This window comes from Erpetoichthys calabaricus, chromosome 1 (genome assembly GCF_900747795.2).
Source record: "Erpetoichthys calabaricus chromosome 1, fErpCal1.3, whole genome shotgun sequence".
Classification (NCBI taxonomy): Eukaryota; Metazoa; Chordata; class Cladistia; order Polypteriformes; family Polypteridae; genus Erpetoichthys; species Erpetoichthys calabaricus.
Genome location: NC_041394.2, coordinates 302,365,850 through 302,510,028, shown reverse-complemented (window position 1 = coordinate 302,510,028; position 144,179 = coordinate 302,365,850). Strand labels below are relative to the sequence as shown.

Here is a 144,179-nt window from a genome sequence, read left to right as displayed (position 1 = left end):
ATGAAGGAACTAAAGAAGTGGGCAATTAACTTTTCACAGCATTGTTGTTACTAAGAGCTTTCACTGACAGCTGTGATATATTTATATTGAAACAGAAACGCTAGTTATACACAGTAGAGGTTTTGAATTACAAATGTTGAGGTACATCTGTTTTCGGCTTAAAATGTATATTAGAGTAAGGACATTTTCTTCTGATCCACAGACTTTAATAAACAGAAAAGGAGCAACTTTTTTCTTTTGCTTTCTGTCTCCTTATGTTATTTTTATTACAGTTGTGGTTTGCCCATTTCACCTTCTACCTCTGTGGCATCATGTAAGTTAGTGACAGAGTGCCCCACAGCCCCTGTTGAATAAATTGACTCAGCAGTGCACGCAAAACAGAACAAATGATGCAAGGAAGGGTGTGGACTACAAATCACATCCACACTATGTGCATTCCTTGTATGCTGCAACCTTTTTCTGTTATTCACCTATTATTTACTTACTAACTTTCAATCTAGTAATAAAACATAACGTGAAAAAAATACATATTTTTAGGAAAAAGAAATGATTTAACATACCCCTAAATTATAAATATATACACATTTTTTCACCAAATTTTCTGATTTTTTTTAAGTCTAAATTGGTCCTGTGTTAGTGTGCGTGTGTGAATTGGATCTGTGATGGACTGGCACCCCATTCAAGGTTGGATCACAAGACAAGTGCCCACTCTACCACAATGCTTGCCGTCTAAAGACTACATATACAAACTGGATTGTTTAGCATAGTTTAGCTCTCTAGCCCAGCAGACACTGTTAAAATGTATCTGCATTACTAAGTATATATTGAAGTTATTTTCTGCTTTGCCTGTTATTTATAAAAAAAAATCATAAAATACATAACCAAAAGCTAAAAAAAAAACTAGGATGTCTTCTCTCTGAGACAAATAAAATCAGAATGCATTTAAGTGTTATTCTCACAAAACCTTATTTTATGGCTAATATTCTGCATCTTACTTGGTTGATAACACTCTACCCAAATGTCAAATGAAGAAGTGCAAGGATTTTATTTTATTCTAGTTCTGTTTTTTTTTTGACATTTGTAAGTCAGCATCTTACATAACACTTTTTTAAATGCTCGCTTGAGTAGAAGCTTTACACGCAAGTTGTATTTTGAATATTTGGTCACAATATATGAGGATAAAATATGGAAAGTAGTCTAATGCATAGTATATTAGAAATGGCATTTTGTCTACCTACAAGTCAGTTCCTTTGAAGGCTTAATACTGTTTACATAGTTGCAAGTACTTAACCATTAACACATTTAGAGAGAGGTCAGCACAAGACCATGCAGCCACAATACAGGTCTAGTATAAAAAAAATTAACAAACTGCTTTTAGATTTTCTCTTTTGTGGCAAAAATACACAGATGTCGCTGATGACCCCCACCTCAAACTCAATCCCTCATGTGCTATATAAAAATTCCAAGTAAGTACAGGCCAGCAAGCTTAGCATGCATCATGGATAAACTAACGGAAGAAATTATTAAGGAAATGACTGCACAGAAATGGCGAGGACATGTGTTTTACTAGTCAGCATGGGTTCAAATGAGGCAGGTTCTGTTTTACTAATATGATGCAAGTCTCTTGAGGAGGTAACACAAGGACACAATAAGAGAGGTGCATATTACTTACCATGATTTTCAGAATGCATTTAATAAGGCCCCACATGAGAGGCTACCAATAAAATCAGAATTCACAAGCAAATAGTTTTTTTTCCATAGGAGAGAAAAGGCTAAACTGAGCTTTCATAATTTTATGTTTAACGTTGTTTACTATTGTCATTCATCTATATATATATATATATATATATATATATATATATATATATATATATATATATATCTATCTGACCCGGATTTGACCTACAAGCTTTTCAATTCCTATTGGTCCAGGCTGATTATTACTTTCCTTATTTTCTGAATTTGCACATAGATTATTATTGTTCTCTTGTACATCCTTTATTGCCTTCACTTAGTTGTTCACATGCCATCTAGAACGTATAGCATTTTTAAGAGCTGGGAGCACATGAAGTGTGTCTGCCGAAAGCATTCCAACAACTGCAAGGTTAGATGTCCGTGAACTTGTTTTAAATTGTTTGTAAGTTGGGCATGACATGCAAAAGTCACCGTCTCATGGGTCTTGCTTCCTAAGGTTGTTATGTCTAGTCTCGCATGACGTCAAAGTGTCTCTCCGAGATGATCACGTCTTGACCCAAGATTTTTTATATAATAGATATATATAACTATATATACTGTGTGTATATATATATATATATATATATATATATATATATATATATACTGTGTATGTATATATATATACTGTGTATATATATATATATATATATATATATATATACTGTGTATATATATATATATATATATATATATACTGTGTATATATATATATATATATATATATACTGTGTATATATATATATATATATATATATATACTGTGTATATATATATATATATATATATATATATATATATATATATATATATATATATATATATATATATATATATATATATACTGTATATATATATATATATATATATATATATATATACACAGTGATCCCTCGCTATATCGCGCTTCGCCTTTCGCGGCTTCACTCCATCGCGGATTTTATATGTAAGCATATTTAAATATATATCGCGGATTTTTCGCTGCTTCGCTGGTTTCTGCGGACAATGGGTCTTTTCATTTCTGGTACATGCTTCCTCAGTTGGTTTGCCCAGTTGATTTCATACAAGGGACGCTATTGGCAGATGGCTGAGAAGCTACCCAACTTACTTTCTCTCTCTCTCTCTCTTGCGCTGACGTAGGGGGGTGTGAGCAGGGGGCTGTTCGCACACCTAGACGATAGGATCATTGCTAGCTTCTGTGTGCAGCTGCTTCCTGAAGGACATGCTGCACGGTGCTTCGCATACTTAAAAGCTCAAAGGGCACGTATTGATTTTTGACTTTGTTTTTCTCTGGCTCTCTCTTTCTCTCTCTCTCTCTCTCACCCTCTCTCTATCTAAATATCTCTCTCTCTCTCTCCCTGCTCCTGACGGAGGGGGTGTGAGCTGCCGCCTTCAACAGCTTTGTACCGGCGGTGCTTCGCATACTTAAAAACCAAAAAGCCCTATTGATTTTTTTTTTGACTGCTTGCTTTGTTCTCTGTCTCTCTCCTGACGTGCACTCCTTTGAAAAGGAAGATATGTTTGCATTCTTTTAATTGTGAGACAGAACTGTCATCTCTGTCTTGTCATGGAGCACAGTTTAAACTTTTGAAAAAGAGACAAATGTTTGTTTGCAGTGTTTGAATAACGTTCCTGTCTCTCTACAACCTCCTGTGTTTCTGCGCAAATTTGTGACCCAAGCATGACAATATAAAAATAACCACATAAACATATGGTTTCTACTTCGCGGATTTTCTTACTGTATATATATATATATATATATATATATAGATAGATAGATAGATAGATAGATAGATAGATAGATAGATAGATAGATAGATAGATAGATAGATAGATAGATAGATAGATAGATAGATAGATAGATAGATAGATAGATAGATTATAGATATCTCTCTATTATAAAAAAAAATCCTGGGAGAGAAAGACTAGGGAGAAGAGACATGATCTTCACGTGAAGATCACGGAAGACACTTAAAAGACCCGTGAGACGAAAGGGATTGGCCACGGAGTGTATAGCGGGGACCTTAAACATGAGACTTTGTGCCAAGAGATTGAGCCAGGACTGCCTCGCGGGGACGTAGAACATGAGATTCTTGCAAGACACGCCCTACTTACAACCAATATCAAATAAGACAGCAGGCAGCAAAACATTCAGTTGTGTCAAGGCTTTGAGCACAAACAGATCCAGAGCTCTCAGCACATATAAAGCGTAAGGACAATACGTTATAGACAAAACGTCGACGACTAAGTGAAGAAGAAAGTGCAGCGCAGAGAAAAGAGACTCAAAAGCGTTGGAGAGAAAAAAATGCAACAAAGAAAAAGAATAATCGAGGTGCAAATTCAGAAAATAAAGAAAGTCATAATCAGCCCGGAACAAGTGGAATTGAAAAAAAAAGTAAGTCCAATCGGGCTCAGAATTAAAAGAAGGAGTAAAAGACAAAGTAGGACTTCATAAAGACATTCAAAAACGTTGGCGCTATACACATGCAGAGCTGGTTAGTGATTATAAAAGCAGTGGAATTCGAAAGGGTCAAAAAAAAAAAACGATGGTGCGATACACATGCAGAGAAAGGCATTAGCACAAACAAAAGGAAATTATTACTCGAACAAAGGGAAAATAATCATCATGGACCAGGTGTAATTGAAAAAATAGTATGACAAAGCGAGGTCAGAAATAAAAGACAAAGAGTATAAAACAAAGTAAAACGACATAAAGAGGTTAAAAAACAAGGGGGCCAAACACATGCAGGGCAGGTTAGAAATAATGAAAGCAGTGGAATTCAAAAGACTCAAAAAAAAAGCGTAGGTGCAAAACACATGCAAAGCAAGATATAGAATATGAGAGCAGAAAAAAACGAAAGTGTCAAAAAAAAAGAAAGTAAACATTGCATTAGCGCAAACAAAGAGAAATTATTACCCGGAGAAATAACGAAAAGGCGAATAGAGATCGAATATATGGACATAGGTGATATGTCTGAAATATGTAAATATTGCAAGGCTTTGAAGTTTAAGTTAAAGAATTTCAAAAACAGGGTTTACCTCACATGCATTTATTGGTTATTTTGCAAAAAAAATTATTAACTGCTGATGATGCAGATTGTTTTGTCTGAGCTGAAATTCCAAACAGAGAAACCTATCCTGAATTATGGTACAAACTCATTAAACACATGTCTCACGGACCTCATTTAAAAGATTCAGCATGTTGGGACTCTAAAGATTCCAAATATTGTTTTTAAAGAAGTTCTGAAATAAAAGTGAAACTAATGAAATAGCAACAATTTAAAGAAAAAAAATTTTTAATAGTTTGCACAGATAGTCCCCAGGTTACGGACATCCGACCTACGACATACGAACAGGGCCGCAGCTGCGACGCATGCGCCTCAGTAACTGCCGCTCCATCATCTTCGGCCCGGGGACGCTTCAAGCGGTGGCTGGATGGAGGCTGGAGGGGGTCGATTTCGCTGCTCGTGCAGTGTAGTGTCCATCAGGCGGCTCCCGGCGGCAAGCGGTTTCACTGCCCGCCCACCACACACGGCTGCCCCATTCGTTCTAGGTGGGCGGCTGGTAATGCTGCAAGTGGTGACCCTGTTATGGCTGAACAGAGGCCATTGAGGGTGAACGGGGAGGCGGGGGGGTAGCATTGTAGTGTGCCTCGGATGACTGCGTGTTGAATGGAGGCGGTGGTGCGATGAGACACTGCAGGCAGCATACTGTAGTGGAGGTGACTGTGATGTTGGCTGGTGATGAACCGCCCCTTGCTGCCCCAATTCATTCTCAATAGCAAGCCTGCTTGTATTGTTACGCACATAGCAGGAAGTTGTCTCTTGTCAGTACAGGGTGGTCCAGATCTAATTCTGCAGATCCAGATCGTCTGGATGACTTTGATTTATGTGGGGACGATTCAAGTTCGGCACGGACACTGGGGTTGGTGAGCAAAGCAAGCAGGGGGCGAAGTATATATATATATACAGTGCATCCGGAAAGTATTCACAGCACATCACTTTTTCCACATTTTATGTTACAGCTATATTCCAAAATGGATTAAATTCATTTTTTTCCTCAGAATTCTACACACAACACCCCATAATGACAACGTGAAAAAAGTTTACTTGAGGTTTTTGCAAATTTATTAAAAATAAAAAAATTGAGAAAGCACATGTACATAAGTATTCACAGCCTTTGCTGTGAAGCTCGAAATTGAGCTCTGGTGCATCCTGTTTCCCCTGATCATCCTTGAGATGTTTCTGCAGCTTAATTGGAGTCCACCTGTGGTAAATTCAGTTGATTGGACATGATTTGGAAAGGCACACAACTGTCTATATAAGGTCCCACAGTTGACAGTTCATGTCAGAGCACAAACCAAGTATGAAGTCAAAGGAATTGTCTGTAGACCTCTGAGACAGGATTGTCTCGAGGCACAAATCTGGGGAAGGTTACAGAAATATTTCTGCTGCTTTGAAGGTCCCAATGAGCACAGTGGCCTCCATCATCTGTAAGTGGAAGAAGTTCGAAACCACCAGGACTCTTCCTAGAGCTGGCCGGCCATCTAAACTGAGCGATTGGGGAAGAAGGGCCTTAGTCAGGGAGGTGACCAAGAACCCGATGGTCACTCTGTCAGAGCTCCAGAGGTCCTCTGTGAAGAGAGGAGAACCTTCCAGAAGGACAACCATCTCTGCAGCAACCCACCAATCAGGCCTGTATGGTAGAGTGGCCAGACGGAAGCCACTCCTTAGTAAAAGGCACATGGCAGCCCGTCTGGAGTTTGCCAAAAGGCACCTGAAGGACTCTCAGACCATGAGAAAGAAAATTCTCTGGTCTGATGAGACAAAGATTGAACTGTTTGGTGTGAATGCCAGGCGTCACGTTTGGAGGAAACCTGGCACCATCCCTACAGTGAAGCATGGTGGTGTGTGGATGTTTTTCAGCGGCAGGAACTGGGAGACTAGTCAGGAATAAGGGAAAGATGACCGCAGCGATGTACAGAGACATCCTGGACGAAAACCTGCTCCAGCGCGCTCTTGACCTCAGACTGGGGCGACGGTTCATCTTTCAGCTGGACAACGACCCTAAGCACACAGCCAAGATATCAAAGGAGTGGCTTCAGGAAAACTCTGTGAATGTCTTTGAGTGGCCCAGCCAGAGCCCAGACTTGAATCCGATTGAACATCTCTGGAGAGATCTTAAAATGGCTGTGCACCGACGCTTCCCATCCAACCTGATGGAGCTTGAGAGATGCTGCAAAGAGGAATGAGCAAAACTGGCCAAGGATAGGTGTGCCAAGCTTGTGACATCATATTCAACAAGACTTGAGGCTGTAATTGCTGCCAAAGGTGCATCGACAAAGTATTGAGCAAAGGCTGTGAATACTTATGTACATGTGATTTCTCAGTTTTTTTATTTTTAATAAATTTGCAAAAACCTCAAGTAAACTTTTTTCATGTTGTCATTATGGGGTGTTGTGTGCAGAATTCTGAGGAAAAAAATGAATTTAATGCATTTTGGAATAAGGCTGTAACATAACAAAAGGTGGAAAAAGTGATGCGCTGTGAATACTTTCTGGATGCAGTGTATGTATATATACACACATTTGTATACTTGCATATATCCACATCTTCTGTTATCCTTAAGTTATAAATAAATTTAATTTTTTGTTAATTTCAACATATTTGGGTTATTTATGAAAGGAAGTCTTTGGTCACATCCAATCCACCACAGAAAAAGTAAAAGTGTTAATGTAGACTTTTGGTATTTTATGAATTTCTTTCATATTTTGTATGGATCTCTTCACCTTTCTGGCATCCTGGCCTGAAAGTGAAACAGAGATCCCTTACTAAACCTACATTTAAGATGGCATCATTTGGGGAACCTCTTGTTGATTGCTTTAATGATTTACCAGCATTGCTGAAGGTACAACTGATAATTAATAGAGTGATCATACACCCATTTCCTACATTATTTTGCCTTTCCCAGGAGATGGAGAACTTAAAATTCATTCTCTTCCTACAATACTGACACAAATGTTGAAACTACAGCTAAGAGAGGGTGGAGCATATGATATTATTTATCTGGACTTTTAGAAAGCATTTGATAAGGTGCCACATGAGAGGTTGGGCATCAAATTAAAAGAAGTGGGAGTTCAGGGTGATGTTTTTAGATGGGTGCAGAATTGGCTCAGACACAGGAAGCAGAGGGTGACGGTGCGAGGAACCTCATCAGAACTGGCCAATGTTAAGAGTGGTGTTCCACAGGGGTCAGTGCTAGAGCCGCTGCTATTGTTAATATATATATAAATGATTTAGATAGGAATATAAGTAACAAGCTGGTTAAGTTTGCAGATGATACCAAGATAGGAGGATTAGCAGATAATTTGGAATCTGTTATATCATTACAGAAGGACTTGGATAGCATACAGGCTTGGGCAGATTTGTGGCAGATGAAATTTAATGTCAGTAAATGTAAAGTATTACACATAGGAAGTAAAAATGTTAGGTTTGAATACACAATGGGCAGTTGGAAAATCGACAGTACACTTTATGAGAAGGATTTAGGAGTCATAGTGGACTCTAAGCTATCGACTTAGAAGCCTCTAAGAAGGCTAACAGAATGTTAGGCTATATAGCATGATGTGTGGAGTACAAGTTCAAAGAGGTTATGCTCAAGCTTTATAATGCACTGGTGAGGCCTCATCTTGAGTACTGTGTGCAGTTTGGTCTCCAGGCTACAAAAAGGACATAGCAGCACTAGAAAAGGTCCAGAGAAGAGCGACTAGGCTGATTCCAGGGCTACAGGGGTTGAATTGTGAGGAAAGATCAAAAGAGCTGAACCTATACAGTTTAAACAAAAGAAGATTATGAGGTGACATGACTGAAGTGTTTAAAATTATGAAGGGAATTAGTACAGTGGATTGAGACTGTTATTTTAAAATGAGTTCAGCAAGAACACGGGGACACAGTTGGAAACTTGTTAAGGGTAAATTTCGCACAAATATTAAGAAGTTTTTCTTTACACAAAGAACGATAGACACTTGGAATAAGCTACCAAGTAGTGTGGTAGACAGTAAGACGTTGGGGACTTTCAAAACTCGACTTGATGTTTTTTTTGGAAGAAATAAGTGGATAGGACTGGCAAGCTTTATTGGGCTGAATGGTCTGTTCTCGTCTAGAGTGTTCTAATGTTTTAATGTTCTAACGTACGGCCAAAAATACACATTACAACGGTTTCGGTAGATACCAGCATAACGTATCCATATATACATTTCAGATTGAAACTTTTTTTTAAACAAATAACAAAGGTACTACTGATTAATTGTGCACACAGGCGCACCCTCTTATTTTTCAAAATGCTTGCTAACACTGTCTTACTCAAATATATTTGATAGCAGGTATTCACTTTTCTTAAACTGATAAAAGTACAACATCTTTCTTATTCACTTGCTTGTTCATTCACAATGCCACCACCACAGCACAAAAGACAAGCTTTTTTCTTTTGCCTCTGGTTTGGTAAACAGTATCGTGCCATTAACACTCACACCAGTAGATTCAAAAACAGTATTTATCCGCAGGTCCTAAGGTTACTCAATAGCTAATCATAATTATAAAAAAGCAACATTGCAGCTTGCATTTTATATTATCATGGCACTATCCTGCAAATAATATTTTATTTATGTTGCATGTATGATATTGTATTCATTCTATTGTCATTGTATTACCACAGTTTTTTGTAAGAGACATACAAGTCATGGTTTCACTTGAACTAAAGTGCCTTATAATTGTGTTTGCTGGGAAATGTGTAAAAAGCTACTCTTCAATTAAGATATCTTGCCCTGCCATGAAAACCACAAGCCAAGAATGAATCAGTGCTATTTTTATAATGCCTTGTTGTTAAAAGTGACACAATGAAGCTACAGAATTATTCCAACAATGAATTCAACAAATACAAGATGCTATAAATAAATGTGGATCTTTATGTAAAAGAAGGCATTGCAAAATGGCACAGAAAGAATTCTGTCACTAACGTCCAGTTAAAGTCACTAAGGATGGATGGATGGATGGATAGATAGATAAGACAGATACTTGTACCAGTTGGAAATTTACCTTTTTTACATTTTTACAGAGGCACAAGAAATACTATAAACAATAACAACATCAGGCCCTCTCAAACACACATAAAGTTAACAAAAAAGAGTAAAAAATACTTCTGACTTGGCTAAAGATATGAGAGCAGTCACACTGAGGAACTATAAAGGTGTTTTGCCGGTGGGTAAGAAGGAGCCCAGCACCGTTTCTTGACAAACCTCTACTGAAAAATCTATTGACTACAAGTACTGTGTGGCATTGAGATGCTATGCAGCATTGTTCACACTGTCTATTTGGTCTTCAATCCCTTCTCCACTACCATCTCCAGGCGGCAGAACTTCTGAAGATGTCACAACCCACATCAAGTGGGTAATTCTCGCCTTAAAAAAGACTACCCTGACCTTTCTTATATAGTGCCTTTATGTTACTCAACTAGTCCAGTCTGTCAGTAATGTGGACCTGTAATTCCCTTTAAACCGAGGGAAATTTTAACATTCGATTCATTACATTTGCATTCATTTTCTCCCTTGATTAACTTTCTCAACCAGTCTAATAACCATACAGTTTATGGCACATTAATATAAACAGAATTTAGCTGTCGTCTAATCTTTAAGAAGTCTAATGTTAACCCACCTTCTCGGACGACGCCGCTGCAAGTGTCACTCTGTTCAGTGAGTAGTGACAGAACACTTTCTGGCGAGACTGCCACAAACTCGTCCCAAATCCCATTGGTGTAAAAATCGACAGTATGGGCATTTGCTATTTTTAGAGAAACCGAAAGAAACTTAGCCACTTGGTCTAACGTATTTCTCAGCGCTTCGAGTGTAACGCCGGTGTCTAAGGAAGATGACATTTTCCGCTTCGATCCTCTAGTTCACGTGTAGGCTGTAAATAGGAGACAGTCATAGTTACACACAGACTAATCGATCCTTTTTCTTCTATTTATTTAGATACCTAAATTCCACTAGGGTTCTCAGTCTTTATTACAGTAAATCAATTATTACTCCACTGAACTGAAAACAAATATTCACAAGTGTGTTGATATAACAAACAGAAAATATGGATGTGAAATGATCCGCCCTTATACCAATATAATGAGTGTATTAATTTTCTTCACGTTTCCTTGTTAATATTTTCAAGTCACTTGCGACAGTAATATCACGCATACAACCCAACAATTTCAATAAAATCTGCGTTACGTTTATAAATCAATGTGACCGTTCAATCTATGTAGGTTGATTAGTCAGGTCTGGAGACACTTTTTTTTTTTTTTTTTTTGATGACGACGAAAATCTGCGACTACGGCTATGTGTGTGGACTTGCGTTGATCAGCAGCATGCCTCCCAACGAAAAAGAAACGGGGAATAGCAAAAGGCTTTCCCAAAAGAGTTTTAAGAGTAACCGGCAAGAGTTTGTCCCGAAATTCTCCAAAAAGAAAAGAAAATGGGTTCCACTTGAAAACAAATTTGTAGGCAGCGTTAAAGAAGGTATGTCGTCACTGTCTTCTTACTGAAGTGTAAGTGTGCCTCTTTCTAAAACCGAAAACAGGCTAGTTTAAAGTCTTAGGGTTTGAAATAATTTCCTGACATTGTGTTTGGGGTAACACTTAATCGCAGGGCATGTTCACGCTTGAAAGGACGATTCAAAAATGATTGGGAGGAATGCAATCTGAACATGAGTAGGACGTGCAGACTTCACATAGTCGTCTGAAGTGAATGATAAGGCGCCATATGAGAGGCTGATCAATGTAAAAGAAGTGAGAGCCCAGGGTTTAGTTTGTAAAGGGGTGCAAAATTAGTCCAGACAGATGAAGCAGAGTATTCTTATACGCGGGACAAACATCAAAAACACTTGCCACGTATACAGAAACTTCGAAATGCCGTAAGAAAAAGGACCCACGGTCTCTGATATACAGACATACAAGTTCGACCGGACACACATTTAAATGGGACTCCGTGCAATTAAAATTCAAGGTTAATACTAAAAGTGCTAGAGAACTGGCTGAAACGTGGCTATCCAACGAAAACGCCTTTAACAGAAATTTGGAAATTAACATGCAAATAATAAATAAGACTTTATGACCAACAATCCCCCCTCCATATGTACTATATATTTCCTTTGGGTTCCTATAAGTCTAATCATTTTCCTCGAAAGCTTAGGAATAAAAAAACTTTTATGATACGTGACTCATTTGCCCCCTTTGTGGATTTCCAGCTACATATATATATGGATAGAAATATAAGTAACAAGCCGGTTAAATCTGCAGATGAACATTAGAACAATCTAGACGAAAACCGGCCATTCAGCCCAGCAAATCTCGCCAGCCCTATCCACTTAATTTTTCCAAAATAACATCAGAGTTTAATTTGGCAAGTCCCTAACGTTATACTGACTATCGCCTATTTGATAACTTTTTCCATGTGTCTGTGGTTCCCAGTGTAAAGAAAAACAATCTCTACACAAGGCACAGGTCCTGATTATACTGGATAAAGTCTCTGTAAATGGTGTAACTTAACCATTTGCCACCTGTTCAGGGGGTAACTCTTCCTGTCTTCTACTACAGTACTTTCCAGTTGTCTCTCTCTCTCTCTCTCTCTCTCTCATACTACAGCCTACTGGGCTCCATTTACCCAAACTGAATCTTAGACAAGCTCTCTAGTTCTATATTTGGGCTACTTAATGTAAAGTGTTGATAATGTTACACCTATTCCATGTTGTGTCTCTGACGTGTTTACTACTTCAGCCCCTTATAGCTTCTTGTAAGTCTCACAGCCTGTGACTGTGTATGTATGTATTATTTTTATTCTGAAATATATATACTCTATTTAAATGAGTTTATTGTTCTTTGTGACAGCAGTAAAATTTAACGTTTACATGGGTGACTTTCAAGGCAAACACTTTAATGAATCCTTTAATTTTTGTAGGTTTATCTGTTCCACCTGCCTTGCAAACTGATACAACTTGACTATAAAGTTTTTCAAAAGCACTTGGAAATTTACAATTTGCTTGTAATATAAAGGTGAAAATGATTTCCATAGCATAGCTCCAGCTGTGCATTAGGTTTTGTTTCCAGTTTGAAATGAAGAGGGCACAGATGATAGTAAATTGGTGTTAAATAAACTTAATAGCTTTTCACAATTTCAACTTTTTAAAATTTATGTTCATAAATTTTCCTTTTGCAAATGCCAGACTATAAGAAACTGATCCATATAGCACAAATCCAGCTGAGGTAGTATATATAGCATTTGTAATGTATGCTTAAAACATATTTTTTAAAAGGTGTTTTTCTTGTATATGAATTTACATTTTGTAAACCTTACTCAATACAGGGTTAGGACGGTAATGCTCTGTCTTTCACTGTTGTTGCTGGCCTTGTGCTCCATTCTGCCATAATAAGCTCTAATCTTTCCACAGCCATCTAAATGATAATTTCTAAAGTAAAGATGGCTCATTTTATATTGCTTAAACTTTTTTTTAGTTAAATTGACCATTAATAATTAATTTATTATATATATATATATATATATATATATATATATATATACAGTATATACATTATAAGAAGCTAGCCCAGCCACAGACAGACACGACAACGCATTGTCCACAACACACACGTTTATTTACAGTGCACAGTCCTTGTATCTTCTGGCCGCCTCCACTCCTGTCTTGCAAGCTCCATCCTTCTTCCACCCGACTCCAGCTCTCCGAATGGAGTGCGGCAGCCCCTTTTATTTAGCATCAGATGTGCTCCAGGTGCCCGATCATGGACTTCCGGCAGCACTCCCCAGTGTGGCGGAAGTAATTCAAGCATAAACCATCCCTGGTCTGTCAGCAGTCCCTGGTGTCCCAGCAGTGCTGTCCCCCAGGGATCAAGGACCGGCCAGGTACTCAGGGAAAAGAAGTACCGCTCTCCCGGTTCCTCCTTCCTCCAGGCATCCCGGCGGGACAGGGTTCCTGGCCGTCTGTCACTATATATATATATATATATATATATATATATATATATATATATATATATATATATACATACACACACACACACACTATATGTATGTGTGCGTGTACACTACCGGTCAAAAGTTATGGAAAACCTCAGTTTTTCTGGAAATGCATGCAGTTTAATATCTGAATGTTTCATGAAATTAAGGCATAGAGCAAATAAACAATGGCAAATAAAATAGAGTCAAGAAATCATTAAGTGTACAAAATTTGATTCAATTTTTTGATTAATCACAGTAGCCACTTTCTGCTGATATAGCAGCTAAACTGTGTTAACACTTTTGATTTAGAATGTCAGTCACACTGTGCATGTCACCAACTCTACCTCTAGCAAAAACCCCTAGAACTTCACACTTCCCCCTCCATGTTTGACAGTTGGTGTCACACAATGAGGAACCATTCTTTCACCAACTCAACGTCATACAAACGCCATGCGTGATGATCCGAAGATTTAAAACTTTGATTCATCAGTCAATAAAACTTTCTTCCAATTTGCAGTACTTCACAGCTGGCATTTCAAGGCCCAATTTTGCCCTTTAAGAAAGCAGCATAAAGTCTTCTCTTCACAGTAGAAACTGAGACTTGCTTTTTTCGACCACTGTTAAGCTGTTGCGCTGTGAGGTGCCTATCATACAAGCTAGTGACCCTAAGAAACTTGTCTTCTGATTGGGTAGTGACTTTGGGTCTGCCCAATTTCTCTTCCAAGCATTGCCCAAGTTTCCAGTTGCCTTTGGATTGTGTAGGACATTGTATTCACTGACACTTTGATTTTTTTTTTTTTGCAGTTTCTCTAAATGAAAGACCTATACTTTCAAGGGTAATAATGCTCTGTCTTATTTCATTTGTTAATTGCTATTTTCGCCGTTATCACTGGAATTTCAACTTTCTGCAGTGCAATATTGTCCAAACAGTGTTTCAGAGGGTGTAATAACATAGTCTGTTCCAACTCTGCTTTAAGAGGTTTTTAAGTAATCAACAGACATTGAGACACCTGTGCAAATTGTTTCAACTTGCATTATTTCAACTGCTGTAGAACATATTGTCACAAACTCGAGACAGAGTCATACAAAGGTTTGGGGCAGCCACCTGTATAATTTGGTATCCTGGCTGCAAAGTTGCTTTCTTAAAATATACAGCACGGATGTGCATACAACCGAGTCCAAAACAAGACTGAGGGAATAGGGAAAAGGTGCAGGCTCTTAAAGGGGGAGACAGGAAATGAGATCGTAAGGATCGGGCTCATGTTCTTCAGCCTTTGGTTCGAGCCCAGACGTGACATCACAGGGGCCGTAGCTGGCAAGGTCTCCTTCCATTGGCTCGGTCCCGGAAGTGACGTCAAGAGAGCCAGGTGGAATCTCCCGTGAATGGTCTACGTGGAAGGGAGAAAAAGAGTCAGTGCACTCTGCCACATCCCGGCATGCCTCAGAAACTGCCTTTACTCAAGTCCTTTAGCTGACTCCCATGTGAACGTGTGTGACAATATGTAGGTTGTAACCTATTAGTTGTGCCCTGAAGAAGGCCTGTTTGTAATATTCTGAAATTTCCCTTTTTTTTTTTTTTGCTAACATAAACTTTAAATGTAAACCTCTGGCACTTTACTGCTTATGTTTTCACCATTTTCGGTCATTCATTAAATTTGAAGAAAAACTGAATTGTTTTAAAACTTTTGACTGGCAGTATATGTATATATACTGATATATATATAACGTGTGTGTGTTTTGATATAGTTTTTATATAAAATTACAAAAAGCATCACTTAATTAGCATTGGACCTGCCAGTGATGAGACAGGCATCCTTCCCTTGAGCATCGGAACCTGGGGCTACCAAACATCAATATGCAATGTAAAAAAAATTATTGTTTTTTGAGTTTACGGTTATTCCTCCCACAACCATAATTTTTGCATTCCTCTATGTGTTATTGCTACCCTGATGTTTTACGTATGTTAAGCACCCTACTGGCAGTTGAAAAGAGTTAGTTGATACTGATATCCTCTTTATTATCCACATATGTGGAACATGTCAAAGGTTAGCTTCTGTCATAAGTGTAAACACATTCAGCACAAGCACACACTTCAGAGCAATAGAAAAAGGATGTTAAATCTTGACAGTTTTGTTTAAACTTCAGCTAGATGTGTGTTCTGTGTTTTGTATACTGAATTAGATAGTGTTTTTATTGGGAGCTAAAATTGAGACATATTTTTATTGCCAAATAACTGCAATCTCTGTTTAGCCCTTATACGTTAAGATTTAAACACTAGGTCTTGTCAGATCACATGTTACTTGAGCTATATGGTAATTGTATGAATATGCAAAAATGTGTTCTTTGTAAGGCAGTTTTAAAATATTTGTAATAAAATGCTCTGTACACATAAAAGCTGATTGTTTTTTAAATACTTTTTCCTGTGCAAGTACAATTTGGCAACTTTTAACATTTTAAATTCCATTCCAGGCAAGGGATTTGCTTTTAAAAGAAAAGAGAAAATTCAATATGAATACAAAAAACTGCTCCAAAAGGAGAAGAGGAACAAATCCCAAAAAGAACCACAGTACATGGATATTTATCCAGAGCATCTGAAGCATTTGTATTTGGCAGAAGAGGAAAAAATGAAAGATGAACAGCAAAAAAGAAACCAGAAGAGAAGTAAACCTGTGGAGATCACATCAAATGACCAGACAACACCAAATGTCTCAGAGACACATTCCACATTTACGGATCTTATTAAAAGGTTGGTATGGTTCTTTCTCTTCCAATGAGTTCTTTAGCTTTTTTTAATGTCATTGTATTAAAAGAAACATGACAATTTACTGTATATACAGTAATTATACTTTATGTGTGTGTGTGTGTGTGTGTACACAAGTGAAATTCCTTTAGAACAAACTTTGTTTTAACAAATTCCTTATTTTAAATCATTTTTTTTTTGATTTTGGCTAATTACCTATAGAACTAAGGCTAGTAAAGCTCATTAAGGCTAATTCCAATTTGTCTGCAAAATTTATTACAACAAAGCCATTTTTCATAAAAAGGCAGAGAAAAACATGGCCCAAAAACTGTAATTCAGGAGTTCCGCTGAATAGCCAATTAGATCTCACTTTTATGTCACTTGGTTAAATGATAGTCATATTCTAGTAACAAAGTGGAGCTAGTGAAGGGTTAGTGCAGACAGAAGGCATTATGGGTGTGTCTAGGGCAGGATAAATGTCAGTCAAATTTAACATCAGCTGTACTTCTGGAGCTCTGGAATTTAACTGCAACTAGACTCTACTGCTTATTTCCTGGTTTCTTGAGGTATGGTTTGATTTTGCTTAGCAGATTGATCAAATTAAGGATTACATTTTGGCACCCCTTCAGCAAAAGTGCTGACTGCTGAGCTTTCCTCATATTTTTATGCTACTCAACCAGTTTTCAGTCTGTTTCATAAAGTCACCAAGATTGTACCCAGTGAGCACATGCACACCTTAATCTTTTTTGATTTGCACCCTCCCCCACCAATACAATACAATACAATTTATTTTTGTATAGCTCAAAATCACACAGGAAATGTCACAATGGGCTTTAACAGGCCCTGCCTCTTGACAGCCCCCCACCCTTGACTCTCTAAGAAGACAAGGAAAATCCCAAAAAAAACCTAGTAGGGAAAAATGGAAGAAACCTTGGGAAAGGCAGTTTAAAGAGAGACCCCTTTCCAGGTAGGTTTGGCGTGTAGTGGGTGTCAAAAGAAGGGGGTCAATACAATACAATACACAAAACAGAACAAATCCTCAATAAAAAATTAAAATTTTTTTAGAAGTACGGAGCAGAATTTAGCAGTAGATGATATCACATAATAAGATTTGGCTAATTTTAGACTCCTGGAGACCTCATCCATCAAGCTGCCTCACCCATTTGGCCATTCACCTGCATTGTTATCATTCTTTAATTTAATATTATTTATTGTACCAGTATGCTGCTGCTGAAGAATGTGAATTTCCCATTGGGATTATTAAAGTATCTATCTATCTATCTATCTATCTACCTATCTACCTATCTATCTATCTATCTATCTATCTATCTATCTATCTATCTATCTATCTATCTATCTATCTATCTATCTATCTATCTCACTCACTCACTGCTGAAACAGTGTTGGGCCAGCCAATCTGATGAAAGGACCCCTCTTTCTCACGATTCCTGCGATCCTCCATCAGGGATGACTTTACCTTAGGCAGGCAAAACAACTTGGCAGGTGGGCCGTGGCACCAAGTGCCACATTTGAGTACCGAGAAGAGAAACAGAATAGGTGAGGGTTAGTATCCAATTCTAACTATTATGTTACTTATGTTTTAGTGCTAATGACTAACAACAGAGATGCAGTATGTACAGTTAATCAGCAGCTCTAGTCAGGATATGCTAAACTGAAGTAGTGAGTCTTCAGCCGGGATTTAAAAGCTGAGACCGAAGGGGCATCTCTTATAGTAGCAGGTAGACCATTCCACAGTTTAGGGGCCCTGAAACTAAAAGCTCAACCTCCCATTGTTATTTTATTAGTCCTTGGAACCATAAGCAGACCAGCATCTTGAGATCTTAATGTGCGCTCTGGTTTGTGAGTCATGATAAGTTCAGACAAGTAAGCCGGACCTTGGCCATTTAATGCATTATATGTTATAAGAAGGATTTTGAAATCTGCCCTAAACTTAACCGGGAGCCAGTGTAAGGATTTAAGAACTGGAGTTATGTGTTCGTATTTTCTTGTTCTTGTAATTCTTGCAGCCGCATTTTGTATTAACTGGAGGCTGTATAAAGAACAGTTTGAACATCCAGTGAACACTGCATTGCAGTAGTCAATCCTACTAGAGATAAATGCACAAATTAATTTCTCAGAATCCTGTTTATTTAGAAAGCGTCTTAATTTCCTAACATTTTTAAGATGGAAGAAACATGTTTTGGACAACTTTGTAATATGTGCTTTAAATGACATGCTAGAGTCAAAGATAACTCCTAGATTGCGGGCTGATTCAGGAAAATTAATTGGGATTCCAACTGAGTTAAATGATGACAAACTATTGTTATGCTCAGCGTCATTCCCTCCAACAATTAACATCTCTGTTTTATCTGTATTTAAAGACAAGTAGTTCTCATTCATCCACTCCTTTAATTCGCTAACACAACTAATTAAAGACAACATCAGAGAAACTTCATCTGATTTAAATGAAAGGTATAACTGGGTGTCATCTTCATACGAGTGAAAATTAACATTATGTTTCCTAATGATAGATCCCAGTGGGAAGCATGTAAAGTGAAAACAGTAAATGTCCCAGTACTGAGTCCTGCGGGACACCATATTGAACTTCTGTGTATAATGATGGAGTACTGTCAGCACATTTCTGTACATATTGGAAACAATTTGATAAATAAGAACACCATACCCCCACCATAACTTATTGTCTACGGGGGATGAGTGAAAGCTTTAGATTCGTCAAAAATTTCGATCTCCAGTTTTCGATGAATGTCGACGTTTTAGGGTCCTCTGATACTGAAAGCATTGATTGTTTCTTGAGGACAGTCTAGAGCTAAAATGGCTTGACAGAGAAATACCAAACTCAAAACCTAAGCCTGTTATGAGATAATGATGTGCTGATTAGTTTTTGAGCCAAATTGTGCAAGAGAAAGAGGCACTCTAGAGCAATGTGCCATGGGTGTTTGACAGCTGGGCCGCGAGAGAACTGCTGGCAATGGAGACCCACTCAATGAAGGGCTACAGCAAAATGGCTGCCCCCTTCACTGAGGACAGTTTTCAGAACGCTAGGCAGGTGGGGCTTTGCAGCAGCACAGAGAGAGGAGAGATATGAGCACATGTTACAGGTAAAATTCTGTTACAACAAAATTTTTATTACAACAAAGTATTTTTATGGTCCCGACAGTTTCCCCGTATGACACGAGTCTATAGAAATCTCATTACTACAAAGTACATTCAGCAGATACTTTCATTACAAAGAAGTGACCTTGAAATGCCTGAATGAATTATCCACAGAGCAGTTAGTTCTGTGGTCGCAGCTCAGTTGTGCACAACAATACCCAAACAGAATCATTGTAAAAAAATTTCTTTCTTCAAACTTTCCACATATTGTTTTTTTTTTTTTTTTGCTGTTTTTGTTTTCTGTGGTTTTCAGTGATATCTGTTGCTTATTGCTTGTCAACATTTGAAAAATATTCATTGGAATTTAACTCATTGTCACCCTCCTATAGAAATGGCGGACATGAAAAAACGATAACAGTTCATATTAGAAAAAAAATCTTTACATTTTTGCAGCTCTCGATTGTGGCAAAAAGAAAAAAGTCATTGTTAGTGAATTCGGAATTTTGCCATCGACACTGTCAATTTTCTTGAAAGTCCGAGCAAAAAAGGAAGAAAAATCTTGGGTTGCAAATGTATGGGAACTGCTGCATTTGAAGACGCTGAAAAGCCGTTTTTATGTGGTTCAGTGATGCTTGTTCCAGAAACATTCCTATTAATGTGGCACTCATTCATGAAAATGTCAGGTTTATAAACTCTCTTGGGACCTCCCCCAAATTGACAACACGCCGAAGAACATCCCGAAGTGCAATCACCACATCTGTGAAAGACTGTTTATCCATTGCCGGGGCAACAGCAGGCTCACAGCTCTGCTGTAGCTCTTCACCAAAGCAAACAGAAAAGATCTCTGACGTGAGGAACATTGTAAATTCAGGGAACAGGATTACTTGGTTACTAACCTGGCCACAACCCTGCTTACAAACCCACCGCAAATCCCCCACCCCCCCACCGGTCCCTGGATAAATTTGCTTTTATAAAAGCGGTCTTTGGTGTCAAAAAGGTTGCTCTGGAGGAACTATCAAATACTGTAATTCTGCAATTAATACTGCAACTAACTAGAGTGCAAAGCCAGCTGATGCTCACATCCAAATTTTTTGTTTATTTTAAAGATTTTTGCACTTGAATGACTATTTAATTTTGTGCTTGCAAATTTATACATTCAACAATTCTTATTTATGAAGGTCGCCTACATTTCCTTAAACTTTTTATCATGATCTTCTTATGTAAAACTTTTCCATTGGGCAGCGTCATGTGAGGGACGTCATTTATGAAAGTTAAGGGACATACCATGCATTTTATACACAGAGGTTTGACATTTATGTAACTCAAGTGCCCAGGACCTCAAAGTCTAATAATACTGACTCTGAACTAGGAACAGTATTTGTATTAAAAAAAAGTTTGGCACTTCTCACTGCTGTTGATGCTAGCAAGAAGACTTCAACTGTATGCGCCAAATGACTGTGCTGTATTCGAGTTCCATTTAATAATGAAATTTCTTAGTACTAGTACTTTGTGTACGCGTGTGTATATATGTATAAAAATACACTGATCAGCCACAACATTAAAACCACTGACCAATGAAGTAAATAACATTATCTCGTTACAGTGATACAAGGGTGGGATATATTAGGTAGTGATTGAACATGCACTTCTTCAAGGTGATGTGTTGGAAGCAGAAAAAATGGACAAGCATAAGGATCTGAGCATCATTGACAAAGGCTAAATTGTGATGGCTAGACGACTGGGTCAGAGCATCTCTTATACAGCAAGTCTTGTAGTTTGTTCCTAGTATTTTAGTACATAGAAAATGTAGTCTAAGGAAGGACAACCAGTGAATTGGCATCAGGGTCAGGGGCACCCAAGAATAATTTATGCAAATGGGAGCAAAGGCTACCCTGCCTGGTCCTATCCCACAGAAGGACTACTGTAATACAAATTGCTGAAGAAAGTAGTGTTGGAACACAAAGTGCATTGCAGCTTGCTGCATATGAGGCTGCCTAGCCACAGTCTGGTCAGAGTGCCCATGCTGATTATCCACCTCTAAAGTCACCTACAGTTGGCACATTAGCATTACAATAGGAAGAAGGCAAATCAGCAGAGGAAGTTTGATGCTCTGTCAAGTTAAGTCGAGTCAGTTTTATTTCTATAGCACGTTTAAAAATGGTAAATTCCGAACAAAGTGCTTCACAATAATATCAGCTACTGTAAATAAATGCTAAATAACAAAATAAGATGTAGAAAACAATTAAAACTATAATAAGAACCAACAAAACGGTAAATCTGTCACTGATCAGTTTTCACCCGTCTCTTAAAACACTGTTAATTAGAAGAAGACCTAATGTACAGTGGTCACCCTTCATTTTACACTTCATCCTTGAAACAACTAAAAGCAATTTTTTAAGGGATCTCAGTGACCTTGAGGGGACATAACCCATAAGGAGGTCTGCGATAATTAGTTCCTTAAAAGCAAATAATGAAGTCTTAAAATCAATTCTTTATTTAACAGGTAGCCAATGAAGAGGAGGTAAGCCCATCGTAGTGTGTTTATACTTTTTGGTCAGTGTCGTGTAGTGGTTAATGCTTTGGACTTCAAACCCTGAGATTGTGGGTTCAAGTCCCACCACTGACACTGTGTGACCATGAGCAAGTCACTTGACCTGCCAGTACTCCAATTGGAATACCAAAAGAAATGTAACCAGTTGTATCATAAATCTTGTAAATCGCCTTGGATAAAGGTATCAGCTAAATAAATGAATGTAAATGGTCACAGAAAAAAGACAAGCTGCAGCATTTTTGACCATGTGGAGTCTAGATAGCAATGTCTAACTCATCCCGGTATAAAGTGCATTGCATCCATCCATCCATTGTCTCCCGCTTATCCGAGGTCGGGTCGCGGGGGCAGCAGCTTGAGCAGAGATGCCCAGACTTCCCTCTCCCCGGCCACTTCTTCTAGCTCTTCCGGGAGAATCCCAAGGCGTTCCCAGGCCAGTCGAGAGACACAGTCCCTCCAACGTGTCCTGGGTCTTCCCCGGGGCCTCCTCCCGGTTGGACGTGCCTGGAACACCTCACCAGGGAGGCGTCCAGGAGGCATCCTGATCAGATGCCCGAGCCACCTCATCTGACTCCTCTCGATGCGGAGGAGCAGCGGCTCTACTCTGAGCCCCTCCCGGATGACTGAGCTTCTCACCCTATCTTTAAGGGAAAGCCCAGACACCCTGCGGAGGAAACTCATTTCAGCCGCTTGTATTCGCGATCTCGTTCTTTCGGTCACTACCCATAGCTCATGACCATAGGTGAGGGTAGGAACATAGATTGACTGGTAAATTGAGAGCTTCGCCTTGCGGCTCAGCTCCTTTTTCACCACGACAGACCGATGCAACGCCCGCATTACTGCGGATGCCGCACCGATCCGCCTGTCGATCTCACGCTCCATTCTTCCCTCACTCGTGAACAAGACCCCGAGATACTTGAACTCCTCCACTTGGGGCAGGATCTCATTGCAGTCTGGTCAAAATAAAGCATGAACCACTTTTTCTATGTCCAAAGGAGAAATCAGATTCTACAGTTTTGAGATCATTCTTAACTGATAGAAAGAAGCACTAATAACATAATTAATTTGTCAGATTTTAAAGATGAGTCAAACACAACTCCAAGATTCTTCACAAAAGGTTTACAGGAAGAAGCAAGAGAACTGAAACAACTGCGTTCTACCATGGAATTCACAGCTTCAAAAGCAGTACCTTTGGTCTCGTCTTCATTTAACATGAGAAAATTGGATTCTAACCAGGCTTTGATATCTCTCAGGCAATCATATACTGGCTGAAGACTGTTATTGTTAACAGATTTCAAATGCCTATAAAACTGAATGTCATCCGCATAACAATATGAGAGACCATACTTCTTTATTATGGAGCTTAGAGGTAGCATATCAGGACAAAAAAGGAGAGAGCCCAAAATTGACCCCTGCGGTTCTCCATAACAGAGAGGTGCTATTCTTGATGTACCTTCACTCACCAGCACATTAAAAGTACTATTTGACATTTAAGAGTCAAACCACTGCACTTCTGTGCCCCTTACGCTGGCACAATATTTCAGACAGTCAGAGAGCACATTATGATCCACAGTATCAAAAGAAGCACTCTGATCTAAAAGAAGTAAAAATAAAAAGCTTTTGAAATTGGATAATAAAAACAAAATCTTGGTTACTGTGAAAAGAGCTTATTCTCTGGTGTGCAGTCGGTGAATCCCTGGCTGATAAACAATAAGAATATCATTGTCTTATATATAAATGTCTACGCATGGAAGTGTGTGCGTCTGCCAGTCTGGCCTGGAAGTGCAAGGCTACAGCATGAAGCTCATAGAGCTGGCAAGGCAGCTCCAAGTTAACAAGTCGGAAAAAGAAAGAAGTACAAGGCTACAGCACGGAGCTGAAAGAAAGCAAAGTGAAGCCACCGAGGAAAGACAAACGAGAGAGAAACTTCCTTAACCGCTGATAGACAACGGGGGTGAGCACGTCCGCAAAATGAAACTGCTGACTCTACATTTCAATTTTCTTTCTGACGATTTCAGTAGTTTCAAGGAGCACAGGCTTACACAGCTAGTCATTTATAAAGTCTTTCATTTCACTAAAACATCCTTCTCAAGTATTTTGGACAAAAATGAAAGCTTTGAAGTAAGTCTAAAATTACAGGAAGATTCTAGGTCAAGGCTAGGCTTCTTTAGTAATGTTCTATTACTGAATGTTTAAAACAGGATTGTACAGCACCAGATAGCAGAGACTAATTAACAGAATCTAATATACTGCCACTTATAACTGGAAAAACTTCATTAAGAAATCCAAATGGAATATAATCCAGTGAACAAGTAGCTGGTTTGAGGTGAGAGACTATTTGTATAAGATTAGAACATCAGAACAGATAGTACATCAGCAAAATGATCCAGTGTAGCATGTGCTGATAATGACATTTGGAAATGTTCCAGCCAAAAAAAAATTAAAATGTAGTTACTGGACAGTGAAGAAGCTTTACAATTATTAACAGGATTCAAATATTTGTTAATCATATTAAACAAAACTCTTGCCCTTGCTCCTAGCAATGATTTCTGCAAAATATTTATTTCTTACGTCCTTAATGACATTCTTCAAGAGATGCTCTTACAATGTCATAGGACACCTGCAATTTGTCCTATTTCCATTTACTTTCTGCTTTCTTACAAAATCTTTCACAGGACATGGGTATCATCATTAACACTAGAATTACCAGAGCCTACGAAAAAACTCGTAGATCCGTCCCACCTTAAATTGCTTCTTAAATCCTTTCGCACCTCTCCGCCATCGTCTTTTGTCATCTAAATGTACAAGCTGCAAGTAGCCGGCTATTCCATCCCCCCACTGACTTAGAAAGTGCACAAATTTCTCCCAGCTCATGCCTTGATTGATTATCTGGGAGTGAAGTGGAGTTTTAGAGTGGAAATAATAAATCGTTATTTGGAACACACGCATTTCATTTGTGTTCCGTTTCTACAGTAATCTGTGTAAACACATTTTTAAAACAGAAACTTTTTTCATATTCTAGTAGTAAATGACAAAATGTATGCATAAACTATATAATGTATGAAGCCTGAAGTCCAAATATCAAAGAAAACACTTTCACGAAAGGTACAAATATAAACGGGACAAGTGCTCTTTTGTTCAAAAATACAACTGCAGAAAAAAAAGCCGCCTTAGTGTGCGACATTGACACTTACTTGCAACGACTGCTGCTGTGGCGCAACAGTATCAGTTGCTGACTAACAATCAACAGGTCACGAGTTCGATCCTGCACGGCTCCCTTTTGAGAAATGAACTGCTCTTAATTTTACTATTTTAGAATAAAAAGATACATTTGATTTCAGTCTGTAACAGCCGGTGTAATTTATGATATTTGTAAAGGTTAGCTTTGTTTTTGTTTTTTTTATTCACTTTTCATTCTTCCTACCCCATTTGACATTGCTGTTATCACATAATGACGCGATATAGCTCTGCAGTGAATCACGATACATACGACCGTGTGTTTTTTTTCCCCCAATCTTGCCAGTCCCCACATGTTGCTGTATGCTGTTTCTTTTGTACTTCAGGACATGCAGAGGAAAGCATAGTAAAGAGTATTAACTTCAGCACTATATGCAATCATCAGACACTCCCCATCTGACACTGCTGTTTTCACATAAAGAAGCGCTATATCTCACCCAAGGAGCACCCTTCCTACATTTACGACGTGTACTTGTTGCAGTGTACACACCTCTCTGTGCTATGGTTTCTATTACACTGAGCAAGCACCTGTAATTCGCAGCTCTATTCATTATCTCAAAACACCACACAGGTTCACAGTAATTCCCAGTTATGTCCACCACTCACACCCACGCCCACAACCATACAGAACTGTTTCCACATCAGAGAATTTCCAGTTCCAGCATAAATTCACAAATGATCTGCCGCTGTTCGTTTTCAAATAATATTGCATTAGTGCGATGATGTTTTCACATATATTGTCTTTCTTTCAGGTGTGTAATAGAAACCACAGCATAGAGAGAAGTGAATACATTGTAACAGGTACACACGTTGTAAATGTAAGAAAGACGATCCTTGCGTGTGTGTGAACTGTTAACATTTGAATCTGATGATTGCATATAGCGCTGTCTTATTCAGTGCGCGCAAGAGCATGCAGTTCCAGTTGCTGTGTGCTACAACATGCTGGTGGTGATCAACGCCCATTTTAAAAAAAGAAAGAGACAAATATATGTGACGTTTTGAAGAAATCATTTTATGACGACGCGAATAGTACCAATCAGAAAACATAATCGCACTAGTACAATATTATTTGAAAACGAACAGCATCAGATTGGGTGTGAATTTATACTGTGGTGCTGTTAGAGTCAGATCAGAAGCTGAATAAGCTCCTGTTCTGACTCTAAGTAAAAGTGTATGAATTAATCAACAGAAATAACCGCAATCGACATTTTAAACTTAACGATTTACAGTGCATACCAATTTATAAATATTATGTCCGTTTGAGGTTACAAAGAAAAAAAAAACACTTCCTCCCCAGCAGGGAATCGAACTCGGGTCTGTAATGCACGGCAAGGCTGCTGTAGCGCTAAGTCAGCAAATCTTATTGCTACACCACGGAAGGTGTTGTAGCATTGTTGAATCTTTTGTGAAAGTGTTTATTTGATGTTTGGACATCAGGCTTCACAAATGCTATAGTTTATGCCACATTTTGTAACATTTATTACTAAAATATGAAAAAGTTTCTGTTTTAACAATGTGTTTACACAGATTACTGTAGAAACTGAACACGCATGAAATGCGTGTGTTCCAAATAACGATCTATTATTTCCACTCTAAAACTCTAGCAGTTCAGTCACTCCCAGATAATCAAACAAGGCATGAGCTGGGAAAACTTAGTGAACGTTCTGCGACGGTGGGGGATGGAATAGCCGGCTGCTTGCTGGCTCGTCTTAATCGGCTCATTTAGAAGACAAAAGAGAGGTGAGAACGGTTTTAAGGTGGGCCGGATCTACGAGTTTTTTCGTAGACTCTGGTAATTCTAGTGTTAAACCAAAGTGAGGAATGTGAAACGGAACATTTTACTTCTAAGGGAGCAAATGTATTTAAACTGTGGTACACGGAGAATTAAAATGTGTAACAACATCATTATATGGTTTTACAGTAGATATGCAAAAAGCACAGAAGTGAATGGCATTGGCACTGTTTATCTTACGTCTCAGAACTGTTGCCACATTAGGTACAGTTGTTTGACTTAGTATGATTGAGTTTAAGCAATATTTAAATGATCAGAAATTAACACATTAAGAATTTTAAATTCACTCAAAAAACCATAAGATAAAACCAGATCAAGAGTATACCGACCATTATGGGTTTAACCTGTGACTGACTGACAGTTAATTTAACAGAATCGGTACGATTAAGAAATTCCCTTCATAAAGACTTATTGAGACAAACATGAATTTTTAAATCTTTAAGAATAAAATTTTTATCCCATGTTGTTAGAACAGTTCCTTAAAGATCAGAGAACTCCTCTATAAAGTCTATACACCAGAGCACAGAGAAATGGTTTAGAATTTAAAAGTTCCATTGTCATTAACTTCAGTTTGCAGGTACTACTGTGTACTTGGTTGTAGTGCTGGGCGGTATGACCAAAATTCTATATCACGGCATTTTTCAAAATTATACCGGTTTCGCGATATTCAACGGTATTTTTTTCCATGCATGAGTGGATGTTAACCACATTTTCCACTGCAATTACTGCATTAGACTGGCTAAGAATAACCTATTCCACCGTCATAATAATTGTACATTGTACAAAAAAAAAAAAAAACATTTTAATGTGCACACAAGTATTAATACAGGTTTGCAAGGCGTCCTAAAGTAATAGTTTTCAAGGGGGTGGCACTAATGAAGAGAAGGAATCACATTGCATGACAGATGCAGTCAAAATATACAGCCTTTTTATTGAACAAATTTTGCAAACAACTTAAACTAAAATTTTTAAAACATATTTTCAACCATCCAAAGAGGCATTTAGACTTAGTAAAATATCCAGAGGTGCTTGTCAAAAGTTTATTGCACTGAACATGTCTTAGAAAAGGAATAAATAGTAAATATTTTTTGTAAACCAACTATACTTTCTGTTAATGTTAACAATCTCTGTCCACTGACACGTTAAAGTGACTTTTTAAACAACTTTACCATCATTAAACTGCATAATATTTAAACTAATAAATAATAACAATAAAATAAATAATAGTGCAACTTCCAGTAATAATACTATTACCCTAGGTTCTTGTCTATAAGCCGGACTCATGTATAAGCCGGAGACCAAAAATCATACGAATTTTTAAAATAAAATCGTATCATAGATAAGCCGAACGTACTATAACCTATAACTAATAGAAGGGAGGGAGGTCAGTGGTCTCACTCGCACCCATTTAATTTCTTTAAGGGGGGAGAAAGTGTGAGATATTGGCGTCTCTCTCACTCCCCGCATGGCGCGGTTGGAGCGGCCGGAGCACGTTCTTTCTGCTCTGGGCGTCGCCGGGTCAACACGCGCGCGTTGCGGTCATTTAAATTGTGATTTTATATGTAAGCATATTTAAATATATATCGCAGATTTTTTGCTGGTTCGCGGATTTCTGCGGACAATGGGTCTTTTAATTTCTGGTACATGCTTCCTCAGTTGGTTTGCCCAGTTGATTTCATACAAGGGACGCTATTGGCAGATGGCTGTGAAGCTAGATTGCTTACTTTTCTCTCTCTCTTGCACTGACTATCTGTGATCCTGACGTATGGGGATTGAGCAGGGGGGCTGTTCGCACACCTAGACGATACGGACGCTCGCCTTAAAATGCTGAAAGATTATCTTCACGTTGCTATCTTTTGTAAAGCTGATTCCTGAAACGACATGCTGCACAGTGCTTCGCATACTTAAAAGCACGAAGGGCACGTATTGATTTTTTTTCTCTCTCTCTCTCTCTCTCCCCCCCCCCCCTGCTCCTGACGGAGGGGGTGTGAGCTGCCGCCTTCAACAGCTTTGTGCCGCGGTGCTTCGCATACTTAAAAGCCAAACAGCACCATTGATTTGTTTGCTAGAGATTGTTTTCTCTATCTATGTGACATTCTGTGCTCCTGACACACACTCCTTTGAAGAGGAAGATATGTTTGCATTCTTTTAATTGTGAGACAGAACTGTCATCTCTGTCTTGTCATGGAGCACAGTTTAAACTTTTGAAAAAGAAACAAATGTTTGTTTGCAGTGTTTGAATAACGTTCCTGTCTCTCTAAAACCTCCTGTGTTTCTGCGCAAATCTGTGACCCAAGCATGACAATATAAAAATAACCATATAAACATATGGTTTCTACTTCGCGGATTTTCTTATTTCGCAGGTGGCTCTGGAACGCAACCCCCGCGATGGAGGAGGGATTACTGTATAAGCCGGACTTATGTATAAGCTGATATTCTATTTTTTCATTTTCACAACTTTTTTCCTTAGATAAGCCGCGGCTTATAGACAAGAACTTAGGGTACTTCAAAACTTCAAGCCCAGGTGCATTACACAGTATTCACCAAATAAAATAAAACAAGTGCATCTTGGTGATGACATCTTTACCAACTGAACCATCATTTAGGCAAATTGCATTAATATGGACCTTGCTTCAAGCTAAGCTATATACATAAATAATAAAACTGCAACTTGCACTTATAATGATATTTGTGGTATAGCCCAACGGAATCGCATTAGGGCCACGGTGAAGGAGAAAAAATATGGACACAGGGAAGAAAAAAAAAACTATCGAGAATAAAGTCGACATGTTGACTTTATTCTCGACATTTCCACTTTATTCTCAGACTTTATTCTCAACATTTCCACTTTATTCTCATAGTTTATTTTATAATTAAAGTAGAATATCGTAAACTAAACTTCATCCTAAAATCAATGTTTAATTTACTAGATTTTCTCAAACCCCGTCATAAGTTAATGTAGCACATTAAATGCTTTGTGTTGTGTTCCCCGACCCAGTTGTTAATCACTACGTGCTTCTTAAACTGACTTCCTCCGCACTAAGTGGAGGCGCCGGCAGCGATCACCACACAGAATCCATTCAAGTCATGATATTCCTGCTCTCTGAAAATTTAGAATGCTAAGATATATACTTGATATCATTTTCAGGATGAAAATGTTCAACTTTATTGTCAGCTTCAGTTTCGGAATGTTCTCTGTCCATTTTCACCGCGCAATACCTACACTACCGCATGTACTCCGTTGCATGCCTATTTAGTGGTGTAGCAGTGAAAAAGAGCCCCCGTGCAACACCTCCACTAACACATGTACTCTGTTGTATGTGTTTAGTGGTGTAGCAGTGAAAAAGGTCCCCCCTTGAACAGTTTCCTGCTGTGCCACATTCCGAACGTCGTTTAGGCAATTTAAACCAGTGTTGTGGTATAAGAAAAATCTATATCATAAAAATAAAAAATGGTTTTCGGTATGAACTGGTATACCGCCCAGCACTACTTGGTTGCATTTGCTCAAAGCCATTACTACCCTGGAGTGGTCTTCTGAACAGCCTGTTCTGCCCTCCTCAGTGGCTACAGATTACTGTGATATACACCTAAATGGCGAAAGTGTATTACAGGCAGCACGGATTGATTTTTTTTTTCCTTTGGAAACCAACAACTTCACCACGGTGAAACATTGGTGGAACTGGCAAAGCAACAGATGGCAGGATAAACCTTTTCTTGCATTCAGTGTGAGAATTTAATATTTTAGATCTAATTTCCAGCAAAATTAGTCCAATAGTTTGTATTTTGCAAAATAAGCACAGTACACAAACCCCAACAACAAAGACAGGTGGCAAGCCACACACACCTGTGCCATCCGGGCAGTGTTCTGCGGGGAAACTTTGGCTCCTGGCATTTGCGTGGATGTTAACTTTGACATGTTCCATCTACCTAAAGATTGTTGCAGACCCATATACACGCCTTCTTGGTAATGTCACTGCCATCAAGGAACTTCAGGCAGGATAATACACCCTGTCACACTGCATTGGTTTGAGGTACATGACAAAGAGTTCAAGGTGTTGACTCAATCTGATCGAACGTCCTTAAGGAGTGCTGGAAAAATAAGTCAGATTAATAGTGACCCCCAACTCAAAACTTACAGGATGTTAAGGATCTGCTGCTAAAGTCTGTGTACCAGATACCACAGGACACCTTCAGAGGTCTTGTGGAGTCCATGCCTCAATGGGTCAGAGCTGTTTTGGTGGCAAGGGGACTTACATACTATGCAGGTGGTTTTAATGTTGTGGCTGATTGGTGTATATCTATAGTATATATAAAGTGCGTGTACGGGAGAAAAACAAAAGCTTTCACCAAACTTACCCTTAACACAATGTTCTTGGAATTTTTACCTCCTTGACTTTAGAAACCTATAGAAGACTATACAACCTTTAAAAACCTTTCAACTTCGAAGTCTGAGTCAATTGCAAATTGATTATTTTGTGGTTTCTTGACATCTTTGTGAGTTCTTGATGGTGCCCATGGTTTTTAGTTTAAAATGAGAATGACTTGGTTGTTTTACTTTTCATTATGTAAACTTTGAAGAGTATTTTTGCATGTATATTTTTAAGAATATAAGAAGATTTTAACTGTTTTCGGTAAGCAAACCTGTCTTATTTCATTCAACCTTAGTTTTTCACTTTTTTTTTTGGAACAAGTTGGAAAGTTAGTGAGAAATAGTATGTTTTTAGTTTTTACAGAATGTTAGGGACCTAGGTTTGATTTCTCCTTTTAGCTATTTGTGTGAATGTTGCCCGTTTTTCCACTACCTAGTGCCTCACCCAGGAATTCCCAAGAATTAGATGAATTGGAAGCTTTAGCTTAATAAGTTGAGTAACATGCACAGGTGTGCTTTAACTATGAACTGCTCTTACAATGACTTGCTTTCTGTCTTCCTTACTCTGCTTCAATGATACAGTAGATCTCATTAAGCCAGAATTTTAGGTGAAATCGTAAAATGGGTAATTGGGTGAATGTTTTGTGGTTTAGTTTTTAAATAAATACAGATTCCTTTTATTTTACACAGTTTTCTCTAAAAAAGTGAGACTGTTTACTTATCTAATGCTGTAATTGTAATCAAACCAATTAAATACTTTCAGTTTTCAACAAAAGCTCTTTACATACAAGTAATGCAATATTCTAAGATATAAATACACAAAAAAGTTAAGTACACCCCATGTCTGGTGGTGGAACTGGCAAAGCAACAGATGGCAGGATAAACCTTTTCTTGCATTCAGTGTGAGAATTTAATATTTTAGATCTAATTTCCAGCAAAATTAGTCCAATAGTTTGTATTTTGCAAAATAAGCACAGTACACAAACCCCAACAATAAAGACGGGTGGCAAGCCACACACACCTGTGCCAAAAGACATGTTTGTCTTTTTTTGATTTCAACAAGGCTGCTAGATGAAGGCGATCAAACTTGGAAAATGGCATGAAAGTATCACATTTTGCACTTGGTTGAACTATGTTAATCAATAGAAATACAATTCCTTTGTATGTGCATATATAAAATTAAAAAAAGTTCTGGTCTGGAGCTTTGCTGTTAAATTGTATCAGAAATATTTTGTTATTATGTAATGATTGTGTGTGTGTATGTATGTATGTGTGTGTGTGTGTGTATATATATATATATATATATATATATATATATATATATATATATGGTTGAAATAGTTTACTGTCAAATAATGCAAAGAGTACGCAACACGTGTTTCGCCCTAATTCTGGGCTCATCAGGCGTACACACTCACTGCACCCCCCTCTCGGGGAATTGAACCTCGGACATCAGCGCCAGAGGGCCGGACAAAATTATTGGCACCTTTTCAAAATTGTGGGTAAATCGTTTTATTTCAAGTATATGATGCTCATTTGATCTCACCTGTGGTAAGAAACAGGTGCTGGCAATATAGCAATCACACCTGAAGCCAGTTAAAATGGAGAAAGGTTGACTCAACCTTTCTGTTGTGTGTCTGAGTGTGCCACACTAATCATGGAGAGGAGAAAGAAGACAAAAATTGTGGAAAAATATCAACAATCTCAGGGCTACAAGTTCATCTCTAGAGATCTTCATGTTCCTTTGTTCACAGTGCGCAACATCATCAAGAAGTTCACAACACATGGCACTGTAGCTAATCTCCCTGGACGTGGATGGAAGAGAAAAATTGATAAAAGACTGCATCGAAGGGTAGCCCGAATGGTGGATAAACAGCCCCAACCAACTTCAAAACATATTCAAGCTGTTCTGCAGACTCAGGGTGCAACAGTGTCAGCTCGAACTATCCGTCGACATCTAAACGAAATGAAACGCTATGACAGGAGAGCCAGGAGGACCCCACTGCTGACACAGAAACATAAAAAAGCCAGACTGGAGTTTGCCAAAACGTACTTGAGGAAGACAAAATCCTTCTGGTTGAATGTCTTGTGGACTGATGAGACCAAGGTAGAGCTTTTTGGTAAAGCTCATCATTCTACTGTTTACAGAAAACGGAATGAGGCCTACGAAGAAAAGAACACAGTACCTACAGTCAAACATGGTGGAGGTACTAAGATGTTTTGGGGATGTTTTGCTGCCTCTGGCACTGTATGCCTTGACTGTGTGCAAGGCATCGTGAAATCTGAAGACTACCAATAGATATTGGGGCGCAATGTAGGGCCCAGTGTCAGAAAGCTAGGAATGCATCAGAGGTCATGGGTGTTCCAGCAGGACAATGACCCCAAACATACCTCTAAAAGCACCCAGAAATGGTTGAAGACAAAGCGCTGGAGAGTTCTGAAGTAGCCAGCAATGAGTCAGGATCTAAATCCGATTGAACACTTATGGAGAGATCTCAAAATTGCTGTTGGGAGAAGGCGCCCTTCAAATCTGAGAGACCTTGAGCAGTTTGCAAAAGAAGAGTGGTCGGAAATTCCAGTTTAGAGGTGTAGTAAGCTTGTTGATGGTTATATGAAGCGCTTGATTTCAGTTATTTTTTCCAAAGGGCTTGCAACCAAATATTAAGTTGAGGGAGCCAATAATTTTGTCCAGCCCAGTTTTTGAGTTTTGTGTGAAATTATGTCAGATTTGGCTTTTTTTCTGTTTTTTTGTGTTGTTCCAATGCACATAAAGGAAATAAACATGTATACCAAAACATTTGTAATTGCAACAATTTTCTGGGAGAAATGGTGCATTTTCTGGGACAATTCCAGAGGTGCCAATAATTTCGGCCATGACTGTATATAAAAGGGATCGCTAAAAAATAAAAGCTCCAATTAACTTCCCAAACTGCAGTAATTATAGACCCATGTTTCTCAGCTATAGAAACAACACCACATTACTTACTTATCCACTAAGTGTCAACATAGCAATGAAAAATTGAAATTAGCAAAAGAAATACAACTATAAATGTAAAATGAACCATACTGGCATAAAATCACAATCAGTATTTCTCCATTTTAATTTCATTCTCAATATATACCGAAGTAAAAGTGGCTTTTCTGAGATGTAAACCATAACTCTAACTCTGTGTTTGTCATACACTACCACAAAGCAACTATTTCAGAATGGCACAAGCTGTAGTTTTGCTCTAAAGACTTTAGAAAATAAAAGGATATTAAGAACCTTGGTGTGCTACTTCTCTTATGAATATGGCTAAGTCATTGTAGATCAGCCTGGTTCCCTTAGCATCACAGGAATTGACAGACAGTTTCTGTTTAATGAATTGCAGCCTGTGAGCAAAACTCTGCTAGGGTAGAGAAAAAAAATCTAGAAAAGCTCATACTAGGAGGCTACAGAGACAGATTTTTTTCAAAATGGTAAAAAATAATATGTATCTTTTTTTTTTTTTCAAAAAAGAAGCACAGTTAAGGTTTTTTGATAGTGTTGAAGGACAGCTTACAGAAAGTACGGCTAAAATGTCAATGAAAATAAGACTGTTAAATGAGAATTAAGCCAGTTGAAGCAAATCAAATTTTACAAGAATCTTAGAGCTTGGGTGAGTGCTAATACAGTGTGTTAGTTAGGTAGATATTATGCAGTAGATTGTTTAGAAGCTCTCAAGATCTAATGAGGCTGCTTCTAGCCAGAATTAGGTGTAAACAACACTGTTGTAACATAGGTTTTTTTTTTTTTTCTCCATCTGACAACTTTTATCACTAAGTGTACTTAGGAAGATGTGAGGCCATCTGTCAAAAAGCTGTATTTGAACCATAAATTTACTGAAACTTGTAATAATACAATAAACAAAAATACTCCAGCAAATATACCACAGAATGTCTCAAAAGGAAGAAATGGAGAGTTATGGATTGATCAAAGCTCAGATCTTAACAACTTAGAAAATGCTCGGTGAAAGGGGGACTTGAAACAGGGACTACATGAAAGTAAAAACTCAAGCATAACACAATTAAGGGACACTAAAAAATTACAAAAAGTTATTTCTGCCAAAGTAAACCTAGACATTTATTTTATTTTTGTAAATTAAAGGACTGGAAATAATTTTCATTGTGACCTCTTAAGTAAAACAATCTTTATTGTGTTGAGATTAAGTTAAAATATCCATACACAAATGCATAATGAAAACCACACACCTTTCCACTGGGTGCATATTTCTTTCCTATGTAAAAAATATTTTTGTGCAGTAACTTAGCATGTATTATTGTGGTAGTACTGGTACTGTGTGGTGCAGTTCAACTTCATCTACAAAGCAATTAAGTTACAAGCTGAAATAAATTACAAACATGTTTTCTTCTTTTTTCTTTTAGCCCATACAAAAGACAAAAGAAATTTCAAAACCAGTCATCCTATCAAAAAACTCAAGAGGAGTATAAAAGGATTCAGGAAGAACGCAATAAAAAAAGACAGGTAAAGACAAATGATTAATCTACAAATTGTTAGTGAAAAAGTAAAACAATGATCAGATCTTTTTGTAGGATGTTGAATGCATTTATCAATTGACTGACAAATGGCTTTAAAATTAAATATGAAATTTGCTCTGTCATTGTCTGAGTAGGGTCAGTAAAGTTTGAAACCTAAGTCATCTTTTCTTTATCTTTTTTTTCCTTGTCTCATCTCTTTAGCTAATGTGCCATCTAGGGGTGAAAAAAAAAACTAATTTCTCAGATGCATCATGGTTCTCTCAAATGGTTCTACATCAATTTGAAAAATATAATCATATTTTATATGTTCTTTTGGATGATTTGTAAAACATGCATACTAAAAAACATTTCAGATAAACTTTACAATGTGAACATGGTAAATAGAACAAGTAATATAGTGCATCATCAGATCTATAGACAATAACAAGGGGTATGTATTTTTATTTACATTAAATTGTGACCTGAAAATGCACTTCAGTCTCACATAAAGCAGAAGCTCTGTTTTAGTCTTCATCAGCAAAAAGGGAAGCCAACTGTTTCAAGAAACTTTAATTAATAAAAGTTGAATATTTGGAAAAAATGACTAGCTCAGTGTGAGTATTAGGGCTCGTTTATACTTCGTGCTTAGAACGTGTATGCGCACACATCATGGATGCAATGTGTTCCCAGCGTTCATTTGATGCGTCCCCTGAGCAAGTCCTCAGAAATTAACACAACACGTGCGCGAGTTGCAGTACCAGGGTGTGTAGTATGATAAAAGTCGGAACGTGACGTCAGAGTCTCTGTTCACTATCTACATATCACAGAAAGCCTCTGTGTGGATCCTACGGGATCGATGTGCGCAGTTCGATATTTGATGAATGGTTCGATGTGGTGAAGCAAAATGCCAACATACAGATGCATTCGTGGTGCTTTTATATTCAAGCGTCGCATATTCCCGATCATAATGACACGATACATTTTGAAAGTCTCACATACCATCTTCTGTGCCGTCTTTTTTTTTTTTTTCTGGGGCTTCCTCCTGACCTCACAGCAGCGGCAAACAGCAATAGATCACCACACAGAACACATTAAATGTATGATACTCCAACTCTCTGCACAATTAGAAGAACTATCATAAAAAAAAAACAAAATCGGATTATTTATTTTTCATGTGGCATACTTCCGCTGAGCTGAACCTGCCAAAATATTAGTAAAATAGTATTAATGTATAACCAATGCACATCACATACTTTAAATCAAATCAAAAAAACTACGATTTTTATTTTCTCATTGAGAAAAGCTTGTCCAGCTGCGTCATTTATTATTCTTCAGGTAATGCCTGACCAAGGAGCATTCTTCTACATTACAGTATGATCAGAATGGTCATTGGGTTTTATGGCGGTTGACAGACCAACATGAATGCTGCGTTACAGCCACCTACTGAGCTGGATTGCTGAGAAGCAAAAAAAAACTTCTCAAATAATGTTAAAGGAGTAGGTCTGTTTTATAAACAAATGAATTTATATAACAGTGTCAGTCAGTGCACACATTTACTCTGGTTGGTTCATTGGTTTACACCCTCATGATCTACATGAAATAAAAGTCTATTTTGATACATTCTGGTGGTTCTTGTACTCTTTGGGTTGAGCCACCACCCTTTAAATTTTTGTTTATATAACAACTGTCCAGTCTTGTTGAATACCGGTCATCTGAACTCTTAGTCATCCTTCATTACATTTTGTGTATTATATTTTTTATCTATGTTCTTCACTTGACCTTTATCTAGTTTCCTGATATGTCTGAACAGGTTTCTGACATGCATTAACCCTTTATACCAATTCTTTAAGATGAATGCTATATTACCCTAAAATTATTCTTCCACAGTTACACACATGCATGTAAACTCTACTTGATGTGCTCTGCATTGTGTAATTATGTTTACAGTGTTAAATTTCATAAAGTAACTGTATCATGAATACATTTTTAGAAACATACCACAAGTTGAATCCTGTATACTTACTTTGTATTCTGAATATGTAGCACTGGAGATTGTATTTCAATACAGCCCAACCTTGTATACAAATGCATGCAAATGAAACACATACATGCATACTAATTAACACAGGTTATTCTACATGTGACAGTAATGTCTTTATAAACCCTTAACTAACAGTCGATCAGAACAAGCTTAGCACCCAACTCATATGAGAGCCTCCTTTTAGTCATTGGATAGCAGCTGGCCACATAAAAATAAATAAATAGTTGTAATAATCAGACCATGTAAAGAGGTGGTGTAAATGAAGTGCCCTGTATGAGTCTGACACATGTAATTGAAAATCATTGCCCCCGATCTTGTAGCGTGGTGGGTCTCCTTTCAGTGTATTTTCTCTTTGGATGTTATGCAGACACTGGAGATACATCAGTGTATACAGTGGTGTGAAAAACTATTTGCCCCCTTCCTGATTTCTTATTCTTTTGCATGTTTGTCACACAAAATGTTTCTGATCATCAAACACATTTAACCATTAGTCAAATATAACACAAGTAAACACAAAATGCAGTTTGTAAATGGTGGTTTTTATTATTTAGGGAGAAAAAAAAATCCAAACCTACATGGCCCTGTGTGAAAAAGTAATTGCCCCCTGAACCTAATAACTGGTTGGGCCACCCTTAGCAGCAATAACTGCAATCAAGCGTTTGCGATAACTTGCAATGAGTCTTTTACAGCGCTCTGGAGGAATTTTGGCCCACTCATCTTTGCAAAATTGTTGTAATTCAGCTTTATTTGAGGGTTTTCTAGCATGAACCGCCTTTTTAAGGTCATGCCATAGCATCTCAGTTGGATTCAGGTCAGGACTTTGACTAGGCCACTCCAAAGTCTTCATTTTGTTTTTCTTCAGCCATTCAGAGGTGGATTTGCTGGTGTGTTTTGGGTCATTGTCCTGTTGCAGCACCCAAGATCGCTTCAGCTTGAGTTGACGAACAGATGGCCGGACATTCTCCTTCAGGATTTTTTGGTAGACAGTAGAATTCATGGTTCCATCTATCACAGCAAGCCTTCCAGGTCCTGAAGCAGCAAAACAACCCCAGACCATCACACTACCACCACTATATTTTACTGTTGGTATGATGTTCTTTTTCTGAAATGCTGTGTTCCTTTTACGCCAGATGTAACGGGACATTTGCCTTCCAAAAAGTTCAACTTTTGACTCCTCAGTCCACAAGGTATTTTCCCAAAAGTCTTGGCAATCATTGAGATGTTTCTTAGCAAAATTGAGACGAGCCCTAATGTTCTTTTTGCTTAACAGTGGTTTGCGTCTTGGAAATCTGCCATGCAAGCCGTTTTTGCCCAGTCTCTTTCTTATGATGGAGTCGTGAACACTGACCTTAATTGAGGCAAGTGAGGCCTGCAGTTCTTTAGACGTTGTCCTGGGGTCTTTTGTGACCTCTCGGATGAGTCGTCTCTGAGCTCTTGGGATAATTTTGCTCGGCCGGCCACTCCTGGGAAGGTTCACCACTGTTCCGTGTTTTTGCCATTTGTGGATAATGGCTCTCACTGTGGTTCGCTGGAGTCCCAAAGCTTTAGAAATGGCTTTATAACCTTTACTAGACTGATAGATCTCAATTACTTCTGTTCTCATTTGTTCCTGAATTTCTTTGGATCTTGGCATGATGTCTAGCTTTTGAGGTGCTTTTGGTCTACTTCTCTGTGTCAGGCAGCTCCTATTTAAGTGATTTCTTGATTGAAACAGGTGTGGCAGTAATCAGGCCTGGGGTGTGGCTACGGAAATTGAACTCAGGTGTGATACACCACAGTTAGGTTATTTTTTAACAAGGGGGCAATTACTTTTTCACACAGGGCCATGTAGGTTTGGATTTTTTTCTTCCCTAAATAATAAACACCATCATTTAAAAACTGCATTTTGTGTTTACTTGTGTTATATTTGACTAATGGTTAAATGTGTTTGATGATCAGAAACATTTTGTGTGACAAACATGCAAAAGAATAAGAAATCAGGAAGGGGGCAAATAGTTTTTCACACCACTGTATTCTGACTAAATTGTACAAGGATAGAATGCAGATAGAAAGTGTAGGTAACCCTAGGTATAAAAATGTGACCAAAGTGTTTATTTCTTTGATTAACCAAAGTGTTCAAAATCAGTGAGAAACGTGTAGTAAAATCCAGGGGCTACTTTTGAGATATTTTAAGTGATTTAGGACATGCTAAAGTTTATTTTAAATTAAAAAAAAATGCTACTACACAGGCACACATTACTTTTTCTTGTCGAATCTGTATATTGCTAGAAATTTGCTAAAAACATTATATTTCCTGTCAGTCAGCAATAATGTTTGATATTGTATTGCGTTATTAAAAAAGTAATGGTAGGATTTATTGCAATTGTGCATCATACAGACCAATCTCATTTCTGAATAACGATGTTAAGATACTCTGCAAAGTTCTAGCTAGAAAGATTACGAAAGTGCTTCCTTCAGTAATATTACAAGACCAAACTGGATTTATTAAACATAGATACTTAACTTCCAGTCTTTGATATCTGTTTAATGTAATATATTCATCCACAAAGTCTAACACCCCAGAGATCTTATTATCGTTGGGTGTAGAAAAAGGCATTTGATATGGTTGAATGAGGACTACCTATTCCCTTCATTGCACAAACTAGGGTTTGGCCCGAAAATATGTGCACGGATCAAACTACTGTATACTAGTCCAGAAATTTCAGTTTGTATTAACAAGATTGTTTCAGACTATTTCAAACGTGGTACTAGACAAGGATGCCCCCCGTCACCACTGCTCTTTCGAATCGCCATTAGCAGTTCACTTTTGAAATGCTTCTGAGATAATGGGGATTAGCAACGAAGGACTTGGAACAGCAAATATTACTATATGTAGATGATGTGGTACTGTATATATCAGATCCACAAAGTACTGTGCCTGCAAGTCCTAACAGCACTAGCAGAATTTCAAAAGATATCTAGACTCAAAGTTAATTTTAATAAAAATGTGCTCTTTCCAGCGAACTCTCTAGCACTTAATATTAGATTGGACACCTTCCCTTTTATCATCGCAGACCAGTTTAAATACCCAGGGTTAACATCATAAGTAATCACATATCACAAGTAAACACAAAGCGCTTTTTCAACAGAATTTTGCTGTCTGCATGGAAAAACTTAAGCAAGACTTGCATAGATGGTCTACCCTCCATTTCACTTTAGCAGGGAGAATTAACAGTCAAGTTGAGTATCCTTCCTAAGCTCCTTTTCCTTTTTCAAAGCATCCCCATATACATTAACAAATCATTTTTTAAGAAATTAGATTCAATCATAACCTAATTTATTTGAAATTCAAAACATCCACACATCCAAATGGTGACTCTACAAAGACCTAAGGAAGAAGGTGGCATAGCTCTACCTAACTTTCAGTTTTATAACTGGGCGGCAAATATACAAGCAGTAAAAACCTGGACATTGACACAAATAGATGAACACAGACAGGCTTGGTCCACAATAGAAATTAAATCCTACAGTACTCCTTTATAGTCCTTTGTGCACCAGTAAATACAAGTTATCGTCAATGTACTGACAACCCAATTGTGCTTCATTCACTCATAATATGGAACCAATGTAGGAAGTACTTCAAGATAGAGAAGCTTTTATATGTAGCACCTCTGCGTGATAACCACCTTTTTCCACCCTTTCAAAATTACACCGTTTTTAATGTTTGAAAAACGTACAAGATTAAATAACTTAGAGATCTGTACACAAATAACATCTTTGTATCGTCCTTTGCACTATATAAAAACACTAGGGGGCTTTGCCCCCTGCTCGCTTCGCTCGCCAACCCCCGTGTTTGGTTTTCCAGATACACACTTTTAAGATTTTTTTTTCTTTGAATTGTTGCTATTTCATTAGTTTCACTTTTATTTCAGAACTTATGTAAAAACAATATTTGGAATCTTTTGAGTCCCAATATGCTGAATCTTTTAAATGAGGTCAGTGAGACATGTGTTTAATGACTTTGCACCATAATTCAGAACAGGTTTCTCTGTTTGGAATTTGAGCACAGACAAAGTGATCCACATCATCAACAGTTAATAATTTTTTTTGCAAAGCAACCAATAAATGCATGTGAGGTAAACCCCGTTTTCGAAATTCTCTGACTTAAACTTTAAAGCCTTACAATATTTACATACTTCTGGCATATCGCCTGTGTCCACATATTCGATCTGTATTCGCCTTTTAGTTATTTCTCCGAGTAATAATTTCTCTTTTTTTGCACTAATGCAATGTTTACTTTCATTTCTTGACACTGTCGTTTTTTTATGCTTTCATATTCTGTATCTTGCTCTGCATCTGTTTCCCCCCCATGTTTTTGTTGAGTCTTTTGAATTCCAGTTTTCATTATCTCTAACCTGCTCTGCATGTGTTTGGCCCTCTTTTTTTTAACCTCTTTACAACGTTTTACTTTGTTTTCTACTCTGTCTTTTATTTCTGACCTCGCTTTGTTCTGCTTTTATTTCAATGACACCTGGTCCGTGGTGATTATTTTCCCTTTTTCAAGTAGTAATTTCTGTTTGTTTGCGCTACTGCGATCTTTACTTTCTTTTTTTTATACTTTCTAATTTTCCTACTTTCATATTCTTTATCTTTCTCCACATTTGTATCCGCATAGGTTTTTTTTTTTTTTTTTTTTAAGCCTTTTCGAATTCCACTGCTTTCATAATCTCTAACCTGCTGTGCATGTGTATAGCACCGTTTGTGAACGTGTTTATGAAGTTGCGAAGGCAAAAAGACTTTGTTTTCCTCTCTTTGCCTTTTATTTCTGACCTCTATTTGTCCTGTTATTTTTTCAATTACACCTGGTTCTGATGATTAATTGCCACCTTTTTGCGTTAATGTGATCTTTACTATCTTTTTTTTTTTTTTATACTGTAGTGACTGACGTAATAAAGTGTCGCAAAAGTTCTACTTGAACAATCGCTGACTTTGTAACCCCAAATACAACTTTCTAGCACCCTCTCCGACCCCTCCTCCCCCGGGTCTCGCCCCTCCCCCTTACCGCATCAATCAGTACCCCGCTATCAGTCTTCTGTGCTGTACTCCGCCCTCCCTCAATCGGACCTAACAGTCACTTAAAACAAAAAAGGCTTCAACTTGGCTGGGACGCTTTTCAAATTTTACTGCTTTCATATTCTGTACCTTTCTCTGCATGTGTATCGTTTGTTTGAGCCTTTTGAATTCCACTGCTTTCATAATTTCTTATCTGCCTTTTTTTTCCTCTCCAACACTTTTGGGTCTCTTTTCTCTGTGCTGCTGTTTCTTCTTTGCTTTTAGTCATTGATGTTTCATCCAGAACGTATTGTCCTTATACGCTTTATATGTGCTGAGAGCACAGGATTTGTGTGTTCTACGTGCCTTTAAATGAGTGTTTTGCTGCCCGTGCTCTTATTTGATAAGAAGGTCGTGTCTTGCAAGAATTTCATGTTCCACGACCCCGCGAGACAGCCCTGGGACAATTTCTTGGCAGCAAGTCTCATGTTTACAGTCCCCACGAGACACTCTGTGACCAGTCTTTTAAATGTCTTCTGAGAACTTCCGAGAAGATCACGTATAGTCGCCCTGCTTTTTCTTTCCAGAATTTTTTTTTATAATAGAGAGATTTTATAGTCCCTTCCTTTCAAAGATCCCAGAGTACAGTGGGAAAAGGATCTCTTGCTCAACATTTCAGAAAAGGAGTGGAAGGCAGCCATGCACAGAATTCACTCTAGCTCCATATGCACAAAGCATAAAATTATTCAACTTAAAATCTTTTATCGAGCACATCTATCTCATTCGAAATTGTCCAAAATGTTTCCATTGCAAGATCCAACCTGCGAATGTTGCAGTCGAGCTCCAGCCTCACTGGGCGATATGTTTTGGTGCGTGTACCAAATTAACATCATTCTAGACCATAATTTTTAAATGCGTATCAGACAGCCTTGGTGTCACAATCACTCCTAATCCATTAACGCTGTGTTGGGTGTACTTCCAAATGGGCTTAAAGTGGAGAAGGACAAACAAACTGTAATTGCCTTTATTGCACTACTAGCACGTAGACCTATCTTGCTCAACTGGAAGATTCTTAGCCCACCTCTTTTAAGTCAGTGGGTAACTGATGTTGTATACTATTTGAAACTGGAAAAAAAAATCAAATTCTCACTTCGACGATCTGTTCAAAACGTTTTTAAAACCTGGCAGGGTCTAATTAATAACATTTTAGAATAAGCATTTATATTGCAGAAAAGGATTCTCTCCCCTCTACCCTACAGTTTTACTCTGGCTGTTGGCCTTTCTGGCTTTCTTATGGGTGGGGGTTGAATTGAATTTAGTTTTGTCAAGTTTGACCTTTTTGTGTGGAATGTTACTTGCTTTTAATAAATTCAATAAAATAAGTAATGGTGAAAAATGAGTAATGTTAGTTTTGTTTTAAAAGAAACCACACAGTAAGGAAAAAGCATGTAATTAGATGAAAATTTAAAATTAATCGAGAAACACTTTAAAATGGCATTGTAGCAGTCTGAATTGTATTTGCATCAAATTGAGCAGTGCCTAATGATTCCTACCCTGGTGCCATCGCTGTATTGTACAGTATAGCATAAGCTTTGATAACCATTCATTTTTTTTTTTTTTTTTTTTTCAACAACCCTCTATGAGTCTGTCTGTTTTTGTTTTGTTTTGTTTTTTTATACTGTGTTAAATTTTAAGGGTTGAAATGACTAGGTTTCTTTATTTTATGTATTTTTACTCTCGTTCATATCTGACTGAAATCTCCTCGTTTTGTGACATGTAATTCGCAGTTGTGAGGTCTAAAGCCTATCTTGGTAGTACAAGACAGGAACAGTCGTAGAAAGAGCACCAGTCCTTCACATAGCCTCTTGCACAAACAAACTCCTCCACATAAGGCTAATTTAGAATCTCCAGTCAAACTGTTTTTTGTGATGTGAAAGGAAAAACACTGTCCACGCTGGGAAAGTATATAAACCTCCACGTTTATAGCAACAGGGTGTAGGATGTGAACCCAGGACTCGGGAAGACAGTCCTAACAGTTGCACTACCATGCTGGACTTTTCATTAGTGAGTGTTCCTAAATTTATAAGTACATAAGGAATCTTTAATTGACATTTAAGTTTAGATTCTGAAAATGATTTATTTTTTTTTAAAATAGGCTGGCAAGCAGCAGTAAAAACACATGTTATTTGAATTAAATATATTCATGGTTGACTGTGTCATTTTCCTCATTTATCTACAGGAGGCAGAAATGAAAAGGCAACAAAAGGAGGAGGCTCAGCAGAAGTATAAGCAGAAAAGATTGGAAGCATATCAAATTTTAAGCAAGAAAACTAAAAAAGGACAACCAAATTTGAATTTACGAATGGAGTATCTTCTTCAGAAGATTCAAGAAAGTCATTCTAAATAACCAAAACAGAATTGACAGCCAGCAAATGTCATACAGACCAAATCTCATATGATGCAACATTTTTTTTTGTAAGCAAATATTTTATTGCTCAACACTTACACATTGTATATGTCCAGGTATTCAGTGAACAATTGCAATGTAAATTTTGGAATTAACTACATGACATGTAAATAGCCCTGGGTCACACTTTCCGCTCACTGTGATGTCAGGTTTTATTTAATGCAATTTGTTTGAAATAAATTACAGTAAATATTTACTCAGTGTTTGGTTTTATGTTTTCTTTGATTCCTATTCTTCCTGCTTCACTTACCTTTTGTTTAAATGTATTGTGTATTAAGTATGTTTCCTTGTTCACACATATAGTACACAGACATTTTTAAGACTGTCTTTTGTTGTATCTTTTTGCTTTTCACTTCATGTCTCATTAGTGGAAAGTTGTGTAAATGGTGAGCGTTATATATTAATTTTTGCAAGGGACATTCACGTCTTTAAATGGACCTTTCTAAAAGAAGAGGCCTGATACAAGTTGAAGAGACTTGCATAGTCTTAAGAGTGACTTTATTACCTTTTGTTACTATCATAAACAGTTTTAAATATATTTGGCTTGTAATCCCTTTCTATATCTTCATCATAAATCCAAAAATATATTACCATTTGACACCATTCATGACACCAGAAATGTGAAGTAAAGCAACTGATTTTGGAAACATGATTTTTTTTTTTTTTTAAATTTTGGATGATAGCACAAAGATCATTTATTACAACTTCTGTCTCTTAGTTACATAAACATGCCTCAGTGGAAGCTTCTGAACATATTGGCAGATGCATATGAGCTCTGAAAGCATTTCTCGTAGACAAGAAATTTGATTGTAAAATAGACAAAGTTGTCTTGGAGACAGGATGACCACGTCACATCTAGATTAGCTTTAGAAGAGATAAAAAATTATCAGGGAGACAAAGGAGGAAGGTAAAAATCCTCTGGCTTACTTTAAATGGTCTGCCAGGGAAAACTGAACATCCAGCAATACCAGATTATGTGGTATTCACACTTTTTTGTGGTATTATCTATATTTTTTGTGGTGTCTTATTATATAATACACTACCGTGGCTGTTCGTTTGTCTGCCCAGGATTTTAAATCACCTGTAGTTCACAAACTTTTGACCTATTGACCTGAAATTTGGTACACATATACTACGTGACCTCTACAATCTGCTTTCAGGGTGATGATTGACGTTCAAAGTTATTCCTCTTTTTATTTTTATTTTATTGTAGAATCCACTCTTGGCAGTGGCCAGAAGGGCGGCGTGTGGCGCATGCATACAGGCGCCGTTCTCATTCCTACCACCTTCACCATCACTTCCCCTACCTCTTCATATCTTAAGTCTTCAATCTGCCTCAAGAATGATTTAAGTGCCAGCTTAAGTGAAAAATTAAAGAAAATGTACTAAGTAATTATAACACAATCACTGACTTAGTTTTAACGTGAAAAGATGCTGACGAAAAAAAAGAAGAGCTGATCAGGTGGTGCATCAACTTCTGAGCAAACAAATGCTAAACGTACAGAGAGAAAGAGGATGAAAACTATGGATGCTCAAGTCAGTGTATTCACTGCACGTTATAGTGCAGTTCTCCGTTACTGGTTATCTATATGATCTATATTGCATGAATAAATAGGTGACTTTCTCTTTGTGCTGGTGCTCTACCTAACTGCCTGAGGTTACAGATGTAAAAGGAGGGGAAAGTGCTGAAGGCATTCTGTTAAGGTGTTTGTAATAAACACTATAAAGAGGAAAAATAGAATCACCCTAGGACCTTACCATGACAAAACAGTGTTACAAACCAATCTCAAGTGTGGTGCCTTGGGGTTATAGTGCAGACCTTAAACACCTCCAAGTTTAGTCCCCACCACACTGGATAGCTCCAAGTTGTTTATTTAAACTTAAGGGTTTCCCCTTGTTCCAGTACTGGTCTCTGCAACATCAGAGGTAAATCTGGACCCATCTGTGGATGGGCCCCCAGTTCCTCACAGGGCAAATCCGTTTGGAATTGTAAAGCTGGGGGTTGGCTCCAGCTTTACTTCTCTGCAATTCTGCTCAGGATAAGTCGGTTTGCAAGATGGATGGATGGATGAATGAATATTTGACAATAAAAAAAAAAAAGTTGCACACAAATGTTACTCATGCAAGTGCGACGTATCAACCTTGGCAGCAGTGCTAAGCATTTTTTTCAATCCTGTACCCTCTACTGTCAAAAACAAATATTAATACCTTAACGGTGGTGCAATAGCAGGTGTAATCACCATGCATCCTGAATTTTTGGTGTGGGCGCCATGAGCCGCCCTGGGCGACTGCCCGTGTCGCCCATATCTAAATCCACCACCGCATCCTGGGTTTGAATCCCACGCCTGATCACTAGACGGGTCCAGTTCGTACAGTATCCTTGTGTCTGTCTATCAGAGCTTTTCTTCCTAGTGGCTGTATTTCACTACCAAAGATAGCGATTCTAAACTTGGTGTGGGTGCAACTCTGGCAGTCACTAGCAACTTTGATATCCGTTCCGTGCACTCAGCGTTGATTGTTGCTTTATTTTCATCACTCAAAGGTGCGCCATACAGCGGTACATTGTGTTCAGACTTGGCGTATTTCTTCTCGTGATTCAACCACCTACCCGAGCTGCCGAGCCCAAAGCCCGGGGTATTCATTAAATGATCCGCTGTTAAACCGCCATGGCACGTGCATTCGTTGCCATGGAGACCTCCATAAACATTTCGCAGCGCCACCAGCAGCAGACGTTTCAGACCTAGCTCGACAGCTCCCTGCGTGCTGCAGTCTCTAAGGAGTTACCGGCCGCTTGTGTTGTCTTTAGGTCAGTTAGTAATAAAACTCTCCGCTGTGCTCGCGGTTTTCTCGCTACACTGCAAAGGGAACAGACGAGCGCGGGTGACTTTCAGGCGCTCTTGATCTTTGGTCAAACAGACATCTCCAACCGGACAGGTACTCATTGTGTTTGCTATCTTCTCACGTGATTCTACGTTCACGAAGGAAACAAATCGTTAATTTTTCTCCCTTTTATACCTTAGATTTCTGGTACTATTCTGTAACTAAGCGTGCCGCCCACGCGCTTTCCTTAATTTGGTGCTGCAGGTGTGTAGTGAGTAGGACCTGTAGTCTGATTCAGTTTATTTCTGTTTTTTTCACCCAACAGAATGACCAATATTGTACCCACACGCCCAATTCTGCGTTAGAGTTAATAAGTAACTCCATTAATTTTCAATGCCAGCCGAAAGATGAAAGAAAACTTAGACTGGACACCTGTCCAGCTCAAAGCACAAGACATTTTCAAAATTTTAAAGTGGCTTGGGAGATCATCACCTTCAATTGCACAGCAGAAAAGGACAATTAAATAACTGAATTTTATGTTGCCACAAAATTTAACAAGTGGTCTGTCTGTATTTAAAGAGATGTGATTTATTTATCACTGTGTCCTTTTAATAGTTATCTGGAGCCAGAGTGGCAGAAATATGCATAAGATGGGATGGAACAGACAAAAAATGCAAGTCACTTATAGTTTAAATTAGAGAAAACAATACACATCCACCTATATTTCTAGTAAAATGAAAGTTTGATGAAAAACATTCCTTAGTACATTATACAGTGGCTTGTCAACTGGTGTTTTCCTAATGTGTCTAAAACAATGAATGCCATATCAAAGTTTAAAAATTAAAGGTTTTAGTGTTTAGCACTCTATTGTCAGACTGGCTCAACCCCTCTTGATCTTTTCAGTTCTCCTACCTTCTCTATCAGTTGCTTTATCAGTGTATTTTCTTGAGAACACTGCAAAATATGATGACAAAAACTGATAATGGAAACCAGTACTGCTCATTGATATGTCTAGAAAATTCCGGTTAAGATTTAATGACGTATACAGTTGAGCTTTTAGTTCAGTATAATGTAACTTGTTTCACATGTCTACAGTTCTTTTTGCAAAGAACATACAGTATGCTAAAAGCGTACAGGAAACCATTATTTTCCATCAATCGATTTTTGTTTTCTGTCAATCGATTTTTGAACTACTTACTCAGTTTACAGTTGCACACGTCTCATCTTAGAGCAGAAAATGAAAAATCTCAGGATGGGGCACCATGTCCATCTCTGGACACGCACACTTATGATTACTGAGCCAGTTTAGTGTCATCAGTTCACCTAAGATGTACTGTATGTCTTTGGAATTTAGATGGGCAGAGCACTCAAACAGCAGAACCTCCCACTACTTGCCCTCTGGTATTGAACTTCTTAATAATGCAAAACAAATCAGTCCTCAGCATTCACAGCCAGTTAAATTTTTCTCACCTCTTTGGTGACTTTAAAGATGCCATTTGAGAAGAAAATGTTTAGGAGTTATAATATATGGTTATGAGTAAAAGATTCAGAGTGATATTGGAAGGGGATATTAACTCTTGTTTCTCAGTGGTGCAATACTGTTGAAGGTGATGATAATTAAACAGAAAAATGGCATGTCTATTTAATCATACAATACATTTGTTCAAGCAATTCAGAAGTAAATTACTAACAGAAAAAAAAACTATGTTGCACATCTTGCTGGGCAGTCTTCACAGTTTTTATTATGCAAACATCCATCCATCCATTATCCAACCTGCTATATCCTAACTACAGGGTCACAGGGGTCTGCTGGAGCCAGTCCCAGCCAACACAGGGCGCAAGGCAGGAAACAAACCCCGGGCAGGGCGCCAGCCCACCACAGTACATTTTTGCTGAAAATCTTCAAGACTACAACATATCTTTAGTAATTCAAAAATATGAAAGAACAAAATGTGCTGCCATGAAAAATGTGTTCTCTTTTGTAATTTACAAATGAATATGAGATGAAACAACAGTCTGAATAAATTTGTTTCCAGATCTGCAACTGCTAGACCATAACATTTGTACATAATAAATGTTAAATAAACCACTTCACGTACCAACATTAGCACAGCAAGTGATCATTTTATAAATATGCATATCTTCAAATCTGCCTTATCAGGTTGTGTTCTTTTTTATTTGAATTCTTTACTCTCTATACTGCTTTGCATTAGCGCTCACTGTGAAAGGTGCAATTGAAAATAACTGTTGGTTAAGTGATGTGCTCAGTGCGGCTGCATCACATATTCTATGTCCTTAGTCTGAATCTCATCAGGCAGGCAGTGTGTTGTAGTGGTTAAGGCTTTGGACTTCAAACCCTGAGGTTATAAGTTCAAATCCTTTTACTGACACTGTGTGACCATGAGCAAGTCACTTGACCTGCCTGTGTTCCAATTGGAAAACCAAAAGAAATGTAACCAATTGCATCATAAATGTTGTAAGTCACCATGGATAAAGGTGTCAGCCAAATAATTAAATGGAAATGAATTTCACGTCTGGTTGACGTCATTGTGGAGTATGCACATATCCCAATGTCTGGAGTGTTTTATCCTAGTACCCTGGTGTTCTTCCTATATCCCCTCACGACATGTGAGTTACGCTACCTGGCATTTTAAACACCTGTAACCCTGTTCAGCTGTTTCCTGCCTTGTGCCAACTCCTGTTGAGATGGCTTGCAAACTCTAACCCAAACCTTAACTCTGAATTTGATGAAGAAAATTCAGTACTTTCCAATGCCTGTTTGAGTAACTGGCAAATCTAGATTGGCCTATTGTGTGTGTGTATGTGTGTGTCTGTCTATGAGGGTGTGTGTGTGTGTGAGTGTGCCTTGAATTGGTCTCTCACACCATCAAGGGTTTATGCTCAGTGCTATCCAAATGGGATCTACTTCCTTGCAGCTCTGAGTTTTAAAAACCAGATTAGAAATAAAATGGATAGTGCATCAAGATGCCAGTAATCTACTGCTGTAGATGAGTCAAGTTGATGCCATGTACAACATCTTAAGTTTATTGTTGAATGAGACACCCTGAAAGCTTTAAAATTATGAATTAAATATTGAGAGAAGTATTAGATAAAGTGAGAGACCTTCCGTCTTTTCTGAATTTTCTTCTTTTATAATGTTTTATTGTGGAAATATGATCTCACTTTCTGACATAGTAGCCATGCAAACTGCCAACTCTTCCCCTCTCATAATATTGGGTTTCCATTTGATTCCCGTCCCTGATGGCTGGGGAAGTGTCTGTCAACTATGCTGCACTGATTATAAGGCCAAAAATGTGATCTGAGGTGTGAGACAACAATGCTAACCACTGTGCTACCCTGTCTCAAACAACAAAAGATGCAGATGGACCAAAGATCACAAATAAAATACAACAAATGCCACAAACTAGCACAGACAGGCAAAGACACATGTGGAGATGCAACACATTGTTGTTTTTCCACATAGAAACAGCTTCCCCTTGCTTCTCACCTTTACAGCGCAGTTTTCCAGTACACAAGGAACTAAAGTACACTGCTCACAGTCCTTTTCTTCTCTTCCCTCTTTGCCCTTTTCTCACAGCCACTTCTCCTCCAGCAAGCTTCATCCTCTTCCACCCAACTCTGGCTCTCAATGTAGTGGCTGCTGACTCCTTTTAAAGAGCAACCTGAAGTGCTCCTGGTGTTTGTTGATTGAGTTTCGGTAGCACCTCCAGGTGTGACAGAACTGGTGCAACCCGGGGCTCTGACAATGTCCAAGTGCCCTCTGGCATTGGCCACGGGCCCCAGCATGGTGGAGCTTCCAAGCTCCAAATCCATGGCCCTACAGCAAGCCAGAGGGGCTGCTCTCTTGTGTTCCAGGGAAGATAATGCCCTGAACACAGTCTCTCCCCCAGTCCTTCTGTTAAAGGGGAGTCCCAGCACTCTATGTGTGTATATAGATATATATACAGTATATGTATGTATATATATATATATATATATATATATATATATATATATATATATATATATATATATATATATATATATATATATGTATATAGAGAGAGAGAGAGACAGAGAGAGAGACAGAGAAAGAGAGAGATAATGCATGCACACTAAAAATTAAAAACCTGAAATAGTAATAACAAAAGATTTCTTACAATTTTCAAGGCATTTCTATGTTTTTGATGAATAAAAAAAGAGCAAAGGATCTGCATAAATAGATCAGAAACCAAACAAAGTGCACATCTTTTTATAGATCAGAGTATAACTGCAGCCCACAATACCTATGAGGTCAGTCACATAACAACCATAATGCCACAACACTAAGTGCCCACAACGTCAGTCACAAAACACCCACTAAATTCCTGGTAACGCTATGGTTAAGATTAGTTTTATAAGAAGGTTATCTCACTCAGAGGATATTTCATGACTAAAGTAGTGGATGTTCCATAATGTTGTGGCACTGCAAGGTTTTTTTTTTTTTAGTTGTTGTTGTGGTAATGAGTGCAGAGTTCAAATTCAGCTCGAGCAGTGACATCACACATGCACAATTGCCAAGGACTTAAATATAAGGCAGAGTAGACTTACAATATGCTTGCTTGAAGGTTCTGTGCATAGCTGCTGCAGCTCTGTGTTTGACTGTCCTCACAAAACATCATTTAGTACTGAGAAAAACAATATGCTTCTAAACTGGCCATACAGTGAGTTTCAAGGGAAATATTTGGAGAAAAAGGTCACTGGCGAACATAGCATATTCAGTGAGAAAAAATGCTTTGGCAAATTGCGTAGATCAATACTGTTGATTAACTGTATATTTTCCTTATCCTTCTGTTATGCTTTTGTACTTTGATCTGAAAGGAGAATACAGTATTGCAGTTGGGACATTTTTAAAGAAAGCAAATACCTGCCACCTGGTTGAAAGATTTCAAGGTTGAAAAAGTGTCTGAAGGGCAATGGAGAACAAACTTAGCTGTGCCTTATAGGAAAAGAAATTTTTATTTTGCTTAATTAATTATCGGTAATCAGTTTGGTCTTCATCAGTGCCAGTAATTAATTAAATAACTTGATAAAGCTTCCATTTTATTTTTCTTACCTTTCTCTGTAGGAGGGATTTCTGGCCATTTGTCTTACATCAAGTTAACTGAAGCACACTTATTGTAAGATACTGAATAATACAATGTATTAATAGACACAAGGATTATAGATACAGTATAAGATAACTGTATAGATATTTGCATAGAAGAAGGGACACAAGACAGATGAGTTACACAAACATAGAACTGAAGAGTATGGCTGTTTACAGGCTATTTACAGGTCTAATTGTTTGGCACAGATAGTTTTCCGATACTGCATCTTTAAGAATGATGTCTGATGTTGTGTGGAGTTTTTGCTATTATTTTTCTTGCATTGGAGAGCATTCTTAGTTTTGACGCATGACTCTTTGTTTATCGTGTGGTGGTATGAGGCCTTCCTCAGCTTGCTGTTAGGTTCTTTGCTGTGTCTTCTGCAACTTCATAGGGAAAAACATTATACTTTCTGGCACAAAAATTTAGGTGCTGAAGTAATGGCAGCTTCTCAGTTTTCTCAAACTGCCAACTGGCACAGAGGTTGGCTTGGCAGAGTAGATCTCAGCGTTCAGCTCCCCAAAAAGAGAGCAACTCGTGAGCTTTTAGGTTTCATAGAGGAGTTTCAGAGGGTGAAGAACCCGTGCCTGCTCATATGTGTGTTATTTTGGCCATCAGTTACAGGCAGGCTCAGTTTGCAGCCACAAGCCTAATATTCTGTATATTTGGACACCTTTTGTCTGAAGGAGCCTCTGCAAAGATGTCAGCTCAACTCTGCTTTACACATTTGTTATCACATGAAGTACAGCGCTGACCAAAGTTTGGCATGGGCTGCAGTTCAACCATTTACTCGGGAATGGAGGTTGGAAGGTGAGATGCAGCTGAACATCTGCATCCCTGTTAAAGCTGTTGTCTTAAAAGGCCTTGTGTGATACTAAAACACTAGAAGAATGGGCAGTGCTCACTTTGTCCTACAGCATGGTAATGACATGGAAAACTTAATCTGATATCACTGGGTTTATGTTGCTCCTAGAATCACATCAAAGTTGGTATTACAGGACAGCTGTTGACTTTCTGCCAATCAACTTTAAGGTCAGCCTCTTTTATTATAAAGTACAAATGCATTTGATTTCACATATACTAATTATGGATTATTTAGGAATTTAAGACAGTTTTTTCTATAAATCTCACACATACTGTATATGTGTATACAACAAAGCAAGGTTCTTTTATTTCTGTAAACGGGGAACTTTGTGTGTCTTTTTATTCAGTCCCTGCTTTATGGTGTCAGAAACTGACTTTAAAGTTGACACGACAACACGAACTGGACAGTATTAGGTTCACTGATATGGAAAGCATTATGAATGTTGAATGTCTGTATTATTTTGTTAAGAATGGTGGTGTTATAAAAATGTTTTTTCTCTAATTGGAGGCTTTTCATATTTCCCAGTCAATACTATTAAATCATTTTTAATAATAATGCAGTGGTTAGAGCTACTGTCTCAAATCCAATGCTCCATTTATAATCTATGTTCATTATGTGTGTGTTTTTTTTTTTTTTAGGGAACTAGGGTTTTCCTCCACATACACATAATATGTTGTCTGGAAGGCAGCTCACTCTTCTTGGCCCTATTGGACTTGAATGAAAATGACTGTTTTCTGGGATGGACAGTTGTCTCTACCTAGGGTTGGGTCCTACTTTGAGCTTAGTACTGTTAAAATCAGCTCTGATTCTCAAAAAAATTTGACTTGGAGGGTTTACCGTCTTACAGATTAATTAAAATACCACTTTAAATATACAATTTTACCTTTTTTTCAGAGTTTAAAGAAGACCAAGACCAAGAGAGCAACTGTTGTGTAGATGTCACAACTACCAAGAGTGCGTGGATTTACTGCATGGGCTAACCTGCGTTTGCTAGCATACGGCCACCAAGTTAATGATGTGGTCAGAGAGCTTCTCAATGGCACCAACCTGAAGGCACTTTTACAAAGTATGTACCATATCATTATAATGAGTATGAAGGATGTTGTAATATGAAGAAATTTTGTGGTCTATTGCCTTTGTGAGAAAAATCCCATAATGTTCATTTAAATTCATTGTTAACTGATTCATTTTCTTGCAGATTTTTAAATGAATTTTTGTTGTGTCCCAGCTAGGGACTCCTGGGTTAAATTCCTACCTTGGCTTTGTCTGTGTGTAGTTTTTACAGTATGTTCTTCTTATGCTCATGTGGATTTTCCTCCTAGAGATATCCACGCTAGTGACACTGGCAACTCTAAATTGACCTTGTATGTTGTAATGGGCAACCAGGATGCTTACCCTGCCGAGACACCTCCATAAGGGAAGGACCGGGGGAAGGAGCTTCCACTGGAAACCCCTGGGGCGCGTATAGCCACCCTAACCTGACACAGGCAGGCAGACACGACTTTGCCACACAACACACCTTTTATTTGCAATTGGGGAGTGTTTCACCCTGTTCCCCACAGCACAGTACATAAGCACCAGCACACAATACTCAGTCCCTTCTTCCTCTTTCTTTCTCTCCTAGCAAGCTCAGTCTTCCTTTCTCCCGACTCTGGCTTCCTGAGTTATGGCAACTGTCTCCATTTATAGAGCACCTAGAAGTGCTCCAGCTGTTCCATGGTCACCTTCTAGGTGCACTTGCGGGTGTGACGGCAGCCCTGCACAGGAGGGCTCAGCCTTTCTCCACATGCCCCCTGGTGGTGGCCATGGGCTGCAGCAGGGTTGAGCTTCCCTGCTCTATGGCACTGTAACAAGCCAGGGGGGCTGGCCTCTGTCGTCCCGGAGGGGGTATTGCCCCGTGCAAGCTCCTTTCCCTGGTCCTTCCCTTACGGAGGTGTCCCTGCCGGGTAAGCCGGCTGCCCATTACAGTGTGTATGTGTCATTCAATGGCCTGGCACCCTAACAGTGGCTGGTTCCTCCTTTACACCTGATGCTGTTTGAATAAGTTCTGGCCCTCTATAAGTCCAAATTTTATTAAGTGTGTTTAATGATACATTGTCTTCTTTTATTTTCAAATTCATCTATTATACATAGTAAATAAGTAACACTGGGAATAAATTTAAATGAAAATGCCATTTGTATTGTTATTAGTGCTAAATATTATGTTAGTGACTATATGATTTTATTGTTCATAACTAAAAATACCATGTTAGATTACTGGTGGAAAGTGACTGTGGATCATTTTCTTACTGCTCGCATGTTGAGAGTTCTTCAAAGCTCCATCTACTTCACTATACTGTACGTCACACCTGCTTTTCCTCTAGAAAATTCAGTCTTTTTTTTTATAATAGAACAGAAAAGAGCATCCGCAGATGTGAAATGTAATCTGTGTTTTCATTATTAAAACATTAAACCCTAAGTTGCTAATTTGTAAAAGCCTTAAAGCTGTTTCACACTTAGGGTGATAAATGCACACACTTCTCAGTGTGCAGGTCGCAAATAACAGAAGGAGCTCATTAAATTCACACTGGCAAAATGATGCAGAAAATCCAAGCCACACTGGAAACTGAACAAAACATTTAAGTTCATAAAAAACCCAGATGTTTTAATTTGTTTTGAAATTTTGTAGCCTTGTTCAAACATTTGAGCATTCTGCTACTTAACTTGTATCTAGAGAAGCCTGGAAATTTTTTGCATATTTTAACAGGACTAATTATATTTTGTGTGTAAAATAAGACTAAAATACATGAAAAAAATTGGTGTTCTAGATTGAAAAGATCAAAGATGAGAGTTAATTTCTTTGTAAATAACAAGTTAGGTAACATCAGTATGGTTTTCTCACTGGTCATCCATGACTGACATTATTTCAGGGACCCAACTGATTTTCAATGAGTCGCTTCTGTTGTCAAAATGCAAATTTATTTATGGTTTTATCTGTTCATTCTTTTTCTACCTAAATTTGCACTGATACATAATTATACATTTACTAGCTGTGTAAGCCCGTGCTGTAAAAAGCCTGGTGTCCTAGAAACTTTTGAAATCGTCAGAAAAAAAATTGAAATGTAGTGATGTCAGGTAATTGAAAGGAACTACTCTGGGTGTCTCTCTCCTAGTAGGTTTCATTTTGCTGACGTGCCCGCATTGCTTGTGTATTACCGGCTAAGCGAGTGTCTCTCTTTTTTTGGAGGTTTTGTTTTGCCAACGTGCTCACCTCGCTTGTGTATTAATGGTGGGAGGAAAAGTAAAAGGGGTGCCGTTTTGCCGATGTGTTCACCTCGCTTGTGTATTAGTGGCTAAGTGAGTTTCTGTTTCCTTGGAGGTGGATCCCTTACCTTTCACTTCCGGGCCGGACAAACAGACACACACACTTCCACATGTAGACGTTTATATATAAGATATTGAGGATGACATAATGGATTAGTAGTTACTAAGACTGACTCAAAGCTTGAAATATTGAACTGGAATTTATCTGTGCAGAGTTTGCATGTTCTTTAACATTTGCATGTTTTTTCCACCTACAATTTCTGTTATCTTTCCACATTCAAATGAAATTTGTGATAAGTCAATCGGGTAATTCTAAACTGGCAAGTCGGAGAATATGTGGGAGTGAGTCTGGTAATGATTGCTACCCCCTCTTTTGCCTTGTTAGCTGCCTCTTGCTTGACATGGCTAGGATAAGATGCAGTTCACATGCCCTTAAACTAGATTAAGCAGGCTTAGTAATGGATTACTGGACAGATTGATGGATAAGTGAGCCTGATGGTGAGAGTTAGTGTGTTCTGAGGTGGACTGGCAGTGACCTGTCAAGGGTTAATTCCTGCCATCCACCTTTTTTTGCTGACCTAGTGTTGTGTTGCATAAATTGTGTCCGTTCAAAGTGGTTTAACATCTTCTCTCCTCTTGTGTTCATGATTTTCATGAACATGATATCAAGGTGCAGCTTTGGAGGGCATACAGTGTGGGAATCTTATATCTTTGCTGTTTGAGGATGTTGTTTTCTTCTTGGCCCTATCTGACTGGGTTCTTTGATTTACCCTAGAATTTTTCATGTCTGAATGTAATGTGATTAGCATTTAAATAATACCTAACGTCAGGCCATGCTGTTTTTCTGGAAAACATTGTCTTGCCCTAATTGGAGAAGTTTAAGTAGTTTGGAGCATTATTCAAAAGTGAGTAAAGAGGTGATTGTGAGATGCCTCAGTGTAGCATCAACAGTTTTGTAGATATCATATCAGACTGTTGTGTTGCTCATGACTTCGGGAATGAGGTGAGATTGAGATCAGCCAAGAAATCTATAGAGCAAGCCTTGTTTAGTGGATGGTCTACTGAACCCCGGTGGTGAAGTCTGAGTCCATGGACAATGCTTTTACTTTGCCAGGTGGTCTGCTGTATCTCTCCATCCTCACCTTAGATGTTTATCTGGTTCACTCCATGGTGAGACACTCAGCAATATGGCAGAACCTCCAAACAGAAATACTGCTTATCCACAAGAAAAGAAGTGGGATGAGATGATTTGGTCATGTAAATAGGATTCCCCCTGGCCACCTTCCAATGGGGGTGTACCTGGCATGGCCCAATGCAGAAAGAAGACTTTGGGCAGACACAGAATACATGGAAGATAATACCCCTCAACTAGCCTGAGAAAATGTCTCTCCTTGAGTTCCCTCGGATAGGTTATGAAAATGAACTTGTCGTAGTTAGTTCTGCTTTGCAGTCAACCAAATGTAGAAAAGTAGCATAATTAATTATGTTCATAGTTTTCTTGTAATTTCCTCATTTTTAATATTCTACAGGTTTGTTTAAGTGTTTATTTTTTTGTCTTTTTTTTGGAAAAAATAAATACAACTCCACCAGCCAAAATTACATTTTATTCAGCCAATTATTTTTCTCTATTTAGAAATATGAACTACAAAATATCAGTTTGACTCAGAGACTCTGAAACATCAGTTTGTGAAAACTTCCCTTTTTCCTAACAGATTTTCTGTAAAAGTATTGAAAAGCCAAGCAAAATGACACCTTTTATTATATTAACCCTAGCCTGAATGAATCTATTAATTCTTTACATACAAAATTTCTCATTTAAATATTTACCAATGTTGTTTCTTGTCCTAGAGTGTGTATATAAACATAGGAAACTTCAGTTTCTGTATTACATCTTGCCTGAAGAAGGGGCCTGAGTTACCTCGAAAGCTTGCATATTGTAATCTTTCTAGTTAGCCAATAAAAGGTGTCATTTTGCTTGGCTTTTCTCTACATTCATAATGGCTAACACGGTACAACACCCTAGTACTGTAAAAGTATTAAAAATAAAGGTAGCATTATTATATGTTTTTATTTTATAACTAAATATTTTAGAATAAAATCTATGCAGAGAAGAGCAAATGTTTCCTATTAGATTACACAATTTATTTCCAATTTAGTCATATAACTTGATTTAATATAAACAACAGAATATCTTGTTGAGATTTATTATTTCACTGTTGAACTGAATGAACAGTCATATCTGATCGTCCTCATCAGGTCTGTCTTTTCTTCACTAATATATTTCCTTCACTGCTGTATTCCACATTATTCATTGTCAGCCGTGTCTTAGATATCTCTGTTCTAGTGTCAAAGAAGCAAGCCTGAAGGAAAGACTGATAAGAAATTTACTCTGGAACCAACCATGTAATAAAAATTGAGTTGCAAGGGATATACATTAAATAGGATGACTTCTTCACCTTTGGAAGTAATTAACTTTAATTGATAGGGTGATAGTAACAAATGACCGTACAGTATAACTTTACCACCCGGCGTATTGCTGCTTTAAGTACAGGTATTACTTTAAAGATTTTTACTGCCTATATCAATGAATGAATGAATGAATGAATAATTCAATCAATCAATCAGTAATTACTTTCTTCTTTGGAGATCACTACCAATTATATGAACATAATAAAGGGCATCATCTGTATGATCTAGTTCTCAGAATCTGTGCATAGAATAACAATGTTACAATTGACAGGTGTGATAGACGGCCAGGGACCTTGCTTGGTCGGGATGCCCTTTTGAGGAGAGGACATATCACCAGCAGTACCTCCCTCGGGACACAAGAGTGCAGCCCCCTTGGTCTACATCGGGGCCATGGGACTGGAGCTTGGAAGCTCAACCCTGTGGGGGCCTGTGGCCACCACCAGGCAGCGCCTGGCAGCTCCAGAGCCATGGTCTGCACCACTTCTGCCACACTCTTAAGTGCAGTCAGAAGAGGAGCCGGACTCCCATGCAGCACTAACGCCACACATGGAAATGCTTCCAGAACTTGATCAAGGAGCACCTGGAGCATTTCCGGGTGCAGTACAAAAGAGACCGCCTCACTCCACTCAAGGAGCTGGAGTCAGGAGGCAGAGGACAGAGCTTGCGAGAGAGGAGTGGAATTGGCAGAAAAAAAGGACTGAGCATTGTGGGGTTTGTGCACTGTGTTGTTGTGCAGAACGTTAATAAATGTGTGTGTTTGTGGGACATTCTGAGTCCATGTTTGTCTGTGTCTGTGCTAATCTTCACAAGGGATACCAATCCACTTAATGGCACATTCATGCACGCACACCAGTACACACTCTTATCCATCTGTGCATTCATTATTGGGTCCACTTAGGTCAGTTCAAGGTCATGTGGGTTAAAACTTAACATAGCAAAATTATCCAAGAGGCACCGGCCTAAAGATATACATTATACCGCTCAACTAAAGTATACAGTAAACCAGTAGTTGTTAATTTAAAAGTGTGGAGTTTCTTTTTGTAGCAATTAACATAAACTGTGCTTTTGCAGGTTGTCTAAAATTCAGTTTAGTTGCTTCTTGTTGCAATGCTTTTTGTGAAATTGAGATTTGACATCTAAACTATGGAAAGGATAAATTAACAACCAACTTATATTATGTGACAGTAATAGAGAAAGTTTCCTTTACTACCAAAACCCATCACTAAAGTGTAGATATGCCTGACCCCGTATATCTCCTTTTTACCTTGGCATGGTGTGTAACATGGTGAGCCCTGGCCTTTCTAAAATATGATCAAAGCTGAGTGGCTCCTAGTTGATAGATAGATAGATAGATAGATAGATAGATAGATAGATAGATAGATAGATAGATAGATAGATAGATAGATAGATAGATAGATAGATAGATAGATAGATAGATAGACATTAGACCTTGTGCTCTACATCATATCATATTGTGAGGTAGTACACTCTTAACTATAGATAAACGGACAATAAACTATAATTCACAACTTTATAGGTCAATAAAAATCAATAGCAATAGTATGTATACAGCACAATTATAAAAAATATTCAATAAATAGATTACTTCAACCTTAATAATTTAATAGAATTAGCTTCATGTAGTTCTAGATATTGTTCTCATTTAGGACAAACATGGACTGTTGATAGAAGCTCATGCCCAGTCTCTCTGAACTTGTCTTCAGGCAGTGGTAGCATTTTCTCTACCGCAGCACGGAGAAGAGGCCATTGTTGGGGTGGCTTGTATCATTATTTTCTTTGCCCTGTTCCGATATGACTTGGTGTAAATGTCCTGGAGGTTAAGAATTGCACACACAGTGATGCATTCAGCTGAGCGCCTTGCAGTCTTGCTGCGTACTGTTTCCAAGTTATTTAGTATATGTCAGGACAGCATAAAATCTGAGGTGTCTTTGGTGGCAAAGACATTGATGAGTCTTCACCAAGCAGTCAAGAGACAAATGCCACATTTTTGTCATTTATATATTCTTGTAACAATGAGTCATATCCAACAATCACAATGATAGTAGAATGTAATTACATCTATTAGAATAGAATTTTAATACATTTTGTACTTAAAACTTAAGCCCAAAATGACATGTGATGGTTCAGTAGCTTTCCCAGACAGGAGATCATAATTCAAGTGAAATAAAAATGGCATTGACTGAAGTCCTAATGTTAGTTATTGTTGTGTAGGGTTAATGGATAATTGTAGCTCATATTTTTTAAGCATATAGAGAGTTAACATCTATGTTGAAGTCCTTAGGTAAAATTGTTGGCTGCGATGGATTGTGGCACATTGTAAATAAATTATAGAGATATTGAATTATCATTCACTTCAGATAATGTGAGGTTGTTTTTAATAACAGAAATCCAGAGTTCCTGAGTCCATGTTTATTCACTCAATGCTTACAGAACCATGCTTGCATTTCTCCTTTTCTTATTTTTCATTAATTTCTAGATTAGTGATTTTTTTGTTTGTCATGCTTGCATTTTTTATTTTTATGATCATCAAAGATAATTTACCTGACCTGGACTGGCATGCCTTTAAAAGCAGCAGAAGTAAGTTTGTGTGGCAGAGGACAGCACAAGCTGCTATCATGGCTTATACAGTGGTGTGAAAAACTATTTGCCCCCTTCCTGATTTCTTATTCTTTTGCATGTTTGTCACACAAAATGTTTCTGATCATCAAACACATTTAACCATTAGTCAAATATAACACAAGTAAACACAAAATGCAGTTTGTAAATGGTGGTTTTTATTATTTAGGGAGAAAAAAAAATCCAAACCTACATGGCCCTGTGTGAAAAAGTAATTGCCCCCTGAACCTAATAACTGGTTGGGCCACCCTTAGCAGCAATAACTGCAATCAAGCGTTTGCAATAACTTGCAATGAGTCTTTTACAGCGCTCTGGAGGAATTTTGGCCCACTCATCTTTGCAAAATTGTTGTAATTCAGCTTTATTTGAGGGTTTTCTAGCATGAACCGCCTTTTTAAGGTCATGCCATAGCATCTCAATTGGATTCAGGTCAGGACTTTGACTAGGCCACTCCAAAGTCTTCATTTTGTTTTTCTTCAGCCATTCAGAGGTGGATTTGCTGGTGTGTTTTGGGTCATTGTCCTGTTGCAGCACCCAAGATCGCTTCAGCTTGAGTTGACGAACAGATGGCTGGACATTCTCCTTCAGGATTTTTTGGTAGACAGTAGAATTCAGGGTTCCATCTATCACAGCAAGCCTTCCAGGTCCTGAAGCAGCAAAACAACCCCAGACCATCACACTACCACCACCATATTTTACTGTTGGTATGATGTTCTTTTTCTTAAATGCTGTGTTCCTTTTACGCCAGATGTAACGGGACATTTGCCTTCCAAAAAGTTCAACTTTTGTCTCATCAGTCCACAAGGTATTTTCCCAAAAGTCTTGGCAATCATTGAGATGTTTCTTAGCAAAATTGAGACGAGCCCTAATGTTCTTTTTGCTTAACAGTGGTTTGCGTCTTGGAAATCTGCCATGCAGGCCGTTTTTGCCCAGTCTCTTTCTTATGGTGGAGTCGTGAACACTGACCTTAATTGAGGCAAGTGAGGCCTGCAGTTCTTTAGACGTTGTCCTGGGGTCTTTTGTGACCTCTCGGATGAGTCGTCTCTGCACTCTTGGGGTAATTTTGGTCGGCCGGCCACTCCTGGGAAGGTTCACCACTGTTCCATGTTTTTGCCATTTGTGGATAATGGCTCTCACTGTGGTTCGCTGGAGTCCCAAAGCTTTAGAAATGGCTTTATAACCTTTACCAGACTGATAGATCTCAATTACTTCTGTTCTCATTTGTTCCTGAATTTCTTTGGATCTTGGCATGATGTCTAGCTTTTGAGGTGCTTTTGGTCTACTTCTCTGTGTCAGGCAGCTCCTATTTAAGTGATTTCTTGATTGAAACAGGTGTGGCAGTAATCAGGCCTGGGGGTGGCTACGGAAATTGAACTCAGGTGTGATACACCACAGTTAGGTTATTTTTTAACAAGGGGGCAATTACTTTTTCACACAGGGCCATGTAGGTTTGGATTTTTTTTTCTCCCTAAATAATAAACACCATCATTTAAAAACTGCATTTTGTGTTTACTTGTGTTATATTTGACTAATGGTTAAATGTGTTTGATGATCAGAAACATTTTGTGTGACAAACATGCAAAAGAATAAGAAATCAGGAAGGGGGCAAATAGTTTTTCACACCACTGTATAGGCAGCAACTTAGGGACAAGCCGCTGCTGTGTGTGCCACTCTGCTGATTTGTTTAGCTGACATGAGCAGTTATCAGACAAGTAAAATAGAAAAATACACAAAATATACAAGATGAAGAGACCTTTCTTAGGTAAATTTGAAATAGTAATCTATTTCACAGGATGTTTCTCAATTTTAAAACGGACAATTTTGATAAGATGCCAATGATTTCCATTGGGAGCTTTTCAAATTAAAAAAATGTGCACAGCCCACTCTATTCTTCACAGATTTCCTTGCAAAATATATGAGCAACATTTTAACAAAATTGGTCAGGGTTATTTCATGTACACAGAGAGACAGACAGGTGTGATGATGACAGTAGGTGCATTTTCACCTTACATGCGAACAAACCTTTTTTACCTTCAGAAATGGGATACTTTTCTAATCCATCCTTAAGTTAGTTGTTACTTGTTACCAGATACTGCAGTTTTAATGAATTACATACATTTTACATATGAGTACTCTGATTATTATTCATATTTTGAATTAAATTCTGAACATATGTACAGTTTTAATATGCATAAAATGAATAAATGTTTGGGCATACGTTTCATCTCTGTGTGGGTTCTCCTACCACATTCCATAGATATTCTGTGATCCTGAACTGAATAAACAGGTAAGACAATAGATACTGTAGATAGATGAAACTTTTAAGAATGATGTTAAACTTCCTCTTCTTCAGCTGTATAAAGCCATTACATGTCCTAATCTTGAAAGTTGCCTTGGATAAATGTGTCATATCACAGAGATATTAAATATTAAATGAAAAATGGTTATAACTAGAAATGGAATTTGTACTGTCTCGGTCATCACCCAGAATAAAAAGGATCACATTTGTAAGTTAGGTAGAGGCCCATGTTTGAAACATATGGCTGCTGGTGGTGAAAGCAGCACTGGAACAAGTATGGCTACTGTGTTGACCACTCCATGGGCTAGTGGGCCAGACTATCACAGCCAAAATGACTGTTTCAGATTACCTCAAGCCCCTGACCACCAAATCAGGTAAGATTTACCAGACATGAACTGCAGAAAAAGTATTAATGAGTTCATCATGCACATATTATACAATTACAAGATTAAAAACAGACACAGCACATTACAGACACAAATTACACATAGCCTTTACACAGAAATACCATAATAATAATAATAATAATAATAATAATAATAATAATAAAAAACTGCTCAACTAGATCTCCAAAAAAGGGAGTGCTGCCCAAGTGAAGAAGATCAGCCTCCTCATTACTGTCCACATACTTCGTAAAGTTCCTAACATTGGACGGTGAGTTCTTGGTAAAAAGCAACCAGCACAAACAGCGAGCAAAAAAGAGAAAAGTGATAATAATAATAAAAAGAATAGTTGTGTATGTTGTAGTGCAGGGGTCTTCAGATTGGATCCTAGAGGACTGTGCTGGCTGCAAGCTTATCTTTTAACCTAGTTTCTGAATTACAAGATAATCATTTCTACTGAAGCAAATTTTCACACAAGCAACATTTTTGTGCTTTATTTTTGTTAATTTGCTTGTTAAGATTTCCAACCCTTAATTGCCTCTTTAGTCTTAAACAACTTCATTCTCTGTTTTCAATGGTAGCTCCCAATTAAGGATGTGGTGCAAATGATAAAGGAACCAGCCACTGTACCATTTACACCTATGTGTGCACATCATGAAGTATCTGTTTTAATAAAATAATTGGAAAGAAATGGAAGAGAAAAATGAAGGACTTAGAATTACTAATCTGATTCAGTCCACAAAACATTTGGATGATATTCTTGAAAAAGTAAAATCTACAATATAAATGATTCAGATTGGCATAATGAAAGCAATAGAATTAAATAATATGTTCTGTTATCAGCAAGGATTGACTTTTAATTTTGTGTTGGGGCAAAAACCTACAGACACCATGCCTCTCCTTGACTGTTTTCCTGATGTGGCTTCTTTCTCAGCAAGAACATTCTCAAGACATGGCTGCCCATCAAATGTAACAGGTTTCATAGATGTCAGATATATGGAAACAAGGTCAATTTAGAGTCATTGGTTAATTTCACACACACTTAGAGTGTCTTTCAGATGTGGACACAAACCTAAATACCCTGGGGCAAACCTCACACAGAACATGAAGATCGGTCAAACTCCATTTAATCTGTGACTAATCTTAGGCTTGAACACTAGAACTTCAATCTGTGACACAGCAGTGCAAACCATTATGCCATCCCCCAATCATTCATTGCACATTTTTACTGTATATAAATAAAGCAATTGAGTGTGCCACACTTTCTTGTTTATTGGATTTATGGACTTTTATTTTCAAGTTGTTGCGTTTAATGACAGTGCCTACACAGAGCTGTCAGATAGATTTTGAAATGTAACATGTGTGAGAGGATACCTTCAATGCAATGTCTTCCTTTTCTGATATTGATTCAAGATGACAGGATACTTGTTTTTCCTTCCTAGACATTTGCTTTCTTCATTTTTGCCTACAAAAGTACTATATAATATACTATTTTAATATTTAGTTTAAACAAAATACTTGTGAAACAATTAGCCCTGCTACTCATGGATCCAGTGTCCTATATTCCAGTCCTACCTTGGACACTGTCTATATGGAATATACCCATTCTCCCCATTGCTCCATGGATTTTCTTCCAGGTGCTCCTGGAGATTCTAGGTTCTGAATTGATCCTGTGTTCCTAAGTGAGTTTGATGCTGTCAGGAAACGTGTATGCCTCATACACAAATTTACCCTAGACAATATGCTTTTCCACTATCACATCTACATTCAAACAGACACTCCTAGCGGATGTTCCATTCACAATTAACCAGGAGCCCCAGAATGCAACTTTTTTTCTGAATACAGAATGTGTAAACTTCAAACAGATGTTACCACAGTTTTGAATTGTATTGTTCTGTACAGTCTTAATGATACCTACTGCATCCTTGTGCTTTCTTTTTGTTACTTAATGTCATTTTGTGAAAATCCCCAGGAAGTTGTTGTATGGTAAGTTTTCCATGTTTATATAGAGTTTCAATTTCACTGTGCTCATGGAATATCCAAATGTTTGTTTTCTCAGCATTTATGAGTTTTCCAATTTGATAGTTTTATGTTGTCTGGCAAATGTAAATCAGCTTTGAATGGATGTATACACGAGTAGACCCTGTGACAGATGGGCATTCTGTTTAGGTCTAGTTACTTGCACTGAAAGAAGCTTTAGCATCCCTTGACCCTAACTTGGATTATATGGGATTGAAGATGTCATGTTGTTACATTACATTCAACAAATGTTTTACTGTTGCAGTATATGTGAAAGCCAGTGACCCCTCATATTGCAAAGAGTGTAAAGCATCTAAAAATGGAATCAATTTAGTAAAAGTGACAGTACAATGAATTTCATTTTTATTGATATCTCTACTTTGATAGTTCCAGTTCATTTGATCCAGGCTTAATAGTGAAATAGCTTCTGGAAGTGCCCTTGGATTAATTTTGTAGTCCTTGTTTGTTGCTGGTGCAGATTGAAAGAAACAGAAATAAAAGTGATGGTATTAACATCACAGTTGACTCCTAGCAACTAATACAAGTTTTTTGCTGTGAATTAACTGTTAAAATTGACATATTCATATATTTACTATACTCATATATTTATGCACATTCTAGTCCTGTATTATAAAGTATATGCCTATGAGGAACTGCAGCTGTCCGTTTCTGCCGAAATGGCTGTAGTACAGAAACAGAATCTGAACAGGTCAACTCCAGCCCTTCGTAGGAAACACTTGAGCACAGATATTGATATAAAGCTAAATTAGAGTTAAAGATCAGACATTTGGAATATGTTTCAAGTATGAAAAGGTGGGGATTCCCACAGGATATCAACATGCCTGTAATCTTTGCGAGGTCATGCTAGTTGGACACAGAGCTTCTTGGCTGAAAAATAGGCCCATACTCTATTAGGTGTAATGTTACCCGTGCTGACTCTTTACTTCAAAAAATAAAGCAATTAAAAATTTCAGCATGTTTTTGATGTTGTATTAAAAGATAGCTTGTTTTTTTCTATTGCTAACTGTAGGTTTTACTGGAAAGTCCTTGAGAAGAATTCAAAACATGGATGGACTTTCGCAGCAGCAGATTATTACCAGAGTAGAATGGTTTGTTGAAGAACTGAAGAAGGCCAAAGTCATTCCAGAAGATATCAAAGTTGACTGTTATGCATTCACAGAAAAAAATTTTGTATGTGTAAGTATAATCTTGAGTTTGCAAAATCTATCCATATATGTACACAATAGTTTTTTAGGCAATTAAATATGTATGTCTGGTTCCTCCATATAACTTAACAAAGGAGTTTTACTGGGTAGTTAAGTAAGTATGTCTGTTACATCTTTATCAATCAGATACTACATACATTCTTTGTCCTATCTTACTACTTCTTTATTCTTGTTGTATCTTGGATCATATCTCAACATATGCATTAATGTAGAGCTAGTTCTACATGAGCAAAAGCTTTATTTATGTGGGTGCACTGAAGTGAACATCAGAATGGAAAGATTAATTTGCATTAAGTCAATTTGGCTACTGCCGGCAGGGAGCACAGCACAGCTCATAAGAATCAGTCAGTAGTCAGTAATAATCACCCCACAAATGACTGTAAAATCAGCACACACTGTGCGTGGTGTCTGGGATTCCTGCTATCTTGCGTTTTGCCAACTAGTTACTTCTGTTGAAGTGTGTTAGTATATATTTGCCAAATACTACTTTACAATTGCAATAGATGGAACTTTTTTAAAGTTCCCACTACCTCAGGGCTGTGTGGTAGGTCAGAACATTTGATTACAGTGTTATGTATGTAATGAGCCTGCTACTCAAGTCTCTCTCTCTGTTTTTCTCTCTACAATGATGCCCAGATCTTCTTTTAATTCCTTTCTCCAGTCTCCAAGGTTTTGTTCAATATTTTCAGTTACAATCCTGAGCTATACATTTGGCACCTCTTTTCAAGTTCTCTTTATCTTTGGTCTTACCCTGCCAGCTTTGTTGCTAAGGAATGCTAAACTTGCAATAATTACATGAAGCAGTCACTTTCATTTTTGCAGCTTTGTTCTCTCAATGTCAGAACATCTTGCTGAGTTGACAGCCGCACCTTGTGGTCCAACATTTTTGCGTGACCATGTCATAAATCTCCTACTACCTGTCTGACTCCTTTTTGTGCATGAGTGATTGTCATTTTAAACTCAGTCACTACAAATCCAATATCATGCATCCACTTTTCTACTTCTCCCTCCACAGGTCTTCCTTTCCAAATCGCTTTTGACAATGTCACCTGTCACATTCAGTTATTATTCAAATTAATACAACTGGGTATTCAAGGTGCAGTGTATTAACCCTAAAAGAAAAGGGAAATTTAAGGAATAGTGTGTAGGTGGCTACAAAATTGACTAAAACATAGGAAGCAAAGGATTATAGTTAGGGAAACTTAAAAGTAGGTGGAAGGGCAGATAGAATCAGCTAAATGTCTACAATGGGATATGAACAGAATACAGGCATGGGCAGATTTGTGGCAGATGATTTTTTTTTATATGTAGGAAATAAAAATGTTAGATTTGAATACACAATGGGAGATCTGAAACTTCAAAGTACACCTTTTTGTTAAAGATCTAGAAGTAATTGTTGACTCATGACTATTTATATCATGGCAGTATATAGACGCAGTCAAGGAAACTAGAAGGATGTTAGGTTATATATCACAAACTGCAGAGTACAAGTCAACAGAGGTTATGCTTAAGTTATATACCGTATATACTCACGGATAAGTTCTCCTGCGGATAAGTCAGGGCTTGATTTTACCGTATAATTTCTGGTATTTTATAATGTCGGTCATATAAGTCGAATGCGGAAGACTCACGCTATTGGTCCAAGAGATTATGATATGCTAATGACCACATGAGAGAGTAACCAAAGAGCAAGCTGCCTTTTTTTTCTATGTATTGTGCCTACATGACCACACGGTAATACCCAAACTATTCTGAAGCAACGTTTGCACTATTTTTTGTTTTTTGTATCTTGCACCCTCATACACCTTTATCGTAAGAGCATCCCTTATTTACAATGGAGCATTCGATCAGAAGAAAATATGAAGCTGGTTTTAAATTAAAAGTTGTTGAAGTGGCGAAAGAAATTGGTAACTGTGCTGCTGCAACAAAATTCAATGTATCTGAGAAACTGATGCGAGATTGGAGGAGGCAAGAAGATGTAAAAAAAAAAAAAAAATTATGTGTCGCATTTTTGAACGGGCATATAAGTTGGGGTCTGATTTTATGATCGATTTTTTGGGTTTCAAGACCCGACTTATACGCAAGTATATACAATAAGTCATTAGTGAGGATTCAGAGTACCAGGTACAATTTTAGTCTCCGTATTGCAAAAATGATATAGCAGCACTAGAGAAAAGACACTTTTCCACCCAAGAAACTTTTTTAGGGACAAGGGACTTTTTAGAAAATCTGGAACTTTTGTAAAATTTTCACAGCAGGAATTCAGGCCAATTGTAGTTCCTGGTAGGTAGTTTTTGATACTTTTTTAGCACTTACACCAGGATATGTACTTTTTGTTAAACCTAGAAATATTGTGAATGGGGTTCGGGCAATGAATTATGCTGTTTGGTTGACCAATCTTGCAAATCTGTAAATAGTTTGGATCTTTGGACAGTTATCAGTGGAGATGGAGTGCTGCACTTCACACCTCCTTGTGTGACTCAACATGCACTGCATTGAAGCAATAATCCCCTATTGATGTCATGATGGCTTTGAAGCATAAATGTACAGAGGAACTCCTAATCACGCCATATTTCACACCACATCACACTTCTTTGTATGTCACATATTTTGCATAAAGGTTATAGTTACTGTCATGGCCCCCACATTCTAACGCGGGCCCCTAGGCCAGGATCTCTGGTGGGCCTTTCACCTAGGGTTAAGGAAAACATGATACTCAATAGGATTTAAAATAAAATAAGCAAGGTTAATGATGCGAAAACATAAGAAGTATTATGCACGTTTATTGAACATATTTATAAAGTAAAGATCCTAATGAAAAACTTACAATAGTATCAAAAATTATTGCAAAATCTGTTTTCTAGCTTTCTTTGACGCAAAATTTTCAATGACCTCACTAAAATCAACATGTTTAGCTAAATCATTTTCGATACACAGAATTGCTAGATGATTAAGTTGTTTTTGACTAGTTGTACTTCTTTGCCATGTTTTTAATGAATTTTCCAACTTGCTAAATGATCTTTCTGCTGAAGAAACAGTAACTGGGACTGTACAAAACAATTTAATAGCAAGACAGATATTGACAAATATACCTTGAAGTTTTTTGTCGTAAATTGCGTTCAAAATTCTAATTGGGCTTTTTTCAACACCAAAAACTGTCATGTAAATACTTTTGAAGTGAAAGATTTCATCCAGTAAGTCATCTGACAAATCTTCTGCATATGCATGTACAAGTTTTGCAGCTCTTGCGGTGAGCTGACCATTGTCCAAGTTCTGAAAATTCAAAATGGGTAAGAATAATTCACATATGGCATCTGCTGCTTCAAATCTTGTCTTTAAATCGCTGATGATAAAATCCAATACTGGGAAAACTACCAAAATTTTGAAATCATATTCTAGAAATTGAGTTCGCACTGCTACTACCTCAGCAACTGCTTTCGCCTCCTGAATAATACTTTCCCACGAGTCACGTAAATGCTGCATTTCTTGAATTAGGTCTTTTACAAGTGAAGTTTCAACATCGAGTGTTATTCCTTTACTTTGTATGATAATGTTCTTGTTGTCAATACTTGCTAATATTTTGTGCCAAAACACTGTCATCAGCAGACCTTTATAAGATCCAAAATATTTTCTTAGGCCTTTACTGATATTCAGTGCTGAAGGGGTTAATCCTGTAGCCAAATCTCCAAGAATGACATTGAGTACTCCAGGATAATGTTTAATAATTGGTTGTATAGCTTGAATTCTTTCACTCCACCTTGTTTCTGAAAGCTTTTGAAGGGATAATGGTACATGTTTTTTTAGTACTTCCCAGCGTGCAGTGTGCAAACAAACAGTAGAAGCTTTCTATATTCCTGAAAAATGTTATAACATCTGGGTTGATTTTTGCAGCGTTAACTCCTACACGATTCAATGAATGTGCTCTGCAGGGAGAGAATAATGCATATTTGTTTTTTTCTAAAATGCGACTCTTAACGCCGTTTATTGCACCACGCATATTTTAACCATTATCATAGCCCTGCGAGCGGCAATCTTGCAGAGGTATATTGTTCTTTTCCAGAGTTGCAAGTACTTCTTCAGTTATATTTTCTATGGTTTTTCCACTAAAGTTCATGAACTCAAGAAAACGTTCTTTCACTTGAAATTCGTGTGACTCTACATTGTGAGTTATATATCTGAGAATTAGGACATTTTGTTCGTGATGCGAGATATCTGGCGTTGCATATAATGTTATTCCATAGAAAATTGCATCTCTTCTTTGATCTAGAATGGTTTGACGAACTTTGTCTGCATAAAGATCAATAAACTCATTTTGAGAATACCATGGCAAATAATGTACACTTCCTTTCATACTTTTAGCTTCCAACTGATTTTGTTGAATTTTGTCGAGATGTTGTCGTGTCACTTCATCATACTTTCCAATTAGTTCTAAAATTCCTAAGAAATTCCCATTATGAACATCTCCAATCTTTGTTTTCTCTCCTTGAAAAGCCAAACCTCTAGAAGATAAAAATAATGTCACGTCTAAAATTCGTTGCAGAATTCCCCTCCACTTGGTTGCCTCACATTTAATTTGGTGATAGATAGATAGATAGATAGATAGATAGATAGATAGATAGATAGATAGATAGATAGATAGATAGATAGATAGATAGATAGATAGATAGATAGATAGATAGATAGATAGATAGATAGATAGATAGATAGATACTTTATTAATCCCAAGGGGAAATTCACATACTCCAGCAGTAGCATACTGATACAAAAACAATATTAAATTAAAGAGTAATAAAAATGCAGGTAAAAACAGACAATAACTTTGAATAATGTTAACGTTTACCCCCCCCAAAGGGGTGGAATTGAGGAGTCGCATAGTTTGGGGGAGGAACGATCTCTTCAGTCTGTCAGTAGAGCAGGACAGTGACAGCAGTCTGTCGCTGAAGCTGCTCCTCTGTCTGGAGATGACACTGTTTAGTGGATGCAGTGGATTCTCCATAATTGATAGGAGCCTGCTGAGTGCCCGTTGCTCTGCCACAGATGTCAAACTGTCCAGCTAATTGCCTGCAATAGAGCTTGCCTTCCTCACCAGTTTGTCCTTCTTCTTAATGCTGCCTCCCCAGCACACCACCGCATAGAAGAGGGCATTCGCCACAACCATCTGATAGAACATCTGAAGCATCTTATTGCAGATGTTGAAGGACGCCAGTCTTCTAAGGAAGTACAGCCGGCTCTGTCCTCTCTTGCACAGAGAATCAATATTGGCAGTCCAGTCCAATTTATCATCCAGCTGCACTCCCAGGTATTTATAGGTCTGTACCCTCTGCACACAGTCTCCTCTGATAATCACGGGGTCCAGGAGGGACCTGGGTCTCCTAAAATCCACCACCAGTTCCTTGGTTTTGCTGGTGTTTAGGTGTAAGTGGTTTGAGTTGCACCATTTAACAAAGTCCTTGATGAGGTTTCTATACTTCTCCTCCTGCCCACTCCTGATGCAGCCCACGATAGCAGTGTCATCAGCGAACTTTTGCACGTGGCAGGACTCCGAGTTGTATTGGAAGTCCGATGTATATAAGATGAACAGGACCGGAGAAAGTACAGTCCCCTGCGGCGCTCCTGTGTTGCTGACCACAATGTCAGACCTGCAATTCCCGAGACACACATACTGAGGTCTGTTTGTAAGATAGTCCATGATCCATGCCACCAGGTATGAATCTACTCCCATCTCTGTCAGCTTGTTCCTAAGGATCAGAGGTTGAATGGTGTTGAAGGCGCTAGAGAAGTCCAGAAACATAATTCTTACAGCACCACTGCCTCTGTCCAAGTGGGAGAGGGATCGGTGTAGCATATAGATGATGGCATCCTCCGCTCCCACCTTCTCCTGGTATGTGAACTGCAGAGGGTCGAGGGTGTGTTGGACCTGTGGCCTCAGGTGGTGAAGCAATAGCCTCTCCATTGTCTTCATCACATGTGACGTCAGAGCGACCGGCCGGAAGTCATTCAGCTCACTAGGACGTGATACCTTTGGGACTGGCGTGATACAAGATGTTTTCCAAAGCCTCGGGACTCTCCCCTGTTCCAGGCTCAGGTTGAAGATGCACTGTAGAGGACTCCCCAGCTCCAGTGCACAGACCTTCAGCAGTCGTTGCAATACTCCATCTGGACCCGCTGCTTTGCTGGCACGAAGTTTCCTCAGCTCTCTGCTCACTTGCACTGCTGTAATTGTGGGTGGGGAAGACTCTCCTATGCTGGTATCAGCAGAAGGATGGGTGGAGGGTGCAGTACTCTGAGGTGAGAGTAAGAGTGACTTAGGGTGGTCAAACCTGTTAAAGAAGTTGTTCATTTGGTTTGCTCCCTTCACATCTCTCTCGATGGTGGCACCCCACTTCGAGCTGCAGCCAGTGATGATCTTCATCCCATCCCATACTTCCTTCATGCTGTAAATCTGCAACTTCTGCTCCAGCTTTCTCCTGTACTGCTCCTTTGCGGCCCTGAGCTGGACTCAGAGTTCCTTCTGCACGCGCTTGAGCTCATGCTGATCACCACCTTTAAAAGCCCTTTTCTTCTGGTTCAAAAGGCCCTTGATGTCACTTGTAATCCATGGCTTGTTGTTAGCATAGCAGCATATATATATATATATATATATATATATATATATATATATATATATATATATATATATATATATATATATATATATATACATACTAGCAAAATACCCGCGCTTTGCAGCGGAGATGTAGTGTGTTAATAAGGTTATGTAAACATATATATATACATATACATATATACATATATATATACATATCTACATATACATATATATACATATATACATATATATATATATACATATACACATCCACATATATATACATATATATATATACACACATTAACATATATATATACACATACATATACACACATACATACACACACACATATACATATATACATATACACATACATACATACACATACATATATATATACACACGTACATACATACATACATACATACACACATATATATATATACACATACAGACACATATATATACATATACATATTTACATATCTACATATATATATATACATATCTACATATATATACACATATATATATACATATCTAGATATATATATACTGTATACATATATATACATTTCTACATATATATATATATATATATATATATATATATATATATATATATATATATATATATATATATATATAGACATACAAATATACATACATACATTCACATATATATATATATATACATATCTACATATATATATATCTACATATATATATATATATATATATATATATATATATATATATATATATATATATATATATATATATATATATATATATATATATATATATATATATACTGCGGTGGGTTGGTACCCTGCCCAGGATTGGTTCCTGCCTTGTGCCCTGTGTTGGCTGGGATTGGCTCCAGCAGACCCCAGTGACCCTGTGTTCGGATTCAGCGGGTTGGAAAATGGATGGATGGATGGATATATATATATATATATATATATATATATATATATATATATATATATATATATATATACGCAAATCCCCTCGCTTCGCAGCGGCGAAGTACTGCTTTTAAATTTTTATTAAGAAGAAAAGAAAACCTTTTTAAATTGAGGGAAAATATACCAATAACAATTTGTTAAGGATCTGTTTTTTTGTGAAGCTGCCTTTACACAGCCTCTCCTGTTTTATAAACGAACGCCATATAAGGCCGTCCTTTCTCCTTGCTTAGCGGTTCTGTATTGTTTTATTGTTCGTTTATTACGATTGTTATAGTTATTGTGTAGCTATTTGAGACTCACTTTTCTGTTCAGGTACCCATTTCCTTTATGTAATCCGCGGATTCTCCGCTATTTTTTGTTCGTTTATTAAGATTATAGTTATTTATTGATTCCCTTCTTTAGCTGACTGCCTGCTCATATAAGGCGCTCTGCTGTTTTTTTGTGAAGCAGCCTTTACACAGCTTCTCTGCTGTTTTATAAACGAACGCCATATAAGGTCATCCTTTTTCCTTGCTTCGCCAAGGAAGCAGCCTTTTTATTTAATCCACGGGTTCTCCGCTATTTTATTGTTCGTTTATTACGATTGTTATAGTTCTCTTTGTATACCACGTTGTGAGTTCAGCACTCCGGTTGTAATATGACCAAGCCGTGCAAGCTTACTGTTGAGAATGCAACATATAGTTGTACAGGAGAAAAGCAATCTTGCCTGAAATCAATGGCAACCTTTTGTAGGTCTATGAACTTAATTTAAACTTTAGGTTTACACGGTGCTTTGTTTCCGAAGTACCTGCACTCATAAAAATGTCTGTATGCGTCAGTCGCTTCATATTCTTTTCCTACATTATCAATTGTGTAATGTGTTTTTTGAACAGGTTTGATTCATCGAAGTGATCACTCGTGCTGCGTTCAGTCAGTTCACGTGAGCCGCTCTCTTGTGTGATGTTGCGATGTCCACGTCTTTATTTAATGTTAGCTAAGACCCGGCACTTAAAAGTTTCTTGCTACAGCAATTTTAACTCCGTTACAAAGTGATCCAAAGTCTCGTTTATACCTCGTGTCTTCTCATTAAACTTGTATGTTGCGAATATGGTATTGCAAACGGCAGCGGGAGCGTTTCTATAAACTTAATTTAAACTTACGGTTTACACCGTGCTTTGTTTCCGCAGTAGCTGCACTTATGAATATGCTTGTATGCGTCACTCGCTCGCTTCTTATTGTTTCTCTGCCTTCTCAATTGTGTAATGAATGTTTTCTTCAGCGCTCTTTGGGGCTCTTCCTTGTTTTCTACGTACTGCGTTCACAGTCAGTTCACGTGATTACGTGGGAGGCGTGATGACGCGATATGCAACTTCGCCTCCCATGGCCATTGAGCTGCAGTCTATTACAGTATATGGACAAAAAAGAGGTTCCAGTTATGACCATTACGCGTAGAATTTCGAAATGAAACCTGCCTAACTTTTGTAAGTAAGCTGTAAGGAATGAGCCTGCCAAATTTCAGCCTTCCACCTACACGGGAAGTTGGAGAATTAGTGATGAGTGAGTCAGTCAGTCAGTCAGTCAGTGAGTGAGTGAGTGAGTCAGTGAGGGCTTTGCCTTTTATAAGTATATATATATATATATATATATATATATATATATATATATATATTCACGGAATTCGTAGTCTGTGTCACAATCTGATTGTATGGGTGGTTACCTACCAGGTAACGCTTGTGGTTGGCCAGCAATCTGCTAACATCCGCCACGGTGCCCTCAGTTTGTGAGGAGCAGATCATAGAATGGTTGAAATAGTTTACTGTCAAATAAATGCAAAGAGTACACGACACGTGTTTCGCCCTCATTCTGGGCTCATCAGGTGTACACACTCCACTGCACTCCCTCTCGGGAATCGAACCTCGGACGTCAGCGACAGAGGCGATGCCCCTAACATTGCGCCACGGCGTGTGGTTCGTTTATTTGACAGCATGTAGATCGGGGTAATTACATTCACGGCATTCGTAGTCTGTGTCACAATCTGATTGTATGGGTGGTTACCTACCAGGTAACGCTTGTGGTGGCGCTGACGTCCGAGGTTCGATTCCCGAGAGGGAGTGCAGTGGAGTGTGTACACCTGATGAGCCCAGAATGAGGGCGAAACACGTGTCGTGTACTCTTTGCATTTATTTGACAGTAAACTATTTCAACCATATATATATATATATAAATATATATATATATATATATATATATATATATATATATATATATATATATATATATATATATATATATATACATATAGGTGCTGTAAGTGTTTATCAATTCCCTGTCCTTTAAATGACTGTAAAAGAAATTTCCAAGCCAAATACTGTTTCCTGTGTTCACTACTGTTTTCGTGAGAAGGCAAAATATCATACAACCTTTTCCAAGGTTTTTTTCTAGGTGAAATTCCGTCTTGGGTTGTTAAACTGCTCAAGTTTTTGTTACTTGGCTTTGGGTCGCAAAAAAGATGACATGGTAGACAGTAAAAAGTTTGTTTTGATGTACTCCAAGCTAACCATTCTCGAGGAAAATATTATCTTCTTCTTTCATCTTTAGTTTTTGTATAGAGCAAAGAGCTTTGAAATTCTCTACCATTAAGGTCCCTTGGCAATTCCTTATAAATCTTTCAAAATCTTGAAAAGTGACTGATTGTACTATTTCTTGTCGCAATTTGTTTGTGGCCAAGTACCAGGGTCATCATTTTATTTCAGAGTTTTCGATTGGCTCTGCAACTAAAGCACCATCTGCATCATGTTCTTTCATAATCGCGTCTTCTTCAGGTTTTCCACTTGTGCTTTGTTCTTGAGATACAACAGGGTCACATGGTACATTAGCTTCTTCTACGACTGATGTTTGAGCTCAAGAATCCATTTGGTAGTCATTTTCTTTACTACGATCAGTAGCTGTAATTTGTGTATCTTTTGTTTTCAGGTTTGAAAAATTTTGTTAAGGATTGACCACCATGCTTTCAATTCTTTCTCAGATTTAAGTTTCCTTTTCTGAGCTCCGGACTTATGTTTGTATTTTGAATTAGACATGGCATCTGATTTACTTTATAACTAGAAATAAAAAAATAATAATAATTAATCACGCTACAGAGAAAGAAAACGAAAATATAAAGAAAAAAAATAAATTAATGAAAATACATATAAGCCGACTTTTTAAAAATACATGTAGAATTTGAATATTCATGGAAATTAATTACTTACAAAGTTTTTAAATTACACACATAACTATATAAAAGTATTTAATAGGTACTTACTTCCAAGCATGTAGCAGGTAGCAAAATCAGCTGAATCTGAATTTCTTGATAACAGGCTAACAAATCCTCAATGGATCTGTGCAGTTAAAAGCAAATTCTATTATTTTTTATAAATTATAATTTATTTATCTGCAATAGTCGACTACTAATACAAATTAAATAATATTACTTGTTTCTTGTTTTGCCTATAAAAGAATCAGAACAGGTTTCTTATAAAGTAATTGTGAATATAAATAGAATTGTTTACGTTTTTAGCTTTAAATGTAGGTAAACAATTTAGTTGAAGATCTGTACGGTTCTATGATGCTTAGTTTTCATGTACTCTGGCATTTTTGATATACTTTTCTAATGTAGGGTTTCCTATAGGAAATTTTCTGACTAAAATAATGGCGGTTGTCGCAGGCCTCAATTTTCTTGCAAAAAGCCGGAAATTACGTCTTTTTGAAAATGGCGTCAATTTTGAAAAAAATCGAAATTTTAACTTTAACTCTTTATATCTGCAGAAATAAGTAAATGTTTAATTTTTTTTGTGTAGTATTTCTTATTTAATTGTGTTTAAAATATGTATAATTTGTTTAAGTTTATTGTTTATAATATTTATAAATAAAGAATATATACAACTATATGACACCAAATCAGCAATTAATATCAAAATTTTCGACCAGTGGAGAGGTCTACGTTTTATTTGGATTTGTAAAATGTCAAAGCGAGAAGGTTGTAGAAAAATGTATGTAAACATTTTTTCATCTGAAACTTTTTTTGATATTGTTTTTAGCTTTCAAAATATTTTATGCTGAAGTTGACACTCAACGCTGTAGGATCAATGCTTGCTTTCTGTTCATATGTTTTGTTTGTGCATAATATCTAATCATCCCACGCCGGGCCCCTGTGATCCCGGGCCCCCTGGCTAGAGCCCTGTCAGCTCCCCACCTTGTTGGGGCCATGGTTACTGTTGTATGTAGGGAACACAATACACAAATGTGGCTAGGGACCACACATGACTAAGGTTCTACATTGTACAGGAACTCACTGGTTCCTGACAACAAAATTCTTGTGTTGGGAAAATACCAAAAGTCCAGAAGAGAGTGTTTCTGGCTGTTTTTGGGACTGAAGTGAATGAGCTGTGAGGAGAGTTTGAAAGAGTTGAACATTTTCAGTTGAAAGCAAATTGTGATTGAGATGTGATATGATTTAAAACTATAAAAGGAATTAGAATAGTGCATCCTACATGCTACTTTAAAGTAAATTCTTCAACAAGAACATAGGGATACTGTTGGGAACTTGTTAAGTTTGTGATTAGTGGGGCGAGGAGCTCCAGCATTTCACCTCTAAACCAGCTCCTCAGAAAGAGGAAAGGAGTAAGAAATAGTAGAAGACTCAATTATTTGGTACATTGACACACAGATTTGCTTTTGTAAAAGGGAGTCTCATATGGTGTATTGTTCCATTGGTGGACTGGTGGGGGCCAAATTTAGTGTCCCGTCTCAGTACCTCAAACAAATATTAGCTAATGACAATTGCAATTAGTATGTGTTATGTCTTTGTTAGATTCATTTTTACCTTGTTAAAGATCACAAAAATTTGTTTAAAATATCAGAACTGCTTAATGGATAGCATGGTGGCAAAGTGGTTAGTATTGCTCTCTCATAGCTCCAGCAATTTCCAGACTAGATAATGTCTGTATGGAATTTTGTTTCTCACCCCGCTGCCCCTGTGGGCTTTCCCCAGATACTTTATATTGCCCCCACATGCTGTAAGAGTTAAGGTTAATACAGTAGGTTACTCTAAACTGGCCCTATAACTAAAATATTCAATGTACTGAACATTGTTAAGTAAAACTGGCAGGCAGGCAGTCATCATTATTAATTTTTCCATTATGTACTAAAATACAGTCTGGTATTTCATAGTAATAAAATGTTATTCTCTTTGTTTCTGTTTTGTTGTTGATTTTGACAACATCCTGTATAGTTTTTGTGAAACAGGCACAGTCCCAGTCTCCTGTTAGGATGAAACTTGTGATTAATATCACCCACAGGGCCACTGGCTCACTTCCTTTGTTTTTAGAAGACATTAAGTAAAAGGGTGCAATTTTGTCATGAGCTCCCTTTGTTCCCCAGATACTTGATTTTCTCTGGAAGCTGATTGCCCATGATATATGGTTCACCTGGAAGCATTTCAGCCAGCTAAGGATTTCAGATGACAAACTGGTGTGCTCAGATGTCTTCAAGGTAAAAACAGTAGACATGAATGTATGCATCCAGCATTATAAAAAACATTTTTTAAAAATGCATACATTTTTGGGTAGGGAGAATTTATTGCTTTTACTTAGGAAGTGAGAATGTAATTGTTCTAAAAATATAATTTCATTAATAGACACTTGTTTCAGTTTACATCCTTTTATCCATTTGAGCCTGATATTTCCAAAATAGGCGCTGGCCCACCATGACTGTGAGTTTGACTAAGCTGGTTTAGAATTTAATGGTATATTATTCCATTTATATTCCCAAACTTTGTTCTTTTGGTCTTGCCTTCAAAATGATTGTGCATGAGGGACATATGTGAGCATGCCATACAACAGACTAGATGCTGTTGGTTCCTGCTTTGCACCAGACGTTGCTGCACTCTGGCCCCATACAGCCTTATAACTGCATTAAACTGGTTTGAAAGTTAGTAGGTGGAAAATAGTGCATGTTTGTTGTATCATTTTCTACTTTTATTAGTAACGGTACATTTTGTATCTATCAACAGTGGACGCCAGAGGCACCACCAGCAACCAAACCACCAGAGACACCTTCACATTCTTCTGTGGATCTTATTCTAAATAATGAGTCACTTTCACAGTCATTTCAAACATCTTCTATGTCTCCTGTAGTAGAAAGAAGTAGCAATTCTCCACTCACAGGTAAAGCTATCCACAAGAAGAAAGGACCTTACCTTATTTTATGAATTATGTTTTGTTGGAAACAACATATGGGTTGTCTTTGATTACATAACATATATATTTTAACAAATATAAACAAGAGAAAATGAAGTAAGGTGTGTGGGTCAATGAAAGAAGTTGCTGTCTGAAATTCCATGTGTTCTCTTTAATCAGTCCTCATAAAGGCTACTGTTTGATCACACATATGCCAGTATATTTTTAACAAAAGAGATAAAGTGATAAATTGCCATTTATTGAGATTGATACTGAAAGTCCACATACCTCAATTGAAATGTTAGCTTGTATTAATGTAACAGCTGAAATCAAGACCAATCTTGTCATATTCTTTTCATGTTTAATATAATCTCACAAACAACAATATATAAGTAAAAAAACACATTTATAATTTTATTAAAATCAAGTAAAAGTAAGTATAAACAACATTAGTAATGAAGGTTCTGTTTCCATATTTATCCATACACATTGCATCTCAAATTCATTTACCTTCAGTTATCTTCAACTGAATTGTTTCTGGTTACCCCTGAATCTTGGTGTTTTGGTAGAATTTGTTTTCCTAGTGCAGAGATAACCATAGTACAGAAGGAGGTGACAAAAGAGGTCAGATTTATAAAACTTGAGTAGGCGCAAAAAGAGGCTTGAAATGTATGTAAGCAACTTTCAACGCAAAAGTTGGGATTTATAAGAGAGAATATGGTGGGAGAACTTTAATATATCTATGGCAACTCTGACCCATCCATATGCAACATTTTTGAGAAACTGGGAAATGATAACACCTTTGATCAATCTGGGAAATACAGCCTAACTAGCTAAATGATGGCTCACATGCATAATAATTCATATCACCAACCTGTTATTATAATGTGTGTTGACATGACAAATATATTAAAGCCTAAAGGTGATGAGTTTGATTGAACAAATTTTTGCTTTTTTGTCAGTTTAAGCTACCTGCTGTCACTTCTAAAGGTTAGAAATCAAAGCACAATAAATATACAGGCGTGATTTTCTCTCTTTGTACAGAACGCTCTAAAATCATGCCCTATTACCTATTCATAGCCAAATGGTTTGACACAATATGGCTTGTTTGGCACTGCTTGAAAACAATGCAAATTGCCATATATGAAAGGAATGAGTTTTTAGGGACTGGTAAAATTTTTCTTTTGCCCATGATGATGACTGGCTTCTGAGCCAGTTTAGGATTCTGAGAGCCAATTGGTTTTCCTAATGTAATTGGAGTAATTGACAGCACTCATACACATAAAGGCACCTAGTGAGAATGACACTGCTTTTGCTTTTTTATTCCTTTAACACACAAGTCATCTACAATGCCAAAATGAGACTGATGGATAGCTTGCTGGTAAAATAACTGGTTGAAACTGCAGTTTATCATAAGGCCTGGGTGTGGCAAGGTCCTATCAGTGCACGCTCCTAGCCTCTCTCTCTCTCTATCTATCTCTGTATTTATTTATTTTTAAATAAATATATATTTATGTGTCAGGTGATAGTCACTACTTGCTCAGATGCTGGCGCCTTATGCCCTTCCCTGACCCCACACTTCAATGCCATGCTGAACATGCAATAGATGCAGGTGGTGTTGTCTCAATGCGTCATGCAGAAGGCTGCTGTCTCTGTCAATGAAGATCTGCAGCATAATGACTGTATATGTATGAGGTTGATTAGCACAGTCCATAGATGGTTGCTTCAGTGTGGCAACCAGTCAGGGTTTGAGGTGAGTTTACATACACACATTTACAAAATAATTGTGACTTACAAAGGCAAATTGTGTACAAATGTGTTCATGCCAGATTTTATTAATTGGATATTTTTTTGGTGTATGCATTTTCCTGTTTTTTGCTGTATGCGTATTTTCATCCTCTTATTCAGACAAAGTTTTATAAATGAGTCTCTTGGAGAAGAATTTCAAAGACATAGTTTACAGTATATTATTATAAATCACTATGAAGATCAGCATTAAAAAAGTGAAGGAAATATGCTGTACCAGGTTTATATAGTGGGTATAGAAAAGAATCACCTCCTTCGAAATATTCCCATTTTTTTTGCTTTACAGCCTTAAATGAAAACACACAAACCAATATTTTTTCCAGCTTTACTTACTCAATGCAATATATAACATACAAGTGAAAGATCTCATAGTTACAGTTCAGAAGAATTAAAAAAAATAAAAAACAAGAAATACTGAGGTTAATAAAGGATCACCCCCCTCCTAAACTCAATCAGGTGTAAGTAGCCCCCATTTCCATCGCAGACCATGGTTACTGGCTTCCTTCCACCTGTGATCAGTTGTAACTCATGTGATTAGTGAAGCATAAAAACAGCTTTTCCTGGAGCATTCCCTTGCTTGGTAGTGCAACTGACAGCAAACAACTGACTATGGGTGGCAAGCCACTTTCAAAAGATCTCAGGGATAGAGTTGTGGACAGACATAAGGAGATGGATACAAACAAATCTCAAAGGCTTTATCAATCTCAAGGAGCACAGTAAAGTCCATAATAAAGAAGTGGCAAGTGTTTGGTACTACTAGGACCCTCCCTGGATCCAGCCGTCCCTCCAAACTGGATGGAAGAGCAAAGAGAAAACTGGTAAGAGAGGCTACCAAGAGGCCAATGGCCACTTTGAAGGAGTTACAGGATTTTATGGCAAAGAGTGGTCATTGTTTGCATGTGACAACAATTTTACAAGTGCTCCACAATTGTGGCTTGTTCAGGAGGGTTGCAAGGAAAAAGCCACTTCTCAAGAAAGGCCACATTAAGGCTCGTTTGAGCTTTGCCAGAATGCACCTTAAAGATTCTGATGCTAAGTGGAAAAGGTCTTATGGTCAGATGAGACTAAAATCAAATGGTACACCTGGCAGAATTCCAATGCAGCTCACTATCCACAACACACCATACCTACAGTAAAGCATGGAGGTGGCAGCATCCTGTTGTGGGGGTGTTTCGTAGGGCCTGGGGCTCTCGTTAGGGTAGAAGGAAAAATGGATTGGGCAAAATACCGTCAAATTCTTGAGGAAAACCTGCTACCCACTGCCAGAAAGTTGAAGATAGGCAAAATGTTCACCTTTCAACACAACAACAACCCGAAGCACACAGCAAAATTGACCACACAGTGGCTGAAGGAGAAAAAAGTGAATCTCCTCATGTGGCCCAGTCAGAGCCCAGACCTAAATCCCATTGAAAATCTGTGGAAAGATTTGAAGATAGCAGTTCACCAACGCTCACCATCCAATTTGACTGAACTTGAACAGTTCTTTAAAGAAAAGTGGGCAAGTACTGCTTAATCTAGATGTTCAAAGCTGATAGAGAAGTATCCCAACAGACTGAAGGCTGTCATTAAAGCAAAAGGTGGTTCAACAAAATATTGACATTGGGGGTGATCCTTTATTAATCTCAGTATGTGTTGTTTTTGATTTTTTATAATTTTTCTGAACTGTAGCTGTGATATCTTTCACTTGGATGTTATAGGTTGCATTGAGTAAGTAAAGCTGGGAAGAAATATTTTTGTGTGTGTTTTGATTTAAGGATGTAAAGCAAAAAAATGGGAATATTTCAAAGGGGGTGATTCTTTTCTATACCCACAGTATTTATACAGTAACTGGCCTCTCCTACAAAATCACACAGAGATATGGAAAGCATATGGGTCTTGGTCTGATTTATTCAGTTAATCCTCACAGGTGGCGCAGTGGTAGTGCTGCTGCTTTGCAGTAAGGAGACTGTGGAAGATTGTGGGTTCGCTTCCTGGTTCCTCCCAGTGTGGATAGCGCTTTGAGTACTGAGAAAAGCGCTATATAAATGTAATGAATTATTATTATTATTAATTCATTACAAACACATTAAACATTTTACCTCAAGGTAGTGGCAAGCACATTTTTTATGAAACATGGAAAATTCTTTTTTGCAAACGCAGAGCCTCAGGTGCTGATAAATGTTTGGGGAAAATAAATATCTGTTGTGATGTCTTAAAGGTCACAATTTCATGAGCAGAGCATCAGAATAAAATCAGTTTCCTATAAGGTAAAATTGGTATTAGTTTTGTTATTAAGTTTAAATTATATTTTCTAATGGGAAACTTGGTATCAAATGTAAGACTCTTGCTGTCACAACTGCAAGGATTATATTCACATTGGTAAAGCAATGACAATAAATTGCCTGGGTGTGAGAGTGTGCATGAGTATGCTCTGTTATAAAATGGTGTTTCATCCAGGATTGGTTTACTATGTATAAAAATAAATAAATGAAGCCTTGCACTATGTGTGGATTGTTGTGAAACACCTTTGAGAGGTACTGTATATAACCATAATGTAGAAAAGAAACCAGGGGATGAAATACTCAAAAAGGAGAAGGTCAAGTCATTGTCAGAAAAACAGGCCTATAATCTCAGGAACTGGCTCCCTTACAGAAAATATTTCAGGTTGGGTGGAGCACATCCTTAAACCCCTCACCCGTAATACAACCAGCTACATCCAGGACACCACTGCCTTCTTAAAAAAACTGTCTGCTTTAGGCCCCTTACCTGAGGGAACCTTACTGGCCACAATGGATGTTGAGGCACTTTACACAAACATCCCCCATTATGATGGTATATTTGCATGTGAAATGTACCTCAAACAACATGATTTACCCACAAAGTCAGTAATAGAAATGATAAAATTCACTCTGACACATAATCTATTCTCTTTTGGACAAGATTGCTACTTGCAACAAATGGGGACTGCAATGGGCTGTCAGTTTGCACCTCACTATACAAACCTATTTATGGCAAAATTGGAAGAAGATTTCATGTCAATGTGCATCGTAAAACCAATGTTGTATCTCCGTTACATAGATGACATCTTCATAATCTGGACTGCCAGTGAGAAGGACCTCCTCCATTTTCATAATGAATATAATTGTTTTCACCCCAACATAAAGCTGAAGCTGAATTACTCAAAAACAGAAGTCAGCTTCCTTGACACCACTGTTCAACTGAAAGACAACACCCTTGTAACTTCTGTTTTTCACAAACCGACAGACAGACGGACCTACCTGAAAAGTGATAGCTTCCACCCCAAGTATATAAGGCACTCCATTATTTTCAGCCAAGCAATACGGTACAATCGTGTTTGCTCAGACCCGACAGACCGGGATCAACAACTGCAGGAGCTCAGACAAGGTTTCATCAAACAAGGTTACACCCCCAAAACAACAGACACTCAAATAAGAAGAGCTACTGCCATACCCAGAGACAACCTTCTGGAATATAAAAACAAAGACAACAAGAACCGCATCCCCCTTGTTGTCACCTATAACCCACATCTTGAAACACTTCGAAAAATTATAAAAGAACTTCAGCCAATACTAAACAATGACCAAACACTGAAAAATGTATTTCCTGAACCTCTCCTCCTGGCATACAGACAACCACCAAACCTTCAACAACTAATTGTCCGAAGCTCCCTAAGTGAACCAACAGAAAATGGCACATCTCCATGCCTACAGAAAAGATGCAAAACATGTGCCCACATCTATGATACAGACCGTATAGTTATAGCACACTGCCGACTTGAACATCACATAAAGGGATCATTTTCCTGCAGATCATCTAATGTAGTCTACCTAATTCTCTGCATGAAATGTCCTGACAGTGTACTCTATGTGGGAGAAACTGGACAAACACTCTGCCAGAGAATGAATTTACACAGGTTCCACATTAAACATGGCAACACAGATGTTCCTGTAGCGGCCCAGTTCAACAGCCATGGACACTGTGAGAGGGACTTTAAAGTCACAGTGCTTATGGGCAACTTCAAAACACAGCAAGAGAGAAAAGAATGGGAAGTTAAACTCATGCTAAAATTTAATACATTACAACATGGCTTGAATAAAGACAAGAGTTTTATGGCCAGATATGAGGATTGTTTACATCTCTCAGAATGACAGACAACCTGTCTACAGATCCACATTGTTTTGAAAAAACTCATTACAAACTTCAAAAGACTTTGTTGGACAGTTATCTTATCCAGAGATCTTGACAATACATTGTTCTTTTCTCTCTTGTTAAATTAACCCTGGCCTGAATGAATCTATTTATTTTATACATTTAAAATTTCTCATTTAAAGATTTACCAATGTTGTTTCTTGTCCTAGAGTGTGTATATAAACATAGGGAACTTCAGTCTCTGTATTACATCTTGCCTGAAGAAGGGGCCTGAGTTGCCTCGAAAGCTTGCATATTGTAATCTTTTTAGTTAGCCAGTAAAAGGTGTCATTTTGCTTGGCTTTTCTCTACATTCATAATGGCTAACACGGTACAACACCCTAGTACTTCAGAAAAACAGGCAAATGTCAGATATACCAGAAAATACAAAATTAATGATTGATTAAATGCGAACAAAACACAAAAAGTCAAAGTCAAAATGTTTTGGCAAAAATTCTACACCAGCCTAGGAGACTGTTTAGTCCTAGGCAAAAAAGAATAAGCATAAGCACTGTAAGCTTTCTTGAATATCCCAAAGCTAGGATAACTCTTACTAGCTTGGCACCATCCTATATAAGGTGAGAAAATGTCACATGACTTGCATGCCATGTGACTGACAAAGCCATTAACAACATGGATACAATCCATGCAAAACCAATAGGGCAGCATCTATGGCATTGCATAACTGATCACTAGAATTACAGAGTAGTGATGCAAATAAATGTGAAGAAAATGATTTTAAAGAAATTAAAAGCAAAAATGGTGGCACTTGAAAGAAGTGCAAAAATTACAGATCAGTAAGACATAACTTATTACATCATATTCAGATCAAAACTCCTGCCTCTAGTGAAAAATGAGAATGATTTTATATTCTTTGAGGGAACTGCAGTGTTTTAAAATTTAGCTGTAGTCCAGTACATTCAATTAGCTGAGGACAACAATAATAAATACCTGCGAGATTCTAAAAGCGGAATTATTTCTTGTAACAATATGCCTTTTAAATAGTTCAGTAATTATGTTATATAGTTTACAATTGTAATTTCCTCTGCTTCATCCAACCTTCTTCTTTTGCTTAGAAATGTTAATTGATTTGTTGTTCTGCAATTTTAAGACCAGAGGAAACAGGAAGGAGGATCTGAGCTTTCTCTCTTAGCTCAATGTTTGTTTGTTCTGACCCTTTGCAAAATCCTTTTAGTTGGGTATAGGTGTATTTTTGTTTAGTGTTTTTGATCCTTTTTCTTGTCTTTTGGATTTGTTTCATGGTTACTAATTTTCATACCTTTGCATGTGTTTTTATTTTTTGGCCTACTGCCTTTTTTCTAGATTGGGTTTTGAAACAAAATTAATTGTGCTTTATTTTAGACCTTTTTGACTCGTCTCCTCTGTCTGTTTTTGTAGATCAACATTTAAAGCATGGCAAACACTCTCAGTTAGGCTAATCTCTTGCTTCTTTCATTTCTAGTGTTCCTACCAACATATAACCAAATGCCAATTAAAATTGCTAAGCCCAAGATTAAGATGGGCAGGAAAAATCAAGTATTTGTTATGCATTAAGACATTTTTTTCACTGTTGGGAGTGTGCACTGATACAGTGCATTGCTACACCCACCACAAAATGATCACTAGCTAGGAAAACTTTGGGGCTACTAAAAATATGATTGTTAAATATTTTAGTTCAATACATTTTCATTCATTGTATCTAGACTGGGAAAAACGTAGACTTTCTCATCAACATAGTAAGACATTATTAAGCAAGGAAAGCAAACTGGCAGAGTTGGCAGAGATAGCCTATGTGAACACAGGACTGACATTCAAACTTTATTGGATGATACAGACATTTTGATTCATCTGTCCTTTTTCTGAGCTTGTTCTGTCCTGTTCAGTTTAATGTGAATATGGAGCCTACCTTGTCAGTGTTGGATGCAAGTAAGAAACTACCCCGGATGAGACTCCTGCTAATCAAAAAACACATTCATACACACTGCTCAAACTCGCAGACACTGGGCACATTGTAGTGACCAATCAGCCTATCCTGTAAATGTTTGGGATGTGGAAGGAATCAATGCACACACAAGGAGAATGTGCAGATGCCACACACATAGTAACTAGCTCTCTATAGCCAACCTATGAATAACTGGATTTGATTAAAAAAAAAAAATTCTCTGAATACTTTGTATCTGTTGATAAAATTATACACTGAAACTTATTGCAGTAATAATGTAGTTTTATGCAAAGTGTCAATCCTTAACCCATCATTGATCGTAAATTTTGTGGGTGCTTCTTTTACACCAAAACATGATAGGTACACCTCTTCAGGATATTTCTTGAACATTCCTCATTGTTCATAGTCTAATACTCCTCCTTCTTACAACTTTTTTGAAAATCCTGAGTACTTACAAAAAAAAAACAAACAAAAAGCAACAAATTGTTGTGCCATTAAATTCCTCATTACTTTGTTGTTTTCTGTTTAATACAGGTCAAAAGGATTTAAAAATCACACCCTTCATTTTATTAACATTTTTCAAACTTTTCTAACGTTAGGTTTAAATTTAAAAACTCTGGCAACAACTACAGAGATTGTCATGGAGAAAAGCTCTTTCTTTTTAAGAAGGCAGTCTCAGAGTCCAAATGGGAATGCAGAAAAACATGGTTATCACACACAATTTAACAAAGACACTAGCCCATGGTGGAAGCGCTTAAACTACGAAATGCATCAGTTTATATTACATTTCTTATCATATATGCAAAATACTCTCCTCCTTCTACTTCTTCCCAACATTACATAATGTCCCAGCCCACCACTGTCCATCATCTAGCATCCATCATCTGACTGAAACTTGCCAACATTACTCCTTACCCTGTGCATGTGCCTGAGACTTGTTTATCGATCAATTCCCACCGTTTAAGTCAGAAGCAGGAGGACCCACACATGAGATGCTGAGATGCTCAAATGAATAGTTTCTTGTTGCACAAACATCCCTCAAGGTTGTTTTTTAAGCAACTACATGTCCAAGACTATAGCACAAAGTTTTCTTATAATATACACTATCCTTGGCTTGTCATCACCTCATGCTAGTGTCCTAGCAGGCTGGCAGTGAAAGCAAGTGGCCTTGGGCTGATAAGCACAGAGAGCTTTCTATGTGTATAGAGAAAATACAAAATACAGACACAAGCTTTTAATTTTATTAATTTTTATATAACCTAAAGCTAATGAATTACAGTATAGCACATTTTACTTTAACTTGATTAAAAAGCTTTGATATGTATGGAAAAAAGCATTGATGCATAGATTTAAATAAGCTATAAATACTGTATATAGTGTATTTTCTAAACTAATGGACTGCTTATTTTACTCAAAGTTAAAATCTCAGCAGTGAAACTTAAAACAATGTCCTGTTTAACTCTCTCCAAGTACATATTGTTCTTGACTTTTCATTATCTCACTGAAGTTTTATAATTAGAAGCAAAAAAGAAAGACAGGCCACTTGCAAGCAAAAAGCCAGTAGCCTTTATGTTGACAAATAAATGATGGCTTTTAAGCTACTTAAAATAAAAAATCTAAGCATAAGTTTTTACTAATTCTAAAGCTAATGATCAAAAGCATGTTGTTCTATAAATTAAAAATTTCCATAAGTAATTTCTACAGTAATTCTTAGCAGTGGACTATGCATACCATAATTAGCCTCCCGGCTAACATCTACTGGTCTGTTATCCAAGGTCCCACAATGTCCTTCAATTATTTTACCATCCCCTATACCTACTTCTGGTGCTTCTTCCATTATTATGACACAAGTTGTGTTACTCGTCTAAGATGGATTGAAAGATAAGTAATCAACATAGACCTCAACGTTAACGTTTGCAGTGCACCACCAGAATTTTTTTTGTAATGCATGTAGTAATAAAATGCATTGCAATTGTCATTTCAATAGATGGCACACCACAAACGTTTGTAGTAATAAAATGCATTACTACCACTGTTGGTGATGCACCATCTGTTGAAATGACAAATGCAATGCATTTGTCTCTTTTATATGCCCTTTGGGATGGGATTCGTAAAAGCAGTATTAATGTCTGTGATACCCCATTTGTTGGAATGACAAAAGCAATGCATTTTATTACTGCAGATGTTTGTGATGTGCTATCTGTTGGAATGACAGACAAATAGCAACTAGACAGAAACACAGATACACAGACACTTATCTTTTTATTAATGTGGACAAGAAACATCTTTAGAAATGATGTCCTAAATACTAGAGCATGGTCACATAAGTTACTGTCGCCAGTATACATTCTGCTGGGGCACCTTTCAACTGTTCTTTTATACTGACCTGAAACAATGCATATATTAGGTATGTTGTTATACTGTATTATTCAACATGCAATACACAGTCCAGGAATTATCAGGTCAGCTCAGTCCCCTCATACTGTATATACGTTGGTGGTGGGGAGTACTGTATGCAAAAATGTGTGACTTGAATTGATCGATGTCTCAAAATTGTGTTTGAGTGTGGTTAGTATTGGAGTGCCTTGTTATGCATTTCAGACACTACGACATCCAGTGACCTTGTCAGTGGGTTAATGTGTGCTAGCCTACAGCATATTTACTGCGCTTCTTAGTTATCTATTGAAATCATATTCAAGGTTCAGCCACTTGTTTTCCATGTGTTCAAGAGTGTAGGGTGTAAATTTGTTTTGAATGATGTCTCATTTTTTTCTAATAGCCTCATGAGTGATATCTTTGAATATAATGCCTGTTTATTTCCATTAACCTCTTTCTATTTGTGCTTTGACTGAGCCGACTGTCACGGAAGATGTAAAGATTTTTTTCAGTGGTAGCCCAATAAAACTACACCAGCACTGATTAAAACAGCAGAAGAATTTTAAGATGATGAAGAAAAATTAATGTTTTAACAGGTACAAAAGCAGGTTGGAAAGTGACATGTTTTGACTCAATTCATTAGAGCATAGCTAATTAATTGTCCTAAAGAGTCTGTAAGATTTCTGTCATAGCTAGTTGGTGTATCAACAAGATCTTTGCAATATGTATGGCATGATTTACTATTGCAGGCAACTTTTCACCAGTCCATTTTTATGACAAGGTACATGTTATTTATTACTTTGAAATAACTGCAAATTTTCTTATTTATTTTTAACTTTCTATTTACAATTCCAGGTCGGTATGTGGTTTGATAATTACATGATGCATGCAATATTTAACTTTGACTAAAAAGGGAGTCCTTGTGCATTTAACTGATTCATGTTTTAATTATTCTGTTGCAGAATGTGTTTCAGAGGACACAAGTGTCTATCCTTCACCAGATTGCTGCATTTTGGACATGACAAATGCTCTTTTGGAGGTATGTGTTTCTAAGGCCATGAACTGGAAGAGATGCTCCTAATTGCTTTTATAATCTTTGGTCGAATATTTTAGATTTTTCTGTCTCCTTAAAAGTGCAATTTATCATAACGAAATTTTAAGATAGAAATTCTATAGAAAACAAAACATGGCAGACTAAATCCAACTTAAGGTCAGAAGGATGAATCTATCCTAGAAACATTGGGCACATGGCAGGAATTAGATGAATGGGACAGCCACATTTTAATACACAAAGGCCCCACTTAAATTTGGCAAATACCAAGTACAATTGAAAATCCAGATAGTCCTGAAGAGCTATTGTCATGTATGCTGCATTGTCATGAAATAAATATTCTCCAGCTCCTTCCATCCTTTTATTAAGTTTGAACTAAAATGTAAGACTGTAAACATAGGTTGGAGGTCCTGTCTGAAGTCTTTCAAGCACCTAAGAACTATATGTAAAAGAATAAGATAAAGTGAATAATAACATTCGCTCAATTAGCACAAATTAGCAAAAGGCTTATTCAGTCCTTGAGTCTTACACTCTCTATATATACAGTTTAATACACATATATATATATATATATATATTCACGGCATTCGTAGTCTGTGTCACAATCTGATTGTATGGGTGGTTACCTACCAGGTAACGCTTGTGGTTGGCCAGCAATCTGCTAACATCCACCACGGTGCCCTCAGTTTGTGAGGAGCAGATCATAGAATGGTTGAAATAGTTTACTGTCAAATAAATGCAAAGAGTACACGACACGTGTTTCGCCCTCATTCTGGGCTCATCAGGTGTACACACTCCACTGCACTCCCTCTCGGGAATCGAACCTTGGATGTCAGCGCCAGAGGCGATATATTGTGGGAGATGGCCGGCTGTTTATCCCGGCCAGCACCCCCAGGCCATTAGATGGAGCCCTCCCTGTGGCATGGGAGTGCCCCAAAGACCAGCAGGGAATTATGGACAGTGGAGTTTTTATTCCCAACCCTGCTGGACACCGTGGGGCCCACCAGAGGATACTGCAGGGAGGCTCAAGGACTTATGCATGCCCTATAACCTGGAAACACGTCATCATCATATGACCAGAAGGGATGACGTGTGTCCGGGTTGAAGAAAAGGACTTTTACTCTGACCCGGAAGTGATAAGGACTCATGGACTGCTGGGCTGGAGCCACTTCTGGGTCGGAAAGTATAAAAGGACTCTAGGAAAACCCAGACGCTAAGCTGAGCTGGGAGGAAGGGTGGCAATGCGTCTGGGAGTGGAGGATTGGTATTGTGATTAGTTATTGTATTGATTATTGATTGTAGTGTACTTATATGTGTAGTGAGGAGTGTAGAGTGCTTGTGCACATTATTATTATAAAATAAATAATTATAGTTTTACCTGGTGTTTGGAGTGGTACCTGAGGGTTCAAGGGAGCACTAATACGCTCTACTGCTACAATATGTATATATATATATAATATATAATATACACACACACACACACACACACACACACACATATATATATATATATATATATATATATATATATACATATATATATATATATATATATATATATATATATATATATATATATATATATATATATACATATATATATATATATATATATATATATATATATATATATATACTAGCAAAATACCCGCGCTTCGCAGCGGAGAAGTAGTGTGTTAAAGAGGTTATGAAAAAAAAAGGAAACATTTAAAAAATAACGTAACATGATTGTCAATGTAATTGTGTTGTCATTGTTATGAGTGTTGCTGTGTTTTATATATATAAAATACACACACACATATAAACATATATATACATATACATATACACATATATATACATATCTACATATATATATATATATATATATATATATATATATATATATATATATATATATATACATATACACATCCACATATCAACATATATATATACAAATATATACACACACACACGCTTTATGGGTGATGATTGTTTTAGTCTTTTTATCTTTATTTTATTTTATTGTAGAATCAACTCCTATCTGCGCACAGCAGGGCAGCCGTGGGCGGATGCGTATGGTGTATTCACTCCATGTTATCGTGCATTGCGCTGTCAGTGGTATTTTGATAAAAGAATTTGAACAACATATAAGAAGCGTATAAATTATTAAACAGTAAAACATTAACATTTAAGAAGTAAAGTTACATTAAGTACTACTGCAGTGCCTTCGGGTATACCTAATTTTTTGTTTGCCCATTACATGCTTAAATGTATACATTTTTTGGTGCACCTACCCGAGAACACGCAACATATAACCGAGCGTGGGAGAAGCATGGATTTTAAACACGCGTTGAGTTCATCTGCTGGTCTCCCTCGTGGAATAACTGGTAATGTTTGACTAAAATCTACACCGAGTAAAACGACATTACCTCCTATTTTTTTTTTTACGATCTCTGAGATCTTGCTTTTTTCGGTTCAAGGCTTCATAAGCTCTTTTATGTTGTATGGTGTACTTATCCCAAACCATCATCTTTGAATGTTGCAAGACTTTCGCCTTGTATGTAGATCGGTGTAATTACATTCATTGCATTCCTAGTCTGAATCACAATGTGATTGTATGGGTGGTTACCTGGCACTGTAGGGTTGCCACCCGTCCTTTAAAATACGGAATCGTGCCGCGTTTGAGAATGAAATTGCGCGTCCCGTTTTGAATCAATACTGGACGGGATTTATCCCGTATTTTTTTTATCATTTTTTTTTTAAAGCAGCGTCTCATGCAAATCATCCCACACGCATTTTATGAAGATGCCTCCTTTCTTACTTTTGATTGGGTAATACTTGATGTCATCGTTAGTTTGATTGGTGTTTTTAACTGTCCAGTGAGGAGGGCGTGTCTTTTAAGTACAGTCTGCAAAGTGTTGGCACTGAGATGTGGCGTCAGCGCCATAGTTGAAGCCCCTAACGTTGCGGTCAGCAAGTCGGCTAACATCCGCCATGTGCCGTCTTTCAGTTGCGAGAAGCAGATCATAGAATGGTTGAAACTGTTGCCCCTAACGTTGCGCCATGGCGTGTGGTTCGTTTATACCTCGTGTCTTCTCATTAAACTTTTATCTCGCGAATATGTTATTGCAATCCGCAGCGGGAGCGTTTCTATAAACTTAATTGAAACTTACGTTTTACACCGTGCTTTGTTTCCCTTATGAACATGCTTGTATGCTTAACTCGCTCCGTTCTCAATTGTTTAATTAATTTTTTGCTCTTCGCTGTTTGCGGCTGTTCCTCCATTTCCCCCTACTTCGTTCTTTTATCTCGCGAATATGTTATTGCAATCCTTAACGGGAGCGTTTCAATAAACTGATTGAAAATAGTTTTGCATTTACCTTTTTAGTAAAAGGCGAGCTTTTAAGCCTGAGAAATCACCCCGTAAATGCACACCTTTAATTGGACATGTGTTAATATGTATGGTTACACAGTATTAAAAGACAGTGAACAACGTCAGTTACCTTTCTTCCCGCATTTGATAAAAGGTGAGCTTTTAAGCCTGAGAAATCACCCCGTAAATGCACACGTTTAATTGCACATGTGTTAATATGTATGCTTACACAGTATTAAAAGACAGTCAAAAATTAACGTCATTTACCTTCGTTCCCGGGTGTGACTCGTGCTGTAAATGTCTTCCTTGTTTTTAGTTCACGTGATTACGTAGGAGGCGTGATGACGCGATACGTGACTCCGCCTCCTCCATTACAGTGTATGGACAAAAAATATGTTCCAGTTATGACCATTACACTTTGAATTTCGAAATGAAACCTGCCTAACTTTTGTAAGTAAGCTGTAAGGAATGAGCCTGCCAAATTTCAGCCTTCCGCCTACACGGGAAGTTGGAGAATTAGTGATGAGTGAGTCAGTGAGTCAGTCAGTCAGTCAGTGAGGGCTTTGCCTTTTATTATTATAGATATATATATATATGGAAGAGAAGGTCTGTGATACAGTTTGCATATTTGCAGCTGGAGATCCACAAAGGGAGAAAAAATGAATCAGGATAAAGTAGTTTTTATTCCTGAGCTTTCAACCCCTGCCAGGGGTCTTCATCAGAGGATAATGCTTAGACTTACAAGAATCAAAGGCAATATATAGCAAAAACTTACGTGTGGCTAAGTCAATGTGATCAGTAGGGTGGGGGGTATTGGGTGTACAGTTTATTTATTATGAACATGTTCGTCTTAAGTTTGCATATACTGGATTTATGTCCAAGTGTCTGTTAATGGCGTTCTCATTTGATAGCCAAGATTCGGGCAGCTCTCTGGCACTTTAGTACTGGCCTTAAATTTTACTTGTACATTGTCCCAGTTAAATGTATGTCCTGTTGATTTAGTAGCCTATGCGTATAGATCAATGAAAGTAAGTCCATTCTTCTGATGGCGTTGCGATGTTCCTGTATACGTGTTGCGATTCTTTTTGAAGTTTGTCCTATGTATACCGCTGGGCAAGAACTGCATGGAATACTATAAACTGCGTTTCATGTTTCTGCTGTTGATTTCTTGTTTTTGGCATTAAAGAGGACCGTGCGCAAATTGTTCGTGGGTTTGTGTGCTATTCTGACGTCTGACTCGGCCAGGATGCTCGCTGAACCTTCACACACCTTGTGGTGATAAGGGAGTGAGTGCCAAGTGGGGTGGGGGGTTCTGATTCAAGTCGATTGTTTGCTGAGTTTTTTGGTGTCTTCTGTGTAAGCTCTGATTAATGAATGTTTTTGAGTATCCGTTTGAAGTGTCTGAAGGTACAGCGCGCATACAGGCGTCAAAATAGCACACAAACCCACGAACAATTTGCGCATCGCGGGGTATCAAGATACAGCACTTATCCTTTCCAGATCAGGCATCAAAATAGGACATAAGTCTACAAACACTCTTCACAGTGCCTTTTAATGCTAAATTCAGGAAATTGGCAGCAGAGACATAGAACCTGGTTTACAGCATACCACGTGGTTCATGGCCAGCTGTATATGTGAGACAAACAGCAAAGATACTCCCAATATATATACAGGAACATTGCAGTTATGTCAGAAGGAGTAATAAGCACATATGCTGTATATGCATTGAATAAGAGCCACCTGAGAAAAGTCTGAAACACATTTAGTAATGTTACCAACTTCCATAGCATTAGAGGCTGCTCTGAGGTGTACTATCTTAATAAAAATAATAGCTGTCCCCATAAATTAATAGAATACTGTTTAAAACTCAGATTAGGATCACCTCTGCTCTGTGTTGCAGAAAAAAATCCTTCATATCAATTATTCATCCATTCATATTGTTGATAGAATTTGCACCCATGCTTTTAAATCTTTGAAGCAGTAGTGCTAATGACTTTACGACCATAGTTCTCATATGAATTATGTATAGCTAAATAAAAATTATGCTGTGTAAAGAAATGTTACCAGGGAAAACCATTACCAGGATGGCACAAATCATCATTGAATCTGATGAACATCTTCTGTTGAGGAGGGAGAGAATCACACTAGCAGCAGGAGTAGTCCTACTCTTATCACTGTGAAACACATGAACCATTATGGGGCAGTTTGCCCAGTATGTGTTGAAGATAATCCTAAAATGAAATAATCATGAGCATAAGGACAGCTGAGAGAACTATTAGTGGCCTAGGCAGATGTGTGTAATATTACCCAGGACGTTGGAAAACAGGGGATTCCACAGACACCAGGGGAGCCTAACCTTCATTTTAGAGAGAGAGATTAGGAGAGAAAGATATGAGATAAGAAATAAAAGACTAAAGGTTTCTAGAAAGAACGGGACTCTGGCTGAAATCTATAGGATCATGATGTGTCTTAAAAGAGCAAATAGTATGGATGCTGTCCATAGTATGGAAGAGTGCACTCTTAAAAATAATGTTGCCAAAGTGGATCTTCAGAGTGATGCCAGAGTGTCTAAAAAATGAAAGGCTTAAAATAATTCTATTATTCTTCAACCTATTTAGCTCTTGGTGGTTAGTTTTGTAAATGATGTAACAGTTTCCTTGTGGTAGTAACTTTTTTTTATTATTTAATTAGCACAACATGTAAGGATAATGAGGTGTGAATTATGTTTAGTATTGACATGGCAGTTAATGTTTTAGAGATTACACAAATCAATTTGCTGCTCAGTAGGTAAGTTCAATGATGCAGTGCAGCATTTAAGTAAGAGCCTAATCTGGCCGTTGGGGCCTGTGAAGACTAACGTACAATGTGTACAGTGTCAAGTGTGTTGTTATAATAATCGATGAAACCATGGCTTTAAAGGAAGATGACATTATTTTCCCAAACTCTGAATTTGTATTAGCAAGGCTGCCTTTGGCTTTAAAAAGAGCGAGCAAGCTGTGCCAACTTGTCTAGACCAAAATACCATACATTGAACTCTTTCTTCTTGAGATGTCTAGTTTTTATCTGAATGTGTGGTTTTAGTTTTTTCTGATCAAATCTTTATTAACACAAAAAATGGTAATAAATGGAAATAGACCTAGCATGGGAATTTTACTTTATTTGCATTAAAGTGGGATTCTTTTCTTATTGATGTGTTGTAGGTATGTGTTACACCCTCAGCAAAAGTTATCATAGGTAGCTAATTGTTAGTTGGATGTTTGTAATGGAGGCTTTGTCACAGTGAACTGAAATCCCTTTTTGAGCCTGTTAAAGCTATAATTACTCTATTTCATCAGGAGTGCTTTATGATTGCACACATTGAACTGTCTCGTTTAGAGAAATAATAATTTAAAATTGCTTACTTTGTGTACTTGTGTTTCAGTTGCTCTTTGTTATTGTGGCAGACGGCTGGGGATTCAGGCCAGCCGGGATGCCTGGAAGGACCAGGAGAGGGACAATACCTTCCCCAGGCCACGAGAGGGCAGCTGTCCTGGTCTGCGTGGGGCCCACGGGAACAGAGCTTGGAAGCTCATCCCTGTTGGGGCCCGTGGTCACTGCCAGGGGGCGCCCTGATAATTATGGAGTCCTGGAAGGCAGGACTTCCCTCACACCAGGAAGTGCTGCTGGAAGAGATTCCAGGTACGCCCAGAGTGCTTCCAGGTGCGAGGGCAGCACTTCTGCCACACCAGGAAGTGGTGCCAGAAGAGCATCAGGAAGCACCTGGAGCACATCTGGGTGAAGTATAAGAGAGACCGCCTCACTCCTTTCAGAGAGCCGGAGTTGGGAGACAGAAGGAAGTCCAAAGAGAAAGAGAGGACTGAATTAAGGGTGAATTGGGCACTCCATTGTGGGTGCATTGAGTTTTGAAGAATTAAAACGTGTGTGTTTTGGGACATTCTATGCCTGCCTGTTTGTGTCCGGGTTCACAGTCCACATTATATACATGTCTCTTTGTTGAGCTGTTTTCATGGTGTTTTTCAAGGGGATGTTTTCATTTTCAGGTCTTTAAAAGAGTAAATGTCATAAGGAGCTACTTATATTATCCTTTTGGGAAGGGAGACATATGCACAAAAGAAACATTGGGCATTGTTAAAGTGAATGTTAACTGTGAGGAAAAAGAACTTTACTTTGAATAATTTAATTGTGTATTGATATGAAAAACACTGCAGTTTATGAGGCTCAAGGACTGTGCCTCTGATGTGGATGTGAGCAACACTAGTGCACCACAAGGATCTGCCTTGTCACCTTCTCTAGTCACCAGGTACAGCCGAAACTGTAAATATAGGTCATATCGCTTGTAAATATTGACTGATGAGTCTACACTTTTAGCCTGTTTTGGCACTTTGTATAGAACTGTGTTTCTTGGTGCATAGAGAATTGTCTGCAACTCAACATAAGCAAATCCAAGGAACTGTTCATTGACTTTCACCACACAAAAAAGCCCCATAGACCCAGACACTATTCAGGGAGTGGATCTGAGGGTGCTGCACTGCTACAGGTATTTTTTGATTGTTTCTCTCTTTATCTTCACGTACACCCACATACTGTCTCTCTCACACACACACACACTCACATATATATATATTTATTTTAGAACTGCTGATGCTGATTAATCATCATGTGTGATTAACATGTTAAACATTTCTGTGATAACATTTTTCATTGCAACACCTAAATGCATTAGTTTAATTTGGTTAATCTGACTATGCCTCACATGTTGTTAATGAAGCAGCACCAGCTAAATCTGTCAATTAACAGTAGTAGCAGGTCACCAGGGTCAGCTTCGCTTAATTGTTTCCAATGTTTTTTCATGATAATGATCAACACATCCCAGAAGAACCACCCCAAAAGAAAATGCAAAAACACAAACTGTCATCAGTCTCTGAAGATGAGCCTCTGATACCTTGTTCTTCCTGTACAAAATTGTTGAGAAATACAGACTTGAGCAAGAAATTGACATGGACTTGGTCCCATTGCAGTGGTGGATGCTACAGGGGGATAAATACCCAGTTTGGGCTAAGTGAGCTAGAAAATATTTAGCATTTCCAGCTGCTTCTGTCCCAGATAATGCTGGGGGTAAGGTATTAAAAGATGCTTGCATTATATAGGAACATGTAACATATTATTATTATTATTATTATTATTATTACTGCCTTTTCTTACAGAAAAATTGCATTTTCCTAAAAATGTTGCCTTATGGGGCTGTAATATCCCACACACGGGAGGTCATCTGGTGACAGCTAGCATAGATGAGCTTAAACACACTCATACTGTGTAATCAAGTGAAAATAAAGAAACAAAAGTTACAAGTATACATTTAATCCTGCAAGCGCTGAGGGCTAAATTTAATCTGCCAAGTTTAGGGTCGCAGGGAGTCAGTCATTATCACAACAACACTGGGTACAAGGCAGTAAGCAAATGTGTTGGATAGTATGCTGCTCCTTTGCAGGGCTGAATCACAGAGCTAATCAGAAAAGAGTGTGCTGCATGCAATCCAGTAAAAAAAAAAAAACTATTAATAAAGTGTCAGTTTAGTTTAATTCAGTTATTTGCTATAGATATGTAGAAACAGTGTAATCAGGTGGTGCAGCAGCTACTTCACAGCACATGAAGGACTAAACATATTTTTTACATTGAGGAAGTAGTTGACCACTACATTTAAATTAAGCTTTATTGAATCTTATATTCTACTGTATACACCCAAAGCTGGAAATAATTAAAGCTTAAAATATGGTGTACTAAAAGCTGCATAATAAAATGAATAGCATCAAATCCGGCTTTATGTTGTCATCATGATCTGGAATGAAAGAGTAATAAGTGTTGCAGTATTTTTTCCTTTTGTTAAAGTAAATAGTGTGAACACCAGCTCCACAAACTCGACACAGACACAAGGTACAAGTTTAGCAACACACATGGCTTTTTATTCAGCTGTGGGAAACGCTTTCCAACCATTTCAACAAATGCACAGTAAAATAAGCACAATATTTACAACACAGCACTTCTCTTTTCTCTATCTCCTTCTGCTTCCACCCTTCCTCCAGCAAGCTTTGTCCACCTCCTCCCAACTTTGGCTCCCTGAATGAAGTGAGAATGCACCCAGGAGCACTTAAGATGGCCCATCAGCATAATTAGGAAGTACTCCCAGGTGTGGTGGAAGCCCGATGCAGTAGAGCTCTGTCTCTCCTGCAGCACCCCCTGCAGCACCCCCTGCAGCACCCACAGAACCCAACAGGGCTTTGTCGAAGTCCAACTCCCTTGACACCCTGTGGGAATCCGAGGTACCACTGCAGCCTAGGGGGGCTGCCATGTAGCACTCCATAGGAGGTAGTACCCTGTGCAGGTCTGCTCTCCTGGTCCTTCTATTAAGGAGGCATCATGGCCAGGAAAGGGGACGGCCTTCCATCACAATAGATTTGTTTTGATTACAAGTACAAGGAAAATGTATCAAATTACATTTCATAGTAAGTAATAATATAACAAATTTAGTTACTTTTTTGTTAATTTTATTTGTTAAGTTAAATATAAATTTGATGTTTCCCAACACTGGTCCCTTCTGAACAATTGTTTAATGCATCTGGATATGTTGTTAATAAAAAAGAGCATCCCTTTAATGATCAGTGTATATAAACTGGTCTGCTTAAGCAACTGGTAAAAGGAATAGTCAGAAAATCAATACTGTCTTATTTTTCATCTTTATATAATTTTAAGGACAGAATTATTAACAGAACAAATCAAAGTGGCAGACTAATTTGCATTATGATATGCCTCAAAAACTCAACTCGAAAAGTTGTTGACTGATTAATATTTCACTGTTTTGGTTGCATAAATCAATCAATAAACTGGAATAACTAATATGCTTAGACGAAAGATTATTGAAACTGTTTTGTATTAGAAGTTAATCACTAAATTATTTGTGCTTAAAAGAAAAAAATTAATATGCTTGAAGGAAATGCATACATTTCAAATTAATATGCAGTTCATTTCAATTAACGGCTGGAGAGTATTTTCAGGATAGTTTCTCCCCAGGGCTGACAGAGGGCAGCGCTCTTGGTTTTCAGAGGGGCCACAGGTCATGAGCATGGGAACTCAAACCTACTGGGCACCATGGCCTCTGCCAGGGGGTGCATGGACTTTTACAGGGCCCTATTTGGCAGCACTTCCATCACACCATGAAGTGCTGCCGGAAGAAGCTCGTTGGGCACCTGGAGTCCTTCTGGGTGCCCTATAAAGGGAGCCAGTCACATCCACTTAATGGCCAGAGTTGGTAGGAAGAGGACAAAGCTTGAGGAAGTGTGGAGGCAGAGGGACTAGCAGCAGAGAAGGGACTGTGTTATGCTCTGTGCCTTGTGAGCATTGTGTAAAGGCCACTGAGAAACTAAACCATGTGCTGTGTGGCAATTGGTGTCCTTGCCTGTTTGTGTCAGGGTTGTGACAGATAGGGGGCACTGTCGACCCCTGAATCCACAGACAACACGTTCTGACACCAGGTAAAAGTCCAATAATTAAATTTATTATAATAATACTGTGCACAAAGCACCTCCACTCCACAATACTCAATAAATCAATACACTAATCAATAAACACAATTCCTAATCCTTCACTCTCAGCTGCTCCGTTCCACACCCTCCCACCTCAGCTCCCTGCTGGGATCTCCCACAGTCCTTTTATATTCCTCAGATGAAATCTTCTTCTTTTTCTTCAGCCCGGAAGTACTTCACTTCTTCCGTCCTCGTGACGAGGTAGTACTTCTGGGCTATATGGAAAATACAAATCCCCGTGCTTCCCTGCAGCGTCCCCTGGCGACCCCCACGGTATCCAGCAGGGCTGTGAAGTAAAACTCCAATGTCCATGATGCCCTGCGAGAATTCGGGGCCCCTCCATGTTGCAGGGAGGACTCCATCTAGCGGTGTGGGAGTATTGGCTGGGATAAACTGCCGGCCATATATCACAGTTCTTCCCCCTCAGCGAAGCCCAGTGGTGCGAAACGTCCAGTCCCGCAAGGGTCGTCTTCCACCAGGAGGAGCCTCTGGCTGTGGCCGGTCCTTGGCTTTGTCCTGAAAAATAATCACGGGAGAGCCAAGGGGAGACAATGTATAAATGCTTTGTTTTCTCCCTGGTTCTCCGTGGACAATTTCGCCACATATGGCCCAGCTGGCGACATTGATAACACAGTCGCTTTCCTCCTGCTTGTCTCTCCCTGTGAGACTGAAAGCAGCTTGGAAATTCTTGCTCCGCCCCTTTTTTCGCCAAGGACGAGTCATCCGCCACACATGAGCTCACAGCTCCATGCTCTAATTTATCAGGAGACTCCTGTTTCTCTTTTGGGATCTCCTTTTTAATCTGGGGCTTGTCCACAGTCTGAGTCTCTCTATGTGCAAGAGAGAGACCCTTTGCTGTTTGAACCCCTTTTGATTTATAGTTGACCGGTGTTGGTGTCTTCAGAATCGCATCACTCTGGGAGGCAGCACTATTCAGCCGCTCCAGCTTGATCGATCCTTCCCCCGGACACTCAGTCATCATTCCCGACTCTTTTTTAGGGCTTGCGGTTACTTGGCACCCGCTATTGATTAATCGTGGGCCCGTTTCACTCTGCATCCCTCTTTCCTGTACGGTACCGGTAGTACTCACCTGTACCACTGAATTCATCATTATGGGAGGCTCCCGACCAAACCGCCGCAGGTATTCATCCAGCCTTTTAAGAGGCGCTTCAGCCGTTGCTCCCAGCTCCTCAACGATCTTCTTGATTGAAGTTATAATCTGAAAAAAACCTTGTACGGACTCGAGTAATTTCTCCAGCTACCGCACGTCCATATTATTAGTTAAATCGACCAGAGGTAGGCTCAAGCCATCCTCAGCCCTACCTCCTGGCCGTGAGACAATGAGTACGACCGCTTCTGGCACGTGCTCTGTGGGGCTGCGCAAAGGCGGCTGGGATTTGTAGTCTTTTTCGGAGGCCCGCGGTGCCACCTTTGGCTGACTGCGATTCGCCTGTATCAATTTATTGGCAGACCAATCAGTCATTTCCCGGACCCCCTTACCTTTATGTGGGGTGAGCAGTGCTTCGCTCGCCTCCCCCTTCCCTTTCGGAAAGACCAACTCTGTCTTATCTTGGACAAAGCCGTAAGCAGCAGGACGCAGACCTTCTCCTTCCCACAATCCATTGGGGTAGGTCACGTGTTCCTCGCTGGCACCCGACATGCGGAAGTCCTCCTCGCTATTCTGCTCGGATGTGACCGAACTACCGTTGTTGGGATTTTCTCCTGCCTCCCGCAGAACCTCTGGATGGTCTTCTATGAGGTATGAGCACGGGAAAAAATGCATTATTTTGAAAATGTTCTCAGTCACTTCCCCGGCACATATGTTGTTGTAGTCGTCATCATCCGGAAGTTTCTCCCGAAACAGGTAGCCACTCCGTGGCTTGTCTTGAGCGCAGGCAATGTTGAGCGCTAGACCTCCGCTTGTGCTGCCGCTCTGCTTTGTTTTCTGATTTCCCATGATGGCCTTGGTGAATTGGGTTCTGGCGATAATTTCCTGCGTGTCGCAACACTGTCTTTTGGAGTTCTGTCCACAGAAATATTTTTCCTTCAGGTCCTCTGCCAAATAGACGGCCAGAGTATCCTGCCGACTATGCCACTGTGACAGATAGGGGGCGCTGTCGACCCCTGAACCCGCAAACAACACATTCTGACACCAGGTAAAAATCCAATAATTATATTTATTATAATAATACTGTGCAAAAAGCACCTTCACTCCACAATACTCAATAAATCAGTACACTAATCAATAAACACAATTCCTAATCCTTCACTCCCAGCAGCTTTGTTCCACACCCTCCTAACTTGGTTCCCTGCTGGGATCTCCCACAGTCCTTTTATATTCCTTGACCCGGAAGTGCCTCTGTCCCGGTCAGATGAAATCTTCTTCTTTTTCTTCAGCCCAGAAGTACTTCACTTCTTCCATCCTCATGACGAGGTAGTACTTCCGGGCTATATGGAAAATGCAAATCCCTGTGCCTCCCTGCAGCATCCCCTGGTGGTCCCCACGATATCCAGCAGGGTTGTGAAGTAAAACTCCAATATCCATGATACCCTGTGGGAATTCGGGGCCCCACCATGTTGCAGGGAGGACTCCATCTAGCAGTGTGGTAGAACTGGCTGGGATAAACTGCTGGCCATATATCACAATATATATAATATATACATAAATATATATATATATATATATATATATATATATATATATATATATATATATATATATATATATATATATACGGTAATCCCTCCTCCATCGCGGGGGTTGATTTCCAGAGCCACCCGTGAAATAAGAAAATCCGCGAAGTAGAAACCATATGTTTATATGGTTATTTTTATATTGTCATGCTTGGGTCACAGATTTGCGCAGAAACACAGGAGGTTGTAGAGAGACAGGAACGTTATTCAAACACTGCAAACAAACATTTGTCTCTTTTTCAAAAGTTTAAACTGTGCTCCATGACAAGACAGAGATGACAGTTCCATCTCACAATTAAAAGAATGCAAACATATCTTCCTCTTCAAAGGAGTGCGTGTCAGGAGCAGTGACTGTCACAGAGATAGAGAAAACAATCTCTAGCAAACAAATCAATAGGGCTGTTTGGCTTAAGTATGCAAAGCACCGCGGCACAAAGCTGTTGAAGGCGGCAGCTCACACCCCCTCCGTCAGGAGCAGGGAGAGAGAGAGAGAGAGAGAGAGAGAGAGAGAGAGAGACAGAGTTTGTTTTTCAAGCACAAATCAATACGTGCCCTTCGAGCTTTTAAGTATGTGAAGCACTGTGCAGCATGTCGTTTCAGGAAGCAGCTGCACAAAAGATAGCAACGTGAAGATAATCTTTCAGCATTTTTAGACTAGCGTTAGTATCGTCTAGGTGTGCGAACAGCCCCCCTGCTCAATCCCCCTACGTCAGGATCAGAGAAAGTCAGCGAAAGAGAAAGAGAAAAGTAAGCTGGGTAGCTTCTCAGCCATCTGCCAATAGCGTCCCTTGTATGAAATCAACTGGGCAAACCAACTGAGGAAGCATGTACCAGAAATTAAAAGACCCATTGTCCGCAGAAACCCGTGAAGCAGCGAAAAATCCGCGATATATATTTAAATATGCTTACATATAAAATCTGCGATGGAGTGAAGCCGCGAAAGGCGAAGCGCGATATAGCGAGGGATTACTGTATATATATATATATATATATATATATATATATATGTGTGTGTGTGTGTGTGTGTGTGCGTGCGTGTGTGTGCGTGTGTGTGTATTGGTGGCCTGTACACAAAAGACAGTCCCTAGGTCAAATAAACTATTTTGTATTTAATAAAGCACTTTAAAACAGGCTTCTTCCTCAAACTCAGCATGATGCAAAACTGTTTCTCTTTCTTCCTTCCTACAAGCCTCTCCAGATCAATATCTCTCCATTGTTCTCCTGACTCTGACTCCCCTGGATGAGGTGAAGGACACCTTTTTAACCCAGACCAGGGAGTAATTCCTGTGTGTCAGCACTGTAGTGAGAAAGCACTTTCAGTTCAGGTGAGACCCCCATCTAACAGGGGAGCTTCTTCCCAACAGCTCTCTCTGGTTGCCCTCAAGGACCCTACCAGAGCTGCCCTGCCGAATTACATCTCCCATTCAGGCTTGCTGGTGTCCAAATGGGAGCTACTCCATAAGGAAAGAAGAAACATTACTGGTGCTTCTTTATACTAATGGAAATATGTCTAAATAATACCATACTTTCTTTTTAAAGTTTTCTTCATTCTTAGTAATTCTGGTGTGTGTTCATACCATTGTCTATCTATCTATCTATCTATCTATCTATCTATCTATCTATCTATCTATCTATCTATCTATCTATCTATCTATCTATCTATCTATCTATCTATCTATCTATCTATCTATCTATCTATCTATCTATCTATCTATCTATCTATCTATCTATCTATCTATCTATCTATCTATCTATCTATCTATCTATCTATCTATCTATCTATCTATTCCAGTGTGCAATAATCATCTTCAGTTTACCAGCAACTTAGAGGTTTACAGTTTAGCAAAGTATGAATGAAATACGCCTTTTAATAATAATAATAATCATACATTTTATTTATATAGTGCCTTTCAAATGCTCAAGGCACTTACAGAATATAATAAAGAATGGCAGTGTATACAGTATATAGCATTGTACAAACCAGATAAATAAATAAAGAAGATTAAGACAGTGAATTCTGGAATTAAGAAAATTAAGTGAATTAAGAAAATGAATGGAATTCAGCCATTCATAAAATATATTCTAGTTCATAATTTGGCAAACACACATTAAGTCAACTATAATCATGTATTAATCACACATATCTCACCTAAAATGATCAAAAATGTACTAGGACAAGATTAAACCACTGAAAAATGTTATCAATTGACTGCATTACTACAACACTTACTGTACTTTGGCAATGTCCTACACTTAAACCATTTTGGGCAATTTATTTTACATTTCTCACATAGTTTTGAACTAAAAATCACTTCTTGGGCCTTACTAGCAATATTTGGAGTAATATTAATTGTGACAAAAGTGTGCTTTCAAAATTTGTTTATAACATCATACAGTATATCATACTACTTGCATGAAGGCTGTCTGAAAGGCATTTAAAGATTTTGGTCCAAAATTATGTTAATTTTGGTGCATGTCCAAAATATATGGCCCAATGAGGCTGGAACTTGATTGCAATGTTCTCAGGTTGGATCTTCAGAATTTAGCAAGAACTCATTAATGTAATCCTAAATTAAACATACTGGACCTGTGCTCATCCACATTTTATTACTTGCTGGTTTCATCTTATACAAAGAACCATTTTAGATGGGGCTGTCTAGTCATAAAACTCTCTTGTTCAGTTGGGGGTTTCATGGCTTGTTTACTGAGCATACTTTATTTATAAGTCGTTTTCATTTGTTTGGTTGAGTTATGTTTGGTTAGAATGTTTTGTTTCCAAATTGCCAAACAAAAGAAAGAAAACAGTTTATTTGAGAAATTATTTGTGACCTTTTACTATTTGTAAGATTGCTTTTATTTTGCTAAAACAGTTATCATTATCATCAGTCCTACTTAATCGAAATATTGAACCATTAGGTGGAAGTAGGAACCAGTCCACTACAGTGCATGCACTTGCACACAACACAGTTAGCCTAATGCACACATGTTTGGATGCAGGTGAAATAACTGACAGTGTACTGAAAAATACAGACAGACATGGAAGGACTTGCAAACAGCAATAACGCAACAATTCTCATGAGATTGTAAAATTAATTGAAGTCTGAGGAACAGAGCTAATTTTTATGCTGTGAAATGAAGGACAGTAGTAGACAGTTGTCAGACAGCACTAAGAGTAGATACACAAGAAGGCAGCATCAATCATCAATGTTTGAATGGCCAAACAAAATATGAAGTGAAAATAAAGGGAGGATTGAAATATTTCCCTAAAATATTTTTATTCAAGGCAAATTTTTGCACAAAGCTTCTCCTTTAAAGTATAAACCTTTAGCAATCTTTATAGCATTCAGCCATCTCTTAAAACTCTGGTGTAATGATGACACAGATAATGTGTTAGTAGCTCCAAAATATCCATGACCATATTAAAAACACATAAAATTTGACATGGTGACAGCACTGAAACAGCAACAAGATGTATAAATTATAACAAATTGATATTAATAAAATGTCACCAAAAATGTTTTCCTGACAGTGGTTAAGCTTGGATTTGAACTTTAGTGGTCTATAGCTGGGAGCAGATTGGTTCACCTTTGCTTGAGCATCATATGTTCTGATAAAATTGCGACATCTGTTCACAAAAGGTAGGCCTACCTATATTAAGTTCAATGAAATGAACTTATATTGTCAAATATACAATGTGAAATTAAACCAGTTTACATTTTTAACACATGTATAAGCCAAATGTTCCATGGAAGACCATGGTATCTTGTAGTGCAGAATAAAATTACCTTTATATATGTTAGTAAAGAAAAAGTAACACCTGTTGCATGTTGTTTGTCACCTGAGGTTTGGTTTATCTCATTTCTTCATACGGAGAATCATAGACACATTAAATAAGTTACAAAGTAGTGTGGTAGACAGTGGGACTTTAGGGACCTTAAAAAGTTGACTTGATGCTATTTTAGAAGAATTAAGTGGATAGCACTGGTGAGCTTTGCTAGGTTGAATGGCCAGTTCTCATCTAAATTTTTCTAATGTTCTAATTTTAGGACTTGAGATTGTGATTGTCAGTTCTGTCCTGATATGCAAATGTATAGAACTAAAGCCCTTGTGCTTGCTGTGTACGAACAGAAAATACATCAAAATGATCTTAAATAAAAGAAAAACAAATTCTTTTTAATTCCATTCAGAATCATTTTTGCACTGTATGAAAAATACTGCTACAATTCAGTAAGAAGAGAAAAACAGCCTATGTTTTTAAAGACCTGCTAAACGTTCAAGCAAAGTAAAAAGAATTTCATGAAATCTCAAAATGTATTTTAAGATATCTAATTTTTAAGATATCTTAACAAGACTGCAGATTTCTACATGCTTTAAGCAGGCAGATGTAGAGATGCTTCACATCACATATAAGTCTGTATAAATGACTTACCTTGTATCCAGGCTGCATATCCATTCATCCATTATCCAACCCGTTATATCCTAACTACACGGTCACAGGGGTCTACTGGAGCCAATCCCAGCCAACACAGGGCGCAAGGCAGGAAACAAATCCCAGGAAGGGCGCCAACCCACCGAAGGGCACACACACCCACACCCACACACCAAACACACACTAGGGACAATTTAGGATCGCCAATGCACCTAACCTGCATGTCTTTGGACTGTGGGAGGAAACCGGAGCACCCGGAGGAAACCCACACAAACACAGGGAGAACGTGCAAACTCCACGCAGGGAGGATCCGGGAAGCAAACCCAGGTCTCCTTACTGCGAGACAGCAGCACTACCACTGTGCCACCATGCTGCCTCCAGGCTGCATATGCATATGAAAATCTTTCTGAATGTCACTCATTACATAATCCATACATGAGCATAAGTGAGGGTGTGTGCACATTTGGGCGCTGCTTTGGGTCAAGAGCTGCTGAGATATGCTCTGGTCCAATACAAACCCCAAATTTGATTAAGTGAGGCTGGAAAATCATTTTCTATGCTATGTGTTGATAAACCTGCTACATTTAAAGCCATCAGTAGTTTACAACTGAACGTTGTCTAAAATTAAGTACTGTATGGAGGTAATGCAATCATCATGAATTGCTTGCTTTATTGTCATAGATTTACAAATATGAAGTATCTGTTCTACTGTCTTTACACATGATTTAACACCAACATTTCTATCAACCAACCAGTTTCGTTTGGTGTGCTTTAAAGAGTACACCATTATAAGGTGCTTTACAAAGCAAAAAAAAGTAGCAGGATTCAAAAAAATAACAAAGAGTTTTCAAAAAATGACAGTGGAAGTGCTATTGGTACGGAAGACTTAGAAATGGACAGTAACAGGGAGAAATTCTTAAAGTGAAGTAGACAAAATGTTAAATTCTAAGGGTTATTTGGATGAACCCATTGCTGAAAATTCACAAATAGACCTATGGAGAACACACCAGAGTGTAGTAGCCACAAAGTTCTCATGTGCTGGTGAAGAGTTGCATCTTTGTTGAATCTTATTGGGAAGGCCAGACAAGAGTGAACTGTATACTTTATATTATGCTTGTAATTGAATTCAGTGTGCTGCATATCACAATGTATTGATGTTAATGGTCAGAGGTATGGTTTATAAAACTATTATCATCATGTTTACCATTAGATTTTTATTTGTATGTGCTAATCAACATGCAACACATCACTACTCTCCAGTGTTATAATTAGTGAGTATAGAAACTTTAACTTAAAGCTTCTGTCTTCCTTACCTGAAAAAATTCAGAACAACTTTGCCATTACTAAGGCAAGATAAACCCAACAAGACATGATTTGTGTATTCTCTAGGAGGTCAATACCTGCAATTAGTGCCTAGTATACAATATAGTCAATTTCCATAGAAGTAAGAAAACAGAAAATAAAGGTTAAACTGCAATCTAATAACAGTACACTAAAGTGTTACTAACCTGAAGTTAGTGCTGCTGCTTCAAAGTTCTAATAGACTGGGTCTGAAAGCCAGGCTATTTGCAAGTTGTGTTAAATCTGCCTGTTCTACCTTTGTCTTTTAGGTATTTTCTTACATTATACTGATTTTCCTGATACATTTTAAAGTCAAACATGTTACATTCTTTGGGGACTCTAAATTAGCCATATGTTAGTGAATTGGGCATGACTGGACTCTGTAGTGAACCTAGTATATGTCCTACCGAGCATTTCTTTCTTCCTAGCTTCATCTTCTCAGAAGGATGGATCAATCTCCATGACAGTTAATCTGTATGAATGTTACTTTGTTTAATTCTGTAAATTTCAAAGTTGAACAAACAAAAGATTATTTGAACAAATTAAAATAGCCAGAGTTGGTTCCTTCTATGTGAACAATGTTTTTGGGATGGAATCCTTCCCATTGAGAGTCTGAAATGGAAAAAAAAAAGGTTAAAAAATTAATGAATGGACATGCAATATGACTAATATACTTTGCTTTGTGTTTATTTTAATAGCTGCTACACCAAGCTGAATGTAAAGATGTGCTAAACATACTGTGACACCTTTGCTCATGTATTTACTCTTTTCTTACATTCATCCATGCATTTTCTGAACCTTCTTTTTCCACTACAGTGTCACAGGCAGTGCATAAAATCTGAAGTTAATATGTTCTTAAATGGCAAGTCTTTAGGACTTAAAATTAGTTTACCCCAGGAGAAAAGTACTTTCAAAGGACAAAATTAAAGAATAGCTTAAAGATAGGCAAGAAAGTATATAACTAAGAGTCATATTTCAAAACAACCAAAAATCAAAAAGATAAACTAAAGATTCAGACACTAAACTAATATCATTTGCTTTACTACTAGTAAGTAATTTGTATTTTTATTTTTAAAGAAGCAAGGATAGGACATCAGGTAATGCATGTCACTGTTGTTTATCATGGCTATGTGATGACATGATAGGGAATGCCCAGAGCCACAATGTACAGTATGTGTTAAGTAACAACTATACAGTCGGGTCAAGTTGGGGAGCATGCAGTAATACAGTGTGTTACTGCACCCACCACATGATGAAACAGCTCGGGATATCATTTGGAAACCCCCCAAGGCAGACATGCAGTCCAGTCCCACCTTCCGGAAATGACCATCTATCTGCTGCAGCCAAGTGTTATGTGGACAACCCCTTGGCCTTGTCCATCTGCTTGGGTCCTCAACAATGAGAATCCTGCGAGCCGGATCACCCTCAGAGAATCCAGCCACATGGCCGTAGTGCCGTAACTGATGCTCTCTCATAATGCAGGTAATGTGCCTCATTCAGGACTTCGAGAGTAACCGCTTGGTCAACAAAAATTCAAACCAGTGGTACTCAAGGATTCTCTGAAGAGACACAGTACCGAAGGAGTCCAGCCCTTGTCTCATGTCACTGGATAGCATCCATGTCTTGCAACCATATAGTAAGACAGGAAGCACCAGGGGCCTCATGTATAAATGGTGCGTACGCACAGAAATGTTGCGTACGAACATTTCCACGCTCAAATCGCGATGTATAAAACCTAAACTTGGCGTAAAGCCACGCACATTTCCACGGTACCTCATACCTTGGCATACGCAATTTCTCCGCTCGGTTTTGCAGACTGGCGGCACCCAGCGTCAAAGCAGTGCTACTGTTCCTGTGTGGTCACCCTTTCTTTCTTAGCTCCACATTCCTGACACGGCTTTATAAATACACTGAAACTAACTGCATATTGTTTATTAGTGTAATGCATCTGATTGTAATTAACCTGCAGCAATATAATGGTCCAGGGAATAGCCATAGTATTCCAAATACCATAACTGCTTTAGCGTTGTAACTCTCACTGCATCTTCTTCTTCTTTCAGCTGCTCCCATTAAGGGTTGCCACAGCAGATCATCTTTTTCCATATTACTCTCACTGCATCACTCGGAGTATTTATATCACTGTATCTGAGTGGGGAATCACAGCAGCAGCTGATCAGAAAGAGAATTATCGGTATACAGCATGAAGCAGACGCTGACTCAGCCACGGCAAAACACTTTAGAGACTTCCCAGTACGGACTTCGCGGTTTAGAAAAAGTTTCATCCCAAGAACTCTAAACGCACTCAATCAGTCCATCAAGTGCTCCTTGTAGAACTGTTTGTACTTATAAGTACAATTACCTCACTGTAAACTTGCACTACAGTTATAATATTGCACAACGTGCACCACTTTATAAAGCGCGTATTTACATATGATGACGGTATTCATTTTTAAGATGAAATGCAGCAAAATATGTTGATTATATTATACAGATAAAACTTTAACTTCATTTAAATAATCTGTATTGTTAATAATTAAACATGTGAGAACACGGTGCCGCAGTGCTAGCTAGTTCAGGGATTGTTCCTGCATTGCGTTGTATTCTTGCGCTGACGCGACACTGGAAAGATAGACGGATAGAATAATTAAACATGTACTACAAAGATATTTCAATGTTCCTTAAAAGTTTTGAAGAATCGGCGTTCTAAACTTACAAATGGCTTCATGTCTATTACATAGCTGATTGTGTGGCGATTGGGTATTTGGAGAAAGAAAAGTAAGGACAGGAATTGGAGGTTAGTACGTTTGAAAGAGACAGTACTGCTGTGATAAATTACGTCATTGAAGGTCGTGCATGGCGCAGCAAGCCTCTTGCGTGAGATATGAACAAGCACTGCGCCACCGTATTCCCATGTTTAATAACATGCTTTCATTCCTATCATCATGAAAAAGATATCACGTATACATCTCAGTATTTTAATTATTCAGAGAGCTGTAATATCACGAATGTAATGGATTATGTGTCCTGTCAGAGAAAGAGAAAGCCCGTTTAAGAAGCAGGTAGTGATTCACACACAGAGCACAAAGAAGATCAAATACAGAACAAAGCATTTAACGTCCTACTTTAGTTACAATGGGATTTGAGAAACTAGTAAATTAAACGATTTTAAGATGAAGTTTATGATGTTCTACTTTAATGGCAAAATAAACTACGTGATTAAAGTGGAAATTTCAAGATTAAAGTTGACATTTCGTGTTTTTTTCCCACTGTGTGCCTATTTTTTTGTCTGTACCCTAATAAGCTTTCGTATGACACTCAGACGGTGGGCTACGACTTGCCTTTTCAGGGCGACTTTGATATGTGATTTCTTTTTTATTTCGGGCACTGTTGCGACTTTGTGAACTTGAGCTTTCGAGTTTTTTCGACATTCTGTCACTCGATCAACTTCCTTTTGTTGATTATACCACTGTTTAAACCAACAAATAGTACGTTTTTTCTTTGCCTCCACTTGGTATTCGCTGAAATTCTTATATTTCCCCCGTGCTTTTCCCATTGTCTTTTCTCAGAAGACTATTTATATCGATTTGCATTTTCAAAGAGGCGTAATTCTGGGAGGAGTTGGGGCGGGACAGAAGGCGCGTGCACGTGCATTACTTTTCACGCTTATCGGGATTTATGTAGTGGAAGAACGTGAAAGTTTGCGTACGTACAGATTCCTGCATCTGGATTTTTCTGTGTGTACGCACATTCCCACTTTTGTGCTTACGCCATGATATAGTGTGAGTTCTTCACACGGCGTTATACATGAGGCCCCAGGACTCTAAAGACTTGGACCTTTGTCCTTTTGCAAAGTTATCAGAAGCACCCCACACCCCTTTAAAGTGACCTCATGACCCCCCCCCCCCCCCCCAAACACCCCGCCCCCATGCTCTCCCTGTCTGTCTACTGACATAATAGGAAGAGTCACCAGGGACATGAATGTCACTACTGAGGTAAGTAAACCTCTCGACATGGTCGACACTCCCAGACAAACTGCTGATGGCTGTGCCCAAGAAGTCATTAAAGGCCTGGATCTTAGTTTTTATCAAGGACACTTGCAAACCCAGACTCTCAGATTCCTCACTCATTCTCTCGAGAGCACCAATCTGATCCTCCATTGACTCTGTGAAGATTACAGCATTGTTGTCCAAGTCAAGATCAGTGAATCTTTCTTCACCAACAGATGCCCCACAGGTGCTGGACCTCATGATCCTGCCCACCACCCAGTCCATGCAAGCACTGAACAGAGTAAGAGCCAAGAACACAACCCTGACGAACCCCAGAATCAACTGAGAAAAACCCAGAGGTTCTGCCTCCACTCTGCACAGCACTCATAGTAGCAGTGTGCAGGCCGGCCATAACATCCAGCAACTTCGGGGGGAACCCACAAAGTCTCAGGATGTCCCACAGGGTAGTTCGATCAACTGAGAAAATAATATAGAAAATTGTAGCACATGTGAGGCAAAATTGAGTCCAAAATGGATGAAACGGTGAAATTCATCCAAATAACAAAAATTAATAAATAAATCACAAATAAAAATATTGTGACTATGAAAAGATATATAAAAAATAATAATGTTTTTAGACATATGCATGACAGATCAAACTCATGCGTTTGTGTTACATCCAATGGATGTAACATAGTCAATGGAGTAAATAAAGTGTCCCATTGAACAAAGAATATAGTGAACATTCAAAACTTTTTTTGTGGGCTTGTCAGGAGAATCATCAATTTCTTAAAAATGATCAGATATCCATGAATTGTGACCGAAAACTAGAGTTTTTAGAGAAAGTTAATGCCTGTATAGGGAGAACATGTTAATTCAACTTAGACAGTGAGCTTGCTGCCTGATTCCATTTTCCTACTTATACAGCCCATATGTGAATTAACTGAAGGCTGAAACTGTTGACCTATTTGTAAAGCCATAAATGTAAACTGGTCGCATGCCTTATTTGAACACAGGCTGATATAAAATAATTTAGTGACACAGAGCTATGTTTACTATATTTCTAGATAGATTTTAATTAGAGCTGAATTAGGAGTAAAATGACTACCAAAGCCAGCACCTGCATGACTGCACAAATCTTTTTTTCCTCTTGATAGGTAGGTGTATAATGTGCCTGTACATTTGATCCTAACGATTACATTTCAGCTATTCTGACTGCATTGACTATGACTTTAAATCCTTGTTACATTTCACTGATAAAACATTTCACTTCTAGCAGGTGCTTGAACTAGATTTTTGTATTGTTTAGGTGGCCCTTTTGATTTTTTATGTAATTTTAGTATTGGTTCAAAAACAAACCATATGTTAAGAAGCAAATGTATATGTTGCAAAAGCTTCACTAACCCTAAAATTATTGTATGTTATTACAGATGGGTGACACTGGGAAGAACATAATTGTAAAGTCCTTGGATGCTCTGGGAAATGGACACATTTTATGTGCTTTAGCTAATTCATTTTTACCTGGAACATTCACCATTGACATTCTCCTGAATGACAGGTCAGAACTAGGTTACAATTTTCCATTATATTCATTCACATGTTTCAGGCTTAGTCAAAGTTATGGCTCTTTTCTCTGGGTAGCACAATATTTATAGCAGCAGCTTCATGACATCAAAAGGCACAAACATTCTATGTTCCAAGACTATTACAATGCTCTGTCAGTATTAACAATATTGAGATGCCAAAATGACAGCGCCCATTAAAGAAAATGATGACCCCTGCTTACTGGGCAGAAGAGTACTGGCTTTCTGGCAGTACTCTGTGACTTCATACTTACATGAACAACCTGAACCTAGTTTTCTCAGCTGGGAATCCTAATTGCTTACCTAGCTCATGATATAGAGGGTCAGACACTCTCGACTCTGCCTAAGATCAGTATCCAGGGGGTTTTCTACCAGGACATCACTTTCTATTTCTTGCTGTGGTGCTTCCTGAGGCTCCAGTTATCGTATGGTCATTTGTTCCCTTGCAATTGTTGTCTTCCTGGCATGCAGGGATGCTCTCTTTTTGGCAATATAGTAGTTTTTTTGCTTCTAGGAGATTTTTGCTTCTTATACTTCGGCACCTTCTTGGTATCCTTGCCACTGATGCACTTTAACAAAGTGGGAAATTATCTCTAGTTGAGATAAAGATAAACCAAATCTATGGTTTCATGTCTGCTTTTGGAGTATCTAAATCTTTTGGATATGCTTGATGTTTAATGCTATCAGAAATTCATCACCACATTCAAATCATTGCAAGTACCCAGGTTTGCAAATGAACCCAAAATGATTTTTAAAATGTATTTCATTAAAAAAGTCATCCAGCATCCAAACTACTTCTTTGCTATATTGCTCTGCTAACATATGTTTTTTAGGATTCAAAAATATTGCCCATAACTGCAAAATATTAGAGCTAGAAAGTACACTTTTTGTACTTTTGGACAGCTTTGACATATTACAAGAGGGATAAAGGTACTAGGGGTAAGTCCCTGGTCTTTATTATACTATATTGGCAATATATTTTTTAACAGAAACATCAGATGATTTTGTTTACATGTATAATTCAAATTTGTGTTATTTGTTCACTCAGATACTTTTTATTATTAAGATGTGGATGGAGAGCTTTCAACATGAAATAAACAAAAACACTTAAAGGAGTAAATATTTGTACTTTGATGTGTATTTACAACAAATGTAGATTTATTGATGTTTTTCTTGTAGATTTTGCATGATGCATGCCAATTTCATTTTGCAGGTGGACAGCGAACCTGGCTTTGAAAACTCTGGAGAAGCTTTTTTATATTTCATCTTCATTTACATCTGATGATCTGCAGGAGGTGAAATATGAAACTTCTTAAAATCGTTAGCTCTTTGTGTTTTTTTAAATTTTACTGTACATTTTTTCATTCTCAAGTTTAAAATAGGGTTACATGGTACAAATTATAAATTGCAACAGCAGCAGTGACAGATACATTATGCAACTTTTGTTGATGCAACTCTTTGAGTATGTGCTTAAATAGATCTATTTTTTGTTATTGAGAAGTTTTTAATGATCACAGTTCAGTGTTCCTGTTGAGGACTGGCACAGAACTGGTAGTCTTGTGGGTTAAAATTCAACACCCTAGCCAATACAGCACATTTCCTATCCATTATTTGATGGTCTTGTGTCTGGTGGCCTGTTCAGCTCTATTAATCATTTAGGATTGTCTGTTTCCAAACCTGGGCGGCACGGTGGCGCAGTGGGTAGCACTACTGCCTCGTAGTTGGAAGACCTGGGGACCCGGGTTCGCTTCCCGGGCCCTCCCTGCGTGGAGTTTGCATGTTCTCCCCGTGTCTGCGTGGGTTTTCTCCGGGCACTCCGGTTTCCTCCCACAGTCCAAAGACATGCTGGTTAGGTGGATTGGCGATTCTAAATTGGCCCTAGTGTGTGCTTGGTGTATGGGTGTGTTTGTGTGTGTCCTGCGGTGGGTTGGCACCCTGCCCGGGATTGGTTCCTGCCTTGTGCCCTGTGTTGGCTGGGATTGGCTCCAGCAGACCCCCGTGACCCTGTGTTCGGATTCAGCGGGTTGGAAAATGGATGGATGGATGGATGGATGTTTCCAAACCTTGTTTTTAGAAAGTTGTTAGTTAGCCTATTCTGTATGTCTCTGTAACAGAGAAGCAAAGTTTTGTTTACCCAGGTAAAATCCAGAGAGAATATGCAGCCCCCACAAAGTGCCTTTGTTGAGATTTGGATCAAGGTTTCTATGCTAACCAATGTGGTGCTATTACTCCCCATGTAAGAATATAAATTACCCTATAATGTAATATCTATATGGTTATTTCTCATCATTTAGACTGAATGAGAGTCCTATAGACTTGCAGGGATGCACCAAACAAACAATGCATTGCGGCACTGAAAACTAGAGGTTAAGAGCTCTAACCACATACCTTTGATATGCTCTTGACAATAGAATAGCACTATATAAAACAAAGTTATGAAGTGTTGAAAATTAATGAGCTTAAAATGATACTTTTCTCCTTCTTTGGGTTTATGGCTTATAGTAAAGCAATCTTTAGTAGAAGTAGTAGAACTTGTGATCCATATTACTAACCGAAAATGCTAAACCGGATGATGGACGCAGGCACATCCGGCAATGGGCCGTAGCTGCAAAAAGACGTACTGCGCAGGCGCTAAAAACAGTCCGCGAGAGTCGTCTGAGGAGCCGAGAAAGGCGGACAAAAGAGGGCGAGAGAGGCGGATGAGGGGCCGCGAGAGGCGGACAAGACCACAGAAAAAAGGAGTGAGCACAGGAAAACTGGAGAAATGAGGAAACTCAGGCAAAGCACGAAACACATTGCACACGAGACTAGACCCAAAAAAAAAAAAAAAAAAATAGAGGCTCGCGCACAACAGCAAGGCCCCCCCCCCCCCCCCCAAACAGGCACCGGACGGGACACACACCAAGAGGGGGATTCAACAAGCCCATGGAACACAAAAAAAAGAACACAAAACCACCCCACAGACCCTACAAGCAAGGGACGGGACACACACAAACAGGGGGATTCAACAAGACACAGGAACACAAAAAGAAAGAAGATGCTCCCGCGACAACAATCCTCACCCCCCCCCCCACCACCCCCACCCCACACACACACACACACACACATCCATAAGAAGTGACACCCAAAGCCACATATTCTAAAGTGAACATCAACACCTTCACACTAGACAGCATAGGTGTCAGCATTGGTGGATTTCCTTACAATAAAGCACTATTAACCGTTCAACTGCAGAAAAGGAAACATATTAACAGTGACTGCGATCCTCCATATTACTTATCCATATTTCGCATGCTGAGAAAGAAACAAGTCATGAATACACGGTCACGGGTACAAAACGAAAAGGAAAGGATAACAGGAACAAACACACGAACACGAAAGAAACAACAAAATAGACGGCTATGCAGCATAGGTGGATCTCATTACAATAAGGCACTATTAACCGTTCAACCGCAGAAAAGGCTCCATATTAACAGTGAGTGCAATACTCCTTATTACTTATCCATATTTTTAAAAGAAAAAATGACTCGACTCCAAATACGCAAAGCTCAACTAAAGCTTCTAACTAACGATGTACCTAAAAGTAAAAACTTTATGAACTGCATTAGATCCTACAATAGTTCATTTAATATGCACAAATCTACATCCTAGATCCACATGACGCAAACTATCAATCAAAGTGCTGCATCGCAACAGGCACGGATTCAAAACGAAACACCTCCCGTCTCAGACATACGTTAATGGCAGCGAAGGCTACAACGGGCTTCTCACACAGCACAGGCAAATCGATTACAGCTCCAAAACAACACGTCCCAAATACTACACATGCAACAACGCGCCTCTCAAACGGCACAAGCAAAACATACACCAGGAAAATTCATTCAGATTAATGAATGTCATTTGCAATCATTGTCATTTAGTTCACTTCCCTGAAGAAACAACTGGCAATACAAGTTATACATTTACACGTTGTTGTCAAAAGGGTCAAATTAGACTGCCTTCTTTACATTCATATACTGAATATCTACAGAAGCTTATAACTGACGATGTACCTGAAAGTGAAATCTTTATCAACTACATTAGATCCTACAAATCGGAATCCACTATGAACATTAACGGTGGCACTGCACGTGACATCCGTCTTGAAAAAATGTTGTTTATTGATGAATGTTCAAAGGCATGAACAAACGTTTATGAATAATAATATTCGATTTGGAGGAAAGGTACTTTTATGAGGAGGAGATTTTAGACAGTGATTAGCTATTCTTCCAGATGCCATTCACTCAGCTATTGTTCAGTGCACCTTAAAATACGCAGACAATTGGCATTGCTTTCAAAAGATACAGTTAGTAAAAAAGATACGATGTCCAGAAACAGATCATAACAATTGCTTATTACAACTGAGAGATGGTACACTCACCAATACAGATGGACTTCACCCACATATTATTACAATTCCTCAAGCCTTTATCTGCGACGACTTAGTTACAGAGAGATTTGGAACAGCAATCTCATTAGACCAAATGCCCCTTTTAACACAACGCACTATATTATGTCCAAAAAATATTAATGTGGAAAACATAAATACCCAAGTCATTCCATTACTTCCTGGAAAGACACAACTCTTTCTAAGCTCTGACAAACTTGACTCTGATCACAACAATAACCATCTTAAATGACCTTACAAGTTCTGAGCTGGAATTACCTTTTACACTTAAACGGCGTGTACAAAGAAATTTTCAAATAAACCTTTACACTGTGCCACACACTTTATTGGGTGCTTTCTATTTGCATCATCTACACCGTCACACTATTCTATATCTCATTCATACATCACGCTCTTTGTCATTCCCAACACCAGGGGTTGGCGAGCGAAGCGAGCAGGGGGCAGAGCCCCCTAGTAGTAATAATAGTTGTAGGTGAATTTGTAATAGTAGTAGTGCAGTATAGAGTGAATTCTTACTTGCATGTCTGACAGTCACCACATTGCTACTTTGAGTAGCGCTTTGAGTAGTGAGAAAAGCGCTATATAAATACAAAAAATTATTAAAAAATTTAAAAAATATATATTATTATTATTACTTTCCAGCACCATCATAAACAAGAATGTTTTAAAAGATATATTGTTAACTTTATTGTATGTAATAGAAAACAATTTTCAGCTTACCTGATATATTCTTTAGTCCTGTCTCCATGCATGACCTTCCATTCATCTATAAAGAATTTCTGGTACTAATATAAGTTGCATCTGTATTCCCGACATATGTTTTGAATTACATTTCAAACAATACTTTATGTTAACAATGAAGCAAAAAGTACAGAAACATATCTCCTTAAACAGTAAGTTTATTAAGTAAATACTTTGTGTTTAAGAGGTTCGTTGAAATGAAACACTGGCTAACTAGTCAGTCACATAAGAACACATGATACATGCATTTAAAAGATTTTTGTGCTTTCACTAGCTACATTTCCAATAGCAAAGCTGTGACTACAAGGAGTGGCCGGTAGGGACACCCATGCAGACCATGATCCCAGAAGTGAGCAAATGAAGCCTAAATGAAAATAAGTTTATTATAAAAATCAAAGGTAATAAAAACTGATAAAACGTTTTTTGGAAGCCCAATATATCAACAAAAAGTAACAGATGACTTAGACTCTTTGTGCCTATCTAGACATGTGCTTTGATCCTGACTATGATTTGCAATGCCTTTCTGTCTTATACACCTCACTTACCTACTTATAACAGCTTTTGCTTTTTCTCCATATCTGGGCTTTCTTCCTTCCGCAATTGAACATTTGTTCACTTTGCCTATAACTCCAGGATCACCATATACAGTAGATGGCCAGAATGATTTTTGAACCCGTCCTGGGGCTTTGAGAACATTTCTTGTATCAGGAATGTTAGGAACTTCTGGGATTCACCTCTCTACAGCTCCCCTTAGTGACTTCAGTCTTCCCTGTAGTCTTGTATCCCATAACTCAATTAAATGATTAGTCCAACAACCAGTTGTCTGTCTTTCAAATGAATGAGTACAGCAACATATATACTGTTTCAAGTCTTCCTGCTGCTACCTTATAACATGGGTAACTCCTGGAATATTTTCTCTTGTCCCCCACTACCCTAAAATCATATTTCTGTCACACGGACAACTCTCTCCAGCCATACCACTACCAGTGCATCTTATGGCCCAACACCTTTCCAGCACGTTAAAAAGTCACTGCAGTTACAGTCTCTACCAGGCCTTCCTTCACGAATGTTACAGTTATTCATGTTGTACTAATAAGTCATTATATATTTTTCAGGGTGATTCCACAGCTCTGTGTGCCTATATCTGCTGTATTTTCATGGCAGGCTACAAGTACAGACAATTTACAGCAGTGGCAAAACGTCTTGTAAGTAAATCATTTTTAACATTGTCTTCCTGCACCTTTGATAAATTATTTCAAACATCAATAATAATGTTAAGAATATAAAACAGTCATCTGTCTGTATGCATCTTAAGCTATGGGACACACTAGAAATGACAGTATGCTACAATTGCAATTCTAAAAATCCAAGGTAATACATACACTGTCATTGGAGAAAACAGTTGTTTCCTTTTGAAGTTATGCTATAAGCATCCTTTTCAAGGGCTGTATTTTGTATTTATTTTTTGTTACATTGACTTTCTACTTGAGACAATCCATGTGTTAATTAGGGAAACCCACAGAGTTGCCTTCAATGTGAGTTTGGTGAAATCACAGAACTGTGCAGTAACTTTGACAAACTCCACAAAATGCATGAATTTAATTCACTGGACTAGAAGATCTGAACTAGTTTTGAGTGGATTACAATGATGTGATTATCTTTAAAGTGTCCCTGAGGGCTATGGAATTTTATGCCAACTATGTTTGACTGATTATTGTGGCCAAAAATGTGAACTGTGCTGTGAGGCACCATTGCTAACCACTGCACCAATGTGCCTCAAACAACAAAAGATACAGATAGAAAGAATACCACAAACAAAATGCATCAAAAGGACATAATTTGTCAATAAGTAAATAAAATATAGAACATTGCTCACAATGTTCGAATATTGGGGCATACATTGGCCATTCCATGATGCGGCAGCATGGAACTGGATATTTCCATTGTGCATTGTGAAAGATTGAGGCACGGTCGTCCTCTTGAACCCTCAGACCAGACGTTAGACACCAGATAAAAGTCCAATATGACTTTATTTTATCAATAAACAGTGCACAAAGCACCCTACACTCCACAATACTCATATAAATAAACAATAATCAATCAATAAACCAATCCTCCTCTCCCAGACGCGTTGCCACCCTTCCACCCAGTTCAGCTCGACGTCTGGGATTTCCCATAGTCCTTTTATAGTCCTTGACCCGGAAGTGTTTCGCCCTCTCTGTCCACGTGATTAGGAACACTTCCTGGTCATATAAAAACTCTTCTTCACCCCGGAGGCACGTCGTTTCTTCCTGTCATGTGATCATGATGCATCTCCGGGTTATAGGGCACATAAGAGTCTCCAAGTCCCCCTACAGCGACTCCTGTTGGCCCCCAAGGTATCCAGCAGGGCTGAGTATAAAAACTACATAGTCCATGAGGCCCTGCTGGAACTCGGGGCACGTCCACGCTGTTGGGAGAGCTCCACGTGGCGGCTTGGGGGTGAGGGCTGGAATATTTAGCCGGCCACCCACCACAGCATATGCCTCACACATTTTTCTTCTATCAAGGAGAAAGAAATGCTTTGTAAATAGCATTAAATCTTTCTTTATTAATATTTCATTGGGCCTCCTGTGTTTTCTGGCAAAGGGAGGAGGAGAGCTCCTTTAAAGCTTGTTTTTAACTCATACCTGGGACACACAGCTGATTATACATAAAAATGTGATAAGCATCAGTTCTTCCAGAGGCAAATCAATCACAAACTACCTCTAATGTCAAAACATTTAAAAAAATATTCAAACCTCATTAAAAAATAAAACCTTTCAAATGAACACAATTTACCATGTAAAAGAAGTTAAAATTCTTCTTTGAGGCAGATGGATTTTTAGTTTCTCACTGACTGTATACAAACATTGGAGTTAGCCCCCTGATGATCTCCAAAGCATACCTGAGTGCAGACCTTTTCTGATCATACTTGTAGGCGAATGCCCAGCTTGTTCGCAGACAAGGTATTAACCCTTTATGTTTCTATAAATGTTTACCCTTCCTGCATATGCATACTTAGCCATGCAGTACCGACAGTGAGTGCACAGGGATCAGTGTTATATATCCAGTGGCAGTAATCATAATTTTCTCAATATGGTCACGGCAAATACAGCATATTTGCTGTGAAAAATGCTTAGGCAAATTTCAGTGTGTGATCAACAATGGATGTTGCAGCACCCCTTACCCCAGACACAACCTCACAGATACAATTCCCAATATAAAAAAGGTTTATTAATAATAATACCTTACACATAGGCTTCAAAATTGGCATAAACCAAACACAATTCTTCTTCTCTCACTTTTGTTCTCTGTCTTCTTCTCCACTCCTTCCATGCAAGCTTTGTCTGTCCTCTACACCTGACTCCAACTTATTATCAATGATTGAAAATTTTTTGCACACATTCTGCCTTGGATTCTTAGTCAGAGAGGCAAACAGAGTTGAATGTATCAGGAAATCAGCCAGTTAGTCATTAAGTAGAATGACAAAAGATGAAGAAAATGCCAACCTGAATGGCAAATTACTGTAGCACATAGTTCTGATTAACCCCCGGATTGGTCTCCTTAGTTCTGATCTCTTCCAGCACTGAAATAATTTACATAAGATAATCAGAACTGCTATATCACACTATGAAGTGTTTTATATAATTATGGTTTTGTGTATCTAATAAAATAAAGGTGTTTAGATTACTGTTATAAATTACATTGCTATGTTCTTTCATTTCAAGAAGCATTATTTTTGTGCTCTCTAGGTCTATTTTAATGGAAGGCCTGGAAATGGTAAAAGGTTATAAAAAATAAAAAAAAGGAAAGTGAATAAATAAATGAGATAAATTAAATCATCAGCATACTGAACAAATCTAGACTATAGACTAGATTATTTTTTAATGTCTAAATTTTATGTAATGAAGCAGTAGTTCTCTTTGGAGAATAAAGTGTTGAAAACCTTTATTTTAACTTGACTTCAAGTTTTCATTATGTTAAAATGTAATTTTAGTTTCCTTAATTAATTTTCATAGAATTAATAGGAAGCAAATTTAAAAATGAAAGTAAATATTGGGACAATAAAATTATCTGTTTTTAGTTAAACACTCATGTTTAATTTTATAACTAAATTAAAATTATATTAAATATATAATGTTAAGAACATGTTATGGGACCTTGAGTTTTTCTGTAATAATTTAACTGTTTGATTTGTTTTATTTTTTGTTTGCAATTTTTGTTAGTCATTTTTTGACATTGGTGCCGCCATTTTCTAAAGGGTGTTACCATTTTATACATTGTCTTTCATGGGTGCTGCTGTATTATTTATAACAATGGTACTGGCAGAAGACACTTATGCCATGATTCTGCCATTTCGAGGGACAGCAGCACCCATAGATTAACATCCAAATTTTGGATCTCAAACAAAGGCTCAAAGGCACCTCAAAATTACTAAGAATATTCAGCATGGAGCATAGATAGATAGATAGATAGATAGATAGATAGATAGATAGATAGATAGATAGATAGATAGATAGATAGATAGATAGATAGATAGATAGATAGATAGATAGATAGATAGATAGATACTGTATGTCAGTACTATTAAATCTCTTTTTACACAGAAAAAAGTATTTGCTCTTTTCACATACATGACCATCCCACTAGACTGAACCTGTAATGATTCACTTAGCACTTAGCAAAAACAAACTTCAGCATGAAAAAGGCACTATATAAATAAATGTATTATTATTATTATTATTATACCAATTTGTATCTTTATTATTTAAAGCAAGCAAAAAATTGTCTCTTTTACATGCCAAACATAAATAAAACACAATAATTGAAAGCTACACACAGTTTGTTGAGTTTCAGTGTATTTTTTAGAGTCTAGTGGCATGTTGCCTCATGGCAGTAAATTATGTAGTGCAATCTTTTTAATTATTCAATCAGCATGGATGGATCCACTTAATGTTCTTACTTGGAAACACTTGTTACTTAATTTGCAGAAACAATTGGATATCCAAATTGCTGGCATAAAGTCCAAACTTACAACTTTTCAATCTGAAATATTAGACCAGGAGCAGATCCTACAGAAAAGCCAGCTACAACAATGGATAATAGAATTTGATAATGGTAAGACTTTTTTCATTTTGTTAATAAGTGTTTTTTTGCATTAATTCTAAAAGAGATAGCAGCCTTCCAATACTAAAACTGAATTTTATATAGATTATAGAAAATCCCAAAAATTTTGAAAAAAAAAAAGAATTTGCATGTAGGCTGATGAAATCGCATCAAAAATCATACCATTTAATAATGCAGTTGCAAGATGGTCTTGAGCCAAAATGAAAAACTAAAATTCTCCTAATAAAATGTATCATCCTGAATGCAGGAAGCAATAGGGACCAAATTGGAACTATAATGTCATAGAATTATAGAAGCATTGCTAATGTAAATAATTGAGAACAATAAAATATTTTTGGATATACAGTATCTCCTTTAGGGAAAGCAAACAAGGTAGAAGAAGACACTATATGTCAAATATAATATGTAGAACAAGGAAACAAATTAACTCCAGAGATACAGTTATTGGAGGGCGCAATGGGACTCTGAATTACAATAATTATAACAATAGTTTTACATGGTTCTATGAAATATGACATAAAAAACATCAAAGATATGGTGATTATGGGAGTCTAGAACATCATTGAGAAAAGGACAGAAGAGGAAACGGAAATAAAGGTAATGCTAAATGACATGACTGATTCTTCACCAACACAGGGCAACACTGAGAAATTTTTTTTAAAAACTTGCATCCATTCAGTCATTTTGTGATCCTCTCAAGCCAGTCAAGGGGCCAGGCAGCCAGAGCTTTTCTAAACAGCACTGCACGCAAAATGAGTTCCAAACCTGGATGAAATCCAAATCCACTGCAGAGTACATTCTCTCACACAAAGGCCAGTTTGACCTCATATAATAACCATTTCTATACACCTTTTACAAACGGGTAGACTAAAGTACCAGGACAAAACAACATCAGAAGTTTCACAAACAAGAGGCAATTCAGCCCATCATACACCAATGCAGATACAGACTATACGCAAATAGGGTAATCACATTTAAATATTAAAAAAAAATCAAAAATATGTGAACTGTGATGAGGAAGACTGAGAAAAGACAATTTACAAAGCCTTTGCATGTATGAGGAACAATCTTTGAAAATGTGCAGAACAGAGTAAGTGAATGAAGCAAATATTTTATAAAATAATTTTATAAATTAACTGAAAGGAATGCAACATGCAGAGATTTAAAGGATCTACATATTACAAATTTAAATGGAAAAGCTACAGTGTTACTTCAGTGGACAGACCTGTTCAAGAAAAAACAAAAATCTTGTTTATTTAATTACTAGTGTTGGAAGAAATGAAAAATATTGTTTATTAACCAAAAGTAAAATATTCCACAGTAACATCTGATGTGAGAAGTGACCATTGACTTTAAAATTGTAAGTGTAGCTCTAAAGGGTACAAATATGGATGCCAGCAGATACAGAATAAGCCTTACCACAATCATGTGTGCAATTACAGTAGTAGAATTTATAGGTAGTAATAAATTGGAAGGCTACTTATTTGAAAAAAAATGTTACAATGGGATTACAATGGGAAGCTCCTAACAAACACATTCACTGTACTGGTAACTAGTAAACAAAAGTATAATATACAAAATAATTTAATTAGATTTTCAAAATGCCTCTAAACTAAAAACACTTATGTCAACCATAATTTATTAATTTGAATTGTGATCTTATTAATCTGCCAAATGTAAAGATTATGGACGATAGAAGAGAGTTCCATATGTTGATCAGTACTTTTACCATTAGGATTTCTGATTTTTGATATAGTGAGAAAAATTATGAAATTGCATGAGACATGAGCATTGGATGGACAGTAACTACTGAGGAGGTAGCAAGAACAATTCAAAAAGACCTGGACAATTTTTGAAACCTACAAGCATTTGGAAAATTGATTTTAATGTAGAGAATAATAAAGTATTACACTCGTATAAGGTATACATTAATGACTTAACTCAGGACATAAAGTCACATTTGGGAATTTACATTAGCATAGCACTTTTATCCTCCATAAAAATCAGAGAAACAAAGGGGTGAATAAAATGTCAGAAAACAGTATATTACAAAACATGTTTAATATAAGTCATGCAAAAACTTTATAGTGTGTTAGTGAGACTTTATCTGGAGGGTTGTGTGCAGTTGTGCAGTTAGCTGTAGAGATCACGATTTGAGAGCAATCAAGTGCAACTGTTCTGAACAGTTTATTCAGATGCGACAGATGTTCAGACAGGTAAACTCCTTATTTTATCAAATTAGAAGCTTGGAGACCGACTTGCTATAGGGTGTACAAATCTCCAACTGTATTAATAAAGAGCAGAGGTGAAACTAAAAAGTAAAGAAACACATATCAAGTAAACGATCAGAAACTGCAGTTGTAAATACATCTAGGTTTAAACTGAATATCAACATAAAAATAACTAATGTTAATTTACAAGTAGCAATATATAGTGGTAAATTCTCACATATATACTTTACCAGCTATGCTACCAAAAGCTTAAGCAGACAAGATGGACCTGGATGTTTAAAGTAAGCATGTTCCTCCAGCAGACATCATTTAACTGCTAATTTACATTGGAGATGCCCCCATTTAAAGCACTCAACAACAACAGACATTACAATGCATGCATATTTTCAGAAGTGGTAGTGAGGGGAAATTTATATTTAGAACTCAGAACAAAGTAGTATACAGTAGAACAATAAAAAATGAACATCTTAAAAATATATTTCATCCATCTTTGCAAACATGACAGTATCCTTGAACAAAGTTACACTGACAGGATAAGGGAACGGAACACTTTTAATCTGGAATGAAAAAGATGATTTAGGTTCATCAAAATTCTCCAATGCATTTGCGAAACTAATTCAGCTTAACTAATTTAGTTAATGAATCTTTTACTCAAGGCAAGCAGAGGATATTAGGGTGAAGTGCGTTCAAAATGGAAACCAGGTAATTTTCCTTTATCAGTCTAATTGAATTTATTTCCTGGTTGCTTAGTTTTAGCATGGTACTTCAGGATTTTTATCAACTTCCATCATAAAATCATTAGAGGTGTTTGAGTGGACATCATTTAAGGAAAAACTGTAAGACAGAATTAGTACTGCACAGTCAAGTGGACTCTGAGAAACACCAAAAATAATAATGTAGACTGCTATTGCCATAGGAAAGGTAGGTTTTTGCACAATTAATTCTATGACTATTGAACACGTTTATTTGTATGACAGGCAATGTGCAGTTTCCCCAGACTGGAAAGTCTCTTCCTGTTTTAAAAGTTAACTTCTGTAAGAGGCATGTTAATGTACTACAAACAGTACCTTTTTTTGCAAGTACTGAAGCTTATTACAGTCACTTAAAATCTTTCTTTTAATTTAGCATTTTTAATTGTGTCATTTAGCTATTTTGCATGATTTTGAAAAAGTATTACATTATTTCACAAATATACCTTTACTATTTGCAAGTGTGATTGTCTTATTTTGCAAAGATATTTCCTGCTTGCTGCCCGTAGCAATGCACATGCACTTGCTTTTGTCTTTAATGGTGAGTAGAAAGAGACTGATGCAATCAAGTGACAAGAACTGGCCCATTGTTGAATGTATACATATTATTTAGAACAGATGTTTTTAAAAGTGGCTGGTATGGTTGTCCAGTGCTAGCATTTCTACCTCAAAGCACCAAGGGTTCAGTGTTGATTCCTGATCAGGGATTGTATGGAGTTTCCACATTTTCCCCATGTGAGAGTTTACAGATTGGAATTAGAGAGTGTGTATTAGTATGCCCTGTCACAGACGGGATCACCTTTCAAAGACAGTTTCCTTTGTCCACTCCATGGTATTAATCAACCCGTCCCACCAAGAGACATGTATTGGAAAGAAAGATGGATGGTGATTCAAAATGAAATTATTTTATTTAAGTTGAAGAAGTACAACCAATTATTTTGGTTTTGTTTAATATTTGAGTGGTAAAAAGTTTTAGTAGGTAAGGCAAATGAGTGTGAGAGGTAAAACATAACTATTTCTGTGTACTGTACATCCAGACTAGTCAGTGTATAAGTGAACACTGTTAATTATTGACAATTCTGAGCTGAATGCAAGTAGCTATGTTAACTTACTTATTGTTTCTGCCTACAAAAACATTCCCATAACAAAAGAAAGTACAGTACATTATAGTTATGAAACAGGAATCACAAAATGGCCATTTTTAAAGGAGATGCATATTCTGTATATTTTTTCAAGCTGTAGTTAGTGTTTGATAGAAATAAATAGACAAACATAGGGCTACATGGTCACTGAAACTGAGAAAAACAAAGCAGAAGGGCCATATGGTGTTAAAACAAACCTTGGATCTCTTATTAATGGGCCACTTATAAATATCAAATAATAATGGCTACACCAGAGTGCTACAACAAGAGGATACAATTAACAAGATTTAATTTGCAAATATATGACAGCTGTTTGTTTAACTATTCAACCATGACTTTCTGGTGAAAAGTAAGAAGGGGAGGCAGAAATGTCATGCATTGAGATACAGAAGAAACAACAAAAATAAAACTAAATGATTAAATTTCAGTACTCTATTGTCACTAACAAAGAAACAGACACTATGTGAAATAATTACTTGTGAAGGGGTAAGAAACCACTTGTGGCAAGGGAAACACAATAATTGCAATGAACGGGGAGCAGTTCTATAACATACCTTTGGAGGAGAGAAAGAATCACACAGAAGGGACTGAACAATTGTACATGCCAGTGTGGAAAAGTAGGGTTCTTTAAGGGGTCTGAAATTGGGTAGGAACACCAATGCAGTAGACAGGGAGACAGAGAGAAACATTTTGTGTTGACACCAGAATGCAAAAAGAGAGGATTAATCCAGGGTTGTGGACATCCAAGTCTCATGATGCACTTAGGGACCAAAGGCTAGTCCGTCTTGTTCAATTATCAATTGTCGCAGTTGAGGCCCCTATCAACCTCTTGAACCCTCAGGTACCACTCCAAACACTGGGTAAAAATCCAATTATTATTTATTTTATAATTATGTGCACAAAGCACCCTCCACTCCACACTACTCATGTAATCAATAATCAATACACTATAATAACCAATCCTCCTCTCCCAGACCCATTGCCACCCTTCCATCCAGCTCAGCTCGACGTCTGGGATTTCCCATAGTCCTTTTATAGTCCTTGACCTGGAAGTGTTTCGCCCTCTCTATCCACGTGACTAGGAACACTTCCAGGTCATATAAAAACTCCACTTCTTCACCCCGGAAGCACATTGTTCCTTCCGGTCATGTGTTCATGACGCACTTCCGGGTTATAGGGCACATAGCACTTTGTGAGCCTCCCTGCAGTGACCCCTGGCAGCCCCAATGTTATCCAGCAGGGCTTTGTATTAAAACTCCATAGTCCATGATGCCCTGCTGGAACTCGGGGCATCCCTATGTTGCAGGTAGGGCGCCATCCGGCGGCTTGGAGGTGTTGGCCGGAATATATGGCCGGCAGTCCCTCACATATCCCCCCCCCTCAGCGAAGCACAGTGGGGCGGAGCGTTCAGCCCTGCGAGGGACGTCTTCCTCCAGGAGGATTCGTAAGATGGGCCTTGGATACGTTGTCTAGCTTCCCCGGAGAACCTAGGGGGAACGTTGCAACGGGTATCCCTCTGATTCCCTGTCATCCGAGGACAATTTCACCATACGTGGCCCGGCCGACGACAGTTATAGCAAGTTCGCCGTCCTCCCGGTTGTCTTCCTCCGCGAGACTGGAAACACCTCAGGAACTCCGACAACTCCGCCCTTTTCTCCACCAAGGGAGGTTTTATGGCCACCTCGGTGCTCTCAGCTTGTTTCTCCACCTTGTCAGGAGACCCACGTTTTATTTTGAGGATCTCCTGCTTACTCTGGAGCTTGTGCACAGCTTGGGTCTCTCTATTGGAAAAAGAGAGCCCCTTTGCTGTTTGCACGCCCGTTGACCTACATTTAGTTGGAGGTGGCGTCATCAGCACCGCATCGCTCTGAGTGACAGCACTTTTCAGCTGCACTGGTTCGATCGGCGCTTCCCCCGACCCTTCTATTACCACCGTTAACTCACTTATAGCGCGGTTCGGGGTCTTGAGGTCCGCATCTCTCCGAGAAGTCGTCTCGTACAGCTGCCCCGGCTGGACCGGTCCTTCCCCCGACCATTCGGTTACCGTTCCACACTCCCTTGTAGGGCACGCAGTGCTTTGGCACCCACTACTTATTAACCGCGGGGCCGGATCACACTGTGTCCCTTTAAACTGTACGGTACTGGTTGGACTTACCTGTACCGCCACATCAATCAAGACCGGGGCTTCTCGGCCTAATCGCCGCAGGTATTCCTCGATTCCTTTTAGCGGCGCTTCGGCTGTCACTCCCAGCTCCTCGACCTGCTTCTTCAGTCCGATCAGGCCCTGTAAGAAACTATGCATGGGCTCGAGCAACCTCTCAAGCTCCCGTAGTCCAATAAAGTCATTTAAATCGGTCAGCGGCAGGCTAAAATCTTCAATTGCCTTACCTTCCTGCCGGGAGCCAATGGGCATGTCCGCTCCTGGCACGTGTCCGGCTGGGCTTCGTGGAGGCTCTTGGGAATTTGAGTCTCGCATTTTAGATGGCCGGGGCGCTGCTACCAGCCGGGAGCCAATGGGCACGTCCGTTGTCGGCACGTGCTCGATTGGGTCTCGCAAAGGCTCTTGGGAATTGGAGTCTTTAGAGGGACGGGTGGCCGCTACCGGCCAACTGTGATCTGCCTTTTCTAATTTAACGGCAGACCATTCAGTCACATCCCGCTCCTCTTTATCATTTTTTGCTTCGCTTGCCCCCCCCCGCCCCCCTTCATGGAGCTTGATTCCGTTGGGGAAATGACAACCTCACCTATAGGCCATTGTTGACCTTCTCCTTCCCATAATCCGTCTGGGGAGATCACATGCCCAGTTTCGGCGAATGGAAGGTGACCCTTATGGTCATATGATCGGTTGTAGTCCTTTAGGTGTTCCCAGCCTGCTCCGGGATAGTCCACGTGACTATTCTCGTCGAATAGGATCCCCTGGTGTCGACTCCTAGATGGGCTAGACTCCTCGTCATCGCGGCCATCTTGCCTAGGTGGGAAGTATGTTTCCGACTCCTCGTCAGAATCAAAAAGACAGGCCTCTGAAAAATAATTAAAGTAAGGTCCCGGTGCATCGGACGTTTTTTCGGCACTTACTTCTGAACTTTGACCGTCATCTCTTAGTTTATAGACGTAGTCCTGCGTGTCCAACATCCGACTGCCCCGCCGCTCTCTTTTTCTTTCTACTAGTCTAATGCTTGGCCCCTCTCGGCATCAATCATGGCCCTGTCTTCATCGCTTCCCGTCAGGTATGTCCACAGCTTTTCAGCCTCTGTTAGGGTCTGCACCCATTGGGTATGCCTATTCTTTTTCTGGATTTCTTCCCCATTGTAATCCGAAGTAAAATAAGGCTCACTGTAGCAGCGCTCTTGTAATAGTGTGGCTTTTCTACCTCCGTGTTCGTGACCGGTACCGTATTAGGGTTTACTGCCAACACAAATTTTGTTTTAAAACAGGTCCTCTACCAAACTGACGGCCAGAGAGTCCTGCTGACTACTCCAGTGTCGCAGTTGAGGCCCCTATCGACCTCTTGAACCCTCAGGTACCACTCCAAACACTGGGTAAAAATCCAATTATTATTTATTTTATAATAATGTGCACAAAGCACCCTCCACTTGACACTACTCATGCAATCAATAATCAATACACTATAATAACCAATCCTCCTCTCCCAGACGCGTTGCCACCCTTCCACCCAGTTCAGCTCGATGTCTGGGATTTCCCATAGTCCTTTTATAGTCCTTGAACTGGAAGTGTTTCGCCCTCTCTGTCCACGTGACTAGGAACACTTCCAGGTCATATAAAAACTCCACTTCTTCACCCCGGAAGCACGTCGTTCCTTCCAGTCATGTGTTCATGACGCACTTCCGGGTTATAGGGCACGTAGCACTTTGTGAGCCTCCCTGCAGCGACTCCTGGCGGCCCCGACGTTATCCAGCAGGGCTGTGTATTAAAACTCCATAGTCCATGATGCCCTGCTGGAACTCGGGGCATCCCTATGTTGCAGGTAGGGCTCCATCCGGCGGCTTGGAGGTGTTGGCCGGAATATATGGCCGGCAATCCCTCACACAATAAAAGCTACAATAGCACAAATTGCTGAAAACATAATTCTGGCCATGAGAGGAAAGTGTCAGAACATACAGCACATTACAGCTTTTACATATGGGGCTGTGTAGACACGCTTACCCCTGTCTAATGTCAAAAGTGCATAAAATGGGCATGTGAATGTCAGAACTGGAGAATGGAGTGATAAAAGAAGGCTCCTAGTCTGATGCATTTTCTTTTAAATCATGTGGACAACCAGATGTGTGTGTGTGTGGCTTTTACCTGGGGAAGAGATAAAAGCAAGGTGCACTGTGGGAAGAAGACAAGCTGACAGAAGTAGTGTGATGCTCTGGGCAATATTCTGCTGAGAAAACTTGCATTCTGACATATTTGTGAATGTTATTTTGACATGTACCACCAACCTAAAGATTGTTATGGACTATGTACACCCCTCCATTGCAGCAGTGAACATGACAGTGGCCTCTTTCAGCAGGATAATGCATTTTTGCTCACTGCAAAAATGATTCAGGAATGGTTTGAGGAATATGACAAAGAGTTCAAGGTGTTCACTTGGCCTCCATATTCCCCAAATCTCAATACAATTGAGCGTCTGTGGGATGTGCTGGAAAAACAAGACATATCACTGATATGTGATGCAAAGCAACAACCTCCTCAACAGAACTGAGGTCTGGAGGTCTGCAGCTGGACTCTGTCCATATAATACATTAGAACATTAGAACAATCTAGACAAGAACAGGCCATTCAGCCCAACAAAGCTCACCAGTCCTATCCACTTCTTCTTCTAAAAAAACATTTTCTAGTTTTGAAAGCACCTAAAGTCTTACTGTCTACCACACTGCATGGTAGCTTATTCCAAGTGGCTATGGTTCTTTGTGTAAAAAAAACTTCCTAATGTTTGTGTGAAATTTACCCTTAACAAGTTTCTAACTGTGTCCCCATGTTGTTGATGAACTCAATTTAAAATAGCAATCTCGATCCACTGTACTATTCCCTTCATAATTTTAAACACTTCAATCCTGTCAACTCTTAATCTTCTTTTGTTTAAACTGAAAAGGCTCAGCTCTTTTAATCATTCTTCATAATTCATCCCCTGTAGCGCTGGAATCAACCTAGTCACTCTTCTCTGGACCTTTTCTAGTACTGCTATGTCCATTTTGTAGCCTGGAGACCAAAACTACACACAATACTCCAGATGAGGCCTTACCAGTGCTTTATAAAGTTTGAGCATAACCTCCTTGGAATTGTACTCCATACATTGTGCTATATAACCTAACATTCTGTTTGCCTTCTTAATGGATTCTGAACACTGTTGGGAAGTAGATAGCGTAGAGTCCACTACAACTCCTAAATCATTTTCATAAAGTGTACTCTTGACTTTCAGACCTCCCATTGTGTATTCAAACCTAACATTTTTACTTCTTATGTGTAGTACTTTACATTTACTGACATTAAATTTCATCAGGATTGGGTCACTGCTTTTTGCAGATGATGTTGTCCTGTTTGTTTCATCAGGCCGTGATCTTCAGCTCTCTCTGGATCGGTTCGCAGCCGAGTGTGAAGCGGCTGGGATGGAAATCAGCACCTCCAAATCTGAGACCAAGGTCTTCAGCCGGAAAAGGGTGGAGTGCCCTCTCAGGGTTGGGAGCGAGATCCTGCCCCAAGTGGAGGAGTTCAAGTATCGCTGGGTCTTGTTCATGAGTGAGGGAAGAATGGAGCGGGAGATCAACAGGCAGATCGGTCCGTTGTCCACAGTGATGCGGGCTCTGCATTGGTCTGTCGTGGTGAAAAAGGAGCTGAGTCATAAGGCAAAGCTCTCAATTTACCAGTCGATCTATGTTCCTACCCTCACCTATGGTCATGAGCTGTGGGTAGTGACCGAAAGAACGAGATCACGAATAAAAGCGGCTGATATGAGTTTCCTCCGCAGGGTGTCTGGGCTTTTCCTTAATGATAGGGTGAGAAGCTTAGTCATCTGGGAGGAGCTTAGAGTAGAGCCACTGCTCCTCCGCATCGAGATGAGTCAGATGAGGTGGCTCGGGCATGTGATCAGGATGCCTCCTGGACGCCTCCCTGGTGAGGTGTTCCGGGCACGTCTAACCGGGAGGAGGCCCAGGACACACTGGAAGGACTATGTCTCTCGGCTGGCCTGGGAATGCCTTGGGATTCCCCTGGAAGAGCTAGTAGAACTGGCCGGGGAGAGGGAAGTCTGGGCATCTCTGCTCAAGCTGCTGCCCCCACGACCCAATCTCAGATAATTGGAAGAGGATGGATGGATGGATGAAATTTCATCTGCCACAAATCTCCCTAAGCCTGTATGTTGTCTAAATCTTTCTGTAATGATATATCAGATTCCAAATTATCTGCCAATCCACTTATCTTGGTATCATCTGCAAACTTAACAAGCTTGTTACTCATATTCCTATCTAAATCATTTATATATATTAAAAATAATAGTGACCCCAGCACTGACTCCTGTGGAACACCACTCTTAACAATTCTGATGAGGTTCCTCGCACCATAACCCTCTGCTTCCTGTGTCTGAGCCAATTCTGCACCCATCTAGAAACATCACCCTGAACTCCCTCTTCTTTTACTTTGATGCCCAACCTCTCATGTGGCACCTTATCGAATACTATTTGAAAGGCAAGATAAATAATATCATATACTCCACTTTGATTATATCCTTTTGTTGATTAGTTGTAGTATTCCAGCATGTTAGTAAAGCACAACCTCCATCTTCTGAACCCATTCTGATTGTTCAGAAAAACTTCTGTACTTGCCATGTACTTCTCAATTTTATCCTTAATAATTCCTTTCATTAATTTTCCTGTGATGCATGCTAAACTTACTGGCCTATAGTTGCTTGGATCTGCTCGGATCACTTTTTATATAACAGGATAATATTTGCCATTTTCCAGTCTTTCAGAATCTCCCCAGTGTACAGTGACTTCCTAAAAATATGTGTCATGGGTTTATATGTGTACTCGCTAGCTTTCTTAAGAAGTTGAGGGTAAATATTATCTGGTCCTGGTGATTTGTTTGATTTCAGTATATTTACTCTGGGCAATACTTCTCTCTTCTCCCTCTTTCCAAATCCTTCAGCACCTTATTAGTAGTCTCGTTTACCACTGGGAGGTTATCCACTTCCTCACTTGTGAACACCTTAGAAAAATGCTGACAAGCTTCACCCGAGTTTGTGCTTTAACATACAGTGTTAAAGGACAGTCACTGATTACTTCTAAAATCTTCTACTCTTGTGCTCCGCCATTTGCAAGGTTAACCCAGTTAATATTTGGATAGTTGAAGTCACCTATGACTATAATATCCCCTTGTAAACTTGCCTTTTTAATATTACTAAAAAGATGTGTGTTGAAATTACTGTCTGCATTGGGTGGTCTATAACAAACTTGCAAAATAAGGTCTCTTTCCCTAATGCTTTCCAGGCGCAGCCACATGTCCTTGTTCATCATCCAACTGAAGAAAACTTGCATTTAAATTCTGTTTGACGCAAAACAGCAACACCACCTCCTTTTCTGTTTTGTCTGTCCTTCCTAAACAATGTGTAGTCCTCTATGTTATACTCATCCCCATCTTTGTTATTTAGCCTGGTTTCCGTTATAGCTATAATATTATAATTATGCTCTGCAACATACAACTCCAACTTACTTGCCTTATTCTTAATACTTCTAACATTAAGGCAAGCTATTTTTAATGTGTTACTCCTTCTATATTTAAATGTTGGGTTAGAATTTACATTACTACGCATTTTTATTTCTATACCGTTGTTTGTTCCTCCATGTATAGTTGTAAACCTGGCCTGTCCTAAACTCCAAGCCCCCCACCTCCCATTCCCTAGTTTAAACAATCCTCAACTAACCCACTCATATTCCTCCCCAATACATTGGTGCCAGTCTGGTTCAGATATAACCTGTCGCGGCGGAACAGGTCCCATCTGTTCCAAAAGAGTCCCAAAGCCCCATAAACCTATACCCTTCTAACCTACACCAAGATTTGAGCCACACGTTAAGCCTTCTAATCTCCTCAGTTGTATCTGGACTGGTGCATGGCACATGCAGAACTTCAGAGAAGACTGCCTTGTCAGTTTTGCTCCTTAGCCTGGCACCTAACTCTTTGAATTTGGATCGCAGAACTGACAGACTTTCCTTTTGTATGTCATTTGTTCCAACATGGGCAATGACAACCAGATCCACCCCACTCTGGCCATGAACCTATCCATCCTTCCAAAGAGGTCCCCCACCTGTGCACCCAGAAGGCAACACACCGTGTGAGACTCTCTGTTTCTGGAGTAAACCTGCGCTTCAATACCCCTAATGATTGAGTCCCCAACTATCATTACCTCTCTCTTTCTGGAAACTGGTTTTGAGGTGGCCTGTTGGGGATCCTAATACCTGCCTACCACCTCAGTATCATCAGAGACACTGTCCAGCTCCACAAGGACTTGAAAACAGTTTGACTCTTCTAATTCTGTGGTTGATGGCCCTGGACAGTGTGCATCTTTTACCTTACGCCTTGTGACCGTGAGCCACCTATCTCCATCTGTTTGGTCTGGAATCTCCTCCCACGCCACCTTAGTGGTGTACACTATCTCTCTGAAGGACACCTGGGCAAAGTTCACCAATTCTCTACTACAACTGCAATGGCCATTTCAGTATACTTTTTCATTTTAAATTACTGCTATGCACAAAGACCTTAATAAAGGCATCTTTTGGTCTTAATAACATTTGACAAAGCATCAATAAAGTGGTTATTCATCTGTTCAGTGTGGTATATTTTGAACCTTTTGTTAAGCTGGTAAGATGTCTTGTACATATAAAGGATTCGCAAGTCTTATACTGACGTATATAATATCAAGAGAAGTAGGTCACACTTAAGCCACCTCAGACTATTCCAAAATGAAATTGTTTTAGAAGACCACATTTCAGAGATAAATCACCACTTTACTGATGCTTTTTAACTACTATTAAGACCAAAAAGAATCCTTAATTAAGATCTTGTTAGATAACAATATATGATCAGCAGACGTATTTTTGTAGTATTTAAAATAAAGAGTTACTGGAATTCAACAACACTTTAGTTCAGGTACTAAAAAAATGCATCTTTAACTCATATATTCCAACTTTTGTGATCCAGTTATACCGTATTTGAAAATTTTTAAGAATATGAATACTTTTATGAAGCATTATTATTTATAATTGTATTTTACACCTTCTCCCTTGTCCTAAGTGTAGTATTCTCTCTTGACCTTTGGCCAGTTTGTGGCAATTTAAAAAGAACTGAGCAGAAGAAGGAAAATGTTTGAAAACATAAGCTTATGTTAACGAAGCATGACCATTTTTTTCCTAAAGCTGTATTCAACACTACCACTCTGTTCATAACATTATCTATACAATGCAAAGGCTATTTTTATATAGGTAAAGCAATGTGTTGTAAAACATGCCTATTTTACTTAAATACATTCCACTAGGAGTGGAAAGACAGAAAAAACAACAAAAAAAATAACAATAATTTTTGACCCATTTGCTTACTTTCTGTTAAGATACTTATAAACAAAATTATATATCCTGGCCTTTTATCAAGAGATTATGTTGGTGATCAGAATAGCAAATTATGAATACAGTAATTTATACTGAGAGAAATAATACTATCACATAACATTGAAAGACACTACAGAAAAAGACAAAACCAGTTAAAAAAATGACCATATATATAGATGGAGAGAGATACAAACAAATTCAGCAATAATGGCCTCCAGTCAATCTAGCATAACTGTTCATAATTTTCTTGAGTGTTGTGTAGTCAACTGTGCTCAAGGACAAGAAGTGATAAAGTGGCTTGCCACAGCAGTATTTAGTTAGGAAAATAATTGACAACATGAAAGACTATCTGACTTCTTTCTATAATTTAATACAGATATTTTTTGTTTAATTGACAATTTCAAGTGTTTTTGAAAGAAATATTATATATACTGTTTTTTTTCTCTACATACTGTAATTAGAACTGGAATAACAGAAACAGAAAAAAATACATTTTACGTCAAATTGCATGTTATTGGCTAATCTACAAGTATTCAGGCAAATAAGCAGTTCTGTCAAAATATTAAATCTGGAAACAAAGCAGGTATTTCTGTTGTCTTAGAAACACTGTTGCTAGGTGCTGGTTTCATGTAGATTAATACATTTTTGTATGAGCCTATAAATATAACTTTGTCAAAATATTTTAATAAACATAAAAATAAATTACTGAAGTGAATGAAGTGAAGCAGTATTCTAAAACAAAAACTAGATTAATAATAATCAACATGTTGTAAGTGGAGTCTGCAAAATTGTACTGTACTTTGTATCAAATCTTAAACTTCTTAGTTGAATATATGGGCACAGAGAAGGTCTTAGCAATGGTACACATTTATTTTGTTCAAATATAAGTTAATTATTTTATCAGTCTCCCTGCTAACACGTTTGTTAGTCTAGTGAGATACCATTGTTTTCTGTTTGCCTTGTGCATGTTTAACTGTTTAATTAAAGCCATTACAGTAGTCCAAAGTGCAGTGCATGCATAGATTTGTTCTGCTGTTTTGAACTTAGGCTTGTTCCTCTTGAATTGTTGTACAGTAATGCAGTGCCTGAGTTAAATTAATGCTGTTATCACTGCTAAATGTATTTAATAAGCACATATTCATAAATTGTTTCCTTGTCGTCACCATCATGTTAATTATTGTTCTGGCCAACAGTGGTTTTAGGACATCTATATTGTTCTCTCCTGTTTGTCACTGGCTCTTCACTTCATGGCAGTATA

At 38.2% G+C, this 144,179-nt stretch overlaps 3 protein-coding genes across 3 annotated transcripts in view; 2 read left to right on the top strand and 1 right to left on the bottom strand.

Annotated features, from left to right (window-relative positions):
• mettl25 (methyltransferase like 25) overlaps positions 1–10,691 on the bottom strand; it is a 145,820-nt gene extending 135,129 nt beyond the window's left edge. The window contains exon 1 of the mRNA XM_028817207.2: positions 10,443–10,691. Coding sequence (XP_028673040.1) covers positions 10,443–10,662 — 220 coding nt within the window. The 5' untranslated portion in view covers positions 10,663–10,691. The remainder of the gene's footprint in view (positions 1–10,442) is intronic.
• Positions 10,692–11,073: 382 nt separating this feature from the next.
• On the top strand, positions 11,074–45,826 carry ccdc59 (coiled-coil domain containing 59). The gene is made up of 4 exons (XM_028817193.2): positions 11,074–11,296; positions 16,259–16,535; positions 35,994–36,093; positions 45,398–45,826. The coding sequence occupies exons 1-4, from the start codon at positions 11,089–11,091 to the stop codon at positions 45,563–45,565; spliced, it is 753 nt and encodes a 250-aa protein (XP_028673026.2). The 5' UTR covers positions 11,074–11,088; the 3' UTR covers positions 45,566–45,826.
• A 9,525-nt stretch (positions 45,827–55,351) lies between these two features.
• Positions 55,352–129,492, top strand: LOC127526747 (uncharacterized). The gene is made up of 9 exons (XM_051923290.1): positions 55,352–55,502; positions 68,577–68,743; positions 81,737–81,847; positions 82,368–82,521; positions 93,808–93,884; positions 118,712–118,839; positions 120,078–120,159; positions 125,168–125,257; positions 129,065–129,492. The coding sequence occupies exons 1-9, from the start codon at positions 55,373–55,375 to the stop codon at positions 129,233–129,235; spliced, it is 1,110 nt and encodes a 369-aa protein (XP_051779250.1). The 5' UTR covers positions 55,352–55,372; the 3' UTR covers positions 129,236–129,492.
• Positions 129,493–144,179: the final 14,687 nt, after the last annotated feature.

Coding starts and splice junctions, on each gene's coding strand:
- ccdc59 (XM_028817193.2), top strand. CDS start 11,089: ATGACGACGAAAATCTGCGACTACGGCTATGTGTGTGGACTTGCGTTG. Junction 11,297..16,258: donor TGTAGGCAGCGTTAAAGAAG/GTATGTCGTCAC, acceptor ATTCCATTCCAG/GCAAGGGATTTGCTTTTAAA. Junction 36,094..45,397: donor AACGCAATAAAAAAAGACAG/GTAAAGACAAAT, acceptor ATTTATCTACAG/GAGGCAGAAATGAAAAGGCA.
- LOC127526747 (XM_051923290.1), top strand. CDS start 55,373: ATGTCACAACTACCAAGAGTGCGTGGATTTACTGCATGGGCTAACCTG. Junction 68,744..81,736: donor CAGAAAAAAATTTTGTATGT/GTAAGTATAATC, acceptor TTTGTTCCCCAG/ATACTTGATTTTCTCTGGAA. Junction 118,840..120,077: donor GACATTCTCCTGAATGACAG/GTCAGAACTAGG, acceptor TTCATTTTGCAG/GTGGACAGCGAACCTGGCTT.